We start from the raw sequence: 144,179 nt of genomic DNA, 5'->3' as shown, positions 1-144,179 counted from the left end.
GAGGGTAAAGATGTCTAAAATCATTTACCGGGACAGCCGCCTTGAAAACTGTTTTTCTACCCACCACCTACACTTCCAGAGCACATGATGCTTTGTCTCAACTTGGTTGGGTAAAAAGATCCACAAAGCAAACGAAAGGTCCAGTTCCTCCCGAGCAGGTTAAACATTAACAGCCAACACACCAAACTTCTCCCTGAGACATGTAACCACTTACCATCTCAATTCTCTGTCTTAACGAAATGAACTGCGCCCGCCCCAGTGTAACACCCACAGGCTGAGGGTGTAGTTCAGCCGTCAGAGCGCAGTGACCTATGACTGGGCCGGCTACAGCACACCTGAGATCTCAGCACTTGGGAGGTAGAGGCAGGAGGATCAGAAGTTCAAGGCCATCACCAGCTACACGGGGAGCATGAGACTCTGAACACCCCCACGAGAAGGCTACCATTTAATATTTCATATGATTTTCCACGCAGAATGATGAGGATGAAGATGATGAAAATGATGGTGATAGGGCTGCTGCTGCTGATGTTGGTGATGATGGTGGTGGTGATGATGCTAAGGGTTATGATGATACTTCATCTTTTTGTTATCTTTGACATACTAGCTGGTATTCCATTTTCCTTTCTTCCACTCCCTCTTATAGCTGGACTCTCAACATAGTACTCTTTCAGACAGAAGAGCAATTTCTCCAGACGGCAGTGGAGCACGGGAGTGGAAATTTCTTCCAGTAAGTATTTTAAAAAGCCTACAAATGTCTCTCAACTCCAAATCTCACCAGAAAAACGTTCAATGCCAATACCACATCTGGATCCCTGATGACTATACCTGGGGACTTCCAGTCATTTACGGAATCTGCCAAAATTTCAAAACAGAAACTATCCGTTGGTATGAGATATGTATTATTTACTATAAACAGGTTATGATCCACAATGAACTTAAAAGATTTGCAGCCTTCAAATCGTCAAGTCCTTTGGTAGGTATAAATTCAGTAATTGTCTTTCGATGCTGAGTAAATGACTTTTGCATATACTATACCTTTTTGCTTCAGAACACTGAAGTCATTCAAAGAAGAAGAAGCCACATTCTACCCTAGAGTTGGGACAACAGACATTCACAAGACCCCAAACTCTTAATGTAGTTTCAAAGGGCCAAGAGAGGGAAATGGCTCCAAATAACCACCCAGAGCAAAGGAAATGATACTGGCTGCAAAAGTTTTCAAGATAGTTTATTTTTCAGATATATGGATAGATAGATAAATAGATAGATAGATAGATAGATAGATAGATAGACAGACAGACAGACAGACAGACAGACAATAGCTTGGTTTTAGCAAATTAGCATTTAGAAAGGAGTTTTTTCTAACTAGAGCAAATAGGAACTCTATTTTGGAACTGGGCAGGCTATTTATAAAAAGAAACAGGGAATGAGAGAATATTTGTGTAAGAAAGCAAATGTTTCCACAGCCAGACCTCGGCTTCAAATTTCTCATTATTTCTCCCAAATGAACCATTAAATCTCAAGTAAATACAAGGCTGGATTCCAGATCGTTCATTGAACCGGGGCTCCCATGTGCCAGGCATGTGATCTCCCTGCTGACATTTGAGAAGAGGGAGCCTTGTGGTGGTTTGAATATGCTTGGCCCAGGGAGTGACACTATTAGGAGGTGTGGCCTTGTTAGAATATGTGTGTCACTGTGGGTGTGGGCTTTGAGACCCTCTTCCTAGCTGCCTGGAAACCAGTCTTCTCCTGTTTGCTTTGCGATAAAGACGTGGAACTCTCAACTTCACCTGCACCATGCCTGCCTGGTTGCTGCCATGCTTCCGCCTTGATAATGGACTGAACCTCTGACCCTGTAAGCCAGCCCCGATTAAATGTTGTCCTTACGGTCACAGTGTCTGATCACACAACCCTAAGACAAGCCTCAACTAAAAAGACAAAACAAAACAAAACAAACAAAAAACAAACAAACAAACCAACTTCTCCATACTGGCCTTCCAACAACACTGTGGGGAGTTTTCTTAAGCCAAGGCCACTGCGGGCGGTACCAGGCCCTAGGCACGTGGTCCTGGGTAGTATAAGAAAGCAGTCCAGAAACAGCACTTCCCCATAGTGGTTGCCTCAGTTTCTGCTTCTAGGTTCCTGCTGCCAGGCTCCCACGTTGAGGCCCTGCCCTGGCTTCCTGACTGTGATGTGGAGCCAAACGCTCAGAATAGCCTTTCCTCTCCAAGTTACTCTTGATCATGGCATTTAACCAAAGCAATAGAAACACTAAGTAAGAAACCCGCCACACCCTGTTTTGTATTATTGTGTGCACCAGAACTGGGACCACATTAAGTACCAAAGGTGGTCTTTCCAAAAATCCAGAGATATCAGGAGCTGTCCACCTTGTTTTTCTGAGACAGAGTCTCTCACTGGCTTGGAACTTGTCTAGCAGTCTGTGCTGGTTGGCCAGTAAGCCCCGTGTGCCTGCCCACGCCCCAGTGCCAGGATTAAATGTGCAACCCCACACCTGGCTTCTTTAGGCAGGCAAGGACTTTACTGTGTGTACGTCCCCAGGTGTATGCTTTGAAAATCCACTAGATTTATTTAGATTCATGTCACTTTTCTCGGCCACACTTTTCCTATCATGAAAAACATCGTCTCTCTTGTACCTGAAAACAGATAAAATCAATTTTGGGCTCACAATAGTCAGCATCTACTCAGTCATGAATGCTAGCAATAAACACCAGGAAAGCAAGGAGCAAGGCCTGTGACACAGGTTTGCTGTGTCCCCTGGAACAGCCACAGAATCTGTGGTATCACATATTTAGCAACCCCTGTGTTCCTCTCTTTGGACCGTCCAAAACGAACGCCTGTGTGAGGGCACCTATGATTCCTTTCCACTCAGGGTCCCTACTGCAAGCTCTAGCCCCACCCCCACACTCCCAGGCTGCATTGGTAACTTCTGGTTACCATGTAGAGTAGTCACATGACTCTTCAGAATGCCCCACTTTGGCCACTTGCGGTGGCATTCATGTGTAATTCCAGAACTCAGAAGCCTGAGGCAGGAGAATTGCTCTGAGTTCAAGGCCAGACTGGGATCATATATAGTGAGTCCAATATTAACCTTGACTAAAAAGTGAAACCCAATCACAAAAACCAAATGTGAACCAGTGCAGCGACTCCATGGTAAGATGCAGACCGTGAGAGCCCTGGTGTATGTGTGTGTGTGTGTATGTGTCTCTGTGTGTGTGTGTATGTGTCTATATGTGTGTGTCTGTGTGTGTGTATGTGTGTCTCTGTGTGTGTCTGTGTGTGTGTGCCTGTGTGTGTGTCTGTCTGTGTGTGTATGTGTCTCTGTGTGTCTCTGTGTGTATTTCTGTGTGTGTGTCTGTGTGTATGTGTGTCTGTGTGTGTGTCTGTGTGTCTCTGTGTGTGTGTGTGTGTGTGTGTGTGTGTCTATGTGTGTATGTCTGTGTGTTTGTATGTGTGGGTATGTGTGTGTGTCTGTGTGTGTCTCTGTGTGTGTATGTGTGTCTATGTGTCTGTGTGTGTGTGTCTGTGTGTGTGTTTGTGTGTATGTGTGTGTGTGTCTGTGTGTCTCTGTGTGTATGTGTGTGTGTCTGTGTGTCTGTGTGTGTATGTGTGTGTGTTTGTATGTGTGTATGTGTGGGTATGTGTGTGTATATATGTGTGTCTATGTGCTCTGTGTGTGTCTGTGTGTGTGTCTGTGTCTCTGTGTGTGTATCTGTGTGTGTGTCTATGTGTCTGTGTGTGTGTGTCTGTGTGTGTGTGTCTGTGTTGTGTGTGTGTGTTTGTGTGTCTGTGTGTGTGTCTGTGTGTGTGTCTGTGTGTTGTGTGTGTGTATCTGTGTGTGTGTGTTGTGTGTGTGTCTATGTGTCTGTGTGTGTCTCTGTGTGTGTGTGTCTGTGTACCCATGTGCGTACATGACATGTGTCCATACATTTAAATATAAAAACCAAAAAAAAAGCACACAAATAAAACCTATTGTCCCCTTGATTATTTGGTCTCTTTATTAAAATCCCAATTGCCTTTCTTTATAGCTGACTGTCCTCTTTGCTCAGAAATCTATCTAAGCTATTCATAACAGTAAATAGTTCCAACGTAGTGAACGCCAGCGTTTGTCTGCATTAGTGACCTTGGCGTTTGGTTGGAGAGCAATACAAGATACAAGTGTCAGGCTGTTTTTCTTCCACAGCCTAAAATGGGTCCAAAGCAAGGAGCGTTCCCACAGGAAGTGACCCCAGAATTGTTACTGACCTCCAACCTTTCCATTGAGAAAATAGATTTACATTTTTTCAGCTGCTCCTGAGTTCTGAAGCCCTGACCATACATGGGCATTAAATATTGTTCCCCATTACATAGCAATGTCGAATCACATTCAGCTTCTTAAACATTCCTAAGTCCTGTTTCCGGGGTTGGAGAGATGGCTCAGAGGTTAAGAAAGCTCACTGCTCTTCCAAAGGACCTGGTTTCAGTTCCCAGCAGATCCACGGGCCCAGGCCACCATAGCTGCCTGTAGCTACAGCTCCAGGGGATCCTACACCCTCTTCTGGTAAACAGTACTCACGTGGGGTACACACAGCACATGGGCACTCAAACACGTAAATATATAACATGCATGTAGCACACAGTGCATCATTGTGACCTTTTTATCATAACCATTTTAAATGTTCACAATGAGCAATATTCTCTGGAACTTGGAAAACTATATTCAGCTAAGAAAGAAAAGAAGGAAAAGAAGAAAAAGAGAGGAAGGGATGAAGGAAGGGAGGGAGGGAAGAAAGAAAGAAAGAAACAAACAAACAAAGAGGAGCCCCAGGGCTCGAGAGATGGCTCAGAGATTAAGAGCACCGGATGTTCTTCCAGAGGTCCTGAGTTCAATTTCCAGCAACCAAATGGCAGCTCACAATTGTCTGTAACTCCAGTTCCAGAGACCCTGGAACATACACACAGGCAAAACATCAATGCACATAAAAACAAACAAAGTCCCTTCTCCCTTCTCCGTGGTCCCTGACAACTGACACCCTACCTTCTGTTTTTAGCACCTCCGTGTTCCCATTACAGGTTGATCCACCTTTAATCCCTGTCATATCAAAGTCCACTGTTACTTTTTGCACTAGTTCAGACAACCTGGAAATGGCATATGTCGGAACAGGAAATCCTTCCTCAGAGCCCAGTTTCTCTTTACCTCTAGCTTCCCTTCCTGTCTGCACAGAGATGGCCAGACCTCCGCATGCAAGCCCGTGTTATATACTCCACTGCTATAATCCAGAGCAACAGAGCCACCTGATCACAGACTAAAGCCTGCAAACCATGAGCCAAAATGAGTCTTTACTCTAAGTCGATCGTTTCTGGCATTTTGTCAGTCAGGGAAAGCTACCGAACACACAGCCTTACAGAGATGAGGAAATTCCTAAACCATAGACAATGAGTATGACCCTCATCGTCTACTCAATGCTAACTGAGGGAAAAACCAAGAGATTTCAAACATCTGACAATAAATAAAACGGCTTTTGTTTTTTTTTAGACAGAGGGGTCCCGTGGGAATTCCTAAACAACCCGATCTGTTGCCAAGATAAGTTGCTCTCTACAAACCGAAAGCAAGGCCCCACTGCTGAAGGCAACACCCACACAACTCACTGATGATGGAGAGGTCGAGATGGTACCTGGATAAAACCTTCACCCCTACATCCTAGTGTCTTTGGTATGGGAAGGTGCTCTGAGGGCTACCAAGAGAGAAAGACAAACGCTAACCCAGCTACAAAACCTTTGACCTACAATCTGTCTTGTCTGCCAACGTTGTCCTTCCTTCAAAATATGCCATGGCAACAGGGATACAAAGCAGGTGGGAGACCCGTGTCTGCTTTGACTTAAGGCCCGCCCCCACAAGATGGAAGCCATACCAGACACTGAGAGGGTGACCAAGCACCAGACTAGATAGCCAGGAGACCTAGTGTAAAATCAAGTACTACTGGTTTCAAAATAAAAAAGTCAAATCGAGTGTAAAAAGGATTCCTAATGAGACTCATAGATAAGTACTTTATTCAGTCATTGTCAGAGATGCTCCCTCCTAGAACAGGTAATACCGAGACCCGCAAATGAAAGAGGGGAGGACCCTGGAACACACAGCTCTATGTAGGGGGTCTCCATCAAAATCCATCTCTCAGCGCCCAAGAAACCCACAGAAGACCAACCAGAAAAAATGCAAGAGCCAGAGGAGATGTAGGAAAGCTTCCAAGCAAACAAGGCCTTCTAAATCAACCTGCGCAAAGCTCATAGGAGCTCACAGAGGCTGAAGCTGCGGGCACAGGGCTTCCACGGGGCTGCACCAGGTCCTCCGTGGAAATATTAGAGCTTTCTCGTTATTGCCTCTATGGAACTCCTGAGGGTGTGAGTGAACGGGTCTCTGATTCTCCTGCCTGCTCTTGGGGCTCTTTTCCTTCTGTTGGTTGGCCTGGTGTAACCTGGATGTGGTGAGTTCACTTTATCTTGCTGTGTCTATGATATTCTGCGTTATCACTAACTCTTAGAAGCCTGTTATTTCCAAATGAGAGACAGAAAGGGGGCAGGTCCGCATGGGGGGGTGTGTAGAGAGGGGCTGGGAGGAGTGGAGGGAGGGAAAAGTGTAACCAGGATACGCTGTATGAGAAAAGAAATATTAAAAGAAAGGGCAATTCCTACCAACCCTTCATAGGGTCTCCCACATGGATTCTTCCTGTTCCTTCTCTTGTTCCCCTGGCCTGAACTTCCAAGTCCATCTTTCCTGACATACCTCCTTACCCAACACTGACCACGTTGTCTCCCCATGGGACGTATGCAAACAACACTTCAGAACGCCAGCGAGTTCGTTCTGAGGGACGGTGTATTCTGAGTGTCACCAACTCTGTGAGTCACAAACACTGTTCCCAGATTGATGAGATGAGTCCATTAGGAACACATGGTCTCCACCACGCTGTGGTCACCACTTCTGCCCCGTGTCAGACCTGACTCATACATCACCAGCTGCTGAGACAAATATGCCCCGAAGCCTCAGCAGTGTGACGTAGAGCCTCATGAGGCTTGTCTCTGTTGCCGCTGACCTTTCTCTAAGCTCCATTTCCTCTTTCTGATTCACTCTTCAAGACTCAGGTACAGCAAGCATCCCCTGTCCCAGCAACCCTCTAGTCCCCGTACTTGAGGAGCAAAAGCAGGAGAGTCAGGAGTTCAACACCATCTCTGACTGCATAGCAGGTTCAAGGTTAGCCTGAGCTACCTGAGACCCTGCCTCAAACAACCCTCCTGCCCCTGCCCCTGCCCCTGAAACAGCAATTGATTCTTTAACGTTATTTCAGTGAACAGGTTGAGGTACGGCTCAAGCAATTTGAAATTTCTAGGAAGCATGGAAGTAAGTTATTCACGTATAATAATAATAATAATAATAATAATAATAATAATAATAATAATAATAATAATAATAATAATAATAATTGTATCTTTATGAGGCTTGGTACACCGAGATGGACATATTAACAGAATCCAATGGACAGCCTACGAATCAGCCCCAAACTATGTGACAATGTTGTACTATTCTCCAAGGTGGCATTTCAAGTCAGTGAGAGCTGGGTCAATGGTTTGGCATTGAGAGTGCTAACTGTTCCTGTCAGTCCCTAACACCTCTGTCCAGCAGCTTGTAACGGCCTATGACTCCAGTTCCAGGGCCTCCCGGACCCCTTCCTCTCTCCACAGGCTCCTACATATATAGGCTGACACACTCAGACTCATGCGTGTGCATAACATAGAAAAATAAAATCATCAAATCCATAGGAAAAAGAACAATTAGTTACAGAATTGGGTGGAAATACTTGTAAAACCAAAGTTGGAACTATTTCATGATTCTCGACTGACATTTAGGAGAACAGCTTATGCATATGCTAAACATAGAGAGTTGGGTTTTATTCTGTTTTTTTTGTTTTTTTGTTTTTTTTTTTTAAGATTTATTTATTTTATGTGAGTTCACTGTCACTGTCTTCAGACACACCAGAAGAGGGCATCAGATTCCATTACAGATGGTTGTGAGCCACCATGTGGGTGCTGGGATTTGAACTCAGGACCCCTGGAAAAGCAGTCAGTGCTCTTAACCGCTGAGCCATCTCTCCAGCCTCTAGCATAGAAGCTTTGCTAAACCTGAAACAATCCCCAGAAGTTGAGAAAAGATTATTAAATTGCATTTTTTTTTAAAGACAGGCAAAGAGAAAAACATTAAACAGGTAAAAATGACCGGCTGGAATAAAGGCTGTTTGTGTTGACTAATGTCTCTGTCCTTGCTTTTGACCTTATGATGCGCTAAGGTGAGTCAGAGAGAGTGCCATTCACACCACAACATCGTGTCAGCTTTGAGCTTTTGTAATTCGTAAGCTATTTCAAAATGCAACCTTTAATGGGGGGGGGGTTATTATGTATATGCAAATACATGCAAATGTTTCCATTTGCATTTGAATGCATAAGCTATCAGGGGGAGGAGCTCTTGCCTAGGATGTGTTCTGAATGGCAATAATGGAAGGGATTGTTTGGTTCTTCATAAATTCAAACTCTTGCTTTCTAGAGACGGCTCCTCAGAGAAGACTGAGCAGCCAAGGTACACAGTAAGTAGAGAAAGAAAAATAGAAATCCCAAATGAGTCTTAGATTTCCACCCTGGCTTCTCAGAACATGATTGACAGCTGTGGGAACCGGGTCCTTTGCAGACTTCAGAAAAAAACACGCCTACCTTCGGAAACCGGGCTCATTGTGTTCTTTCTCTAAGAATGGTTTTCTGAGGTGAATGTTTTCTTATAACATTTTAGTAACATGGAGTCCCTAGTACTTGGCACAGTGTGAAATTTATGCATCTACAGAATTATCAAGCCAGCTTTCTCCCTTTCTAAGATTACTGACTTTTTTTTTTCTGTCTAGATTTAATCACATTGTTGCAGGAACAGCACTGCAGTTATTTTATTTTGCAAGTGGGCCTTCTGCTTGTTTTGTAAACACAAGATACTCATCTAACTTCTTTATTATGTGGCTTAATTTGTTTCAAAGTACAAATCAGCCCTTTTTAGAAGCAGGTCTGAGACACTGACAGTATAAGTCCTGTATTGGGAGGTGGAATGGGCAGTCATTGTATCTATTTTTCAAGTTAAAAAATTATTGTAGACACTAATTATACTCCCCCCTTTTTTCTGGCTAAACTTTTAAAAATCAGCTTAATCTTCTTACTTAATAATTTACATAGAGACTATATATGCATAGTTATTTCTACTGCTTCCCAGCACTGTCTGACCACAGCAGGGCTGGGCCCCTTCTCTGTAGAAAAAAGAAGGTAAAGGTCTGGTAGTGAGGAACATTTCATATTGAAGTTAAGAAAGGCAGGAGCCAGCAGGGGGCGTTCCAAAGCTCTTGCTGGCCTTTTGCAATTTACAGTTTTAAATATACATTTCCATTAATATTTGTGAGTAAATTATTGGGCTCTTACAAGGCTTTTGAATGAAATTAAATCTCCACCAGCTGGAGACTATGAGCCTCAGCCAATCCTTAAGAGGGAAGGTTTCCTTCTGACTTAGTTTCTTCTATTATTGTGATAAAATCCCCTGATAAAATCACCTTAAAGGGGAGAGTTTATACCCTTTGAGGGGATCAGTCTATCACAGGCAAAAGAGGTGGCTGCAGACCAGAGGGGAAAATAGAAACAGGAAGCTAACACATTGTATCCAGGAAGAGCAGGAAGCTAAGTGATCATATTGTATCCCCACCCAGGAAGCAGAGGGTGAGTAACGCCAACCTCCCATTGATCCACTTCCTCCAGCAAGGTTCTGCCACCTTCCCAACCTACACCCCAGCTAAGAACCAAATGTATAAGCCTATGGAAGGTTTCATATTTAAACCATAGCACCCCCCTTACAGTAAACCCCAGAGAGCCCTGGGGGGATGTGAAACTGAAGAATTCGGCCATCAATCTCTATTCCCTAGCTTCCAAACATCCTGAACCAGCAGTCTACCTTTGTGATAGACAGCTGCATTGCACAAGTAGCACAGATTGTAACTGTGGGACTTATTTTGGGTTTCTCAGTTCTCCCTCTGTGGCCAGTCAGTAGCCATTTTGTTTCATGCCTGCCAGCTGTTTCTTATTGTTACTGTAACATGCCTGCAGACATGACACAGAGAAACAACTTGATTCAGAGCAGGGTCATGCTGATCAGCTTACAACTCACAGATCACAATCTAACACGGAGTGAAGTCAGGGCAAGAACTCAAAAGCAGGAACCACAGAGGAAACTCTGCTTGCTGACTCACCCTCTGGCTCGCGATTGGTGCATGCTCAATAGCCTAAGACTATCTGCCTAGGGATTGTGCTACCCACAGCACCCTGGACCCTCTTACATCAATCAACCAATGAAGGCAATCCTGAAGTGGAAACTTAAGGGTTCTCAAAAAGTTGTTTGGGTGGCGTTTTTGCTGGGGCAAACACATAAAGGAGTGTTTTCCCAAAGTGGACACAGGTGAAAGACTAAGGCAGACTCGTGGAGGAGCACTGTGCTGAAGCAGACATGGAAGAGGGCATGTTCTGCCAAGGCAAGCATGTGATAGAATGTGATGAAGGATTGCATGTATTGGTCCCCCTTGTGTTGCGTAGTTGAGCTGCATTTGTTGGGACTCCATAGAGAGAAATGCACTAAAAACTTCAGGTGGTGTGCTGCAGTTTCTTGCTGCTTCCTGGGACTCAAGCTGATTGACAGAGTGACGTCAGCTGAGACAGATGCACATGCTGAGACAAGACCCAAGAAGGACACATGATAGGTCTCAAGTCTTTACTGATCTTCACTTCCCTGAGAGAGACACAGCCAAGAACTTTTCCTGGAGGTCCTCCTGGTTCCTTCTGCTGATTCAAGCTGAGGCTGAGGCCTGGCTGTCTCTGCTAGGTAATGCCCCTACCACTGATTCCTGTTTGCTATCCTGACTCTAACAGTCTGGACTGCTGCTGTATCCCTGAAGTGTTTCCAAGTGGATCGAGCTGCTGCTGCTGACCTGTGAACTGAACTGATTTCTACACAACACAGACTGGAGTTGCTCCAAAGAACCTTTCTAAACAGTTCCACTTCCCCATGTTCTTTCTTTTCCACTACCTCTGGTGGATGGTGGGCAAAAGGAGAAGTTAAAGCATTTAAGAACCATTATTAAAAATAAAGGTTTGAAAAAGTGAAAGTCACACAATTCCTCCCAGACATGCCCAAAATGCAAGTTACTCAAATTATTCGATGAGACTCTTCTCTCTCTCTCTCTCTCTCTCTCTCTCTCTCTCTCTTTTCCGGGCAATTCTGGCCTATCTCAATTTGACAATTAGTGCTAACTATGACAAATTTCATGGAACCAGGCCTTGAACTCATGATGTCACCAAGAATGATTTTAGACTTCTTATCCCCCTGCCTCTCTGCCTCCCAAGTGCTAAGACAACAGTGAAGGGCTTTGTGTCCCCCTGAGGTTTTATAGGAACTCACTTGGAGAGCCCCTATTTTCTAGGTGGTCCCAGCTTCTATATTTGGTCCTCTCTGTTTCTTCTTCAATCTCTTGACTTCACACAACCACTTCAGCTGGACTTGTCGGCTCATACCTACGGTGGTTGAGAGGCTGAGGCAGGAGGATTGCTATTACAGGTCAACCTATGCTACATAGTGAATGCTATGACTTCCTGTTCAGCCTAGACTACACAGTGAATTTCAGGCCAGGCGGAGTTACAGAAATAAATTCTCCCGTGTCAGTGTCTAAGGTTCTAATCCCCACCCTTCTCAGTGCCAGGATACTTGGAAGCCCCGAGGTTTTCAGCTGGATAGAACCAGACCAAAGCCTCGTACTTCCTAGCCACTTCCACTGTCTCACTGGCCTCAGCCGGGATCCTCGCTCAATCTTTCCTTTTCCCAAAATCGCACGTTCACAGTCTCAGTTGTTAGACCCGCGTCTAAATTCATCAAGTTTTCTCCAATACTGTCTTTCCCCCAGCAAATGTGGGGGAAACCGTGACCTCATGCCAAATTAGCCATCCTGCCTCTGTTCTGTGTTGAGTCCCTTCTGCAGAATCGACTGCTAGAGACTGCTTCCTCCTCGCAGGTCTCTGGGGCTTAGCATCTTATCCGCACGACCACACACTGGTGTCTGTCTTTCTCCTCGACAGATGGGTTTGTCATCACACCTTTGAAGGGAAAGAGACACGGGCTTGTGGGAAGGTTCTGACATGGCTGGCCTTAGAAGGGAAGGGCAGCCTTTCGGATTCAAAGAGGAGCTGTATTAAGAGAGGCGGCCATCACGTATAACATGCGGGAGGCCTGAAGACAGGACTAGAACCTTCAGATTCTGAAATACCAGCTCTGGGTCTGCGTCACAGTCACAGACAGACCCTTCAGGTACAGGCAATGGGACCTTCAGGTACAGAGTGTAAAAGGGGGTCTATGTCGTCTAAGCTTTCAGGAAGCTGAGTAAGCTTCCTACTGTGAAATCTTGTCCGGCCTAACCTACATGCTAAGAAGGACAGAGGCAGGCATAGGGTGGGGCCATAAATGTACTCAGAACCTCCAGGAGAGGCCTGCAGGCCACCGCATAGTCTGCCTTCTTGTTGGCTGTGTTCTAGAGAAAGCTGCAGGGGGTGTGGCTATCAGTAGCCAAAGAAAAGGAGGCTATGATCTGTGTCACTGTTCGGGTCTTCGGGAAGTAGCGTTTTGCACTTCTGTGCACTGGTTTGGTGTTCTGCGACTTCTTGCTTACTGGGTTGGTCCTCACTTTATAATTTAAACCCTGTGCACATCAGATGAGTTTGCTTTCGGCTGCAAACAGGGAAATTTTCATCCAGGCTTGACTGGTGAGTTGTTTATCTCTCTGACGGGATAAACGGTCCAAAGTCCGGAGCTAGTACAGAAACAGAGCAAGGTAATTTTTAAATTACCCGGATTCTCCTGTTTTCCTCCTCCCTGACCTTGGCATGGCGACTTTGACCTTTCCAAGATGCACAAGATGGTTGCGCACAAGATGACCCTTCAGGGTGCTTAGTATCCAGGCAGACAGGACAGGAAGGGTTTCTAACACCCAGCTATCCTTCTTACATTTGGAATGAGTTCTACCCCACCTCACCTCTGTTAATGCACTTTTACATCTCTCTGGGGTCTGTTGTAAATCTTTCTCACCATAGGCAATGAGAGTTTTATGACTGTCTTGACCCATCGTGATTTATAACTGCAACACAGGGCCCCTTGGGGGAAGGGGTGTCACCCGGATAAAACAGATCCACATTCTGTATGCAGGAAGAAGAGCTGGTTTCCGGAGAAACGGTGGGCTCTGCAGAAGAGATACTCAGAGGGCATGGGTCCAGCAAGGTTCTAATCCAGCCAGCATGACTGCCAACAGCTCAGCAGAGGAACTAGACAGAGCTCTGTGGTTGAGACAGCAAACTCAGTTCCTGGTTGAGTCAGCCTGGTAGTCCTAGGGCAAGAGTGGGCGTGGGAACAAAGGGAGGTGGAGACACCAGATTCCCCTCAGAGACTGCTGAGTTATGTCCTCTCTTGAGAAAGCTTACCATGACTCTCAAGAACACACGCAGGTCCCTGCCAACCCCTATTGGTGGTTTAAGCCACCGCTACTAACAGTTCTGTTAAAGGGGTTAAGGATGGGGCCACCAAACACTTGTGACAAGGAGGGAGTAAACCACACTACACTCTCATGTCCTTTCGTCAATCTTGATGGTTGCTTTCTATTTAAGCTTTGGGTACAGTAATATTTCTTTAAAAGGATTCTGAATTCCCATTTAATTAAACATGAAAGGAGTTTGTGTCTCCGGAGGCTTCAAACTTAGGAAGACATTCAAATCACCTTAAGCTCTTCCTCGAAAGAAAACATACAATTATATATATATATATATATATATATATATATATATATATATATATGTAATGTGTGTTTCTGTATTTAAAGATTAGTAAGTTGAGGTTTGTTCTGTGTGCTGTGTGACTCAAGACAACAAAAAGTAACTTGTTGTAACATTTAAAGACTCTTTACCAAGTAGAAAAAAAAATGAGTAATTCTACAAAAAAAAAAAAAAAAAAAAAAAAAAAAAAAAAAACCTAGGGGACTCTGTAAAACCCTAATTTTTGCCAAAATAACAGGGACTTTCTTAAACGATGCAAGGAGTCCGATAGACTTCCAGCACATCCTCAAGGGCACATGAGTATGTCTGTGGCATGCAGCAGGCTGATCCGCTCATCAGCTTGGCTTATGTACTGTGTGAGACCAGATTACAGTAGGCTTTGAGCCAGTACAATCTGTGCCCAGGAGAGACATCCTCAGTTCTGATGCTTCAGCCCGTCGACAGAAATGGGAGCATGGACGACCCCAAAGAGACGAGGTCAGCGAGACTGTCAGCTCCATAGTCATGCGCAGTCAGGCTGGACACAGGCAGGGAAGCCTGGAAGCTGATATGTGCAGACTGAGGAAATCAGTCCGTTAGTGTGGAGTGCTGAGGTTGTAGAGCATTGTGCAGAGGGGCCAGTTCACACACTGCCATAGCTCCCAAGTCAGTGTTCGCTGCACCCACATTAGCTTCCTTCACTTGTTCTTGATGTGTCCGTTGACTGCATATTAGGAGTAAATACTCCGTTAATATGCCTAGATACCAGGCTTAGATTTTGCAGTTAAATAAAAGTGCATTTCAGAATGACCAAAGTCATATGTTTTCGCCTGACGGTGCTGTAAGATGTTTTTATGAAAAACAAAAGACCTTGGTGATATTTTTAATCTCTCTGGGATCACCGAGTTCCGGCTAAAAGGGAGTCTCAAGGTACCATGGAATACTTTCGTTTTTATCTAGAATTCCCTGTACAGCCAGTGCTAGGCCATTACTGGGCTCATAATCACTTGGTCCTTGTTAGTTCAGCATGTCCCAGATTTTAAAATGATACAATGTTGCAACCTTGTCTTTGTGATCACTCATTCCGGGTACATCCAAGTACAAGAAAAACTACATGGGACTGGAGGAACATCTTGGTCCCTAGAATCAGTGAGGGAGGTAATGACCTCACATCAGGAGGGAGTATTCAAAACAACACACCGCCCGCTCCACTTGGTTTCCTCTCTTATTATTCAGCCGAAGATTGGTAAGACTTCCTTTCATGCTAAAATTTATATATATATATATATATATATATATATATATATATATATATATACACATATATATGTATATAGTGTGTATGTATGTATATATATTACATGAATTCACATATACATCTATCTATATATATGATCCCATATACACACACACATATATCTTTATATGCATGTACATATATATGTGCACATACATACATATATCATCCTCTTATTCACTAGAAATAACTGTTAGTCTTTCCCTAGTCTAGAAATATATTTTCTATCCAAGCCTACAGAAAGACATACCTGAACAAAGTACAAACACTTCAGCTGTGGAACATCTTTGCAAACGGAATCTTAGCTGCATGCTGGGGCTCAGCAGTGAGTCTCTACTGCTTTTCCAGAGGACCAGAGTTTCCAGCACCCACATCAGGCAGCTTGTGACCACTTGTAACTTCTGCTCCAGAGAATCCAACTCCCTTACTGATCTCTGCTCTCTCTCTCTCTCTCTCTCTCTCTCCCTCCCTCCCTCCCTCCCTCCCTCCCTCCCCCTCTCTCTCTTCCACTCCCCCTCTCTTCCTCTCTCTTCCTCCTTCTCTCCCTTCCCCCTCTCTCTCTTCTTCCCTCCCTCTCTCCCTCCCTCCCTCTCCCTTCCCCTCCCCCTCTCTCTCCCTCTCTCACTTCCTCTCTCTCCCTTTCTCCTTCCCTCTCTTCCCCTCCCCCTCTCTCTCCCTCCCTCCTTCCCTCTCTTCCTTCCTCTCTCTCTTCCTCCCTCTCCCCCCCTCTCTCTCACACACATGCACACCTACAAACATACACGTAAATAAAAATAAACGTTACATACACATACATAAAAATAAATCTTTTCATTTTAAAGAAGACTGGAGAGATGTGGTTAAGAGCACTTGTTCCTGCAGAGGAGTGGGTGTGACTCCCAGCACACGTATGACAGACCACAACCATCTGTCACTCCAGTTATAGGGGATCCAATGCCCTCTTCTTGCCTCTGTGGGCACTGCACATACATGCTGCACATATACCCAGGCAAAACACTCAGATGTATAAAATAAAATACATTTTCAGAAAGAATAAAATCTTAGCTGTAATTCTTGGATCTGACGCTGTAGCAACACAGGCTGACAGCGGTGCAGAGGCCCATGAAGAAGAGACAGGATCCCATGAGCTCTTTCGCATCTCCTGGCTTACAGTGTTTGCTGGTACACTTGACAAAAACACAGAATACGGTTTTGACAAACCCAAAGAGTTTTGAAAACTCTGTGTCAAATCTTGTCCTATACAAAGAGAATCCTTTGAAATGACAATCTGCACACCCTGACAATGTTACCACAGATATGGGGTCCGGGATCCCCCAGAATGAGAAGAGGAAGCCTTGTTGACAAAGGGAGTCCGCCATTTTACACCAAGCTTAGGGCTTTCCAGTAACATCAGACTTTAACCTTAGCAGCAGGACAGCACTGTGCAGTAAGTGAGCTAGGACAACTGCTTCAAATTATTGTCAATGAGATTGAGTCAATAAATGACCAGCTGAGGTGATTAAGATTGGGAAGGTCTAAGCAATACATCATCATCATCATCAACACCATCATCACCAACACCATTGTCACCAACACCACCATCATCAACACCATCATCACCAATACCATTGTCACCAACACCACCATCATCAACACCATCATCACCAACACAACACCATTGTCACCAACTTCACCATCATCAACACCATGATCACCAACACCATTATCACCAACACCACCATCATCAACACCATCATCACCAACACCATTGTCACCAACACCACCATCATCAACACCATCATCACCAACACCATTGTCACCAACACTATCATCACCAACACCATCATTAAAAATGTTTTGTGCACTAAGCCATGTCAGGCACTATGCAACTGTGTCATGTACACTGGCTTGTCTCATCCTTGCTACGGCCTTCTGTGTGAGAAACTGAAAGAGTGCCTTGTTCCGGGCCACACAGCTAGTGAGTGGGAAAGTCAGGACAGGATCATAATAGAAGATGTCTTCTGGGTGTTTCAAATGAGCAGAGGACAGTAAAATGGGATGATCCCCAACATCCAACGTGGATCCCCCACATGGTGGGAGGGCGTGGTGATGGGAGCTTGAGGCAGCTGTCACTTCATATCCACAGTGGGAGGAGAGGGGGAGAAGAAGCTAAAGGGAGAGAGAGGGAGAAGGAGAGGGAGAGAGGGAGAAAGAGAGCAGGTACCCAGCTCATTCTCTCCCTTCTGTTAGTCCAAGACCCCAGCCCATGGAGTAGTGTCACCTACAGCTAGGGCGGGACTTCCTACTCAGTTGGCCCTCATAGCCATGTCTCCTTGGCAGTTCTAGATCCTGTCAAACTGGAGGCTGATACAATCGATAAGTTAACATCTGAGAGGCTGTGGGACCATAATGGCCCAGGGTTATGGAGGGAGGGTCAAGGGGAGTTTCATCCTCAGATGAGAACAGCCGGAGTTGACTCTCTCCCACTCCCAACTTGGCACCATAAAGTCTTCTCCCCCAACATCAACCCTAGTTGTTACCCTGACAGAGACCAGGCCTCACCTGTTTGGTCTTACAAGGTTCCCCCACCCCACCCCAACACTACAGTGCCTGAGTATGTAGATGAAACATCTTCCAACACCTCTGCCCTGGCCAGTGGTACACAGCCACACAATCCTTGTCCCCGACACCCTGACCACCTCCCCAGATGCATAAAGACCCTTTCTCCCTCAGTAAACAGAACCAGTTCTCTGATGCTGTTCCCTGGTATGTTTTCATTTTTTGCCTGAGCACACACTGCCAACCAAACCCTGCCTGCACGCACCTGCCCCTGGCTGAGCTTCCCTCCCTCCAGTTCATCCACGTGCTGTGAAGGGTCACACACATAACCATACACTTACAACACATACAGTCTCACATACCCATACACACACTCATATAAAATTGTACACTAATACACACACCTCACACTCTCTTTTTTCATTTTATATATTTTTCCTTATTTATTGGATATTCTCTGTATTTACATTTCAGATGTTATCCCCTTCCTCCTCCCCCTCCCATTGCCTCCATGAAGGTGCTCCCTCTCCCAACCACCCTCTCCCAACCACCCTCTCCCACCTCAGTTCCCTGGCATTCCCCTACACTGGGAAAATGAGCCTTCCCTGGACCAAAGGCCTCTCCTCTCACTGATGCCAGAGAATGCTATTCTCAGCTGCATATGCACCTGGAGCCATGAGTCTCTCCTTGAAAACTCATTGGTTGGTGTTTTAGTCCCTGGGAGCTGTGATGAACTTGGTTAGCTGATCATTTTGTTCTTCCCATGGGGTTGCAGACCCTTTCAGCTCCTTCAGTCCTTTCTCTAGCTCCTTCATTGGGGTCCCCGTGTTCAGTCTGATGGTTAGCTGCAAGCATCCTCCTCTGTATCAGTATGACTCTGGCAGAACCTCTGAGGAGGCATCCATATCAGGCTCCTGCCAGTAAGCATTTCTTGGCATCCACAATAGTGCATGTGTTTAGTGGCTACATATGGGGTGGATCCCAAGGTGAGGCAGTCTCTGAATGATCTTTTCTCCAATCCCTGCTCCTCTATTTGTCCCTTTATTGTCCCGCGCAACCGTCTCGCCTGCAAGAACGACGCGGCACACAAAATAGAATCCTTCTGCGGTAAACTTTATTGCTCTGGAAAACCAGTACTTGCTTCACGTGACGAAAAAGATGGAGAAAACCAAGAAATCCAAGAAGACGAACAGGACGAACAAGCTCCACGAGACGGCCGAAAACCAACGGGAGAAAGAGAGGAAGAAGAGAGGAAGAAGAGAGAGAGAGCTATCCAGCTCGCCCCCTTATAAAGGGATCAGTCCTTGCCTTGGACGCGGAGCCCCCTGATTGGTTGAAACTCACCAGACCCTATGACGCCACGGAAGAGGCGGAACTCATGAAGCGGAAGTTACCCAGCCTGTGCGCACATGGCTTGTTTACTGCTAACTCCAGCCAGATATCAGCGCCATCTTGTAATGGCGAATGCGTGGGAATGTGTGGGCGGCGCCCCACACTTTATTTTCTCCCATGAGAGTTTTGTTCTCCCTTCTAAGAAGGACTGAGGAATCCACATTCTGGCCTTTCTTCTCTTTAACTTCATAATTTCTGTGAATTGTTTCTTGACACCTCACACTCTCACACACTCATATATACACACTCATACACAATTGTACACTGATACACACTCACACCTCACACACTCATACATACACACTCACATGCACTCACATACTCATAATCATCTTTTTATTTAACTTTTTATTGGTTCTTTGTGAATTTCAAATCATGCACCCCATCCCACTCATCTCCCCCTCCTTTCATATCCACCCTTAACTCTTTCAACCTCCCCTTACCAACAGAGAAAGAAAAAAATGTCACTTTAGAAGCCGTACTGCGTCACATTGTCCCACATTATACCCTTTGTCCACACTTCTTGACTTGAAAAGGTTCCCTGCATTGAGTCAAGTATCTGACTGGAGGCCTCTGGCCTCGGCTACTCTGTTAATACTGCGTCCTCACCGGGATTTCTTTCGGATAGCCTGTTGCTGCCCTGTGTCATCCCTTCACTTGCTCTAGCAGTTCATAGATGGAGTAGAGCCTGGCTCTGGGCCTGGGTGGTAGCTGAGTGGATTAACCCATCAGCTCTCCTGCACCCAGAGCACCAGGGCAAACTTTCCACCACTGCTCTGGGTAGATCATCTAATGCCACAGCCAGCAAGGAGCAGGGGTCGCTCTGTGGCTCTCACAGCCTTGGGATCGGCTCAGCGGCACTTCCGGTGCCGGCTCACTGGCGCTTCCGGTGCCAGCTCCACTGAGCTGCTTAGGCAAGGTGCTGAGCCTGTTCTCTCAGTGCTGCAGCCAGTGAGAGGTGGGACCCGCTCCTGTGCTCTCACACCTTCAAGGCCAGCTTTCCCATGATGCCCAGATGAGGGGTGGAACAACTCGGCACAGACCTCAAACATCCAGAGAGCAGCCCAGCGTCTCTGCTTGGTCCTGGTGGTAATAGACCCCTGCTGCTGTAGGACGAAGGGCCCAGACATGGCCCTCAGCGGCAATACGGGCCAGGATATCACCATGGTCTTAGGTGGCACCACCAGCTACTCACATTAGGCTGTTCCTCACCATCCTCAACTCTCTACTTTTGCCTGTCTTCATTGTCCACCTGTCCTTCTGCTTCTCCTCTTCCGTCTCTCCAGTGATCACTTGCTCTTCTTTGTTTTTAGATTTATTTATTTAATATGTAGAAGTACAATGTAGCTGTCCTCAGACACACCAGAAGAGGGCATCAGATCCCATTACGGTTGTGAGCCACCATGTGGTTGCTGGGATTTGAACTCAGGTCCTCTAGAAGAGCAGTCAATGCTCTTAACCACTGAGCCATCTCTCCAGCCCTTACATGCTCATCTTAGTGGTGCCTGGGGCCTCTGGGTGTCTGGGGTTGTCTCAGGAATGCTGTGTCCCACCTGTGTTGGATGATACCAGGCAGGGGTCTTCTAGGGCATAGTCTTCCAGCCTGAGTCTGCATGGCACCGGACTGGGGGCCATCTCAGGATTGCTCTAACAGACCAAGTATGTGACCTCATAATCATCTTCTACCCAGAAGATAGTGCAGTCCTGACTCAAGAACAATCTATGGGAAATGACTTTCTAGTGAAACTCAGTAATAGTGAATTTATGTTGAATGGCTTTCATTTTTCTGTTTGCACTGTCACCAAGTGGGTTTTCTATAATGTCACCTGGAAGAGTGGTTTGCTTTAAAATCCAGCCATGACATTCTAGAATTATCCAAGCACACTCAGCTCAGTCTTAATATAAAGCAAAATGCCTTTAAACATGACAGGCCTTTTCTCGCTATGACCAAAGTTCCTTATAGTAAAAAATAAATAAATAAACAAAAGCCTGTAAATTTTCACTCTTCTATATAAAAGGTGATTTTTAAAATGTATTTTATTTTCCTTTGAAAAACAGGCACATGGGTAAGCCAACATTTTATATGTAGTTGCTTGAAGATTTTTTTCAAAATGATGAAGTTTTTTTTCCCCTCTTTTGACAATTTTTGTCTCATAAAGGAGCTGTCGTCCGTGGGAGGATTTCATTATTTTAGGAGCAACCTGATGCATGGCCACAAACTGAGAACAGGGCAAGAGGGAGTCTGCCACACTTCTTATGTAAATGGCTTCGTTGGGAGCCTGCCTCACTTCTGTTTCCCTCTTCTGCACTGCCCAAGAGAGGGCCTCCCTCCCGATCCTTGAAAGAGCTGGCCAGGTAATAACGGATGCTTAATCCACCACTCAGTGAGACATAGTGGGTGGATTGCAGCTTTGGGGCAGGCTGACACAGCAAGAGCCCATCCTAATGGAGAGAAAGGAGCTAGCGAGATAGCTCAGTGGATAAAGTGCATACCCCCCAAACACTAAGACCTGAGTCTGATCCCCAGAATCCAAGCAAAAAACCGGGTGTGGTGCCCTGTACCTGAAATGTCAGCACAGAGAGGAGGGGCCACTAGTCTTTGGTAATTGCTGGCCAGTCAGCATAACCTAATTGACAAGCTCCAGGTCAGTGAGAGACTTTTACAAAACAAGGTGAAGAGTTGCTGTGATTAATCTCTGGCTTCCACACCCTCACTGTGATGGTTTGTATATGCTTGGGCCAGGAACTCGCACTACTGGGTCAGAGTAGATGTGGCCTTGTTGGAGTAAGCATGGTCTTGTCAGAGTGGGTGTGGCCTTGTTGGAGTGGGTGTGGCACTAGGGCTTTAATACCCTAGTCCTAGCTGCCTGGAAGTAAGTATTCTGCTAGTGGCCTTCAGATAAAGATGTAGAACTCTCAGTTCCTCCTGCACCATGTCTGCCTGGATGCTGCCATGTTCCTGCCTTGATGATAACGGACTGAACCTCAGAACCTATAAGCCAGCCCCAATTCCATGTTGGTTTTATAAGAGTTGCCTTGGTCATGGTGTCTGTTCACAGTAGTAAAACCCTAACTATGACACTCAAACATACATGTGTACCCACACACAGGCACAAACACTCACAATACCTGTCTACATACAAAAGGAAGGAAGGAAGGAAGGAAGAATGAAAGATGGGAAGAAGGGGGCAGGGCTTTCTTAACGTGGTCTTGTTTATAGGATCAAACCCCAGCTAAGGACTGAGCCATGGACGTTCCCAGACACTGCTCTGTTAACCAGCATCTATCATTCCATGTTCATTACAGAGTCATGAGCAGACACGCTAATGGGTCATTCCTTCCCAGAGTGACTGGCAGGTTGTAGCATGCATAAATTGAGGTGAACCTTACCAAAGCTACACTCAGTGAGAGGCCAGTATGCTTGGCCTGGATACCCCAGCTTGTGTGCATCTGAGTGTGTGTGCATGTATGTGTGTGTGTGCATGCATGAGTGTGCACACTTATTTCTGTATGTGTGTGTTCAAGTGTGTGTATGTATGTATTTTGTGTATGTGTGTGTGTGTGTGTGTGTGTGTGGAGTGTCTATGCCCTTATGTTAGCCAATAGATATTTTCAGGGACACTCACTTGCGGGATAAAGCTATTGCTTGTTAAATGGCTGTGAGTCTGCCTCTAACCTTGAGTTTGTATCAGATAAGGCCCAGAAGACCAACTTAGATCAATCCTGTAAACAATGACGATCACACAGAGCAGACTCTGCTTGTTACAGTAGTAAATTCTCTGCCCAGAAACATTTTCACCTGACACTGCTAACATAGACATGTATGAGGAAGCATGACCACTAACTATCTGAACATGCTCAAGAATGTGGGTTCTAACAAATGGATATCATATGTGTGCTCTACCTGTATCTCCGAGAAGCCCCTTCTCCCTGTCCACCACTGCCATGATTCCCAGCTCTAGCAGACATTCATCCTTTTTAACTGTGCACAGCTTTTGTCTCTTTTATAATGCGTCAGACTACAATCACACAGCATATAGTCTTCCCAGACAGGTATTTTCACAACCAGGAACAGTTTCTGTATCTTCTCCTAGTTTGATAGCTCATTTCCTGTGAGTACTGAATAATATCCCACAATCTAGACATGATAATATTTTCCCTTTTATTGATGATAGATTTTTTTTCTCATGCAATATCTATCCTGACTATAGTTTTCCCTCCCTCCACTCCTCCCAGCTCCCCCCCCCACCTCCCCTCCCCTCTGGATCCACCCCCTTTCAGCCTCTCATTAGAAAAAAACAGCCTTCTAACCAAACATGACACAATAAAATATAGTAAGATACAACAGAAACCACTGAGCTGGAACAGGAGGACCCAACAGAAGGAAAAGGTTCCCAAGAGCATGTACAAGAATCAGAAGAATCAGAGACCCATTCACTCTCACACTTGGAGGTTCCATAAAAATATTAAACCGAAAGCTATAATGCACAGAGAACACGTGTGGTGCAGACCCATGCCAGCCCCGAGCTTGCTGCTTCAGCCTCTGTGAGCTTACACGAGCTTTGCGAAGTTGGTTTAGAAGATCTTGCTTCCTGGTGTCCTCTACCTTACACTCCTCCGAGGGATTTCCTGAGTTCTGAGGGACTGGTTTGATGGAGAACTCCATTTAAAGCTGTGTGTTCCAAAGACTCACTCTCTCTGTCTCTGTCTGGATCTTGGTCTCTCTATGTCTCTCTGTTTCTCCTCTCTGTCTCTGTGTGTGTTTTTGTGTATGTGTTTGTTTGTTTGTGTGTTTGTGTGTGTTTGTGTGTGTGTCTGTGTGTGTGTATGTCTGTGTGTATGTTTGTGTTTGTGTGTGTTTATGTGTGTATATTTGTGTTTGTGTGTTTATGTGTGTTTATGTCTGTGTGTATGTCTCCATGTGTGTATGTGTTTGTGTGTGTGTTTGTGTGTGTGTCTATGTGTGTGTATGTCTGTGTGTGCTCACGTGCCGGTAATGTCTACCTGTGAGTTTCTGTGTCTGTCCCCATCTGCTGCAGGAAGAAGCATCTTTCATGATAACTGAAAAGGGTACTGATCTATGAGTATGAAAGGATATCATTTGAGTCATTTTATCGATACTTTTTTTTTTTAAAGACCAGTAGTGTTCGGTTTTACCTGAAGTCTCTGGTTCTTGGCCATCGGAACAGTATCAGGTGTGAGTTCCATTTCATGGATTGGGCTTTAAGTCACATCAGACATGGTTGGCCACTCCCACAAGTTCTGTGCCACCCCTGCCCTGGCTTATCTTTAAGGCAGGGCAGGTTGAAGGTCGAAGGTTGTATGGCTGGGTTGCTGTCTACTCTTCTCTTTGAAGAGCCAGCATAGTCCATTCCTGAACCACAGACAGCAGAATGTAGGGCGAAGGCTCCAGGTGGGCTCCAACTGTACTTCTCCATGTTCAACCAGCCTGTGGGTGCCATCTTCAGCAATGGGGCCTCATGTCTGTCTGCAGAGAGTAAGCCAGAGACTGGCCTCACTCACCTAGACCTTTGCTGTATAGGCAAGACAAGCTCCCAGACATCCTCCTGCCTCTGCCTTTCATCGCACCATTGCTGAGATTACAGGTGCATGCCGTCATGCCTGGCTTTTGACATGAATTCCGGGGATGCAAATTCAGGTCCTTAAGGCAGGTGCTTAACTGAACAAGCCGTCCCCCTGTGCTCACACTGCATCATCAGCCAGTGTTTGGCAGTGGGGAGAGTAACCATGAGATAGAGGTATGAGGGTAGACCCAGAGGTAGGGGATTGGAGTTTAGCCAAACATCTGCCAAGGCCAACAATGTGTACATTACCCTAAGAGTTTTATGTGAGTGGGGAGTCACTGTGACACTCAGCCCCTGCCACAACACCCATGTAAAAACACCAAGTGTGGGGACCAAATAAAATCAGATCCTCAGAGCTCATCGGTCATCCAAGCTAACAATATCAGTGAGTTCTGGGTTCAGTGAGACACCAGGTCTCAAAGAAAAAAGGTAGAGAGAAAAGAGACGCCCAGCATCCTTACACAGGCATGCATGTACACTTGCGTACATCAATACTAACATGCCATATCACACATGCACAGGTGAAATTTAAGAATTAAAAAGAAAGTCTTGCAGCTGGAAGGTAATGGCCCATACATTTGATCCCAGCATTTGGGAGGCAGTGGCAGGTGGATTTCTGTGAGTCTGAGGCCAGTCTGGTCTACAGAGTGAGTTCCAGGACATCCAGGGTTACACAGAGAAACCCTGTCTCAAAATGCATACATACATACATACATGTATGTGTGTAATATATATAAGTGTATATGTGTATATAATATACATTATGTATATATATATCATTAATGATTACATTTAATTCTCAGCAACAGGAACTTTCATCATTATTATTATTATCATCATCATCATCATCATCATCATCTGGCAAAGACACTGAAGAACTTCAGTGTCAGAGACCAGCAGGACCAGGAAGGAGCCCAGCAAATGACACTCGATGCCTCCCTCATCGTTAGTCCTTCCTTGATGTTCACCAGGGTGTTAGTGTGACTCTCATTCCCTGAGCACCTCTCGTGTTGCTAACATAAAATTAGAATAGAGAAGAAGGCAGGCTCACACACTGTTTTTTTTTTCCCTCATTTTTATAATTTGATACTCTGTATTTAACATTTGAGATGTTATCCCTTCGCCCGCCCCCTCCCATCTCCCCTCCCCCTCCATTTGCCTTCTCACACACTGTTTTTTATTAATAGTTTTATTTATTATCTTAATTACAGCAGATGAGGTCTGGATATTGTTATATTCTGAATACTGAGTCCCCAGCCAGGGGCATTAGTCTAGTGACAATGGTCAAAAAAGCTTTAGTAACAGGACCTAGCAGGAGGAAGGAGGTCCCTGCGAACAGGGTTTTGAAGGTTATACCACTTCCCAGTCCCCTTGTTTCTCTTCTTCCACCATGAGGTGAGGCACCTCTCTCTGTACCTCTACTGCCTTGTTCTCACCACCTGCCCAGATCCAAACCCTGCACACAGAGACTGCCGAGACCGTGAGTCAAAACAAATGTCTTCTCCTCATAAGTTGTCCAACAGGCACCCACTACCTTGATTAAAGTTTGTCTAATTCAGAAAACAACTTCTTAGTGAGCCCTACCATACTGTGTTCAACCCAGAGAGCAAACCAGAACCAGACAGAGGAGATCCTGCCTACCCTTGAGGAAAACACATCCTTTGCATTTAAAATGGTTAATGAATATGCATATAAACAAACAAAAAAACAAAACAAAACAGTGATGTGTGTGCAGGCTGGAAAGAGCAAATGGGGGGGGGAGAGCGTGCTCGCACATGTGTATTTGTGTAGGGGTGGGAGGAGGGGTGACACACTGGGCTATGACCTAGAAGGCAAGAATAACCTTCACCTAGTAGTCTGAGCCAGAAACAGGAGCTAGAGGAGGGTGTCTGGAAATGTGAGAATACGGTTGTGCTGGAGGGAAGGTCGGTAGGACCCAGAAGAGGTGCAGCTCTGCTGAGCCAGCACAGTGGGGCTTTAAGGTTACTGGGGCATGCCAGAGCCCGTGAAAAGATCTATTCTACATTTTCTAAGTTTTCACGCTCCCAACTGTGCTGCAGGTGTTACCAACCAAGTTAAGAGCCATTAGTGTTTGATCCAGAGTCTATAAACGGGATTCCACTACCAGGTCTCATTCCCAACTGCTTCCTGGGAGACCAAGGGGCCAGCAGGATGATGAATGGGACACAGGGTTGTCAGCCAGCCCCAGTTCTGTCTGGACCATGAGCCCATCTGTGTGTAGGGAGGCGATCTGTGTGTAGACTCGGTAGTCGACAGCATCACAGGATCCTGGGAACACCACAGCCTCTGCCTGGATGGGGACATCCCGTGCATAGTAAACAGCCCCACCCTGAGAAGCTGGCATGTGCTGCATCAAATGCTTGGACCATTCAAAGACTCTGTTAAGTGCCCAACAAATACCTGTTAAATGAAAAAACAATGAATCCCCAGCTCCCCACGCCTCACAGGGTTCATGGTAAAGAAATCAGACTTCATTGCCGCAACATAACACCATGACCAAAGTGTACACAGGAAAAGTGTACACACAGCTCACACTTCCAGATCATGGTCCATCACAGGAGGAAGTTAGGACAGAAACTCAAACAGGGCAGGAATCTAGAGGCAGGAGGTGTTACAGTGGCCATGGAGGGGTGCTGCTTACTGGCTTGCTTCCCATGGCTTGTTCACCCTGCTTTCTTCTAGAACCCAGGACCAGCATCCCAGGGACAGCCCCTCCCACAGTAGTTCCCTCCTCCCTCGCTCACCAAGTAAGAAAATAGCTTACAGCTGGATCTTACGGAGGCATTTTCTCAACTGAGGCTCCCTATTTTCAGACAACTCTAGTATGTGTATCAAGGTGACGTAAAACTAGCCAGAACAGAGGGTTATGTATTTTGGTCCATATTTCTCACATTTAAAACATCCACTGCTCAGCTGCAAACCAAGGGCCACCCATAACGAAACTTTTAGATTCAGGACGTGCTGTGTTCACAGCGTATTCAGGAAATACGTGGAATGAACGCAGGCATCTAGTTGGGGAATAGGATGTAGTAATTGTCATAGTTAACATCTCCCCGTGCAGACAATGATTTCATTTGTCACAGTCTTCTGGGGTGAATGCTGGTGTAGAGAGACTTATTTGAAGTCTCTTCCTCCGTAGATTTTGGAGAGTTATCCTGTGTTCTTTAGCAGTAACACCGCCATGTTGCTTTGAATCCTGTTTTGTCTGCTCCTTTTGATGGCAACAGGTCTCAAGGTTTTCCGACATTGCTGTCCGTGCCTGGCATGGCCGGCAGCTCTGATGTTTCAGGCTATGCACAGAAATAAATATTAAAAATGCGTGTATGTCAGCGCAAAACTGAAAACGAGGCGTCACCTGAAACTTTCCAGGCTGCAGTGGAGAAAACACTTGTCCGTATGCAAAAGAGGCTCTGTCACTAAGGGAACAGCCTTCGCTCCTTCCGCACTAATAGCTGTGATTTCAGACAGACACTTCGCTTCTCCTCTGCACGCTCCCATTTGCAATGATAAGTTGCTTTTATTGCCATCTTCTCCCGGAGCTCAGTTACCCTCTCGATGAGATTACTGCTCATCAGTTCAGCACAAATGTGCATCGTGAATGCTCTCACTAATTCCACAGCCCTGCGCTTTTTTGAAACTCCTCTTTCTCATTATGATAGAGTCGCTTTTTAAAATCATTTTGAATTTATTTAGTGCCTGTATGTGTGTGTGTGAATGTGTGTGTGAGTGTGTGTGTGAGAGAGAAATGTGTGTGAGTGTGTGTGAGAGAGAGTGTGTGTGTGAGAGAAAATGTGTGTGAATGTGTGTATGAGTGTGTGTATATGTGTGTGTTTGTGTGTGTGAATGTATGTGTGTGTGAGAGAATTGTGTGAATGTGTGTGTGAGTGTGTGTATATGTGTGTGTTTGTGTGTGAGAGAAAGAAAGAGAAATTGTGTGTGTGGATGTGTGTGCATGTGTGTGTGCGCGGGCACATGTGTGCATGCACACCATAACATGTGTGTAAAGGTCAGAGGACAACATGTAGGAGGAAGTTCTTTCCTTCCAAGCGAGACCTAGGGATTGAACTCAGGTCATCAAGCTTGGCAGTGCCTTTACCCACTGAACCATCTCACCGGCTCTAAATTTATCCTTCAGTATAAAAGTGTCCAGTATTTCAGAGGAAAACTTGGACTATGGAAACAAGTCTGGCTACATCTCAGTTCACTGAGGGCAGGCTTAGAGGGATAGCTCAGTGGCCAAGATTGCTTACTGCTCTTGCAGAGACGCTGCTCTTGATCCCCAACACACATGCAGGGCAGATCTAAGTTACCTCCTGTAACCTTAGCTCTAAAGGTTCAATTGCCCTCTTCTGGTCTCTGCAGGTACCCACACTAATGTCATATGCATGCACACACACACACACACACACACACACACACACAAAGGAGGAGGGTGGTTGGTTGGTTGATTGGTTTGGTGTGTGTGTTTTTGCACTTCCTCCTCTTCCTCCTTCTCCTTTACTGTATGTGTGGGCATTTTGCCTGCATGTGTGTCAGTGAAGCACACAAGTGCCTTGGTGCCCTCGGAGGCCAGAAGATGGTGTCAGACCTCCTAGAATTAAAGTTACAGATGCTTTTGAGCTGCCATGTGGATGCTGGGAATCAAACCCAGGTCGTCTGGACGATCAGCCAGTGCTCTTAACAGCCGAGCCGTCTCTCCAGCCTCCTCCTTATTCTTTCAGTCAGTAAAGGGCGTTCCTAATGTGTGTGTCCCTAACTGCTCACTGGGCTCCGTAAAGTCAGCCAAGACCCTCTCTTACCCACTGCTGGGGGTGAGCCCAGCAGTTGACTTTGGGGTTGTTCCTGCTCGTTCCTGAGAAAGTCTTGTCAAACTCCAAGGTTCCTACAAACAAATGTTACTCCAAGTTACTCTTCCTCCTCCTCCTCTTGTCTTTCTTCCTCCTCCTCCTCAGACTATCTCCTCGATGCCTTAAAGGGCCTTTTTATTCCTTCATGTACACTCAGTGGTGTCTTTAAGAACCCCATCACGGCACAGCAGCTGTCATTTTCATTTGGAGAAGCATTTTTTATCTTTACATTAACGTCACACTGGTTGATTTCCTCATAGCTGCCACAAAGTACATGACAAAAGTGACGTAAGAGAGAAAGGTTTATTTTGGCTCCCAGCTCAGTACGGTTCATCATGGCTGTCCTGGAGGCACCTGGTCACATTGTATTCACAGTCAGGAAGCTGAGAGAGACCAATGCCGGTGCTTCTTTGCTTTCTCTTTTTCAATAAGTTTATGATGGACCCCAGAACACAGGATGAAATCATTCAGTTAGGGTGGGTGTTCCCACTTCCGTTACCTTAACCTTGGAATTCCCTTATGAACGCGTCCACAGGTTTATCTCCTGGGTGACTCCAGATCCCGTCACCTTGACAATATAATCTTTACATTTCCCGGGAACCGGGAGTTGTTGCATGGGCTTAGCACTCAAGCATGCTACTGGGTCCTCTTATGACTGATGCAGAGTAACAAAGGGTCCTGTGACTTCAGGAACTACACTTCAGTCTCACAACTGCCACAATATTCAAATTCATGGTTCTTGTCCTCTCTTGGTCTGGGGCTGGGAACATCATTGAGGGGACTCTAGCCATCCCAAGTATGGCAAACATGGCTGTGGCAGGCCTGCCCTTCTCTCTTTCCTGGTCTCTTAGCCTGACTGAAAACCGTTAGCTTACATTCCTACAGCTAACCCCTAGGTCTATTCCCTTATTTGGCTACTTCTTCTTTCTGAGGCTGACGACCAAGGTTCAGGTCTCCAACTGTTGAATTACAGCAACCAAAAGCCCCCTTTGACTCACCTAATTAGCATGTCCAATCAAAATTAAACACATCATTCTAACACTGAGTTTCCTCTTTTACCTTTCTAAGCCACTGTTTGCCTCTGGGCCATGTCTGACTCCTCTCTATCCAGAGGCAGGCCTTTGCTGTCCAGGACAAACATCCCTTCCCCCTCTCACTTGTCCCCTTCCCCTTCTCCCTTGCTCTGTATGTCTTGTCTTTGTCTCTTATTCCCTGTTCTCTGTCCTTTGTGCTGAGAACATGGTCTTGGGGTTCCTGATCTGATACCAATCACTTCAATCATTGTGAGGAACAAAGATTAAATTCCTCTGCTCCTCTGTAGTTAATCATGGCCACATAACTAATTTCTGATACATCGTGAGTGTCATGTGACAACTTCCGGAAACCTTCCTTAAAGAGACAGCAGAACCATTTACTCTTTTCTCTTTACCCCTTTCCACTGTGGCTACTTGGAATATAGAGTGGATGAAAGGAGCTCAGCAGCCACTTTGGGCCAGTGTGACACACAGAGGAGATATATAAGTCTAGATCCCTGAGGACTCATGGAAAGAAGTCACCACATTGTCATTTCCAGTTCTGGAATTTGATAAGAGGCAAATTCCTGTGATGTCAAAAAGTGACATGAAATTAAAAGAGGGACTGCTTGGGAAGTTGGCTTTTGCAGGCAAAAATGACAGAGTAAGACAGAATAAAGAGGGTAAAAAGGAAGGGCCAAAATTAATGAATATATATAGTGAGTTTATATATGTGTGAATAAATAAATATAGATATGAAATGATATAGATAGATAGATAGATAGATAGATAGATAGATAGATAGATAGTGAATTTTGGTCCATGACCAAGGCAACTCTTATAATTTAATTGGGGCTGGCTTATAGGGTCACAGGTTCAGTCCAGTATTATCAAGGCAGGAGCATGGCAGTGTCCAGGCAGGCATGGTGCGAGGGGAGCTGAGAGAGTTCCTTGTTCCAAAGTCAAACAGAAGAAGACTAACTTCCAGGCAGCTAGGAGGAGGGTCTTAAAGCCTGTACCCACAGTGACACACTTCCTAAAACAAGGCCCACACCTACTCCAACAAGGCCACATATCCTAATAGTGCCATTTTTGGTCCAAGCATATTCAAATCATCACATAAATATACATATATATGTGAGCACATGTGTGTGAATATAGTGGTTTTGTGTCAACTTAATACAAGCTAAAGCCATCTGAGAGGAACCTCAATTAAGGAAATGCTTCCATAGATTGGGCTGTAGGTAAGTTTACAGGGCATTTGTCTAATTAGTGACTGATCAGAGAGGGCCCAACCCGTGGTGGGTGGTGGCATCCTCAGGCTGGTGGGTTCTAAAAGAAAGCAGGCTGAGCAAGCCAGAAGGAGCTAGCTAACAAGCAACACCTCTCCATGTCCTCTGCATCAGCTCCAGCCTCCAGGTTCCTGTCCTGCCTGAGTGTCTGTCCTTGTTGAGGATGAACAGAGATGTGGGAGCATAAACCAAACAAACGCCCTCCTCCCCGAGTTGCTTTGGTCACAGTGTTCTGTCAGAGCGACCATAACCCTAACTAAAAACACGTTCAGGAAACAACCAAAGAACAAAAAATAAAAGTTTGAAAGAAAAATGTCTGTGTTGCCTAAGCTCTGGCTCTGTGGAGTATGGCTGGGTCTTACAGCTGAGCCTAATCTTAAGAGTGCAGTGGACTTTCTGCTTCCCAATAAGGGTGCTTTGTAATATTTTATTTGTAATATTTCAGAACCAAACAATCCCCAATCCCTCCCTCAAAGATTTGCATGAGTCTTAAAAACAAACAAACAAACAAAAAACTAACACCCCTAAGCTATAAAATTAACTGAATCACTAGTACCTATGCCCCTGGCCCTCCCACTTCTTGGGAATGAAGTAATAGCTTTTGCTCTTGGCTGCTTACTGCATGCCGGGTGCTATGCTAAGCTCCACTTGCATTTTACTTGCTCCCCCTTGTGTCGTTTAGCCGTTGTCAGCTTTAGATGTCATCTTTACATTAGAGAGGCTGTGCATGCAGACTCTGAGTGATCAGGGCAGACTTCCCGAAAGCCTGGATGACCCTCATTCAGTGGCTCTCCACTGCAGGCAGGAGCACAGGCGAGACTCTTTCCAGGATGCCAGGTATGGGATCAGATCAGCAGGATTGCAGTGAGCACTGGGTGCGCTGGTCCAGGTAGGACGAAGTCAAACGCTCCTCTGAGTAGGGAGTGAGGCTGACTATAGGAAAGACAGAAAACAAAGACACAAGCAACAGATATGGGAGGGTTGCAGGTCATCACCACGGCAGCAGTGAGTGTATTTCTCGTTGCCTTCTTATACTACAGTACTGTGGGGAGCAAAGGCACAAGCTGACAAAAACAAGTTTGTTGAAATGTACACAAGACATTTGTTCTCACCCCAAAACCTCACTATGCCTTCCACCGAGGTCAGTAGAACCTTCAGCCCCTAGCCCTGAGCCTCAAGAGTATCTCCTCTTGTTCCATGCCCCAGCAGGCTGGGAAATCTGCCAATAGACCCAGACCTGCCTGTTTTTTTTTTTTTTTTTTTTTTTTTTTTTCTTTCTGTTTTTCTTTATTTTTTTTTCCCTCTCTGCTTCCAAGAAGCAGCAAAAAGCTCCTGTGATCTGGGGAGTAAGGAACTGGTGAAAAGTAACTAAAGGCCTCTCTACACACAGCCAGAGATGAGAGAAATTCAACCTTCACTGATTTCAACTGGGGGCACGATGAATGAGGAGGGGACTTGGGTGGAGTGGAATTTCCAACACAGGCTGACCCAAGTACAATGTCATCCTTGGTCACACCTAATGATACAGGTGCACAGAAACTGTGTGGCCAGCAGCAGGTTTGCAGAGTGGAGAGCCAAATACCCAACATTAATATTTAACAAGACAGGGTTCCGGGTGGAAATGACCTATGTCATTGTACTCTGAACTCAGTGACATCATACCAATCATGCTGAAAGAGAAATGACATCAGACACATGAGGATGAGAAGAACTCACTGGTTGAAGAAGTGCAGACAGAATGGTAAGTGTGTGGCCCTGTCAGGTCAGAGGCACCAGTGCACAGATTCTTGCGGGCACACTGCTGTGAGGTACCAAAGAGAGCTGAGAGGATGCTTTGTGAGAAGCACATTTCCATTTGGGTGTCAGGGATGATCGATCCACAAGGTGATGGTTCAAGGTCACACAGGATGATTGATATTACCTAAAATAGGAAGAAGAAAAGCAAATTGTGCCAGTTAACAAAAGAGACAACCACCTCAGCAGGGATCCCGGGGCAGTGGCATTTGTGTTGGGGAGCTTCTGTTCATGCACATGAATGTTGCCCTTGGCACACCAAAAAATAGACCTAGTTCTGATTGTCAACTCTACTTAACAAGAAGAGAAGGACAAAGGTACTTTGGGCTCAAGATTTTCTGACCCTCCTCAAAAAAATCTTCAAGTGACAAACTACTGATTTGATGCTCTCTGGGAAATATATCTTTGTAATCACCCTTAAAAATGCTACACCAGACCATACTCCACTGGAAAGCAAGAATATTTAGGTGGCACAAACTGGTCTTGACTGGGGAGTGTGGTCTGATGTTAAGTGGGAAGAGAAGAGAGGGTGTATCCAAGAAGAGCTAATAAAACCAAAATGCATTGTACAATGTTCTTTGAAAACATACTTACAATTTTGGGGGGAAACTACATCAAAGGGATCTTTACAGGAAGAGCCTTCCTTTCTGGTTCTAAAAACATTTATCTCACCTATGTGAGTGGTTTCCTTGCATGTATTCTTGAGCATGTTTATGCCCTTTAACTGCGGAGTCAGAGTTGGTACTGAGAACTGAACTCAGGTCCTTTACAAGAGAAGTAAATGCTTTTAACTACTGAGCATCTTTCCAAGTCCCTGGGGGCATTTTCATTGTTCTCTGAACCAGCAGCGCTGAGAATGTCTGCCAGACACAGATCCAGGAAACAGGATCCTGATATAGGGAAACAATTTTGGATCACTGAGACAATGCAGAGGGATGACGAAGGTGTATGCAATTACAAATCAGAAAAATCTGGTCCAAATCACAGTTCTGCATCCAAACTAGATATGTGTCCTCTGGCTCCTAATATGGGCAGTGATGATAAAAGCATGTGGATGGTAGCCTCAGTGATAACAGGTGAGAGGTTTCAGATAGTGGTGAGATTAAACCCTGAACCTTGTAGTAGCTTGAATGAGAAATCTCCTCCACAGACTCACATGTTTGAACACCTGGTCCCCCCTGGTGTCACTGTTTGTGGAGCTGTGGCCTTGCTGGGGGAAGAATCCCTGGGGAGTGCTCTTTGAGAGTTTATAGCCTCACCCCACTTCCAGACCTCTCTCTCTCTCTCTGCTTCATGCTTGCCGTTGGGAATGTGATCTCTCTGCTTCCTACTCTGACCACTGCTTCCCCTATTACCTAGGAGACTGACTTTCTGCTGGATACATTAAGAGGTCAAATTCCTGCCATTTATGGGCTCTTCTTTCTATGGAACTGTAAGATTAAATAAGCATTTTCTCCATAAGTTCATGATGGCCATGGTGTTTAATCACAGCCACAGAAACATAATTAATGCAAGCCTCCTGCATGTGAGTAAAGCCTTGGGCAACATTCCTAGCATGTCATTTAATATGCAAAGTATCTAAGGTATGTGAGCACTTTGCTTATGGCAGATACTGCTTCAGTGGATGTTGTTTTTAATCTATCTGTATTTGACAGGAAACATTGTTATGGAACAATGTTCAGGCATAGACTGGCAATCAATTAGCCACATTTAAGCCTTCAGTGACCTTCCAGGTGAGCAAAGTGACCTCAAGTGCTGTGTGACTAAGAGCCAATTCTCCAATGGAATGGACCAAGTCATTTTGAGGCACTTTATCCAGGACCAAAAAGACGGAACAATCAGAAGCTTAAGGTTACCCTCAGCTACATAGTAAGTTCCAGGCTACATGAGACCCCCATCTAAAAGGGAAAGAAAAAGATATGCAAAGTTAACAAGATGCAGTTGATGTGGTCAGGTCTGCCTTGTTCAATGTGTTCAAATATGTAAAATTACAGGGGGCATTTCTCAGGTTAATGCAACAAAAGAATCTCCATGGGTCCAAAGCTCTCGGGATATAACCAAAGGGTATAAAAATGCTTCATCTAATACATTTCCACAACGTTAACCTCTAGATCATATATAATGTCCACAGTGACTTTCTCTGACCTTCGAAAATACTTCTTTTAGTCACAAGAGAGCTTGAAAAAATGCTACACCAGCTGGGAGAGCATGTGGGGGAAAGTTAGCTGTGAGAGGGCACTTTGGTAACAAGGTCTTAGCCACAGACATCTCTACTGAAACTTACTTTATAAGGATGACATGGAGGGGAAGAGAGTAATGGAGAAGTAAGGGGATGAAGGGAAACAGGCCTCTGCCACCAGGTCCCCATCAATTCTGTTCTCTCTGATGCTGGCTCTGCTCTACTGAGGCCCAGATGTAATGGGCAGAATGTGACAAGGACACATTCTTGAGAACAGTCAGGGTCAGGGAGGAGACAGAGCCACAAATGATGTAGCTGCCTTTGATGGCAAGTCACTAAATTATCTTCCACAAAGCTGGGTGTGTGGCTCAGTGGTGGAGTAACTTGTCTGGTAGGCACAAAGCTTGCATTTAACTCCCAGCCCAAAGAAGGAGGGAAGGAGGAAGGGAGGGAAAGGGACAAAGAGGAAGGGGAAAGGGGAGAGGAAGAGAGAGAAGGAGGAGAGGGGAAACAAAGGAAAGGAGGAGTGAGAAGTGGAAGGATGGTCAGTGAGGGAGAGGAAGGAAGGAGGGAGGAAAGGAGGGAGAGAAAGAAGGGAAAGGGGGAATGAAAGGGAGGGAAAAGACTTAGCAAGAGAGAAAGGGTTAAGAAAAGATAATGGAGGCAGTGAATGTGATCAAAGTACTTTATAAATGTATGAAATTGTGAAAGAATAAGTAAAAATAATAAAAATAATAAAAAAATAGGAACCACCCACAAAATTCAGTCATTTTTGGCATGGAAAAGCACAGTATATTCATAATAGAATGCTGCAGTCTGTTTTTTTGTTTTGTTTTGTTTTGTTTGTTTGTTTGTTTTATTGCTGTGATAAATGCCACCACCAAAAGCAACCTGGGGAGGGAAGGGTTTATTCATCTTACAGCTTACAGCCCATTACTGAGAAAAGCCAGAGTAGGAACTCAAGGCAGGAACCTGGAGGTAGGAGCTAAAGCAGAGACCATGGAGGAACATTGCTTCCTGGCTTGATCCCCATGGCCGGCTCAGTTTGCTTCTTGATACAACCCAAGAACACCCACCCATGGTGGTGATGGGCGTGGCCCACAGAGCTGGGCCCTCTCATAACAATCACTAAGCAAGAAAATGCTCCATAGTCTTGCCTGTAGGTCAAGCTGGTGGAAACATTTTCTCTACTGAGGTTCTACTGAGACACTCCAAGCTTGTGTCAAGCTGATAAAATAACGAACCAGAGCATACACTTTAAATAAGCCGGTTTCCAACTAAAACATCAATGGAATTTGTGCATCCAGAGAGAGAAAGAGCTGGTGAGATGGTTTGGAAGGTTAAAGACATCTGCTGCCATGCCCAGTGGCCTGAGTTTGATCCCGGGGACCACGTGGTGGAAGGAGAGGACCAACTCACTTTAGTTGTCCTCTGACCTCCACACAAGCACGCACCGATACAGGCACACTCTGTGAGAGACTGTTCACAAGATATCCTAGCCTTTGTTCCTACTTACATTGTATCTTTCTAACAATATATGACAACCCTATGAGCACTTTGTCTCTCCGATAAGAAGGTCTTCGAGAGGTCAGCAGGGGTTGCTCTTTCAAAAATCCCCCCTCAGGGTGAGGCACCTGGCCAGCCAGTCCCGGGTGCTTTAATTGAACACTCCTGGATTTGGTCTTTTCTCCTTGTGATTCTCAGGTTTAAGTGCTCCCCGCTAATAAATAAATGTAATAAAAATTAGAGAGAGAGAATGAACTCTGGAGCAAAGAAGACTAACATTTTAGATAACAACTCTGTGAAAGGCAGGAGTAGACAGGGTACAAAGGCGATACAATGGGGGGGGATGCTATCCTGGTGGACAGAACAGACACAGCACAGTGTAGGAACAGAGGAACAGAGAGAGATGAGCAGGAGTCACTGGGCAGGGCACTATAGCCAGTGGGAAATGAGCCAGAGGGGAACAAAGCCAGCTGCAGCTGTTTCCAAGGAGATGCTGGAATGGGGGAGGGGCAGTACCTGTGGGAGGAGGGCTGGGCTGAGAGACGTTGCACTCAACACACCACACAAGGGTTGTGCAGTCCCTCCTCCTCGGGCCACTCCACTTCTTGGAATTGAAGCACCTGGCTTTGGCCTGGGTGGCCCATTGTGGGACCTGGCAGTGTGCGCATGTGCACATTCACGTTCTCCACTAGGAGGGCAGCTGTGTCCTAAGACTGACTTTAGCTTTGGGAATTTCCTTCTTTCTCTACCTTTAGTCCCTCCTGAGTCTTGAGTAGTTGAGACTTCAGATGCACCCTACCCAACCCAGTTTGGATTTCTCAGTCTTCCTCTCTGGTGTAGGAAGTGGACCTGTAGGCTCCCTGCGAAATGGTTCTAGCCCATCCTGAGAGAGGGCTGGGGGAGAGTCTGAATGGGAAGTGAGAAGAAGGGCTCTGAGTCTCTCCTTCTTAGTTTTACTTTGAGCCCTTCCTCGTACAGTCGAAGAAATCAGGGTAATCAGCCACCCTTACCCTGATCTTTTCTCCATGAAGCTGGGTTTCTGTCACTTGAAACTGGAAAAGGCCTGATTAATACAGGCATGTGGGACAGCCACCTACGGACACGCAGGCATTGCGCCTGCGTCATGAAGCATAACAACATAGCAGTGAGATTCCGAAAGATACAGACATACCCACAGTCCCAGGACTAGCCATCCGCGGCTCAAGTATTGGGGTCCAACACCAAACTCGGCTTTCTTCCTAATCTGCTCAGGAGCATTAACTCTGTGTTTGCAACCAGCACACTCACACCTAGGGATCTTCATGCTGCCTCTGAGGTTCTTACTTGGTGGCCAAACATTATCAGGGCACAGCCCTGATTTCTCTAGAGTGTTTCCCAGGCACCAGCCTGTCGCAGTTTGAGAGTCCCTGGAAGCAGAGGGTCTGGTTACTAATTTTGCAGGAGTTCAGATGCAGTGGCTTTATGACTGAAACATTGTTTTTCTAAACTTTTTCTTGCCTTAGGAGTTCAGAAGCAATGCCAAGATTTAACTCCCAGAAGGAGTCCCAAGGAGGGTGATTTAAAAAAAAAAAAAATGGAGTTCAGGGCCTCAGACCTCCCGGACAGCCCCTCTGACCCGTTCTCTGGCACACTTCCTTGGTTTGTCATGAAATACATTCTATTTATCTTCTTCTTCTTCTTCCGTTGCATTAGCCCAAGTGTATTTTGTTCTTCTGTTTCAAAATGTCAGTGTTTGCTGGGTTTTCCTCCAGCCTTTTTCTCTCAGCCCGTTTGTAAGGAGCTACAGTGCCCCCTCTGGTGGGCAGAGGACATGTCAGCCCACCTCGGTGGAGAAGGCTGCGGAGCTGAGGAACAGGCTTTGTAAAGATGCAGATTTCTACAGAAGAGCTGCCAGATTCCTTCCGTTCTACATCGGTCTCACAAAAACTGTGAAGTGCTGCTTCAGACTATTAAAAAGGGATGGGGGGGGATATCGTACCTTAGAATTCTCCAACATCTTCAACTCTTACCTTGCTCTGTCACAAACACAGGTCTGGTCCCACGTTCCTGCAACAGTAATGAACCAATCTTTGGATTCTTCTACCAGTTCGTCAGCTTCTGTTGAAGCTCCTGACTCATAATGGATCTGTTTAATCTGCTGGTCGCCCTTTGCCAATTTTAGATCCAGCCAAATAATTGGGAGTAGTTATCTGTGTGCTAATAGAGAGCCCACCAAGGTCATCATAGGAACCATGACTCCTTGTGTGGGAGTAATCCTGTGTGGTACTTCTGATGGCTCACAGGCCATCCAACTCTAATGGCCTCTGTCTTAGTCAACGTTCTATTGCTGTGAGGAGACACCCATGGGCAAGGCAGCTTTTTTTTTTTTTTAAATTGGACATTCTCTGTATTTACATTTCAGATGTTATCCTCTCTCCCCAAATTCCCTCCCCCTCCCCCTCCCATTGCCTCCATGAAGGTGCTCCCTCTCCCAACCACCCTCTCCCACCTCAGTGCCTTGGCATTCCCCTACACTGGGAAAACGAGACTTCGCTGAACCAAGGGCCTCTCCTCACATTGATGCCAGAAAATGCCATCTTCTGTTACATATGCACCTGGAGCCATGGGTCTCTCCATGTGTACTCACTGGTTGGTGTTTTAGTCCCTGGGAGCTGTAGTGGGTTTGGTTAGTTGGTCATTTTGTTCTTCTCATTGGAGTCGCAGACCCTTTCAGCTCCTTCAGTTCTTTCTCTAGCTCCTTCATTGGGGTCTCCGTGTTCAGTCCAATGGTTAGCTGCAAGCATCCTCCTCTGTATCAGTATGGCTCTGGCAGAGCCTCTGAGGAGGCATCCATATCAGGTCCTGCCAGTAAGCACTAATTTGGCATCAGCAATAGTGTGTGGGTTTAGTGGCTACATATGGGGTAGATCCCCAGGAGAGGCAGTCTCTGAATGATCTTTTCTCCAATCCCTGCAAGGCAATTCTTATAAGGGAAAACAGTTAACTGGGGCTGGCATATAGTTTGGTGGTTCAGTCCATTATCAGGGCAGGAAGCAGGACAGCACATAGGCAGACACGGCACTGGAGAGGTAGCTGAGAGTTCTACATGTGGATCAGCAGACAGCAGGAAAAGAGAGAGACATTGGGCCTGGCTTGAGCATTTTAAACTTCAAAGCCCACTCCCAGTGACACAGCTCCTCCAACAAGGTCACACCCACTCCAACAAGGCCACACCTCCTAATAGTGCCTCTCCCTATGATCCAATGGAGGCTGTTTTCATTCAGACCACTGCAGGCTCCATACGTCTATTGTAGTCCTGAGGACACCCAGGATGGTACCACCCTGGCCACCTTGACCAGGTAAAGGAGGAAAGGGGAGGAATGGGGGGAACCCATCTGTGAGGGATCCTGTCATCATAACCTCTTCTGGAGTGAGGCATGAGATCCCATTATAAGGTTGGTTCTAAACTTCGATGGGAGACTCAGAATAAGATCAAAGATCATCCGTGCATGCTCTAGGCAACCCTCTCAAGCATCCCTCCAGTAGCAACAACTATCAGAGGGATGAGCAAGGCATTCTGGGAGCAACTTGGTTGTTCTGAGTGTCCTTTCAAAGTCCTTTGGTTTTAGCGAGTGATTCCTGTCAGATTAATGAATCATGTTGATATCCATGGTCCATGATACAGCCTGAAGCTGTATCAATGTTCATAGATCATGCGGCTGCCATAGGCCATATTGATGTGGGTGGCCTGAGCTCCCACCTGAGACCGTGTTGATGTCTGTGGCCTTGGCTTGTGCTGCTGTTGCTGCTGTGATGGTGTCCGTGGTCTGTGTGGAGGTCATCCTGTACTGCCACGGGAGACCATGCTGAGGTCTGTGCATTCAACAGAGATCGTGTGGAAATTTGTGACCCGTGCTCCCTCGGACTGTAAAGGGCAAGGAAGCTACTTTGGCAGAGGGAGCGGTATTGCTGACTGCAGAGTCACGGTTGAGAAAGAGGAATATGGAAGACTTTGGTGACAGGCCCTACTCCCCCATTCCCCAAAAATGTAGCAACCTAGATAGGAAATCATTGAAGAGAACACTCAAAATTGTGATAAAGACACTCAAGTGTAGCCCTCCATGTCTGAAGGTGTCTGGCGGGTGTGCAGGTGGGGAAAGACTCGGTTTTCTTTAAGGGGATGGCCACTGGGAGTTTGCCTATGCTCCAGGAAGGATATAGGCAACACAAACTGGGCTTATTTTTCTCCTCCTCCTCCTCCTCTTTCTCCTCTTTCACCTTTTCTCCTTCCTCTTCTTCTTCTTCTTTTTTTTCACAACTATGGGAAGAGAACCTGGGAGGATTGGAAAGTGAGTATGATGCAGTGCATGGTGTAAAATCCCCAAATGATAATGCAAATGTTATGAGAGAAATTCAGAGTCTATTGTTAAGGTCTTGGATCTGTTTTAAATTGGGTTTTATGCAGGATGAGGAATATATATATATATATATATATATATATATATATATATATATATATGTTTTTTTTCTTTTTCTTTGCATTCATGTATCTCATTTCCCCAAAACCAATTATTGAAAAACCTGTCTTTTTCAGTGTGTGTTTTGTTAAAAGCTTTGGTGCCTGTATTCATCCGTGGCTCCTCCATGCTATTCCATCAGTCTACATGACTATTGTTGTCAATGCTACCCTGCCACTGTGTAGTATAATTTGATGTCAGATAATGAAAATTCATTATTTTAAAGCATGCACCCCAAGAAATTTTATTGGCTTCACGGAGTTATACAAGCACCCATGTTTAATCCCAGACAATTCCACTGCCCTCCTCAAAAGCATTTCCATGCCTGTCCGCAATCACTCCTATTCCCCTTCCCTGTCCTACCATCAAGCACTTCTTTATCTCTCTCTCTCTCTCTCTCTCTCTCTCTCTCTCTCTCTCTCTCTCTCTCTCCCACACACACACACACACCTCTTTCTCATCTCACACGTGTTGGCAAACCCTCTACTATTGAGCTAAATTCCCAACCTCTTTTAGCTTTTGTGGCGGGGTTCCAGATGGCTAGGTTGGTCTTGAACTCACTCCGTAGCTCAAACAGGCCTTGAACTTGTCACCCTCTTCCCTGGCCATCAGAGTAGCCTCTGCTTTCTATTCCTGTTCTATTTCTATTCTATTAGCCTATGCTGGGCATCTCCACAGTCGGCTTCATCTGATACATGGATCGTTATGTCTTGCTTCTTGTTTAGCATGTTGTACAGGTGTGTGCACACAGTGGGGTGTGAATACTTGTTACTGTCAAATAGTGTTCCATTGTCCAGGCATGCCCTGATGCCACCTCTTGTCTACCGACTGGCTGTCATGAATAGTGCTGCTATAAACAATCATGCTTAAGGTTTGTATTTCTTAACTTCCCAGCCAACTCTCCAACCCCAGGACACTAATTCTCCTACCTCCCCTGCCTGTGTCCCAAGATGGCCATTTCCCATTCTCTCCACCCCTGAGCACTTCCCATATGCCTCACCAGCCCAGCTTGGATCTCACGGCCTTGATTCTATCTTGCTGGGAAAACAAAAGCCACCAGCGAAGAATCTCCCTCTCTTTTAATCTACCAAATGATTGTCACATGTATCCCTTGGCACACACTGCCCTTGCCTCTGCCCAAGGCCATCCCCTGTTGTGACTGGGTCCCTTTTGTCTATTCAGAGGCTTTGGCCTCCCAGTTGCTGCTGCTTTTTCATCCAGTGTTTCCACCCCCCCACCACACACACACACACACACACACACACACACACACACACAAACACACTGAAACTCAGCATGCAAACAATCTGAGAGACGCAGCCTCCTCTCCCGGCCTTTCAACTGGAAGATAATTGGACTTAGGTCTCTATCCTTTGAAGCCACAGGACACCTAGACAGGGTCGGTGGAACCAGCTTGTGGTCGGTCATATCACTCCTGTGTCACACAGAACAGCGAAGTGAGGCTCAGGAAGGCTCACACGCTGCAGCTCCCAGCTTAAGGCACCGAACCCACCTTCCTCTTTGCTATTTCTGTGCACCCTCAGCCTCTTCCCTCTTCTCCCTGCTGGAACATCTCTGGGGTCATCTGGCTTCCCTCCCTTGTTCATGACCATTCTGCTTCTGAACAGACCTGGTCTTCCCAAGTCTTCTGTTGACAAGTCTGCAGGCCGCTCTCCGGCCATTTCCGACGACAGTCTTGCTGCTCCTGACACAGTGATTCTTAGGAGGAGGTTTAATGTTTTCCACCTCCACGGCTGTAGAAGGGCATATTCGTATCTCAGTGTTCCTCCTCCCTCAGGAGGTCTTGGCTCTACTCAGATTTCGATCCTCCAATCTCTTCCTTGTTTTGTTTGTCTTCAATCCCTAAGAAGTCGCATTCACTCCTATGCTTTAAACACCATCGCCTATGAACTTCCTGTTTCTCTGCCGAGGAGTGTGTTGAAGCCCCCAGACAACACCCCCAACGCTGCTCATCTAAAAGCGCCTCAGGTGTGCCAGAGCACACAGAACAGACATTGTCACCAACACCCCGCCCCTGCTGGTCATTCTTATCACAGTCGCCCACAGCTCTCCTCTGCCAGCTTCTGTTTCTCACAAGGTACTACCAGTAGACTTCAGTGACTTCTCCCTATTCCCTATCTTACCCCAGACCTTGGCTCGGACCTCACTTACTTGGATAATTCTCATCGCTTCTTTAGAAACCCCCAAGGACCTTAAAACACAAACCATATGTATATATCTGTTAATAGTTTAAAAAATAATGCAAGCCACTAAACTGTTCATATTTTCCCTATCATACATACAGGACAATATCGAAAGCCCTCCCTGCCTGGACTCAGGTCCTCTGTGACCTAGTGCTTGGCCACCTCAATAAATCCTTATTGTTCACTCTGCTTCCCAGGCTCCTCCACGGTTACCACGGGCTTATTGACTTACATCTATTGTCATTTCCCTTTTAAAATGTAAGCTCTGTTGGGCAGAGGAGGCCAGTGCACTTCCAACTATGTCTTTGTTTTGTAGGGAATCAGGACAGTGAGCAACTGAAAGAGCAAACAGCTGTGTGGCAAAGGGGAAAAGATCGATGGAGACCCTTTAAAGATTTCACAGCACTAGCCATGTGGGGTTATAGTATCACACACTGGGTTCTCTCTGCCTTTGTCTCTGTCTCTCTCTCTCCAGGGTTTGTCAGTATAATAATCCTGGCTGGAACTAACTCCATAGACCAGGTTGGCCTCAAACTCACAGAGATCCACCTGTGCTTCCCAAGTGCTGGTATTAAAGCCGAGAGCCACCATGCCTGGCTGTCATACGGTGAATGTTCAATAAGCATTTATCCAGCAATCGCTCAGGGGTCAGGTAATGTGTGAAGCACTGACATTCTAGAAATACCTAAGGTGATCGCTCACTCCACTGGTAAGGTGTGGGGTGGAACAGACATGGTGTTCTGGAATTATCTAGCCAAGTGTTGCTGAGGTATACTGAGGATTGGAAGATTGAGTTTTGCTCAAAGGGATGCTCTTCACGTGGAAGTAGGGGACAGGCGACTGGATTTGCAGTTCAGCCTTGAGCTTGCCAAAAAAAAAAAAAGTCTGAGAAGTGTAATGCAAATACCAGAAAAAAGAATCTCAATATCACTAGGGCCCTGCTATGGATGGTAGACATCTTTTTTTTTTTTTTTTAAGATTTATTTATTTATTTAATGTATGTAAGTACAATGTTACTGTCTTTGGACTCACCAGAAGAGGGCACTGGATCCCATTACAGATGGTTGTGAGACACCATGTGGTTGCTGGGAATTGAACTCAGGACCTCTGGAAAAGCAGTCAGTGCTCTTAACCGCTGAGCCGTCTCTCCAGGTCATGCCTTCATAGTTGTGAATTTTCCCTCACATCCTCAAAGCTCCAGCTGTTCTCTGACCCTGCTGTCCTGAGAACCATTTTGTGACTGTCTGTCCTCTGTTCCATTCTGAGCTTCAGCAAGGGAAAGGTGGCAGTTCCAGACTGTGTGCTCTCTGCACAGGGCCATGCCACCTCTATGTCTCTACAGTTGCTGTCTCCAGCCTCATACCTGTGCAGGGACTCCGGATACAGCCGGAAGATGACTAAAACCCACCTCATCACTGTTTGCACACGGACACCATACATTTTAGTGACAGACTTGACATAAAGTTCCCCCTATGTAAACCATACAGCAAAGCAAGGGCGAGTGTCTAATGCTCAGTAGTGAATGCTATGAAAAGGGAAAATTGCATGAAATAATTAACAAAGTAAATTTAGGCAATCTAGAAACACATTCCTGGAATTTGTTTTGTAAGTAGTTGCTTTGAATCTGAGACGTGTCTTCCCTCAGGAACAATGTCATCAATGGCACTTTAGTACCAAGAAATCCCACTGAGGCCATAATGTAATGAAGACACACCGAAGAGTAATAGGATTGTGTATGAATGTTGTTTAAATGATTCTGAATGCTGGTGTTCAAAGGAAGGGAATATAACTAGAAGATGATATGTAAGAAATATGGTGCCCCTTCCGTGAGATGTCTGAGCCCCTTGAAGGTTTTGTGCGGCTCTGTCTCCTTAATGTCTATTTTCTAATGAAAGAATACACACCTGGTGTAATCACATCCTGTATTGGTTTTTACAATCAGAGAAAGGGGAGGGGCTTGAGCCTGACCTTGAAGAGTTGATTTTGGGCAGCAGTTTAGAAGGTTGTATGAGCAGTACTTGGAAGGGAAAGGGAGAATCCAGGTACAGGTATGATAGCACCTGAAAAGAAGAACGAATGTGGAGGTGGGGGTGCGGGAATACCAGACAGGAGGCAAGCATAGCCCAGGCCAGAACAAAGGGAATCGTGCCACTGGAGTTTGCTTCCAACTGTGTTTAGAACAGATTTTGTCATTGTGCTGGCTGTCTTTACTACTGTGGTGATAATATGCCCTATAACTTAAGTGAGAATTACGGCTTGCAGTTTTAGGGTCCTTCTGGAGGCAGGAGCTGGGAGGAGCTGGTTGTATTGCACCTACGGCAGGAAGCAGGAAGTAAGGAATGCTGCTGTTTGCTCACGTCTCTTTATGTAGTCCAGGACTCAAGGCCAGGGACTTCTGCCGTCCACTTTTGGGTTACATCTCCCCCCCTCTGGTAACCTAAGAAACTCCCTCACAGGTATGCCAGGGTCTACCCTAATCCACATAACCCTTCACTGGTGACCACTGATCCCACTGATTTTCACAACCAACACTAACTGTTCAGGTGCTTACCACAAGACATAGAATTTGTGCAGTATCATACTCTTCCTGGTAATTTTGGTGACATCTCATTGGACAAACTGATTTTATGTGTCAATCAGTTGAAACTCTTGCCTTTAATGTACATCAAATTCTGCTTTTGATCTTCTACACAACTTTCTCTTTCTTCTTCCTCCAACCTACACTGTAGGGTCCTAACTAAATTATTGCATTAGCCAGTGTCCTTTTTCTCACTTTTAAACGACACCACAGAACTACATAATCTATGCCTTCCAATCCTGAATATTTCATTATGAAATTCTCCAAAAACAACAAACCTTAACGAACCAGGAATATGAGACCTAATTATATGGCCCAAATCAGACAGCAGTGATCTGAATATCACAGATCACTCACACACACACACACACACACACACACGCACACACGTAATGTCTGTGTTCTGAGCTGTCTGAGTGTAGGGTTGTTCTGGTATTTTGAAAAAGAAGCCAGAGGTAAATTAGCTCAATGATTAAGGGCACTTAATCCAAGCCTGAGACCTGAGTTTAGTTTCCAGAATCCCCATGGTTGGAAGGAGAAAAGTCTCTCACGCTTTGCCTTCTGAACTTCACACTCTAAATATAATAATTTGTTTTGTTTTAAAATGTGTGTGCATTTCCTACAAGAAACATGTACATGTGAGTGTGCCCATGCGTGCCCCTACAGGAAATGTGCATGCAAGAGCCTCCAGCTGGGTGCAGAGAATCGAATTCACATCTTCTGCGATGACCTTTATACCATCTCTCTTGCTCTAGCCAACCCCATCTCCTAACCCAAATTAAAAAATAAAATAAGACGCCACGGTTGAGGGTGTGGCTACTTTGGTAGAGGGTTTGCCTAGCATGAATGAAGCCCTCGGTTCAGTCCCCAGCACTGCACATAACTCTGGTTTGGTGGTCTATGCCTGTTATCCCATCACTCTCGGAAGGTGGAGGAAAGAGGATCAGACGTGTAGAATCCTCAGTTACACAGTGAGTTAGAAGACAGCCTGACTCCCCACCCCTCCCCGACACCCCCCTCCCCCAAAAAGGCCAGAGAACAGCTGCAAAAATCGGTTCACTCTTATCTCCTTCCACACAGAAAGAGCAATCTGCAGAACCGCCAAGAAGATAAAAACCTATCATCGTCCCACCCCGGGAGGGCAACCTCGAGCATGGGGAGAGCAGCCTCTATCCAGAACCGTGGCGCGAGGGCTCGAAGCTCCAGGGTCCGGCGGAAACATAGTCGCCACACTTCCGGTGTCCTGTCCCGGACTGTCTACACGTCCGGTGCCCGCCACACTTCCTGTTGATCCCGCTGCCAGGGGCCGGGCTGAGGGGCGGTCCGCGGTCAGTAGGCAGGCGCGGGCTCGAAGCTGAGCCTCAAGTTCCCGAGCGCCGAGTGTCCCCTCCTCGCGTCCCGCGCTCCCTCGCCGCCGCGCCATGCCCGCCGTGGACAAGCTCCTGCTGGAGGAGGCGCTGCAGGACAGCCCCCAGGTACCGTCGGGGAGGCCGGGTGGGAGCCGCGGGGGCCCAGCCGGCGCTCGGGGAGGTCTGGGCAGTCGCTGTCCCGTAGCAGTAGCTCCCCACAGGGTAACAAATAAGTTTTCTCATGCAGAAGACGACCGCTCTATTCACACGGATGCTGCTGGTACTAGCGAGTCCACCAGACGTGATGAATGCAGGGGCCAGAAGCACAGAAAACCTGGGTCCATCACCCAATCGACCCAGAGAAGAGAAAATTCCAGCATTTGTCCCATTTATGCCACGGGGTGAGGGGGCTTCATTAGCATAGTGGAGATGTGAATCGAGTGGTTTGAACTTGAGAGTGAAAACGGCAGGCAGATAGTGCTTATTGACAGTGGATAGGTACCCCCATTCCCTTTTCTGGTATAGCATCCCTGGCTTATCTAAATAAATACCTTTATCCTCTAGTGTCTCCGTTCCTGAAAAGTTAGAAAGGATCGAGCTGTTCTTTAGTTTCTCCTCTTCTTTCTGATTCCTTCGAATTGTACCGTTCAGATGGAAGTTTGATGAGCTTACCTACATTTCCGAATCTCTCCCTTGCAGAATAAATGAAAAGGGCTGTGTGCGCCTGTCTTAAGCTCCGTTCTGAGTGATTGTCCTTGTGTAGACAAACAAGGATATGTAAGCAAGCTGTTACTTGTTGTTGTTTGGTTGGGGTTTTTTGTTGTCGTTGTTGTTTTTGTTTGTGTTGATACAAGGACTTACTTACTATGTAGCCATAACTGGCCTGAAAACTTGCTGTATAGACCAGGCTAGCCTTGAACCTCCATCTTGAGTACTGGGATTGCAGGCATGCCGGCCTGTTTTGTTTGTTTGTTTGCTTTTGTTTTTAACTGATTCAGCTTTTTTAATAGACCGGCATGTAGTGTGCCAGCTTTTCGAAGGCCCCCTTACACAGCTCTGGATGTCAGCCTTTGTTGGAAAGCATTTCAACCATCCTTCCCTGTCGTTGGGATCTGAACAGAAGCATGGACATCATACTCACCTTGGTGATGAATAGGGATTTGCATTTGCTCTGTACTTGGTGACACCGAACATCCAAGACAGGCTGATTCGATAGCCAGTCACCGATGGTGGCTGAACCAGTCCTGTTTGCACAGACATGGCAATGCTGCAGAGCTGGAAGGTCTCTGACAGGTGTGCACGCAGTTCTGTTCCTAATCGCCCAGTGTTCTCGTCTGCAGAGACTGCACAGAAAACGAGGAACATGCAGCAGATGGTCTGGAAAACGGTGGAGCAGTCTAAAATTATATCCGTCTGTACGGCTTACACTGTGATCTTGTGCATGTGTGGGAAAAGATGTTTAGAGGCATTGTTACTCCTGACATTCTTTTTAATTGTTTAAAAATGTTTTTCTCTACAGTAAAGCTTTATTCTCAGACAGTTGGCTTTCCTGCAAAGTAGTGAAGCCCTTATTTAATTCAGAGAGTTGTTTTGTTGCCTTCCTTGTAAGGAATAATTTTAAATATCTCTTCATTCTTTAATGATTTCATGTAGTTACACGGCGTATCTATAACATACCACCTCCCCATTTCCTCTCTCCAGAGATCCTCAAACATACTTCCCCACCCACTTTCCTGTCCTCTTCCTCCCCCCACAATAACACACACAATCTAATTAGTGCTTTCTTCCTATGCATGGGTGCGGGGCCATCCAATGGAGCCATGGCAACCTCCCAACAGCCACACCCCCAAAGAAAACTGTCCAGTCCCAGAAGCCACCAACAGCCTATTCCTTCTCAGCTAAGGGTAGACCTCTGGGTGCCTCCATCCCAGGCTGCAATGCTGTGTGTGAGCTCACGAGTGGAAAGGCCATGCTGTGTGCAGAAGACAGCATTTCACAACCCTCCGCCTCATTCTCTCAGGCCCCTGTCAGTGACATTTCCTGACTCTGAAACAGATGTGTGTGGATGTGGAGGTCAGAGGACAGTTTGTGGAAGTAGGTTCACTAATTCCACCATGTAGGTTCCAGGGACCGAGTGTGGGTCCTCAGACCTGGTGACAAATGCCTTTACCCACAGAGCCACCTGTAGGAGATTTGTCGTTGCTGTTGAGACCAGTTCTCTCCCATCAGTGTGACAGCTTTGGGTGATAGAAGGTAGCCTTAGGAGTCTTTCGGAGCCCACACAGTATGGCTGACACTATTTCTTACACAGCATGTGCTGAATTGCAGCTTTACTCCCGGGAGATCCAAACGCATAGAACTGGATGGAATGGAAGCCCTTTCTTTTATTTGATGTGAAAGAATTAAACACAGAAGCAAATGCCAAGAGCTCAGGGCTGTCGAACCTTTTGGCTTCTCTGGGCTACATTGTCATCTCCGAAATTCGCACCGAAGAACAGTGCAGACGAGTTGCAAAGGAAGTGAAGAAAATCTGAATGAATTGAGAGCCTTTATGCATGGCGTTGCATTCCTTCCTCTCTTGGGTTATGGATTGAACAGGCCTGGTCTGGATCCTCCGTGGTATGTGCCAGGCACTGTTCGAAATGCATTTAGTTCATGCACACAGTCTTTTGAGACAGGTCATCTAGTAAGATGGAGGAGCGACAGTGAATTCAACTGTGTGAGGTAAGGAAGCACAGGCAGCAGGAATAAAGGGGTTTGCTTTTGTGGTGCAGGGGAGTGAAGGCAAGGCCTTGCAGTGCTAGGTAGGCAGGCTCTCTCTCACTGAGCCACTGCCTCAGCCTCGGGTCCTGTTACCTAGCACCCGCCTTTCCCCGGGCCCTATATTGATTCACAAGGAGGGGAAAATGGTACGGAGACCCCCTGAACTGTTTGTTTCTTGTTGGAGGTGGAAGAGTTAGGAGGATTGCTTGAGCGGCCTGTTTACACAGGGCTTACTCAGTGAACACAAAAGCTTTTGTATTTGAACTTGAGTGCTCTAAGAAGTGCTGAATAGATATTGACCAGCCTTAGATACAACCATTCATTTCCTCCTCTTCAGCGTGCAGGGTTGCACGCTGTGTTGCAAAAGCTAGTACGTGCACATGCACTTATTCTTCCTGCTGACCTCTGGGACATGAGTAGAGGGGGTAGAGACCTGTCCCTGCTGTTGTGTGTGAGCTTTTGCGTTGCTGGCCAGGCTCTGTAGCTGCTGGAAACATGACCATCAACTAGATAGGCGAACCTGCCCTTGACTGGCTCACAGTCTGTTCCTGGGGCAGATAAGCAGCTGCTCCAGAACAGTGTGAGTCCTGCTGTAACCGATAGGGACAGAGGCTCAGCTGGGAGTCCCAGCAGCACATCCCGCATCCCACAGAGGAGTGCTCTCACATGCAGCACTGTCCTGTCCCCCTCCCCCCCAAGGTGGGGATGAAGCTGTTTTGGGGTTTTTTTGTTTGTTTGTTTGGGGTTGTTTTTGTTTTTGTTTTTTTGGTGTTGTACTTTGTGCTTTGATTCTTTGGAAGTTGGCATAGCAGAAGCAGAGAAATGAAAGGCTCAGTTCTGAGATCATGCAGTGGCCTAGCTGGGAACAGTCTTCCCCAGCAATCAGGCCTTTCTTTATCCCAGTGAGATGCCTCCAAACATTCGGGGTGGTTTTGTATGACTTCATTGTGGAGAGAGTTTGTCCTATAGCTCTGTGTCTAACACATTTTCCAGTCAGTAAACTTGGATCTATGAAGAGGTTTCTCTGCCTGACCCAAATTAGGGTGGGATAAAAATCTTTGTCTGACTTATGTTTTCCAGAAACAAATGATGGGTGGTGTTGAAATTGGACACTTACACAATTGTGTATTGTTGAGACTGTCAGGGCTGTTTGATTAGGTAACACCTGGATGTTTACTTTAAGGTAAAGAAACACCAATGCTTAGGCCAGGCCCACAGAGTGCTTGGTCCTGTCTGGCTGGCTGCAGAGGTTCCTGAGAATGTGAGATAGTAGAAAGGAACTAACCTGCCACTGTTACCTTGGGCTTTTATTCAACCTCTCTGAGCTTTTGTGTGTGTGAGCTGTGTGCCACCGATTGGTGGTGCCATCTTTGCAGACAGCGCACAGCAGCGTTGGGCCTTTTCGTGAGGCTTTGAGCAGCTGGCATGCCTTTCCTGACCCCCACTCCTGCACACATCTGGGTATCTCCTCTCTACACCCATACACTTGAGCAGAGCGGATGCTCACAGATGTGTGCAGCAATGCAGTCTCTCGGTAGCTGACTGTTCTTTGCCAGGGGTGATGTAGTTAAATCCAGTTCCCAGAAGATTAAAACAAGGCAAGGTACAGTGATGCAGTTCCCTGGCATTTGCTGTAGGTGAGAGATAGAATGTGGGGTGATCAGAGAGAATCTGGCTCAGGTGTGCCTGTGTCTTGGGCTGGCACCACAGAACACGCCCACTGATAAAACATTTGATACTGGTGAGCACACTGTCCTAGCAGTGGACATGGTTTATATCTCAGCCCCTCTGCTTCCCAACCCTGGGAGCTTTCATTGTCTGTGTCACAACCTAGAATCAGCTCTTTATCCGGTTGGTCTTGGGTCTTGACTGTTAATTGATGTAGAAGGATCTAGTGCACTGTCTATGTCTGGGGGAGGTGGGCACCTTTCTCTGGCCCTGGGCTGTATCAGGAACTACCTAGGCATGAGTGTTCATAGTTTCTGCATGAGCTCCTGTCCTGACTTCTCTCAGTGTGGACTGTAGCTTATAAGTGGCATTTCATAACTGTTTCAAACTGCAGCGTCATCCTCTGTGAAGTGAGGTTAATGTGGCGGTGGCATCTGATTAGAAAGTAGTTTCATGAGAAAATGTGACAAATGTTCAGTGCCTGTCAGTGTCTGATACAAGGAATGCCACTGGAGTCTTCCTGCTGTCCTTGAAGAAGACAGTTGTGTGAGCCTTCTCTTTTTAACTACCTCTTGTCTTTAATTCATTCCTGAGAGTATTAAGAGAAAACGAAATAGGATTCAGCTAAGTGAACAAATATTTTTAAAAAATAAAACACCTGCAGTGCAGTTGTGTCACTTCTTCTGTCCCCAGGCACGCCAGTTATAGTAAGAAAGGTATCTGAACCTTTGTGGATCTTGGTAGGACCCTGCAGCACTGGGTCCCGGAACACTCCATCAACCGTACCGTTGGCGGGCACTCCTTAGAAAAGCACATTGCTGTAGTGTGAGATGGAGCCACCTGTTTAAACACTGAGCACCAGCTATGAGCACCAGAGATCATTGTCTCCATAATAAACGTCATCTCTGTCATCACAGCTCCCTGGAGACACCCAGCAGGCTCAGCCCATGCTGGGCCTGGAGTCACTTTCCTGTAACTCTCAGTCCTCTGGGTGGAAGTCAAGTGTGCATGAATGCCAAACACAGCTCAGCCATCTTAACAACCAAAAAGTCATACTTTCAAGAGATGCCATGAGGAATTTAGAATCGTCACCTTTACCTGCAGATTGTCATCGTTAATGGGTTGTGACATCTAGTGGGCCGTAGCTGTGATGTGAGGCTGGATGGTGAAGCTGGCGGTGCTGGGCAGCCATACCTGGTGCACAGTGGGGTCCTGCGCTCCCTGAATGGACTTGGGAAAAGAGGCTGCCCTTTTGGATAGTGTTTACTGAGTGGACACATGTATAGGCAGGCACGGAAGTCAGTGCAGGTGACTGTCCTGTCTGGTGGTGCTGGGAGTGGCATCAGGGCCTTAGTGATAACAGGTGCCATACACTGAGCCACAAGTCCTGCCCTAGAGACATGGGCTTTCTTCTCTGGTCCTGGACAAGTGTAACCTCCTGTCCTTGCACCCTTGTAGGAAGGATGAGCACAGAGGTCACCAGACACCTTCCCTCCGTGTTTGTCCCTCCTTTGTCACTGTCACTGACAGTAAAGGCCGACTCTTCTTCTTTGCCTGCAGACTCGGTCCTTGCTGAGCGTATTTGAAGAGGATGCTGGCACCCTCACAGACTACACCAACCAGCTGCTGCAGGCCATGCAGCGTGTCTATGGTGCACAGGTATGCCAGAAAAGCTCACATAAAATAATTTTGAAATATAATCAGTCATTGGCTGAGAAGGTGACTTAGTTGACCTGAGTTGGAACTGCAGAATGCGTATTACAGTATTACAGAGCTGGGCACAGTATTGTGTTAGTGTCTTTCCAACACTGGGGGACAGACAGGCAGGCCCCGAAAGGTATTAGCCCACCACCCTGGGCTCATCTGTGAGTCCCAGGTGAGTGACTGTCTCTCAGGAAGGTAGGACAAGAGAGGGCAAGTGAGAGTGACCCCCCCCCCACATGTACACGTATCAGAATTGTTTTGTTTTTGTTTTTGTTTTTTGTACTCTTCACCACCTCAGAACACAGGTAGTCATATTTCCGTTGCTTGAGAAAGTGCTGGGAACTTCCTGTAAGTAGAATCAGGAGGGGACCCACATAACTGCTTTAATTATCTTTTTATCCCAAACCCAAAGGGAAACATGGAGCCTCCACATTTATGAATGTGTGGGCTCAGTGTCTGGAAGCTCTTTGTCTTTCTCATAATTAGGCAGTCTTGGATGTCAGTGTGGGCGGGCAGAAATGGCTTTTCAAGGCTTCCTTCCGAAGATGGGTAGCCTCTTTGTTTTGAGGAACAGATATCTTGGCTTGCAAACCCATGGAGAATAAATTGCTGAGTAGCAAAAGCAAAGCTTTTTACAGACCAGAACTGCTGCACATATCACTTTCCAAGGGAGAAGTGAGACACTTACACGCAGAGGCGTTGCACATGGGAGTAATGGAGTGGATGGTTCGCACTGACCCTGATGCCTTACATCTGTGTGTGCACACATCCCTTCTGCTCGGAGGATGTGGGTGTCGTGACTACCACAGTTTACAGTGTGTGGCTTAGGAATCCTGCACAGTGGGACCAGCCAGACGGCTCAGAGGGCCAAGGCACCTGCCACCAAGCATGACAGCCTGAGCTCCGTCCCCAGAACTGACATGGTAGTAGGAGAGAACCAACTCCTACAGGCTGTTCTCTGACCTCCACACATGTGCCATGACATGCGCGCACCCCCTCACACACACCAAAAGTGTAATTGGAAAATTTAAAATATAATCGTATATAGTCGTTAGGCATTATTCACCATAAGAAGAAGCCCTAGTCTTTACTTTTAGAGAGCTCACATTGGTCAGGAGACAAACAGTTACTACTGAGCGCCTGAAGGCCCAGGGAGAAGACTCACCTCCCCCAGAAGAGCTGTGCTGGTTTCTTTCTGTTACTGTGACAAGGCACTCAAGAGAATCAGCTTACAAGGTGAGCTAGGCTATCTGGCTCGGCGCTTGAGTTCAGCACGTGTGCACTTAGGCCTGTGCCTTTGGCCTGTGGTGAGGAAGATGGTGGAGGGAGCTTCGTACCTGTTGGTGGCCAGGATGTAGAGGAAGGCCCAGGTTCCAGTATCCTCTTTAATGGCACACTCCAAGGACCTAACTTCCTTCACGAGACCCCAGTTCTTAAAGATCCCACCACTGCCCAGACATGCCGCAAGCTGGTCACTAAGCTCTGGGGTCATCTGAGACCCAAGCTGTAACAGGGGCGCCTCCAAAAGGGATAATTTCAGTAGTCATGATTTGTTTATTTGATGGTTACACAGTGCACACTGTACTGAAGTGTTTGGTTACCTGTGTACATCAGCTAAAAAGAAGACAGTGGGGGCAGGGGGAAGGATTGTCCAGACCCTTGACTTCAGCCACAGGAGAGAACACAGAAAGAGTCAGAGGCACATGCATGTGCATGCAGACTACATGTAGTGTCATGGACTGTATCATTTGCTGAGACAGGGTCTTATGTGGACTAGGCCGGTCTGGATCAGTTTGTAGCTGTTGATAACCTTCAACTCTTCATCCTCCTGCCTCTGTCTCCCAAGTGCTAGGGTTACAGAATGTGCCACCTTACCCAGCTCAGTTTTCCCTGGAAACACTAGGTCTGGAGGCTCATGGGGCCCTGAAGAAAGAGAAGCGTCTCTCTGCAAGTTCGAGTCAGGGGTCAGGCTAGAGATACTTACAAACTGTAGGAATGAGCAAATGTCACTTAGTAATTACAGTGTATGCGGCTAGGTGTGGTGGGCCTCTGTGAGTCTGAGACCAACATAGTGAGTTCCGGACTAGCCAGGTCTGCCTAGTGAGAAAAAATAGTTTGCTGTGGTGCTAGGAATTGAACCTAGGGCCTCGTGGCGTGCTGGGCAAGTGCTCTGCTGCTGAGCTGCATTCCCAGACCATGCAGATCGTTTTAATGTTGGGAGGAGCTGTGTTCTTTTTGTGATCTTGTGCCCTCATTTGTTTTGATAATCCTTTCAGAATGTGAGAAAATATGACGGCATTCTCAGATTTTATTCCATTACTTACACTGAATGTTTTTCTGTTTTCCTCTGAATATTCCAAATTTAACACAACAGAAGAAAATGACTGTATATCCCAGACCTTCTTACTTGCTTTTTAATAACTGGACACAATGATCCTGTCTCCTACTCAGTGCTTTGAAGCTCCAACACTTAAGTGCTCTCTGTCCACCAGTGTCAGGAGCCTGTGCTCTGCCTTCCGCATCTGTCACAACCATTTGCCGAAGAGTCAAAACACTTCCTTACACATTTCTTTCTTCTGAGCCAGAAAACTACTTTGTGCCAAAGCTAAGTAGGTCTTGCATTCTGAGAGGCTGGAACCTCTCAGAACACAACAGCTTCCAACTCACAGCACATGACTGTCATGTGGGCTGTCCGCTGCCAGCGCCCTCCTCCCCTGGCCACTGCTGCAGCACTGGAAATGTCCTAGAAACAGATGGCCAGTGGCAGCTTCCTGGTTCACACAGGCATGGGTGTGGCTTTTCAGGTTTATTGGAAAGGCTGAAATAGGCTTTTTTTGCCTTGATATGTGTGTATTTTAAGCTAGTAATACTTTCTGTTCTCATCCTGCCCACCCTGCTGCCCCAGTTTACTAGGTTTTGTTTTATGTTACTCCTTAAATATTTTACATTTAGATATATTGAATTGTATTAGTAGAGTTTGATTTTTGTTGTTTGATTTGGGGTTCGTTGTTTGCTTGTTTGAGGAAGACATAGGGTTCTTTACTATTGTATTTTAAAAGCAATTTATGTGGCTAGTGAGACACAGGTATTTTTAATCAGCCCACTCTGGTCAGTGTCCCCTGGGCTTTGTTTAGAAGGAGGAAGACCAAGGAAAAAGTAGAGCAGGTGAAATTAAAGTTGATGTCTCAGAATAGAAGCTAGGAGTTTTGACTGGGAGCTGGGACAAGAGTTGCTGTCCGGGGAGAAGGACCTTACGGAGTGGAACACAGCGCCATTTAGAGAAAGCCCGGGGTGTTCGGGAACATAACGAGGAATCTGAAGTTAATGCTGCCGTTAATATGAGCTCAGGAATAAAATAAAAACTGGGTATTTAGCATACAGAAATAGTTGTCAAGTATTGAACTCATAAACAATGTCCTTTATTTTTACTAACACTAATTATATCGTAGAAGTAAGTTATGTGCTGGACATCTATAACTGTACACATTTGTGTCTTAGTCTTCTGTCCTCTAAGTGGATATGCTTCTAGCTGGCAAAAACAGAGGTGTCTGATAAAATATTGAAAGGTGCAGCCCTACAGATGAGAATTTGTACAGTTTGTACTCAGGTTCTAACACATTAGTTTGATAATTACAAGACTAGGAAGTTTTTTTTTTTTTTAATTAAACCATTTCTTATATACCCAGTAAAACAGAATGCCTTCTCTGAAGGTTAGCATACAAGTTATCTAATCAAGACTTCGTGTGCATAAAGTCACATGTATGCACTGCAGTGCAGTGGTGCTGAACTCACTGAAGATATCGGCCCACAAAGAGCAATAAAGTGGCAGTTAAGTCTTTAAAAAAGAAAGAGAAGTAGAAAGAGTTCTAAGAGCAGATCCCCCCTACTTTGGCCGGTTTGAGGGAGCTTTTGACTTAACCTCTGGAATGAGCCTGCGAGTTAGCAGGGGGTTGGCTTCTCAGGGCAACTGTCTGTGTGGCCCCATTTTGTCTCTTAGCTGGCTGAAGAGCCATTGCCCACTCTAGGAGCTAAGTGAGCCCCGTGGTGGCTGTTGACCACAGAGGAAGGTGAGCGCCATGTATTACTAACAGCAAAAGCTTGTTGTTTAGGTCTCTCTACTGCTTTCTTATTTAGCTTTCCTAACTAAAGATTATTAAATGGAAAAGAATCTAAGATTCAAAGAAGCCGTGTAGATTGCCTAGGGCCACACAGCTGATGAAAGGCAGAACCAGAAAAGCCTGAAGTCACTCTTGGGCATGGCGCTGTGTTCTTGACACACTGGTCTCCAGTGACAAACTGGTCAGCCCCAGTTAAGGATTTGCCTTTCAGAGGTTTTTTTTCCTGTCCAGATAGAACAGCTTGGTTTCTAAGCCTGATAACTCTTTATTTGTTAGGCATGGGACCCAGTTTCTGAACCCACAGTGACTTTTCTCCTGTCATTAGCTTTAAATCAGATTGTTTTAATTAATGCACTTCACCGTCCTGACAGTCAGACAGGTCTATTTGCCTGCTTGAGACTGGGAAGCAGTTTGTGGCTTCAGGTGTGAGGGCAGAGCTGAGGGGTCGGGAAGCAGAGCCTCCCCATGGTTGGATGGCTGGTCTGCACGTGGGGTCCACAGGGCTTCATCCTGCAGCCTCAGTGCCGCCTCAGAGACTTTCGTGGTGACTCTTACTCTCAAGCACAGGGTCAACCAGTGACCTTGGACTCAGCAGGCTAGAACCCCAGTCCTGGCTGCTTTCTCTGTCACTGTGACTTCCAGTTCTCAGGTTTCCTGCAGAGTTGCTGCTGTAGCTCGTGAAGGGAGCCATTCTGTGAAACAGTGATTGTCTCTCCACCTCACCTGTCTGGGCTAGTCAGTGCTCAGCACAGAGCCTTTGCTCCTAGCAACACCCAGTCTTCTAGCACCTCCATGATCCCTTTCCTCTGGAACAAGCCCTTTCCTGGCCTACCCTCAGTCTCCTCCCATAATTCTTGTCTTCTTCCATGACTTCTGTCTTAAGTTTCCCTGCTCTCTAGAGTTCTCTTCCAGCCTTTCCTGAATCTTGCGCATTTGCTCCGTGTGGGCAGGGTCACCAGCGATGGCCGGCCAGGGCCTGAATTTCCTCAGAACTATGCTTTTCTTGATTCCCAGTGACTTATCTGCTGACACTGTGTAAGGCGATTTTTCAGGATTTTCTGGGAAGCAATGGCTCTCCACAGGAAGCGCCCTGGCTTCAGTGTCTTCTTTGTCTTACAGTCTTTCTCCTCCCCATCCCAGGATGCTCCTGTGGCTCCCCGTGGCCACTAGCAAAGGGGACTCTCCTCAGCAAACACACTGAGCACAGAAAGCTGTGGGCCACCTACCCTCCCAGAGTGTCTCTGGCTGTTCACCAGTGTGCCAGGCCGCCTACACAGCTCTGTGCTCAGGATCCCCTTTGACTCTAACTCCATTCTTTCCCACCCTCTCTTCCTTCCTAGCAGAGGGCCCTTGTGTGCCCAGTGTCGTCTGAACAGGGAAGGGGTGATGAGGGCTCCCTTTGTCCCCTAGACTGCTAGCCCCAGTCGGATGTCTTTCTGATGCCCAGCATGGGATTGGGTGCAGGTCTTCTCCATCTGGAGACTGCCATCCCAGCTGGACCTTTGTCACCAGAGCCCCGTGCTGAGTTGAGGCCTGGTACTTCTTTCTGTCTTGTCTGTCTTCCTCACCACACCCTGCCATTAGCCTCAAAAGTAGGCACAGTCCTGCTGGGGCACTTTGGCTCATGTTAGGTGTATTTTGGTATCTCATTAAGGAGCTCACGTCATCATCATCCTCATCTCCTGACCAGCCTGTCACCTCTCCCTTCCATCCCTGCTGTCTTCCACACACTCATCGGCTTGCCCCATGCCCCCTTCCCGTGGCTCCTCAGGTCAGCGCCACCCGCCAGCATGACTGTGGGTCTTGGGGACTGGCATGAATCTGCCTCTCGACCTCTTAACATCAGGGCACATCTGTGGCACTGGGAACAGGCCTCTAAGCTCATGGCTGTCTGTGACTAACCCCAGGTGGATTCTTCCACCTCAGTCTGAGCCTCAGTGTTCATAGCTTCCATGGGCGGTGCTGCCCACTGAGGCTCTTGGTGAGCAGTAGGCCTCTCTGTCATGGTAAGCAAGCATTCCTTTGCCAGAAGTAGGCTTTCCTATCAGGCTTGCTAGCCCCTTGTCTCTGCCTTGTTAACTGAACAAGAAGTTCTTAAACATAGGAGGAGCTGTCTGCAAACTCTTTCTTAACTCATCTTTTTTTTTCTTATTCTAGAGATAAACCCAGGTTCTCCCGCATGTTAACCATGTACTCTGCCACTGAGCCATGCTGGCACCCCAGCTTGTCTTTTAAGGGTTAATGTGAAGTAGCCAAGTGTAGACACAGCCCAAGAGCTCTTGCAGGACCATGAAAAGAAAGACCTGTCAAATCTGTAGCTCAGAAGTGAAGCCTTGCCTAACTGTGAGGCCCTGGGTTCCAGTACACCAGAGAAACACACGTTTACATGTACATGTGCACACCCTCCCCCACACACACATAGCTTGATGTTACTCTCACAACGACATTAGGATCTAAATGCTGAGCCACCTCTCTTGTTGCCTTGTTCCCAGGAAAACTCCCAGTGAGCTTGTGTTCCTTCCACTTGCATGTTGGCTGAATATTAGCTGAGCTCCCTCATGGCTTTGTCCGTTCCCAGGGTGTAGGCTCATTAGCTGAGACTGGCAGGGTTCAGGAAGCTTTCTTGACTTGGGGATTAAGGATGAGTGAGGCTGGGGTAACACTGCCTGCTGTGCGTGCTTCCCACTGAAAGGAGGAACAGATAAAAGGGGTTTTTTCTTTTGTTTTCCTTTTTTTTTTTTTTTAACTTTGTGTCATGGGAGACAGAAAGATTTTATTTATTTATTTATTTATTTATTTACTTACTTATTTTTGGTTAGTTTATGTATTTACATTTCAAATGTTGTCACCTTTCCCAGTTCCCCTTTCTCCCATTCCTCTCCCCCTGCTTCTATGAGGAACCTCCCCCTCCCACCCACCTCCTCCCACCTCAACACCCTGGCATTCCCCTACACTGGGGGAAACGTGCCTTCACAGGACCAAGGGCCTCTCCTCCTATTGATGCCAGACAAGGCCGTCCTCTGCTACGGATAAAGAGTATTGAAAGGTTAGACCTGGCAGAGGCCACTTGTCCCCAGTCACCGTGGCGGGCAGCTGCTGCGTCCTACCCCCATCCTGTGGAGTGGTGTCCTTGGCATCTGAGTGCCATACACTCAGTGTCACCCTGCAGCTCCCTACAAAGTCTTCACACATATGCAGAGCACGTGCCAGAACCACAGAAGTCTTCTGAGGACCCGACGCCCTTGCTTGGTTTGAACGTAGAGAGGGTCATTGTGACAATTGACAGTTTTGTGACGGATTCAATATAGAGGAGCACTGCTACCGAGCGAAGAGAGTGCCGGGGTGGGGGGGAGAAGATCGATGCCAGGAGTGGAGAGGGTGGCACTAGGAAAACCAGGAGTGTGGCATCCGTGGCGAGTGGGAGGCCTGAGCTTCAGTGAGACGCTAAAGGGAAAGAGGAGGGTGTGGAAAACAGTGTGGAGTTGAGAGTTAGACCTGAACTCATGGCCCTGTCATGCCACCAACTAGCTGAATGACACTGGACAAGCCTCTTTGTACTTCAGTGTCTACTTCATCTGAGAGGGGCTGCGGTGGTGGCTCAGCAGTTGAGAAAGAGTGCTCTCTGCTTCTCCAGAGCACGCACATTTGGTTCTCAGTACCCACTGCGGCTCCAAACCACCTGTAACTCGGCTCCAAGGGATCTGATACCCTCTTCCAGCCTCCATGAGTATCCGCAGACTTCTGAGTATGTGTGCACACACTTACCCATAAATAAAATATATTATATTTAAAGCTGCATTACAGGGATATCAAGACTAAAGAAGTAACACATAAGGTATAGTTTCTGGTCTGAACTAAGCACCTGTCAGTATTAGCTGCTCTTCAATGATTTTATATGTAATATATATTAAAGGCAGGTTTATTGGGAAGCTGCTCTCAGGTTGAGTTCACTGGCCCCAAGGATTAAGGCCAGGGGAATTGACATGGGGAGGTGGGAGGGGGAAGAGAAAGAACAGGTGCAGAGAGAAGAGAAGGAGAAGAGAGAGACAGTACTTAATGATTTTTCAGTGTGCAAATCCCAACCCTCAGGGGCCAGCCTCAGGCCGATGCCAATCTCAGACAAATTCATTTTCCTGGAGGCAAGGGACTTTTTGTGTGGCCTGTGGACAAGACCCTGTCTTCCGAGCATCGCTGCTGTAGATGGCGGGTAGGCCACCTTTCCTTCAGGCTGTTTCTTACTGCCTTTTGTGATATGGCCCTGTATAGCTAGGCAGTAGAGCGTGCTCACAGTTGGACTGCAGGTCTTGTTTTACACTTGGAGTTTAGTTTATCTTTTGACCTGTTCATATACTTACTCATCAAACATGTTGACTGGCTGCTATATGCTAAGAACTGTTGCTTGTTCCTGTGTAAACAAAGGTAGAGTCTTCTGTGCTTGTTCAGCTGCTTCCTTGGCCCTGGGACTGCTACTTGTGGTCAGTTCCAAAGGAGGAAGACACAGAAGGCAGGTGAGGCAGCTAAAATCAGGGCCTTGCGTGAGACATTGTTCTGGGAAGGAGTAGAGAGCCATGTTCCACAGCCATGCCTGCTCCGCAGGGCAGACGGGGGATGCTGGAGGCGCTTAGGAATGACTCTGAGGTGATGCATAGTTTGAACGTAACTCGGAAGCAAGAGTCATACACTCCAGGTTTGCTGCGCTGCTAGGATGGAGGGACAGCCTAGAGAATGGCAGGACCAGGAGCAGCTGGACCAGCACAAGAGCCTTGCTGGCACTGTAGCTCTGGGCAGTGCTTCCCTCTGGTCTTCTGGAGCTTGGGGATGGCCATGCTTCTGTCACAGCCATCGCTGGTGCCAGTCCCAGGCCATCCCTTCCCATGACCTCCCTAGCAAGAGCTGAAGCTGGGCCCTGAGTCTGCACGTGGCTGTGGCCTCTGTGCTCTGGACTTCTTGGTCCAGCCATCCACAAGCAACTCCTGAGAGCTACTCCCCAGTGTTGGCTTCTCTCTCTGGAAAGCCGTGTCTTCTGGCCGACTACCTGGCTTTCTGTAGGGTTTGCTTCATTAGGCACCTCCCCGCTCCTGGCACACCAGGTTTTCCTTTGCAGCCTCGTCACGCGTAGTCAAAGCTCTGAGACCCATTTCCCGAATACATCTCAGAGGACCGGGAAAATGTCTGTGCGTTCTTTGCTTACAGACTGAATAACAAGAAGGAGTAGCTTGTTAAGGGCCTTGTTTGCTCTGAAGCTTTGCTTTGCCCCAGTGTGGCCCTCTAAATGTTGCCTACACACACTCTCCAGGTAGTTCCAGGATAGCCTGGGCCACATAGTGAGACCCTGTCTGGAAGGAAAAACAGTCACTTCCTGGGTATAGGTGTTCCTTGTCAGGGCTGCTCTGAGGTGGTATTTTGTCAGTGACACCGACAAGCTGACCTACTGTGCTCTTCTCTTCTCCCCACAGAATGAAATGTGCCTGGCCACTCAGCAGCTTTCGAGACAGCTGATGGCATATGAAAAACAGGTAACTTGATGGTGCCCGTGCAGTGCAGTGCCCAGGAGCCCAGGAGCCCCTACAGGGTCTCCAAAGGCACCCAAAGAAAGGCCCCTGCCTCCTGCCTCCGCCTTCCTTCTCCATCCTCCCTGCCTCTTTGCCAGGGGTTTTTCATTTTATCTTTACCACTGATGAGCTGTAACTGGGATCATCCCGAAGCCTCCGTGAGGATGCCTCAAGCTAATCAACTGCTCAGAGAGTTCCTGGTCTCCAGGAAGGCCAAGCCACCAGAACAGAATCCTAGAGATACTGTCCTGTCCAGACAAATGGTGTGGCCAGGGTGGGATGCTGGTACACCTCTCAGACAGACTGCCTCTGATGTGCCCCTGGGACCAGAAAGGAAATGAGTGCCAGTGTGGGGCTTGGGGTTGAGTCTCCTGAGTGAGTTCCTGAATGAATTAACACCCGCCTTTTTAACTCTCTTTATTCTAGAATTTTGCACTGGGCAAAGGTGACGAAGAAGTAATTTCTACGCTACATTATTTTTCCAAAGTGGTGGATGAGGTAAGATGTGGAAAATTTTCTTTATAAACTTTTTTTTATCCATTTTGACCCCTTTGCATTTTAAAATTGGGTTTCTGAGGCTCATTCCATGACAGAGATGGCATTAACACTGTAGCTGTGATTTGGAGAGAAGACAGACCACAAGGACTTCCAAGCATTCAGGTTCCTGGTTTCTTGGGCTGCCTTGGTGTATCTCTTTCTACAGCTAGATAGCTCCAAACAACAGGAGTTCATTGTCTTGAAGCTTTGGAAGTCAAAAGGCCGCCCTCCTATGGCGTAGATAAGATAGAATCCTTCCTTCCCCCTAGGCCCCTGGTGGCTTCTACTGGACGTGGCTTGTGGCAACATCCCCCACATCTGACTGTGACTTAACATGGCCTTCCTGCCACCTGCGTTCTCTCTCATCTTCTGTCGGTTTCTTTTGTTATAAAGACACTGTCACTGAACTCGGCCCACCTGGAAATTCAGGGTCCTTTCCTTTTCCTGGTTACATTTGCTGAGACCCTGTTTCCCCAAGTTCTCATGTTCTGGATGGTTATGTCCTGTGGGGGGACCCAATTCAACCCATCACAAAAGATTTCATGAACCTTTTGTTATATCTGTGGGAAGCCATGGTCATAGGAAACTACATAAATCTTAGTTGTGAAAATCGTAAGTGGGCTGGGGATGTAGCCCAGTGGGACAATCTCTGCTGAGCATGTGCAAGGCCCTGGGTTTAATTCCAGCACTGTTTAAATAAAAACCCCCAGAGCTGCAGCCGTGCCGGTCCCGAGAGACTCTTCTGCAACACAGAAGTAAAACGAACTCAGCTCTTAAAGACTTAGCAGTGTAGCTGTCATAAGAAAGGTGGAGAAAGCAGGAGAGCGTGCAGAGGTCAGGCTCGAGCGTGGACATTCTGGGTTCTGGCATCCATAGAAAACTGTGCCAGCAGCAGTGGCTCCCCTCACCGAGGTTCACCGAGCAGCGCTGTCCCCTGCGCTGTGGAGAGCTTCGTGGGAGGCACTGGAGAAGAATAGTCAGCAGGCCATCCGCTCTGAGCTTTTTCCTGTCCCATTGAACTATGAGGAAAAGTCACCGAAACTGCTTCTCTTGCTGTATCTGAAACACCTGCAGAGCCTCCAGGGTCCCACATGTTAAGGGTCCAATCCTCCAAAACTGCCCTGACTTTTAGACCCTAGTAAGTCCTAGGCTTCTGGTGCTTCTGACTGACTGGCTAAAACTGGAGGTTAGGAATTTGTAGGAAAGGGTCATAGCTCAGGACTCGCTGTGGTTACCAGTTATATTAAGATATCACAAAGTACACAGTGACCAGCTGAACAAGGTGACACGTTGGCAAGTTATAGGGAGGGGCACAGAACTTCCTACCTCTCGGGGATACTACATGTGCCAGGGTTCAGCAGTCCAGAAGCTCCTTCTCTCTTAGCTAACACAGTCTAGAAACTTCATCACAGACATAGCTAGAGGTGGATCTCTACAGTGCTTACAGCCCTATCAATTGATCATCACACTTGTCACTCCCGCTCGGGGGTCTTTAAAGTATGTCAACAGACCAGTGAGATGGCCCCATGGGTAAGGGCATGCCACTGTGCCTGACATGGAGCTCAGTTCTGAAGCCACATGGTAGAAGAAGAGAACTGACTCCATAGGTACGCTGTTGTGCACATGCACACGAACACACACACACACACAAATGTTAAAAATATGTTGAAAGGGTATAGATTCTAAAAGAGCAGCAAACTACTGTTTGAGAGGTGTGAAGAATTTTTTATTTACTCAGTTCTGCAATGACTAATTGTGAATAAATAACTCGGGGAGGCAGTAGACTCTCCCCAGGTCACGTGTCCATAAGCAGAAGCGTCAGTGGGGGTATGAGGCTGGTTGTCAGACGGTTGGCTAGGACACCCAGCCTACAGCTGCTGCTCACTGCCTCCTGGGAGGCAGCGTGGGTCTCTTGATGGGTGTGAGTCACGGGTAGCGTGAAGGGGTCTGTAGGGTCAGAGTTCACACAAGCCTCCTGAGGTCCGACTAAGCTGCTGCCAAATGGGTCGAGGTGTGAGAAGAGAACCCTGTCCCGGAACCAGGCAGATTTTAAAGATGAGCCGACCCTGGAGGGAGAATGACGGAGCAGGCAGGAGACATGCATGTGGACATTCAATGGAATGTCTTGGAATGATCTTTGCTGTGAGCCGTGTAGAAATTTCCTCTGAGTTCCTTATCCTCACAGAGGGCATGTGTTCCCTGACCGAGCATTTTGAAGCACGGACGGAGGCAGACCATGCTCTTTGCATGTCCTGCTTGTTTAATGTCTGTCTGGGGTGCTTGTTGGCGCTCAGTCAGCTGTGGATGCAGAACGAGATGGTTCTGTCGTCACTCTAGGAGCATCCCCAGCCCTCCAGCCCCAGCGGCACTTACCGGTGTGGCTGCCTTCTCGAAGTCCTCTCAGAAGAAAGTTGCCACTCTTCAACTGGACTGAGATAGTGGCATTAAGGGTGTTCCCAGACCTGGCAAAGGGTTGACCTTAGATCTTTAACCAGAGGACAAACGCTGTAGGAGACGTGCAGTGTACACGGGGCAGTGGCATGCATGCAGTTGTGACTATTGGAGACAGCCTTGCCGACCACTGACTCCAGACATGACTGTGAGTTGCTTGCCCCTAGTCACCCACACTGGGAACAGCCCTTCCACTGGTCATCGCTTGTGCCCTGTCTGTAGTTTGGGCAGCGCTGTGAACACATCAATTTTACTCCTGGCCCTGGTTACACACCCGTGAGTCGTTTGTCATCTGAATTTACAGACCCCTAGTTCACAGGGCGAGTGAAAGCTCCTGGCATCAGCATGGAAGCCGGCACTCAGATGCTACCGTCCTCTGTCTACTGCATCGATCTACCCGGCCCTCTGCTGGGCGACAGGTCGGGCCAACCAAGCAGGCTGGTTTTTCTGGTGTGGGTACAGCCTTCGTGAGTGAGGTTGCTGACAGGCGTGGTGAGTTGGCAAGTCCTGCCAGCCACTGCAGTCAGTGCCAGCCAGTGTGACGTGTGGTCTCTAGGAGGGTGTGGCCCGGTCTGAGAATGCAGAGCGAGGGTTTGCACAGACACCTTTAACAAGCTTCACTGATGCCTCAGTCAGCAGCCCTGCCTGTCTCATCTCACGTATTTGAGACATCCAGCTGAACCACGTGGACACACAGGAGTGTCTGTGACCTCCTGCTGAAGTGCACCCATATCGGTAATGATGTGTATAATTTTCTCAGCTGAGTTCTTTTGCTTTCAGCTCAATGGTCTCCACACAGAGCTGGCCAAGCAACTGGCGGACGCGATGGTTCTCCCGGTTATACAGTTTCGAGAGAAGGATCTCACAGGTAAAGTAGCAGGCGCAGTCACCTGAATGTAACTTACAGCATTCATTCCTGTCAACACGTGGCTGTCGAGAATGCTCTGGAAGCAGCTTCATTCAGCAAGCTCTTCTTGGTTCTGTACATTCCTGGCTCACCTAAGGAAAGCCACGGGCAAAGAAAACAAACAGACATGGAGGCAGATCACTGTAATGTCACGCAGCGCAGCTGAGGAAGGGATGGCCAAGGACTGGAGAAAGCACTCCAGAGGCCTGGCGACCTCGCGGGCCGAGGGTGGTCTGAGCCGGAGTCTGCTGTCAGCTGCAGGTGGATAGCGATCCTGAGAAGCAGGGACAGTTCGGGCTGTGAGGAGGACATTGGAGAGGGGAGGATGGCCAGGCGTTCTCTGGAGGCTGAGGGGGCAGGCGTGAGCACAGGGTGAAGTTCATGCTCAGCGGTGAGTGAGGAGCCTTCTGAGTGCACTTCAGTTCTTAAACTGAAGTAGAACCGCAACATAATTTTAGATGTATTTGACATCAGAAGTAGTCCAACCGAATAGTAAAAATTTATTATTCTGGAGAAAAACTTGTAATAGAAAAATGAATCAAAATGTTCTTTTGGTGACCTTAATTTCATTTATTACTTAGACAGTAAAGAATTGTGTATGATTACTGAAACAATAGCTGGTTAGCATGGCCCCTGTGCAAAGATGTGAGAACTGGGAAACATTCCACGGTAGAAAAGAAGAAAAACAAACAGAGAATTGTATATAAGAAGACTGACTAAAAAAAACAAACAAAACCAAAAAACAACCTTAATTAAAATACACACACACACACACACACACACACACACACACACACACAAACACACACACACGCCAACATTGGACTGGAGAGATGGCTCAGTGGTTAAGAGCACTGGCTGCTTTTCAGAGGACCTAGGTTTGGTTCCCAGGACCCACATGGTAGCATACAACTGTCTGTAACTCTAATGCCAGGAGATCCCACAGGCCTTCTGGCCTCCATGGGCACCAGGCATGTACATGGAATATAGACATATGTGCAGGCAGAGCACCCATGCTCATAAAAAATAATAACCTTAACATATGTGTAATCTTACATTCTCTCGTAGGTAGAGAAGCTATAGTAAATGTAAAGGCATGACTAAAAATGGAGGTGACCTTGTGTCACCTGAAGTTGTGACAATGATTGAACTGCTTTAAGCTCCGCCCAGTGCTCCTTTGGCAGCCCTTACCCTTCATAATTAAGAAATACAAAGTAACAAGCTGATTGGGCACACCTGCCATCCCAGCGCTGCAGAGACCGCAGCAGGACCAGGCGCTCATGGCCATCTTCCGATACAGACCAAGCAGGAGGCCAACCTAGCTTACAGGAGACTGTGCCTCAAAAAATTAAAAAGAAAAAAAGCCATAATGTATCTGCCAGACTGCAGGTCTGTCTCCTGTGTGTCTGGGGACGGAGTGGGGATGCACAGTCTAGACTGAGCATGCTCAGCAGCCCTTGTGATGGTGGCCTTCCTTACAAACTTCGGAGGGTTAGGATCTGAGTTTACAGTTCCTTAGAATGGCCATTCTCAAAGATAAAAGTGTTCGATTAGTAAAAACAAAAGTTTCTTATCTATGAAATCCCAATCAAATCACTTTTTCCATGACACAAAGACAAACCTGAAGCATTTGGCCCCAGCCAAAAGTGAATCCAGTCCCATTTTACTGCCTTCGAATTTTAAGTTAATTAGATTTATATATACGGATGCTTTACCTGACTGTAATATATGTGTGCCTGGGGTTCCAGAGGTCAGAAAGGGGCATCTGATGTCCTAGAACTGGAGTTACAGGCACTTGTGAACTCCATCTAGGTGTTAGGAGCCAAGCCTGAGCCCTCCAAAAGAGCAGCAAGCGATTTGTAGCCACTGAGCTGTCTCTCCAGTCTCTGAAACATCTGCCTTAAGCTGGCCTTGAACTTGTGATCCTCCTGCCTCCACCTCTTCACCATCATATCAGCACCCGCCACAGCCCACTTTCCATCCACCTGTGCCCTGGCGGAAGCACCCCTGCAGAGAAGGCAGCAAGCTGTTGGAAGACAGCCCTGCTCTAACAGGAGTAAACTAGGAAGAACAGAAATGCAGGAGGGAAACGGGAGCAGCCCAGCAGCAGGGGGAGTGAGACCAGTGTAGAGGTTGTAAAGTGTTCCGTCGTCTGACACACTGGATGTGTTAGGTAGGAATCGTTAGTCCTTCAGGGTCTGCTCTGGTCTTCAGTGCTTCCTCTCGGGCAGTCGTCATTCTCCGGGTGACCTTTCGTTCAATTTGGTTTGGGGCTTGTTAAGTCATCTTGGTGTATAACAGGTGAGGTGCCATGCTGTGGGGTCATGGGGTCATGGTTATTGGTGTTGGCTCGTGGCTGTGCAGTGTACCAGCCTGGGTCAGTTTTCACTAGAACCAGCACCGCGTCCACTGGTGATGAATGAGTCGGATTTCTACAGTGGTGGCAACAGGAAACTGTGCTCCAGTGAGGTTCCACATACTATAAGATGGCCTGAGATACTTGAGGGCTTCAACTTCTAGGCAGGTTTCCAGGACAAGTACCTGCCGGTGTCCTTTACAGATCCCTACATGCGAATTGTCACCATAGCCATCAGGCCAGAGTCTGTGGGAGCCAAGGACAGAGGGACTGTGGACAGAGCATGTGCCCTGATCCTCCCTTGAGGGCAGAGCCCTGGCTTCACATGGCTCCAGCCCCTCTGCTCTAACATGTTTTCTCTTCCGTTGCTCAGAAGTCAGCACTTTGAAGGATCTCTTTGGACTTGCCAGCAATGGTAGGCATCTTTCCATTTTTGGTGCTTGGCTGTGCATGGGTCTCCTGGGCGCAGGGTAGACAGTCGGTGCTCTTGCCTTTTGACCCTTCCTGATGCTCAGATGTCTTTGTTTTTAGAGCATGATATGTCAATGGCAAAATACAGCAGGCTCCCTAAGAAGAAGGAGAACGAGAGGGTGAGTGTCCGTCAGTCACCATTGGCCTCAGCTCTTTCCGGGACGTCTGTGAACCCGTAGCGTGGCTGCTGTGTGGCGGAGCTCTCCCCATCTTGAATCTGGACCTTCATATTTTCTGCACCTCATGTGTAGACCTCGTCTTGATTCTAAGCACCGGTTCAGAGCCACTGTAAATTCTAATCATGTACTGACTGGCTTCTTGCTCTGCCCGGCTGTCCGACTCCTGGACTGCTCAGTCAGTTGAGATCCTGCTTAGCTGCTGACAGATTATCAACCCCCACTTTCTAGGCGTTTTGCTCCCCCAGGCAACTGAACCTGTCTTCATGCGTATACTTCTTTCTTCACTCATGAGTCCCCTGAGCTGAATCACTCCCTGGGACTATAGACTTTTTCATGAACCAAAATGTGTGTCACTTTCGTACTTGTTGCTGAACCATTTTCCCAAAGAGCATCATTGGGTGCTGCCACTCAGAGGGTATTGGCTTTGCCGCATACAGCCTCGGGGCCTGCGGTGCTGTCAGGTTGGTGATTTCATTGGGATTCCTTTTAAGCTAAGGTGGAACTTTATCTCTGTGCCTTTATGCTAGTCATGAAAATGTTTATAATGAACAGCCAAATATGTCTGAAGGTTTGTGCTCTGGCAAAATTCCCAGACCCCATGAGCAACTTGAAGTTTCCCTTTCTCTCTCCCCAGGTGAAGACGGAAGTTGCGAAAGAGGTGGCGGCTGCCCGGCGGAAACAGCACCTCTCATCCCTTCAGTACTACTGTGCACTCAACGCACTGCAGTACCGCAAGCGGGCGGCCATGATGGAGCCCTTGATAGGCTTTGCTCACGGACAGGTAGGGAAGGCCTTCCCATGACCGGAAACCCCAAAGCAGCCATCAGGAGAAACAAAAGCATCATCGTAGCAACAGATGCACAGTACCCTGGGAAAGTTCCTCAGTCTCGGCTCTTATGAGAGCTTCCAGCTGGGCTCGACCAGTGAGGCCATATGTTCAGGAAGCTATGGCCATATCCCAAGCCTCCCTGAGGGAAGAGCCTGCCTGCCTTCCAAGAAAGCGAGTTCTGGTTCTGCCTTTTGCTCAGGCCGCATGGCTGGTGTAGAGTCCGGTGTGTAAACCTTGCTTTCACAGCCTCCACCGCAGGCTCACCCCCACCCAGGTGGGCTAGCTGGCTTGGAGCCGGAATGTGCATCTTCCTTTCCTACTCTGCACTGTCAGGCTCAGCCTGGCTGGGTCATTCACAGACAGTATGCCTACTGAAACTTGCTTCACAGATGCTCCAGTTTAAGGATGTCGACCTAATTGCCATGGCCCAGGCGAGGGCGGGTGGCAGGGCCAGCATGAGTTTCCCTGCTTTACCCTGTGTGACTCAGCCCTTATGTTACAAGACAAATGCATCAGAAGCTTAGGCCATTTGGTAATCTATGAGCCTGCGACCAATTTAACACACATGAGCATCTCGGGCTTCTACATTGCATATGTTTCAAAAGAAATACCTCATCGGCTTCACTGAGGGAAGGTGGGGGGCGTGTGGGTATCTTTAAACAGCCAGCCACAACTGTCTGGTTTCCTGATGTAGTTGCCACATGTTGAATGGGAAGTTCACTGAAGTCAGCTTATACCTGCTGAGGCATTAATTTAAATCTAGCCTCTCTGTCATCTGAATAAAGATGGGTCATCCAAAACTAAGCACTGTCCTGTTGGGGCCTTCAGCCCTCAGCTGAGCCCCCAGCTTCCACAGAATGGGCACTGTGCTGACTCTGTCCCCGCCATGTTAGAGAACTGTGTATGCTTTGCTCTGTGGTTCTCTCCTGTGTGTCCTCCCAGCCTGGCAGCCCTGCTGGGGCCATAATCCCTGCTCACTTAGAAGCCCAGGAACGTGGAGAGGGGAGATTTGTGTATTGTCTCCAGTCTGCAGGCCTTGCTTGGTATTGGACAGTTTCACAGGACCCAGGGCCAGCAGGTTACAAGCTTCTCCCAGCTGAGGACGACACCACCTCTCCTAGCCAGGCTTTGTAGGTGACTGTAGATTGGCTACAGGAGGGAAGAGGGGAGTTTAGTGCCATCATACATTCAGCCCCGGCCCGGGAGGGTGGGGCTGTGTCCTCAGATGCTTTTGGAAAAAGACTGGGGAGGGCATTCCATGTTTCAGTCAAGACACAGAGCTAGTGATCTCCCGGCTGAGTGTTTCCTGACGCTGTGAGTTGTGTGACTCAGAAGCATGTGCTTTGCCTCAGCCCTTGGGTATCAGTGTCGGTGGGCTCCGCCTATGTTAGCTAATGGTGTGTGCGCACTGCACCCCAGCTGTTGGCAGGCCTATTTAGTAGAGACTGCTCAGGCTTTGTCACCCACAACCCAGGGAGTGGGTTGCACCTGCTGTGGCTTCTCTGGTCCTTGAAATCAATTTCAGTTCCCCAGCCTCAGCACTGGGTTTTATCAGTTGTATAGGTTTTCCAAAATCACATGGGGAGGAGGGCTTGCACATGCCCTAGCACGCAGGTGGAAGTAAGGGGAGTCAGTTCCTTCTGTCATGTGAGTTCTACAGAGCAAGCTTGGGACATCAGACTTGATGACAGCTGCACTGAGCCATCTCAACAGCCCTGTGAAGTCCCGAGCATATAAAATGACCTCTTAGGTGGTACTGGCAGTGGGCTGGGATTGGGTAGCCCCAGAGAGTGCACAGGAACTGGAGAGCCAGCCAGAGGCTTGAAGCAATGCTCCAAAGGAGGTCATGGAAGGACAAGAAGCCCCAGATGCTGGGCCATTAGAAATGCCGGAGGCTGACTTAGGAGATGAAAACTAACGGATGAGTATCGTTTGGTATTTGATGTTGCAGGGATTGAGATGGATTTACATCGTTAATCTGAATTAAAGGTCAGCAGGCCAGAGCCTCCCATGTGTGTATTACCACGTGGGGACAATCCTTCTCGCCGGCTGTCCTCCCTGACCTAAGGACAGGTGCACACATTCCCTGGGTTCTCGGATTAGAGGGAAGAATATCACAACACTGCTGATAATACCCACTGGCCACACTCAGCTTCCAGATGAGCCAGTGCTAAGGTCTTTCTGTCTCTGGCTTGTTTTATAGATGGGGAAGCCTTCAAAAGAGAAGGCTGGGCTTTTCAGGCTTGGCAACTGCAGTCTTACTGTCTCTTTCCCACGCCTGGCCTTTCACGTGTGTTAGGCACTCGGACCTGGGGAGTGAAGATCTCCCTGGCATCCCAGGAAACAAGTAGTTCTTCCTTCCACCCAGCAGCTGTGCTTTCATTCCAACTTCCCGGTCTCTTAGGTGCCACTTTTCCATAGGCACAGAAGCATCCATCCATAAATCTGAGGAGCAGATGTGCCTCACTTGTTTTAGCAACTGCTTGATGCCAGATCCCCTCTAGTGCTATGGTTGGAAGAGGCTCTTAGAAGTCTTTAGCCCAGTGTCCTGTTTGTCATAGCTCAAGTCATCATCACCTGTCACCTGTCCATGTAGCCCACATGCACAGCTCTGCTGCGATGGCTCAGTGCGTGTGCTCAGGCAGAGGGTGGCCCTCCCATGCTGTACTCTAATGTTTGTCCGTGCCCTGCTGGGCCTGAGCATCTGTCACATGGCTCGTCTCCACTTAGTGCAAGAGGTGAAAACTGGCTTAGAACCCCAAGAAGAGAAAGCTCCTGATGGCACTTTCAAAGATGGTCGGTTGCGACTATTGCAACTGTTGGTATGTAGGGGGGCTCCACGCCCCCCACTGACAAACCTGGGCATTCTCCAGTGTGACGGAGGCAGGCGGTGGACAGATGCCAGCAGGAGGGCGAGCAGACTTGTCAGCTGTCCCCACACGGTCTCGTAATTTCCTTCCTAGCTGATGTTTAGAATACTGCAATTGTATCTTTCAGATTAACTTTTTCAAGAGAGGAGCAGAGATGTTCTCCAAAAGTATGGACGGTTTCTTATCATCCGTTACGGACATGGTTCAGAGGTAATGCTGCTCTCAGGCGAGGCATGTGTTCCTTCTCTCTACCCAGCGAGTCAGCCTCTCTGGGAGGGAGGGGAGGCTTCGGCCTTTAGAGTGACAGAGCCTTATCGCCCTGCAGCAGGCCAGGTTCTTCCAGCATGAAAACTTGTACTTCCCACGGAGCCCGGGTGCTTTCGGTGTCAGGGTCGCCTGTTGCTGTTCGGATGTCACATGCTGTGAGCCCATGAGATGTGGTTAGCTTTCCCTCTAGGATTATGGGCTCAGCAACCAGATTGCTCTGCCTTTCCAGGAAGCTCTAGCTGTCTCACTAGTTTAGCCCTAGAGTGAACATTTCAAAACCTTGCCTCCTTCCCCAGCCCTATGAGGAGAGCTCTGAGGTGGCTCATGGACCACATCTGCAGACTGGTTTCACCAGAGCATGAATGTGTCACTCTAATTGTCGAGACTGATGTGTGGGTTGGGTTTGGGGAGGGGGTGCTATAGTTTAAGAGATACAGAATAGTAGAAGGAGGAGACAGGAAGGCCAGAGTTCAGCCTGGAGCACATGAGACCTTTCAGAACCTCTCACCCTGCCCCCAAAGAGGGAAATACACAGAGTGGAAATAATGAACATGGAATCTTACTTCATGTGGAAATGAGAAAGTTTTCCTGGTGCTGTCACATTCCAGATAGCCGAAGAGGCCCAGGAGGAATTTAGTTAGTCCATCAGAGGCTCTGCGTATGAAGGGTAAACCCAGTGTTGTTCTAGGATGGTAGGTTTGCATCATGTCTGCTAGTGCAGCTTCCTGGGCATGGTCCAAGAGGACCAGGAGCTGTGGCTGCATGGGAAACTGGTGGCTCCATCTGTAATGCAGGATGCTTCCCTGCCGCCTGTGAGTCAGCCTGTGGAGAGTGACTGACCTAAAACCTTCCGTCTTAAGCATTCAGGTGGAACTGGAGGCTGAGGCAGACAAGATGCGGGTGTCCCAACAAGAGTTGCTTTCAGTCAGCGAATCTGTCTACACCCCAGACATTGATGTGGCCACACCACAGATCAACAGGAACCTCATTCAGAAGACTGGCTACCTCAATCTCAGAAAGTAAGAACGCCATATACCCTTTGCTGAACTCAGCTTTCCCTGGGAAGTAGCCCCAGAACCTGTTTGTCATGTGGCCAGTAAGGCCTGTGTAGTAATGGTCAACAAAGGATGAACTCCCACTCCTGCCTGGCTCAGGAAGCTTCTGGGGCCTCGTTTCTAAGCTGCACCGAGGTGTGGCTGAGGAACTGAGCCATAAGTGCCTGGGATCAGTGCCGGGGACTCCACGCGTTGCAGGCCACCCTTGTTTAGGCATCACGGTCATTTAAATGTGACCCTTAGAGGGAAGAGCAGCGCCACAGAGCCAAGGTCAGTTCGGTCCCTCCAGGTTGAATACGCCTGCCATGGTCGTCTTCAAATGTCCATCTGGAATAAAGATGGTCAGGTGTAACTGCTCCTCAGACCCTGAAAGGCTGTGGCCATTGAGTGTGGAGAGCATTGAGTGTGGCTGACCTGGCTGGGCGTAGATGACCTCCTATGGCGCCTGCCTCGTCGTGTCGATGAGGTCCTAGTGTGTCGGGACCTCTCTAGGGCTACAGTTGCCATTAAAAAACATTACCGGGACAAGACACATAGTGCCTTCCATGTAGTTGCTAGTCAGTAAATGTTAAACCGATTGCCGTTACCATTCGGCTTATCTGAGCTAGCTCTTTTCTGCAGGTGCAACCTCTCCAAGGCTTATCAGTTCAAGACTGTAGTCCCCATTAGTTCTGTAGGGGGAAAAATCCCTAAAATGTAATGCTTTTGCCAAGAAGCTGTCTTTTCCTCTTGTACACAGCTCACTAAATGAGGATGCCCTCCAGTTAGAGCCCCCAGGGTTGGGGAAGAGGCAGTGTGCGCCTGGAGACTGGTAGAAACAGTACAGTTCACTTCTGTGTCCTGGAGTAATGATGCTGGTTTTCAGTTCCTAATTGTGATGCACAGACTAAGGCTGGTGGGTTTGGAAGCTGAGTTTGGCCACCCTCAGGGGTGAGGGGTAAGCATCCGTTGCCTGCATTGGATCATAGCTGGCATTGATGCTGTCCTTTCTCATGGAGCTAGTCTTCCTCATGGTTCAAGCAAAATGCATTTCTGTCACTCCCCTCAAAGTGAGTTTCAACATTTTCTTTCAATGCAAAGACATTTCTAAAATGCCGCCAGTTCCTAAGAACAGGCAGATGGTATGGGCTGCTGTCTCCATGCCCTAGTGTTAATGGACCTTATACAATTCCCACAGCAAGACGGGGCTGGTCACCACCACGTGGGAGAGGCTGTACTTCTTCACCCAAGGCGGGAACCTCATGTGCCAGCCCAGGGGAGCTGTGGCTGGAGGCTTGATTCAGGACCTGGACAACTGCTCTGTGATGGCGGTGGATTGCGAAGACCGACGATACTGCTTCCAGATCTCCACACCCAGTGGCAAACCGTACGCCTCATATCTTATTTGGGAGGACAGTGTAGGACGTGCCCTTACCGAAGGCTGCTAGCTCTAGTTTCCCATGTGCCAGTCCTCCGCAGGAGAGGCCACATTCCAGGCCTTGTTCTTCAAGAACAAGGTTTTCTGTTCTCTGTAAACAGATGCAGGGGATCACTCAGGAGCCCCAGTGAGGAGCCAGCTCTGAGTTTAGGGAGGAGAGATGTATGTCTGTAAAGCTGTGACTCCTGTTTCTTAGGGGAAGACTAACTAAGGAGAGCAGGCAGGAGACTGCCCAAGAAGCCATTTTATATCCTGAACAAGAAGTGTGAGCAGCAATTCTGCTACAGAAGTGCCTTCATGAGATCCCCACACCTTGGGACCTTAGGGCCCAAAGAGGTCATATCTCAAAATGTGGTAGCCTAGAGTTATCACAGTAGATTCCTTCCTGGTGGCTCCCTGCTGTGTGGAGCAGTGGTTTCAGTTTGTGTTTAGAGTTCCAAATCCAAGGAGATACCACAGGGTGGTACTGAAACGTGGGAGCCTGTGGGCAGTCTCTTCCGCAGGTTGGTAGAGCAGTTGGACACTGTCCTTCCTCTAACAGTGGCCAGTGGCTCACAACTAGGATGCCCAGGTTCTAGTGGCCCCGTTTGGTTCCTGAGTATCCCTGGGCCTGAGTTTCCTCAGATACAAAACAGAAATGGTGTCTGTGTTCCTTCTGCCACAGTGACAAGGAGCAAAGGGACTGGTAGGAGCAGAATCCTTGAACGAGCTAAGGCCATCGTGAAGGTGGACTCTGAGTTCTAGATAAAGCTGTATCTTTGAGAAGGGTGAATACTGTCCTGTCACCATCTAAGATGAGGATCGAAATGGTCCACACTACCGTCACGGGCTAGATGGTTTAAGTCCAGCCTTCTTACGCAGAGGAGGAAGCTGAGCCAATGGTGTGATGCGCTGGTGGACACCAGTTCTGCCCATTTCCAAATGCTGCTTTCCTGGTGTCAAGTTGGTGTGAGACCTGGGAAGCATTCCACCTTCTCAGTAGCCTTACCTCTTTCCTGAACTCTGCTTCCGCCAGGGCCTTTGTTCCTTATGTCTTGTTTGTTTCAGGGGAATAATTCTCCAAGCAGAGAGCAGGAAGGAGTATGAAGAGGTAAAGCTTTGTCTGCCTTGTGTGTGTGTGTGTGTGTGTGTGTGTGTGTGTGAGAGAGAGAGAGAGAGAGAGAGAGAGAGAGAGAGAGAGAGAGAGAGAATGTGTAACTGGGATTCAGTATTCTTTCGTGTGTGTGTGTGTGTGTGTGTGTGTGTGTGTGTGTGTGTGAGAGAGAGAGAGAGAGAGAGAGAGAGAGAGAGAGAGAGAGAGAGAGAATGTGTAACTGGGATTCAGTATTCTTTCGTGTGTGTGTGTGTGTGTGTGTGTGTGTGTGTAACTGGGATTCAGTATTCTGGTGTGTGTGTGGGGGGGTGTAACTGGGATTCAGTATTCTTTCGTGTGTGTGTGTGTGTGTGTGTGTGTGTGTGTGTGTGTGTGTGTGTGTGTGTAACTGGGATTCAGTATTCTTTCTAATGGCCTCCACAGTGGATATGTGCAATAAACAACATCTCCAGGCAGATCTACCTGACAGACAACCCAGAGGTAATTGACAGCTTCCTGCACTCCCCCTGCATTGTAGGCGTCCCTTCCTGGACTGAGCATGTCTCCTGTGGCTTACTTTAGGCAGTAGCTATCAAGTTGAATCAGACGGCTCTTCAGGCAGTGACTCCAATTACAAGCTTTGGAAAAAAACAAGAAAGCTCCTGTTCCAGGTAACTAAAGTTTGTGGAGAAATTAGCTTTTTCATAGAGCCACACCATTAGAAATTTGAAGTGAGTTGTTCCTAATTCTCACAACCCTCCGTGGATTCCATTGCACTCTGTGCACAGAAGCGATAGTTATTTAGTAGTGTGACCACGCTCACAGCACAGAGAGGTGGGGTCAGTATTTAGACTGATTAAACTATCCCTGCCCAGGGCCACAGCCAGGCATCACGGGCCCTCACACACCTCATGTCAGCATCATGGTACTGTAACCCTGTCACCTTCTGTGTGTCCATGGTCCGGGCTAAGCCTTCTCTGCACATGCATAAGTTCATATGTGCGTCTACGTTTCTGAAATTCTTATGTCTTTCAGTCATTTAATAGCATCGAGCACTTGGGGTTTCTGTCTGTTCTGTTGGAGCAGGGTTATGGGGATAGTCTCGTTAGAGCCCTGGGCTCAGATTCCCAGTAGCCCTCCTTCCTCAGTCTCCCAAGTGCTAGGGTTACAGGCGTCCTCTCCCACACCTGGTTTCCGGTTATCATTAACTGAACATTTCCATGCACACAGCTTTTCCTTTGAATACTGCTTAATGACGAGTTCTGGAGCACCCACGTTTATCTTCTGGGAGTTTTCAAGTGGTTAATTAAGTGGTAGAAGTTGGTCTTATTGGTTGTGTTAATAGCATCAAGGGGCATATTAAAATCAAGACTCTGTGCCTTTTAATGGCATGGTAGAAATAACTCCATGAGATGATCTACAAATACTTAATGGCCTAGAGGGGCATCTTAGAAAACTCTTGGATTGTGTAGCTTTTTGAGGTTCAGGCACTTGGCATTGAGTCCATGAGAAAGAATGGTAGAGAAGGCCACCAAATAGATTGGAGTCATTGTAAAAAAAAAAAAAAGCCTTGGTAATTCCTGCTCAGGGATTGCAGGCCGTGGGTTACTCAGTCCCTACGAGGCTGAAGGATTGAGAAAAGAGGTGACAGCCAGACCAGGTTTAAATTGTTCTGCATTATCCATAGGGTGAACTGAATAGGGCTGGGGAAGGGGTTGTTTCCGAGCTGGGGACATTCTGTCTGTCCATGTGTCACTGGATACAAGTCTGACGAGTAGCCACTGCAGTCCTCACAAGGTATTCAGTTACGGCATGTTGAAGAAACCAGAAAATGTTGACGTAGAAATACCAAGTGGGGCCAGACTGAGGAGTGGGTCCATTTCCTGCCCTTCAGGAGTGAGCGCTGTGCCTTATAAAGGACTCTTCAAGTGTAGTTAAATGATAGCATTCTAGCCTCGAGACAGAAGCAGGACCGTGTAGGGCAGGCTACTCACCGGGCAGGTAGCACACCTCTGCATATGGGCCACAGGTACCAGATACTGTGACTTACTGAAAAGTATCAGAGTCCAGAGAAGGGACAGGAACGGCTGGCACAATAGTGCAGTCTGAGCTGGTGCAAGGGAGAGTTAGGTAAGCACTGGGACGGAACTGTACAGACACAGGGAAGGCGGGCGTGCTGTGTTCAGAATCTCTCTCAAGCAGTGACTGTAGTGAGAAGAAATGGCATTTTCAGAAAATTACAGCCAGGTTGCAATGAAATGTCAGGTCCAGATATTTTGTTCTTTCAGCTAGCATGTCTTCAGTACCTACTATGTGTCAGTGTGGGCTGGCTGTAGCCTCACTCCTAAAAAAAAATCTCTAAGGGAGAAATGAGTGTGTAAGTCCTAAGTCACTGCCCAGAATGGTGAGCAACAGAAGGACTGGCCACAGCATGAAGAAGTGAACGAGTCTAGCCAAGGACGTGCAGTTGAGGAAGGTTTATTTGTAGGATGGACTGTGAGCGGTTGTAAAAGTCACATCAGCATTAAACAAGTGGCGAAATTTGATCAAGTTTTTCTCCTTTTTACATTTTAGTCAAAATATAAAGAATTCAGACACAGGCAATGACAGGATTGTCCCCAGAGCCACAGCCAGCACTCCTGAGACAGAGGAACTGATCGCACCCGGCACCCCCATCCAGTTCGATATTGTACTTCCTGCAACAGAGTTCCTGGACCAGAACAGGGGCAGCAGGTAATCCGGAGGTGGCTGCCTTGGGAGAATGAAAGACCGTTTGTGTCTTTACTCACCAGCAGACTGCTCCTGTGACGCCCTCCTGACTAAGGGTTGAGGGGCTGCAGCTGTCAGGACTGCTGACCTCTGGCTGTTCCTCTAGGCGCACCAACCCTTTTGGTGAGACGGAGGACGACTCGTTCCCTGAAGCAGAAGGTAAGTGCGCTCATGTCTCTCAGGTTGTGCGAGAGAAGAGGGTCTGGAGGTGAGAAGCCAGGCGGCACTGCTGAGGTGTAGCGAGAATTCAGACCTGACCCTGCAGTGACTTGTGACATCTGGCTCAGGCGTCACTTGCTGCTCTCACAGAGCTGGGGTTGCTTTCAATTCCATTACCAACATGGCAGCTCACAACCATTTGCAACCCCAGTACCAGAGACCCTAGGACCTTCTTCTGGCCTTTACATGCACCAGGCATGCAAGGTGCACATACACATAAAAATTATTTTAAATTTGCATGAATACTGTTAGAGAGAAGACTCAGCAGTTAAGAGCGGTAAGAGCTCTTGCAGAGGATCCCAGTTGGGTTTGGTCCCAGCACCTACATGTGTAGCTGCTTAGAACTGCCTTTAACACCATTTGGCTTTCACAGGCACAAACATTGTGCATACATGTAAGAAAAACCTTATACACATAAAACAAAATTAAACCTTTCAAAGGATCTGGCTGAACTAAGTCTTCGTTTTATGAGCAGCCTGTGCTTTAGAAAGAGGTCTGGATAGCACCTTGTACCAGCTGACTGCACAGTCCACACGAAGGGTTTCAGAGTCAGCCGGGTGTCATGGGCTATGCCTAATAATCCCACAACGGGAAAGACTGACAGGAGTCACTGCGTTCAAGACCAACCTAGTCATTGTAGCAGGATCCTGCCTCCAGTAAAGCTATTATATAAAACTAACTCCAGGACTGGGTGTGGTGGCACACACCTTTAATCCCAGCACTCAGGAGGCAGAGGCGGGCAGATCTGAGTCCAAAGCCAGGACCACACAGAGAAATCCTGTCTTGAAAGAAAAAAAACAGACCCACTATACATACGTAGCATGTTTTTAGCACGTTACTTTTGTAAATAAGGATGGAGTCTTCTAGTCATCTTTCAGTTATTGATAGATGCTGTCAGACTATGCCACCAATGAACCTGGCCATGGCTGTAGTACCAGCCATCTGGAGGTAGACAAGGGGCTCGTGAGCCGGTATAGAGATGGCTCAGTGGTTAGGGGGACTGGTTGCTTTTGCAAAAGACCTGGGTTCAGTCCCCACATGGTGGCTGACAACAAGCTGTCATTTCAGTCTCAGGCAAACAGATACCCTGTTCTGGCCTCCAAGGACACTGCATGCATGTGGTACAATAACATAGAAATGACCAAGACACCATCACAAATAAATGAATGAATGAATGGATAAATGAATAACAAATAAGGAAAAGTTAGCTTTAAAAAAAAAGTCCTGATAAATCAATCAACCAATAAATAAATAATAAGAAAACATTAGCTAAAAAAAAAAGCTAATGTTTTAGCAAGTCCTGAATTTAGGACTTGCTTGAACGACAGCTTCAGTCCAGGGCTAGCCTGTGCAAGCTGGGGATGTAGCCCAGGGGTAGAACACCTGTCTGATGTGCCCAATGCCCTGGGTCCACTCTGAGTACTTGGGGGCAGGGTGGTGCCAACGTCACAGACAAACAATTGGCAGTCTTTACAGTGAGCAAATTGCAGTTTCCAGTCACTTGTGGGACGGAACTCTGGCTCTGTGGTAATAAACTGTGCATGGATTAAGTGTGGCCCACATGAGCTCCCAAGAGGTAGTGGGAAGGACTGAGAGACAGAGGCTGTTCATCTGTCACCACGCAGCACCTCACAGCTGCATAAACAAGGGTGAGTCTGTGGAAGCTCAAAACGGACGGCGAGGGGTCAGAGCTTTCCTAACGCCGGCTTGTTAAAGCCCTGTTGAAGGGTAGAAGGTCCTTAGAAAGCTGTCCCAGGCTCTTGGTTGACCGAGTGGGGCGTGTTCTCTCGCAGATTCGCTTCTGCAGCAGATGTTCATCGTCCGGTTTCTGGGCTCAATGGCAGTGAAGACAGACAGCACCAGCGAAGTCATCTATGAAGCTATGAGACAAGTGCTGGCTGCGCGGGCCATTCACAACATCTTCCGCATGACAGAGTCCCACCTGATGGTCACCAGTCAGACTCTGAGGTAGTCACTTTTCACCTCAGACTCTCATGCTTACCCATCCGGGCTGTCAGGACTAGTGTTCTTACCTCTATCCTCTCTGCGTGTGATGTATAGAATGGAAGATACATTCTGAGACGACCTTGGCTGTGGTAATGCATGTATGTGAGCCCAGCTCAAGGGAGACAAGGTCAAGAACCTGCCTTCAGGTCCCTTACTAGTGAACATAGATTGTTCCTGAAATGCCTGGGGCCAGCCCTCTTCCCGATTTCGCTTTTTGTTTCTCTTTTAAATTATTTTCTCATATATATATATAATGAGATATCTTAGAGACGAGGCCCAACTTTACACATAAAATCTGTTTCATTTGTACCTTATACACAGTTAGTATACAAATTATTTTTAACGTTTCCACCAGAGACAAGGTTTCATGGTGTGGAATTTTCACTGTGGTTCCATTGTCTACACATTGCTAACCTAAGTTTTCAGGTTAGAGACGTCCAAACCAGGACTGTCCCCAGTGATGCCATTGCTATGCAGCCAGCCTGTCCCCTCAGAATACTGTCTATAGAAACCAGCCACAGAGAACATTACTGTCCTGAACGAGGCCAAGCAGCGTCCATGTGCAGCAGGACCTGAGGTCGGCCCTGGGCACAGCACACGCTGCCCGCTTCGCTGGGCACACGTTTTCTCTGCAGTCAGATTTGTAGGCTCGTGACATCTGAGTGGTAGCAGATACCGGATGGAGTCCGTGGCTGCTCGTCGGATGCACAGGGTTAGGTTACCGCTGCCGCGGAGCACCACTGACGGTGCTCGGTGCATGTGAGCAGGGAAGGCAGCCAGCACGAGCTTCCTCCTTCAGTAACCGTGTCCACGTCATCCAGGAGGCCAGAGGACAGCTTTGGGGAGTCAATTCCAGGGGTCAAACTCAGGCGGGAAATGAGCTCCCTGAGCCATCTTACCGGCCTACTTCATTTTTTAAATCTCTTTAGAATTAAGATTTACAAACAAAACTGTCTTTAAAAAGCTTCTGTAGAAATTGATACATGCTTAAAATCTAAAACTATCTCAGCTTATTTGCTTGTTCTAGACACTTTTACAAACTGTATTTTGCTTTCACCTGTAAAATTTGTATCAATCCCTCAAAAAGTATATCAAACAGTATCTGCTTATAACAGTAGCAAGCTACTTAATAATGCTATGTCAAGAAACATAAGCATTATCAGGCAAGACTAGAACCGTTTTTTTAAAGGCGTTAAAGATGTATTCATTATTTTTGTGTTATGCGCCCTCTGGGCACATGTGGAGGCCAGAGAAAGAATCTGCTCCTGTTGCTCGACACCTTAGTCCTTAAGTCTCACTGAGCTGGAAGCAAACTCCCCGGATCAACCGGGCTCCAGCCCCGCTCAAGGCTGGGGCAGGTCCATGCAACCACACGTGGGTGCAAATGTCTGTGCTGGGCACCTCACACAGCAAGTGCTCTTAACCCACTGAGCCACCTCATCTCCTGGAATGGCCTTCTTTAGCATGGCAGCACACATAGTTTGGTCAGGCCTCCCATCCCCAAGCTACGCTCCTTCTCTGAGTACAAGGCATAGGGTACGCTGTTTCAGCACTTAAAGCCCAAGCTGTTGAGTATTCGTAAAGAAGGCCACACGGCACGATCCACTAGCTACATACAGAACTGTAGACACCGCAGTGAGACTCACTGTTCCGTATGCTGTGCAGTCTTCCATGACACAGCACACGGTCACACAGACCTGCCTTATCTTCCCTCAGGGAGGCCCTATTTTCATATTCGGGACATTTGTGGGATTTAACTTCTATGAACATGTGTATGGTAATGAGTCTCTTACAATTTCAGGTTGATAGATCCTCAGACTCAAGTGTCAAGGGCCTGCGTAAGTACCCGCTACATCTTCATTTATAATTATACCCCAGTTCTCCTCTGCCCCTGGACACCAACCTATGCAGTGTAATTTGCCCAGTCCCATGACCATCCCATCCCACCATAGAAAACAGTGTTTTTAAATGCAGTTATGCAGTTACTCATTCTGTCCCGTCCTATCTTCCCCTCACCCCCCCCCCCAAAGTTTGAGCTTACCAGTGTCACACAGTTTGCTGCTCATCAAGAAAACAAAAGGCTGGTTGGCTTTGTCATCCGGGCGCCGGAGTCCACAGGAGAAGAGTCTCTGAGCACATACATTTTTGAAAGCAACTCAGAAGGCGAAAAGGTATTTAGACAAAATTGTCTGCCCCTCAATAAGGCTATTTTTAATGAGTTTGGGTTTTTCACTATCCATACAAATATTTGGTTATTCATGCCACTGTCCAGACATTCAGACAGTAATACCCTCTAAGGCCCCACTGAAAGGTCACGACCCTAATAACTAAATATAATTGTTTGGAATCATGAAATGTTAAAAAGCACTTTATTTTGCTCTTTTAAGGCAGTGGTCCATGAAAGTATTTTCATTGTGAATTCATAGCTATAATTTTGCTACTGTTATGAATTGTAATGCAAGTATCTGTTTTCTGATGGTCTTAGGTGACTCTATGAAAGGGTTAAACCCCAAAGGGGTCGTGACTCACAGGCTGAAAACCAGTTTTAAAGAAATTAATAGAAAAGTAGTCTCAGAAGAAGCCAAGTAAAGAATGTCAAAAGTGTTCCTTTGTATGAAAGATGCTGAACTCAACTGGAACTTAGAATTCATCAAAACCAGTCCTGTCATCGAGTATTTGTGTTACCACTGGGCACATGAGCATGTGGGGGGGCGGGGGGCGTCCTGCTGAGAACCGCCAACACCTCCACTGAGCTGGGATATTTCTGTGCCACAGCAGTGCCCTGAACGAGGCTCCTGCAGCAGACCCCGTCTTCCCTTCTGGGCGTGAGCAGACAGGTCTCACTGTGCTCCTGGAACAGTCTTCTAAAATGTCTACCTCTTTCCACCTTTGCCAAACACTATTGTTCTTGTCTTTTACAGATATGTTATGCTATTAACTTGGGGAAAGAAATTATTGAGGTTCAAAAGGTAAGATGCATTTTAGAACTGGTTTAATGACCAGGACATTTACAGACACAGTAATATTCGAGAAAAAAAAAACACCCCAAACAAAACTAAACAGAAAACCTGTGATGCCCACTCTGCTCGAGCTTGGGGGTTTCTTAAGCTTCTTAACAAGGGACGTCAGCTCAGGTGACTGTCCAGTAACATTTTTTCCTCTGTATTAAAGAGCACCACCGCAGCTTCTCGACACTAATGCTCTTGCTTGCATTCAAACTGGCTAGAGTTCTTCTCTTTCAAACTAAGACACAATACTTAATCCGTCTGCACTAGCGCCCAGCCCCCAGAGGCTGGCAACAGGCAGCGGCCAGGGACTTACTAAAGATGAGCAGAGAGCGCACGAGCCCTCCATGTCACGCAGTTCAGTCTTCCATCCCTCTAAAGAGCTTAGGAGAGTCATGCTTCAGTCCGCCCGGGGGAGCAGGGGGTCCGCAGAGTAGACGGAGGCAAAGGCTCCGGTCAGAAGTGCACACACCTGCTTGTGGCAGTCTGTTGTGTGAGAGCAACCGTGAGGAGGACCAGGACAGCACAGAGTGGGCTCCTGGACAGCTTCTGCCAACTCCAAGTGGCTTTAAAGATAAACAAGACAAGTTTTGGGAAGATTTGTGTTGCCATGTGGACTCCGGAGGAGGTTAGACGTTGCCCAGAGGAAAGACCTATGGAATCTATACATAATCTAGACATAGTCTTCAGATGACAGCCCAGACTAGAGTTAGGAGGAATGGGGCTACAGCACGCAACACTGAAAGCCAAGCCACTGGGGTTCAAGTGCATCTGAAGCTTTTTCTTTCTCCCCTCTCTCCTAAACTCTCTTAACTTCAGGATCCAGAAGCACTGGCTCGATTAATGCTGTCTGTACCACTAACCAATGATGGAAAATACGTACTGTTAAACGATCACGCAGACGACACTGGAGGAAGTCCAAGTGAAAGCAGAGGCGCAGAGTCTGACGCATAACTCATTTGGGCAGCAGGGGTCAGAGCACATGGGAAGGAGAGCCGCCTCCTTAAGGGGTTTCCACTTCTCTGCCGTACAGGCACACTGACCTGATTTTAGAACACCGACAATCACCTGCAGAGTGTACCCTCGGATGCCCTGGCACAGAGACTTGGGAGGGAGACAGTAAGAAATGGGTGAGAGCGTGCCTACCCATCTACAAATGCTATTTTAGGTGCTTTGTGGTAAGTCTTTGTTCAGACTGTTGGGTACCCAGAGTGAGAGCTATAAAAATGCATTGTTCACTTTATTTGGATGGCATCACTTCAGTTCCTAGGATCCTTTTATAAATGGCAAAGCCCTGGATTTACAATTTGTTAAATACTAAATAGTTCCTATTAATATGATCTATTTTTGTATTTTACTTAGTTTTTAAGAGCCTGTCATTTTAAAAATTATATATTTATAACCCGCTGGTCTCATGCCTAGACCTCATGGCACTGCTGTGCAATTCGGTCTCAAACACTAGCAAGTTTTCAGAACAGAACCTTTCAAAACCAGCTTTCATTCAGAAGCTTCAGGTCCTCTTAGACGTGGCTGCTCGCTGTGGCCATTCACTGTGAGCAAGGGATGGCTCTACTAGTTCCTGTTCCTTCTGAGCCAGACCGGGACCAATTAATTTTAAGACTCACTTGAAGCTCAGCTGGCTGTGGGGCTGTGTGTGAAGTTCTGGTCTCTACCCTATGATTCTGGTTCCTGGAGTCCCAGACCAATCTCCAACCCCTAATTATGAAGTAGAGATAAAGATCTTGAAATCATGCAGCATAAATTAATTGTAACCACTTTAAACAACTGGTCTTTGTAATAATTTAGCAATAAAAACTGTTTCATCTCTTTCTTTGCTTACTGTGATTAGTTTCTAGACACCCCTGCAAAAAAACCAAAGTCTTGGTTATGGCCCAGGCTGGCCTTGCAGTCTTCTTTCTGAGTGCTGGAGATACAAGTGTCATCAGGCCGTGACCCCAAACAACCAAACACTTAAGACCAAGTACCAAGGGAAGACTTTGTTAAGATATATGTAGGCTCATAGAATTTTCATAGGTTACAAGGGCTTTGAAACAAATATACCCAGGCTCAACCAGGAAGGAAGCTACACACATATAGCAGATGGCAGGAATGAAGCCATGGTCTCACCCACAAAAGGCACAGGATCAGTGCCATCTTCTACAGCACAGTCACATGCTCCTGTCCTAGCACCCATGCCCCAGGACATGTATGAAAATGATCACTGCCCCAGACACAGAAGAGGAAAACATTGGTGTGCATGTTTTGGGAGAAGTTAGAGAAGGAAAGCTTACAGGCATAAAGTCAGAATCGATCATTTCTATTAACTGGACGGTATTACTTGGGAGAACACACTGTTAGAAGCAGGAACGTCACCACCAGATCCCACACGAGATCCCGCACGAGGTGGAGCAGCTGGAGGGACTTCTAAGATGGCGGCTTCGAAAGTACTTCACAGAGTCTAAGCCAGAAGCAATGGGTGGCTTGGTCTTTTGTCTCAACTTACCGAATTCACTCTAGTGCGTGACAAGCACTGAAAGATGTGCCCAACTGGAAGACGAGAAGGACCTTGTTAAAAGCCAGCCTTCACCTTCACCTTCTGACTGCCTTCTTTAGGTTAGCTTCTGTGACAACACTAATACAGTTCTAAATACAATTTAAAGACTAAAATACTTACTGTCAACAACTGAGCCACTACCAGAGATTAGTAACAACCAACTCACACACCCAATGGATTTCTACCAATGGAAATAGAGGTAACAACCTAAACATTACACTAGCTAAGATTAATAGCACTTCACACACAGGAACTAAGCCTTTCTTCCTTTTGTGAGATACAGTCTCACCATCTAGCCCAGGGTGACCTTACACTCAAGATTCCCCTACCTTTTCTCCAAAACACTAGAATATGGTATATGTCACCATGCCCAGCTCTAAAGTATATATAAAGTGGTTTTACAAAAAAAAAAAAAAAACAAACTTTTGAGATAAATACTACTATACTGTTCCAACTTCTACTGGAGCACATGGAGCCCAGAGTCAGTAAGTTGAGATTTGAATCCATTTGGTTCCAGAGTCATAACCTCAGACACAATCTCCAAATGTTCTCAATGTACTAATTTTGAAGATATTCAGATACCAGAGGTAAGTATTTTTTAATGCTTACCTTTTGTACAAATTTTCCAAAGATTAAATACCTTAATAATGCTTTTTACACAGGTCATGCTAATGGATGTTGAATGCCCTTCACCTTAATGGGAGTATAACTAAAAATATTTCAGTACACACAGATCTGTAAATGTATTTAAAGTTCTTAAACAGGCAAAATTATGTCCTATTTGTATCAAGTGGAGGCTGAATTTCACCCGTATTCTTGGGTAAGCGGGTGGCATGGACCCACAGCACTGAAGCAGAGGGAAAGTCCACCGACTTAGCCTTACATTGAACTACAAGTTTATAAGCTGAGCTCTCATTCTACCAACTATGCAGTCACACGGATTTCTTACTCTAGCATTCTTTCATTTGGAACCGTTTGTAGTCCTACTAAACTGTTCCTAATGTTGCAAAGCCTTGGTTTAAAGACAAAACAAAACAAAGCAGAAAAAAAAAGGTCCCCAAAGACAGGACTGCAGTCTGAAACGTCTGTCACGGCTGCTTGTTTCCACCCCAGCAGCCCCACGTGAGTAAGCACGCAAGGCCGTACTCCCACTCCTCCATTTTATCTGTAATGCTAAGCAAGAAAAAGAGACAGCAGTTAGGTATTTCTTCAGCGTGGGATCTGACAGGATTCAATGCCTTGTGTCCACTGTCCACACCAGCTGGATGTGGTGACACGTAACTGTAACCCCAGCAAGTGAGAGGCCAGAAAAGCAATGGCACTGTAAGTTTAAGGCCAGCCTGAGCTACAGAAAGTAAGGGAAAAATAAAAATCTTGCTTATTACAATTTCAAAACAGTTGCTGTTTGAAAACAGGAACAGCTAATCCTAACATGTCATAGGAACTCAGGTTCCCTTCCAGAAGCAGGAAGTGACTTTACACTGGCTCTTTTCAGTTAAGAGTAGCAACCTGTGAATGGTCAGGAAAATTCTACCTATGCTGCATAGGCATTGTCCTAATTCATGCTTGCTTCTTGCCTTGGTGCATGTTTATTTCCTTTTTAAAAAGATTTGTTTATTCTAAATGAGCACACTGTAGCTGTCCTCAGACAAGCCAGAAGAGGGCATCGGATTCCATTACAGGTTGTTGTGAGCCACCATGTAGTTGCTGAGAACTGAACTCAGGACCTCTGGAGGAGCAGTCAGTGCTCTTTAACAGATGAGCCATCTCTCCAGTCCTTAATTGGTTCTTTAATTGGTGTGTTGAAGACAGGAGGCTGGGCCTATGTGTTTGTTTTTGTGAGACAGGGTTTTTCTGTGTAACAGCCCTACATTTATTTCTTAAAAGAGATTGCACATAATGTGTGTACAAGAACGTATGAGAGGTTAACAAGTACTACTGTGTCAAGGAGCAGACCGCTGTCAGGCTCAATCCACAATTCCACACACCACCAAAATAACGTTAAAAACCCACTATTCTGACAATTCAATTCTGAAATAAGCATCCAAGGGATGGGCAGTTTTGAAATTATATTTATTAATGCTTTATTATACATATTGTATTCTAGAGCAGGGGAAACCCACTCAAGTGCGATAACAAACTTGTCTTTTACAAAATTTCATCAGAACTGACAATGTTATGGTTAGTTCTTAATTCCTGAGAATTTGAACATCATTAAGTTTTCTGTGAATTTACAACAAAAGACTCAAGTTAACATTTAAATTCCAATATTTCTGAAAAAATATTGTTAGCAAGGAAAACCATTATCCAACGTATACAGTAAGTAACTCAGGTGTGAACACACTGAAGCCCTGTTGCTCGCAGTTTAATACCATTTAAATACTTCTCTCTTCAGAGACTTTATCTCAAATACATGAAATTATTATAATTTATCCCAACTGTAGTATTTTTTAACTAAAGATAAAACAATTATCTGTCACTTCCCAATTTTAAGTGTCCAGGGAATCAGTTTGTGAACACTCATGTTCAAGAATAATTAAACAAAGGATATTTTTAAGAAAAAGAGAAAATACTATAAAATGGTGACTAATCTGATATAATCAAATCCAGTATCATTAATATAAACATTTATAATAATGAAAATATAAATTATTAATTATGCAGCATGCTTTAGGGCCATCTCTACAGTTAGTATCAATTACAAACATTAAATGCCTTTAATCCGTCCTTTGTTCATAATTCTCTAAGCCATGTTTATATAATAAAATCCATTTCCAATCTATTCTGTTCCTTCTGACTTAACAAAGTTAAGCTTGGGCTGAGACAGTTACCCTGACCGTAACCACCGTGTCCAGGGGGGGCACTGTACCTCCACTCCAAAAGCGGGAACCAAGGAAGAATGTCAGAAGTCTAAGTGTTAGGATTATATGCAAGATGTATCCAAAGAAATGGTTAAGCAGGTAAATGCAATAAAAAAGAAGTATTCCAAGTAAAGTTCTAGACCTTCCTTTTCATCCCTAAGGCATCATTTTACTGTACGTTCAAAAAGGCCATGGTTAGTCCACTCGGCTATTAACCAGCACACCTTTACAAAAATAAAGCTAGTAGTTTATTGGGAACTAAATCTACTCAAACTTTCTTTGAAGTAAGTGACTTACTAGTTCCATTCTCACAGTGGGAAATTACTGAGCGCCTGTCACAGCACAGTCATTATCTAACCCTATGCCTTAGATCACACTTGATTTAAAGTGGAAGTCTGTCTAAACTGCCAAGACTTCAATTTACTGTACTGAAGAAACCTGAGTCTGGATGTAGATAATTCCTTCTTTTCTTCCCTAGTACCACAGAGTGCCTCCAACCTAGTGATCTTCAAGTGGGATCCCACCTATGGCTTAATCTGAGTTTTCTTTGAATATTAAGCAGATCTTAGATTTTAAAGCAATTATTGGAGGATAAATGTTCTGAAAGCAATGTAAACTATTATAAAATGTCTCACCAAAGACACCAGCAGCTCATGTGAGTCACGTGGAAGCCAACAGCACAGGAAGGCGGTAACAGTCTGCTCATCTCCAGCATCCTCAGTCTTTGCTGCTTCACGAGTTTCAGGCTTAACCCTTTTTAAACTGCGTGTACCGCATATGCACTGACTTTCCCATGACTTGAGATCAACACGGATCAAAGACACGGACAAATTACAAACACACAGAGTACAGAAAATGGGAGGCGATGGGTTAGGGAGCTGGACTCGCCCCTCGCCAGCTTCATGGCAGAGTTTCACAGGGGCATCTTCAGCCTACACTCCAAAGATCCAGTCTTACCGTTTGCATTTTGGCCCTTGAAAGCTAGAGCGTCAGAAATAAGGTAGGCTTGACTCCACGGCACTGCCATACAGTTTCCATAGGTGTGACGTGGGAAATGACAATTATCAAGCACGTCATAGTATCCATGTCTCTGGAAAAGTATCATGACATGTCTGATGGTTGCACACCATCATTTCACAACAGGGTCCGCAGATACAGTGCTCTCGGGTCCGTCTCCACTGCTTGTTTTAGTTTCTTCTGAAAGCAAGAGTGCAAATATCAATGGAAATATTTCTGTCAACTTTAAGACATTAAGTATGAGAAACACATATACTACTAAATGTCAGCTAGAAAGTTGTATCTGTGAAGCATTTTTCTAACATCACAAGTTGTACTGGTTTGTTTAAGTATGTTAAGAAATCTTCTATCCATCTGGGTCACACAAGAAATCACCTTTGTGATCTACTGCCATTACTGATAAAAATGTAGCTAGAACATGTGGGTCAGAAAAGGTCAGAAAAGAATACTTCTTTTACTTCCTGTGTGTGTGGTATAGGTGTAGGTGTACACATGTATGTGAATGCATGCACACACTCACACATGGAAGCCAGATGACAAACACTGGCTGTCTACCTCTATCATTCTCACTTTTTAAATTTAATTTTTTAATTTTATGTATATGGTTACTTTGCCTAAATGTATGCCAGGTGCCCAGAAAGGCCAGAAGAGGGCATCAGATCCCCTAGAAATGGAGTTCACTGGTTGTGAACTGCCAAGCAAGCACCAGGAAGTGAACCCAAACCCAGTTATTGTGTTAGAGCAGCACGTGCTTTTAAGTGTGGAGACATCTCTCCAGTGCCCTCTCCTTGTTTTATGAAGCAGGGACTCCAGTAGAGCTTGGAGCTTTCTGCTTAGCTACACAGGTGAGCTGGGCTTGCAGACACATGCCACCATGTCTGGATTTTACATGCATGCTGAAGATCTGAACCCAAGTTCTAAACATTGTTCCCTCCTGAATCATCTACCAGCTCCTTGTCTTATTTGCCAAGACTCTGCAAGCCACGCTGGTCTGGAGCTTACTTTATATGTAGCCCAGGATAGCCTTAAACTCGGTGATCTTTCTGCTTCAGCTTCCCAAATACTGAGACGACAGGCAGGAGCCACTACACCCAGCTCACTGTTTATTTCTATTTTGTTCTGTTTGGTATTGGTAGGCCAGCCGGCCTCGATCTTGGAGGTCTTCCTGCCTCTGCCCAAGTGCTGGGACTAAAGGTGTTAGCCACCACAGCTTGGCTATAATTTATTTTTAAAACAGCCTTTTATTATTTTTGCCAACAAATTCTTGGCACTTTGTCAAAATGCAGTATGTACATATTATACATTAACAGATGACAGTTTCTTAGCTATACTAAGAAACTCTCATCACTGAGCAAACTGCAGCCCAACAGTCCTAAGAAGACTGACCAGGCACATGAGTAACATCACCAATCAGCCCCTAACTTCCTGAAGAGCAGGATAAAGCAAGGAGCACCACAGCAAGAGCCTGAAGGCAGGGTGGCTGCTGCTGTCTTCCTGCTGCAGGCCTCAGGGCAAACCCATAAGGCACTTGTTCGCCTTAGCAAAACCAAAGCAACACTGTTTCCTTGGGCTTATGGCCCAGCCCACAGTGCAGACAGGTCTGCCTGGATATCCTGTTTAGAACAAGAACCCAAACAATAGTACGGACAAGTTGTGGCTTCTATACATTAAGCGTCCAGATTTAAAGGTACCTATATGTTTCTAACAACTAACTGATGAGTAACATTTAACATACGCCACACTGACAAGAATAAATTACTTAAGTGTCTACCCAAATGAACTGTTCCACTCATGACAAAAATGGGGGGAGGAGTACTTTATAGGGGAAAAAATTAAGAACCACCTTATTTTCTGAAAATATTTTACATCTCAATGAAAATTAACATTACATGCAGATAAGAAAAGCAAGAAAAAACCTGTAACACTCTCAATGCTGCCTAGTTCCTATCACTAAGTTTCAAAATTTCCATGAGAGAAAAAAAGGAACCATCTCTTCTTAGAAGACAATCAACCATTATTCCACGTCAAGTCTGAGAGAAACGGAGACATTAACAGTGGCACCGAGCATGCTCTTCTGCAGAGTGAAGTGTGTAAGGCTCCATCACACCCACACAAGGGTGGGCACAAGTCTGTCCTAGTGGCTCAGATGGAACAATCATCAGCACAGCAGTTTGCTGCAGATGCTCCAGGACCTCACCACACACAGGGCATGCTGTTTATCACACCCTGGGGAGCCCAGGAAGTGAGAGCTCCTCCCCCACCACTGCCGGCCCAGTGACCAGTTCAGCACAGCCTTCTCCAGCTGCACTGACTCAACTTCCCTCCCGATTCCTTCTCACCATATAAGAAATTGTTTCTGTTAAAGGACTAAAACATGGGCCTAAGGAATAAAGTAAACCTTTCTTCTACATCACATGTGACCCACACAAGTGTTAGTGAGAGATTCACTTCTAGGCCTGTATTATTTTCCAGCAGATTAAGTAAAGGAGAGACCTAACAGGGAAGTGAAATGCTGTCAAGACAGCACTCGCTGACCTTCCTTCTCTTTCTTTTCTTGGCTCTCTTCAGCCGCAGTCTTGTCTGCTCTGAAGAAAATTCTTGCACTGCTCAAGGAGAAATACAGCAGTTCAAATTCCTACATGAGAAAATTTGAAATAAAAAGAAAAAACAGTTATAGGAAAGCAGCAAAGCAGTGATAATGTCTCTAAAGTGAGTGCCCCGCCCACTCCTGTGCCCATGTCTGGTGTGTGTACACGCCTGTTAACGTGTGGCTGGGTATCCATGCATGTGAGTTTGTGCATGGCGGTGTGTTCTCGCCCACTCTCCACTGTGGGTGGACTGGCTAGCCAGTGCTGGAGGGCACTTCCTGCACCTACCTTCTAAGTGCTAGGACTACGGGCAACCTGCCCAGCTTTCCAATTCATCAGTCTTCAGGCACTGACCATCCTGCCCAACCCAACCTCACTTTCTTATGACCAATGGCTTCCAAATATCAATCCTAACAGATAGTCTTTACTGCTACTATCCCACTTCCGTATGGTTTTTGATAGTGAGTGTAATACACACTGAAGTTAGTCAGAGGGTATCTGGATCCACTACCTGTAGATAGACCTCCAGTCGCTTCTGAGTGAGGTTCATGGTTTGGAGCAGTTTTTCATCTTGACTAGTTGACTGCACGTTCTGTTGCTTAGCAACTGCTCTTATCTCCTTTATGTATTTTTCTCTAACAGACTGGAACCAATGAAGTGAATCAAACTCTTGGTACTGATCCAAAAGCTTTAAGGTATAAGCCACACCTACAATCATTAACAAAACCAACATGTAAATTACACGGAGTACAGAAGCTCTTCTTTCTCCTCACCCACAGCTCTACACCCTACGCTAGACACTCGAATCAACACTTCCAAGTCACATTTCTCAGCAAAAATGATTAAGTTAACCACAACCTCTTCTAGGTTCTGCTTTAAAAAATTAAGTGTCAACTATTTAAAAAAACTTATTAAATAAAAAAACAAGAATAAAATAACACAATCATAGACATCATCAGGGAAGAAAAGAAAGGAGAAAAGCTTGTTCATGACACAAACTTCCGAGGCTGACTGGAGTTTCAGAGTTACCAATGAAGCTAAATGTTAAGATGTAAAACTAAAACCACAGCAAAGCAAGCCCAGACAGAAAGGCAAACTAGACAATAAGCTACACGGTGGCATAAATGACAGCCGGATGACAGAAAGGCCTGATTTAAAAGCTGGCCTGGTAGGAGGTGCTGTTGGGGAAAACAATCTACTGTAAGGCACATAAATCCATTTTCAAGCAGTTTGTCTGAGGGAGGGCCCACTTTAAGGTAAACACAACCTGATGGAAAACAGTTGCTAACTCAATGCTTACCCATGGCAAAACCATCGTCAGTAAATGCAGCTCCTAGTTTGTTTTTTTTATTCAATTTCTCTTTGCAACTTATAGAATGTTCTACAAAATTCAGAGTCTAAAAAGAGATAAGATACAGAAAACAATTGAGCTAACAAAATTGGCTAAATTTAGATGCTATAACAGGTACTTTAAGAATCACAAAGAAAATTTCTTCTCAGCTCCAGAACCTCAGGTAAACTATCTTGTGGTTGAGAACACAACTCCATGTATGTCTCCTGAGGACTTTCCTTACACGTCCTTTAGTATGAGAATCTCCTCCACTGGTACTTGCCCTGGCACACTGGAGATGTGATGAGGAAGGCGGTTGTCAGTGGATAATAACCTCTAATAAAAGGTGATACCAGTATACTATGTTATTATTATCAGCAAGTCAGGGAATGGGTTTCTTCCCAGTTTGAGCATTTAAAAATTTTTGTTTTTATGTATATGCATGTTTGCTTGTGCGTATATATGTATGTATATGTGTGTGTGTATGTTTGCATTTGCATGTGCATATATGTGTACACTAAATGTATGCTGTGCTCATGGAAGTGAGAAGAGGGTGTCAGATTCCCTGGGACTGTAGATACGGCCAGTCATGGGCCTCCATGTAGGTGTTAGAAATCCACCCGCTCCTCTGGAATAGCAGCCAGTACACATAACCCTGACCCATCTCTCCAGCAACGTTTGTGGTTACTGTTATTTTAAGATACCGCCCAATACAGTCCAGGCTAGCCAGGGATAACTCTGAACTCTAGATGATCCTATGTCCACCTACCTCCCCAAGCCAGAGATTACAAGAATGGAACACCACATCCAGGGTGTACAGTGCTGGAGACAGAGCCCTGGGACTAGGCAAGTACTCCATGAAATAATTCATATCCCCATCTGTGAAAAACTACTCTTAATCCAAATCAGATGTAATAAAAAGCTATCACGTGCCTGTGGGATGTTCAGATTTTAAAAATACCAATAAACACTGTAAAAGATGCAGTACAGAAATCTGCAGTCAGTGTTACTGCTAATGCTCACCACCTCTCTCACGGCTACCACTGCTTTACAATGTGACTTCCAATAATTGGAGCTAATGACGACAACTATGAAATTAGTAAAGAAAACATATTTTAGGAGAAAGCACTATACAATTTATTTCAGGTTCTAGTACTTATAACTAAAAAGAGAAGTTATCCCAAAAAAATAAGCTCTTAAAAGATATGTTGGAACAACTGGTGTTATAGTAAGTTAATATACATTACACAGTTAAAATGATCACAGGGCATAATTCTGTGTCAAGATCCTATGGCATACATGAAAATTCAAGTAACTGAGAACTTGAATTTTGCCAACTATAAACCTGCAGCACAGATGGCGGTCCAAACACTCAGTCACAACCTGACATCTTAACATTACTGATAGCCAGAAGACATGAACATATATCATGCTTTATGGAAACTGAATCTGTATTGATACCCACAAATCACTCAATTCTAATTTTGAGAATACTCACAAGAGGAGGGACAATGATATAGAAATTTCGGAGATGTATATTCTTTGGCCTTCGAAATTCTGGAGCAAAAACATCTACAAGCATTTTGAAATACTCTGTGCCTTCAGCAGAGTTTCGTGCATGGTCACTGAGGACTGCGTCCAGATGCCTACAAAACATCACAACAACACATTCTTCAGGTTCCTTTTAAAGTCCATGTCTCTCATCAGGTTAGGTGATGCCACTCCAAATCAGGAAACAGCATAAAATTTCCGTGAACTTCAGAATGAGCAGAAACTAATCAGTACTACTTAATGAACTCAGTCCCTAAAATAGAATAGAGCATTCTAGGGCTTAAGAATAGTTTGTATTTCTTTCTTGTGTTTGTGTTCATGCACACACATGTGTATTTTTGTACATGTGCCACACATATGTACACACATGCGTGTACAAGTCAGAAGACAGGTTCTGAGGGTAAAGCTCAGGTTAGGCTCTGTGGCAATGCTCATAATTGCTGAGCAATTGCAACAGACATTTCACTAAAACATTAGTGTGAGAGCGTGTGGGTGGGTGTGTATCCATGTGCTTGTGTATGCAAATGTAAAGATCATGGAACAACTTGCAGGACTTCGTGTCCTCCTTTCAGCATGTGGATTCTGAGGCTTGAATCAAGTCTGGCAAGTAGCACATGGTCCACTAAGTTGTTGGCTGAGTTTCTACTTCTTGAGAATCCATGTTCTCTGTAATTATATTCTGCTGAATTAAACCTCCACACAAATGCTTCTTTGCAACTGCTTACACTTAATCTGGTCCTCCTTTAGGAGCTGACCCTCTCTCACAATCTTCAGAACCAGCTGCCACACTGGCTGGGGAGTTAAGTACAACCACTACTAGTCTAGACCTCCACAGGAGGAAGTTCTCTAAGATGCACATGTGCAACTCCAGGAATCTTCATCCTGTGACATGACTACATCCTAATAACCTGGCAATGTGAACAGCACGGCTTAGCAACAGAGCAGAGTACCCTGTGGCTTCCTCACAAAACCCTCCAAGTAGGCTGGAAGTTGCTCCATTACTCCTGCCCAGCATCACTATAACCAGAGTGTATACTGCTTGCTTGGAAAAATAACCAAATTAAAAATCAAGAAACATGGTTTTAACTGTATGCTTATTATTTTTACAACATCATAAAGACTAAAGTTAAAATCATTTTACTTAGACCAGGGACCATCAGTACACTCAACTCTTTCGTAAAAGTAACATTTTAGCCACCACCCTGGAGTCTCCACATGGCTGCTGGGAACTGAAGTCCTCTACAGCAGCAACAAGTGCTCTTAACCACAGCCTGTCTTCAGCACTGGCTGACTTATTTTACAAATGTGGTTTTAGGTATCACCAAAGGGCAGTCACTTCAGACAGAGGATGGGATACGTAGCTGTGGACACCAGGTTTCAGAAGATCACTTTCTGGTCAAGTTGGAAAGGTCTTAGAATACTGTAGTCTTTAAAAAAAAACAATGTATTTGCTAGGTTGAGACTACAAAGTACTGCCATATACGTTTTCAGTGCATTCTGGTCTTGTCTGGTGTGAGTACGTTTTAACTTCCCCCATCTTGGCCAATCGTCAGTTACCTGGCTGCTCTAAGTGTTTCTTCTGCAAGCCCTTCTTCCTTCACGAGCTCTTCAAAACTCACAATGTCTTCAAGATCTGGCACGAATCTATGTGAGAATTTGAGAAGAAATTCATCAGGGCAAATAAAATATATGTAACCAAAATGTATATCAAAGTATTATAGAATACCAAAAATTGGGTATGAATTCAGGAAAATCTTAGCACTTCAAGTAATGTTGCTAATATCATTTTAGTTCCAAATCAAATTTTATACATGATCACATCCTGATATTAAAAAATAGTTTTATATACATTTTATATATTTATATATAGACATACACATATGTGTGTATATATGTATATGTACATACAACCTTTTCTTAAAAATAATTTTTTTTACAGATTTTTTTTCTACTTTATGTCTATCTTTCCTGTGGAGGCTGATAGGAGTTAGATGCCCTGGAAATGGAATGACAGCCAGCTGTTCGCAGCCACACAGGTGCTCGGAATGGACCCAAGTACTCTGAAGGAGTAACTCCTAGTTACTAGTAACTCCTAGTAACTTCTCTAGCCCCATAATATAATGTTAATATAAGAAGAAAACATTCCTAGGTGTTGGGACTAACATTTTCTTTCTCATTAGGAAGTGAAGAGGTTAACTGAGTACACATAAGGGGCAGCGGTCTGGGCAGTACCAGGAGATCCACAGCTTCAAACTGTATTTAACAAGGACAAATACCTTTCTATAGTGTCACGGAAGATTACGTTACAGTAAAAGGTAGAAATCACGTTTGAATGCATACCTAATGGCATTGCTGCTACAATGAAGACCACCAGATCTTATCATGCGTATATAGCCCATAGCATTACCTTCAAAAATCACACACAGAAAAGCATCTTTACATGAGTAATTCTGACATCAGAACAAGTTACATTAAGTCTCCACTCCCAAACACCAAAACATTCTGCTAGTTTTACTTTCTATTCCATAAAAAGCAACTGTTACAGATTTACGCATTTAAAAGTTAGATTTAGATATAAACATTACTTTAAGATAAATGTAATTCAATTGATAAATTAAAATCATTAATTGCTAGCTTCATTAGAATGGTCAAACATGGTAAAATTACAGTAAATTCCACACACACACACTCTCATACACTCACTCTAAAGTGGTATCAGGAAATCTTTACTTGGTATGTCCCAATGTCTCTAGCCTGGACTCCTCTGATCTCTACATTTTTATCCAGTACTCATACCTATATGTCAAAGACAAATTAAATTTTAATCACACCCAAGACAAAGGATCTCTATCCCCAATGACAGTTCCCACGTGAGAAACTAGCAGTTCTGTCCTTTGAGCTGTGTGGGACCAGTGCCTGACCTCACCCTCACCTCACCCTGTCTCCTTCCTTCCTTCCTCTCACATTTCAGCGAATCTGTGTGCGATTACACCAGCTCTTCCTTGCAAACAGAGCTGGAATGTGGCTAAAGATCTAGTGGCACGCCGTCTAATGTGAGGACCTGGGTTCAATGCCTGGGGCAGTGGCATAAGAAGAGGAGGATCAAAACCAGCTATCACTGTATTCTGTATTCAAAGTCTCTTGCCTAGACCACTGTGATATGGCATAGCTGACTTGACTTCCCACTTCCAGCTTCAGAACCAGGCATCCTTCCCTCCGTTTCTCCCTCCCTCCATCCCATCGAACTCTAGATCCATCCATCAGTTCAGCTGTCATGTCCTTCCTGAAAACTACAACAGTTCCCTCTCAGAATGGCATCCGTTCTCCACCTGTCAACACGGCCTGCATGATCCTGCCCAGGACTGATATTCTATTTTGTGTCTTGCTGTTCAGGTATTCACAAGCTTCATTCCTGGCCTATTACAAACTATTCCTCAAAAAATGCCTAGGAGACTCTGGGTCTTTACACTTCTGGTTGCCTGTCTGGGATTTTCTTTCGCTGGTTGCACACAGGGTTTATTCTGTCCCATTATTTAAATCCCTGTTCAATGTCACTTCCCTGAAAGTCTTCCTGAGTCTTACTACACAGAACTGCTGAGCCTCATTATATTTTATCCAGAACTTATTAACAGGCATGTGTTTGCCTCTCTCTTCAGCTAGAATAAGGATCGCTCTGATGTCTTCACTACCCCATCCCTAGAGCAAACATGTCTTGGATCACAATAGGAATGACATATGTAATGGAACTAAAAATTATTTGGAAGAAAATAATAGGCCAAATAAAAAGGTAACTGTAATTTTTCACAAGCATTATAGTTCAATATTAATGCTACACAGCAAAGATTATTCATGATGTACTTTGAAGACTATTCCAATTGTTCAGGCTTTTAAATAAACTGGTTACAGTTTGACTGTGTCAATGAACGTTGACTGATCAAAATGTAAGAGGCTAGCTGAGACAATGGTTAGATGCAAAACCCCCAGTCAGGTTACTCACATTCAACTCTAGATCCTATGTGTTAGCTCTGGCCTAGATCAAATGAGATACACTACTTGTGTGTCAGCCTCCTCACCATGAACCTCTGAGAGGCAGACTCCATTCACTGTCATATCACCAGCATCTAAGACCTCTATTTGTCCTAATTAAATCCTCCAGGATAACTGAAAGGAAATAATACTGTACATATATGTGTACATGCATATACAAAGTCATAGCCGAGAGCATGCTCAGCAGATGTCAGTTTCTACTTCAGCGGACAGGTATGAATCGAAAAGAACTGTTGTATGCTGGTCTGGTGGCTCAAGTGTCAACAGCACCACTTATTTCTCAGATTCTCTTTGGAACCTTTAGAAGGTGGCACTGTGCTTATTTCATAGGTTGCTGTAACAGTATTACTAGGGATAACACATGTGAACAGCTCAGACAACACTGAGCTTTAGACTCAATTCTTCCCTGTAAAAATCATGTACTGTGTTTCAGAAGTCAAGTCTGCTTCTAAAACACAACAAATCCTATGCAAATACCAATTCAATCAGTATCCATTAAACCACTAACTTTTACTTCCAGTTGATTAAGTGAGTGTCTAATATTTTTAACCAATTTTACTCAAGCACTTATCTAGTTTCTACACACCAGCTCAGTAAGTGGGCTGAAGTCAAGTTGAGGTATCTCACACTACATGAGCTGCCTCAGATACACGGTGATAAGACTGCCACTTGTACTTCCTGATACTTTTGAGTGACTTACCAATCTGGCTGATGAGCTGCCTGAACTGGTCAAGGTAGCTCTGTCCCTCTGGTGTGATTCCAAGTTTTCTTATGCCACGATTGAATTTTTCTGCTCTATCAAAAGGATACTAAAGAGATAAATTTAAGACTATTTTTAGACCCTTAAAACATAAAATTCTTACTAAATTGATACCAGTAGCACTGTCCTTTCTAATTTTGTATCTCATTATTATTAAAAATTCAAATCTAATGACAAGTCTGTATAATAAAACCTGATTGGTATTCAAGGTCAATTAATGACCAATCCTTTAACAACAACAACAAAGCCACTGGTGTCTTGTGTCAATGCTTTTGTTGCTATTGTTTTGGTATTGGCAAAAGAGGAAAACTCAGTTTACTGCCCACCACCAGTAGCCTCTTAGCACCTAACTACTCTATCAGACTGAAAAAGAACTAAGTCCCCTAGATGTACTTGTTCCTGAAGAGTAACCAAGTTTCCAGAGGCTTGTTGACAGAGAGTGGATAAACACACTCCTTCCATTCAAACGTATAAGCTGCTAGAAATGCTCAGCTTATTGGCACAAACCCTATGACCCCAGCATTTGGGAGGTAAAAGCAGCAAGAACACAAGTTCAAGACCCCCTTTGGCTACATAGCAAGTGGGAGGCCAGTCTCACATAAAACCCTGTCTCAAAAACACAAAACACAACAAAATTTTCTAGTTGACATCATCAATTTATAGACAAGAACAAAGCTTTTATCACATTCTGGCTAGTGGAATTGAGAAGCTGTGCATCTGTAGAGGACAAGCGTTCTCAATAGCAGCAGGCTCACTCACATTTCCGTCCCAGTGAGAAGACATGAGCACACCACACCTCGCTGTGGCTATCTTTCTACAATGTGATGTACCGAGGCCTGCTATACAAGAAGGCTAAGGCTAGAGGAGTCTCCAGTGTAACCCCAGCAGTTCTAGAACCAGCGAGCAGAGCCAGCACCATGGAAGTGTGGGCTCTGTCTGCACAGCCATCACCTCTGCTCTAGTACCTTCCTGCAGCTCCACGGCTCTCTACCTCACGATGGCAAACTGCACATGAAGGGCGAAGGGAAATGGAATTCTTTATGAAGGCAGCTTTTGTTGCTTTTGTTTATTTCAGGGTTACTGTTATTTTTCTTGTGGTACTACAGACTGAACCCAGGGCCTCTGGCACAGTAAACAAGCCCACTTCTAAGAAGGTACATCTCCAGACCAATAAAACAGCATTCATAAAATCTACTGGTAGTACTTCCAGAGTGTTAGATGGCATGTGCCAGAAATCTGAAGTACCCATTCTCATTCATTTTTCCATTAATTTCTTTTCAGGGATACTTTCTTTCAGAAATGGTCTCCAATTAGATATGTTATCTGTAGCTCTGTTCATAAGAACAGAAGATGGAAAAACTAAAACAGCCCAGTTGGGGGTGAAATAAGTCCCCTTTACGATTAACTCTTAAAAGAACGACTAGGCAGGGATGTGGCAGACATCTAGTGCACTATGTGAGCCATTACGAGACGGCTGTACTCTGCAATAGAGAGCAGCACTGTGTGAAGTCCACTGTGAAGACTCAGGAAGGCCCACACTACCTCCAGAAAAGGAACTGGCAAAGACTTGAGGGATGGCAGATGCACCTCACATTGCGTAAGTGATTCAAAACTAGCATGTTTTGGTATATGTATTATTGTAAAATAAAATATCTAAGCTACAATGATCATTTCATATTCCAGTATGCTTAAGCCTACAGAGAACATAAGAAATAAACAGGAAAAGGTGGCCAGACAGAGGAGACACATGCAAAGATGTTAAGTACCAAAGCCAGCATAAGCATCTGTCAATACAAGACAACAGTCGAACTTAGGCTACTAAAAATACATAGCATACCTTGTGATCATTTTGGTCCTTGATCTCCCTGAAAAACCGAATGTCTTTAATCAATCTGGATTTGATATGTTCATCATACATAAACTGGCTAAATATATAGAACTTCTTTTTCAAAAACTGGTAGGTAAAATTAACCTATAAAATTAAAATTAAAAAATAAAAAATTAGTATGAAATTTCAAAAAAAATGTTTCATAGTATGTCACCTACAAGTACTATTTATAAAGTTCAGTTAATATTGGAGCTGCAATGTTTAAAAAGCTTCTTTGCTGCCATGGAATCATGCAACTTTCTAGACTTTTCTTATATACTTTTGAAATGGCTTAAATACTAGCTTGCCCTGTTCCTCCATCAGTAAGAAGCCTTATTACTAATCTGCAAGACTGGAAGGTCATTGTGTAAGGAACAGGGTGGTGGAGGAAGGTATAAACAATTACTCAGCTATCTCTATGGTTCTGAAGCCTTTCACACACAAGGCAATGTGCCTATTGCAGTGGTAGAGGTCTTTGTCTTCTCTTTTCCAGCAGAGTGGCAGACAACTTAAGCATGTACTATCAAATTTTTACATCTCAGCCACCATAATTTCTAAAAGTGAAGAATGCAGGTACTTTGAGAATGACTACATGAAGGCCCAATTCAGATTCACAAATCTTCAGAAAATAGAGATGTGAGCTGAGATTCAAGTATTATAGAGTTTATAAATATAGTTTATAAACCAGACCAAATGACTCATTTCCAAAGTAATTTTCAGAGAACATAAGAGACCAACAGACCTACAATGTACTGACTTCCACTGCTTACAACTATGGTCCAGGCGGCTCAGAGACCATACACTGCCTTTTCCGTCACAGCTCCCACTTCATCCAACACAATGTTAACAAGAGAAAGTTTTATTTATGGCATCAGGAAAAATGGAAGTTCAGGTGTGATATATATAAAGAGGAAGCAATGTGTGATTACCAAAAGTCTATAAAAACTATCTTCCAAATTACTAAACCTGACAAGAGTCTGTTACCCCCAAACCTACAAAATGACACTTACTGTTGTATTCATGATCCCTGTCCCATGTGTTCGAATCGAATTAGCAATATGTCGAATATTAATAGTATTCAAATGTTTATTGTTGCTTGTCCGTTCAATAAAAATCTGCAATGCAAACACATTTATAAACAACAAGAAGTTTAGAGTCTGTTTCATTAAGGATAATTTATTGAAAGGCTGTCTAAGAAGATGACACCCTACACTCAGCACAACCAGGTGTCTGAACTGTGGTTGCAGTGGTGTGCTCCTTTAATCCCAGTGGCTGGCAAGCAAATCTCTGTGAGTTCAGGGCCACCCTGGTCTGTGCAGTGAGTTCTAGGCTAGCCAAAGCTACACTGTGAGACCTGTCTCAAGGGAAAAAATTATTCTAAACAATTACTCTGTTTTACACATTTTATTAAATTTCACCTTTGAAAAATCAACTCCTGGTCCTCTGGCTGTTCTATTAATAAAGCCATTCCCATTTAAAGCTTTATCTGAGTTGGGCATATCACTGTAATTCCAACGCTCTAGAGGCCCAAAGCCAACCTAGGCTACATGTAAATTCTAAGGCAGCCAGAACTAGAGTGAAACCCTTTAAAACACAAAACAACAAATAAAATCTCCTCCTAAATCCACTCACCTGATTATTGAGATTATAGAGGTATCGAGAGACAAATATGTGAATGTTTCTCATAATTTCCAGAACATCGAGTCCCTACAACACAATCCACACAAAAACCCCATGAGCATTAGTTGAGCATCATCAGCCCCATGTGTACCAATGTAACTTTATTGATCACAGTGCTGACCAATGTGTACCAATGTAACCTTCCTGATCACATTGGTGACCAATGGTTTACATTATTCTTAACTACATACGAAGTACCACTAAAAGTCTACGATGCTCCCCACGTGTACAACCAGAATCACCACCGTGAGAAAGCGGGGCTCCTTTGTGCTTTATCCCTCCTATCTGTACAGAAACAAACTTAAATCACAAGACCCAGAGTCACAACTGCTTCCAACCATCTTTCAACTTCTCTTCATTGTTTTTTAAGAAAGCAAACTAATGACTATACTCCAAAAGACATGACAAGAACACTTATAACAATGCATACTACTTTTAAGAAATTAAACAAGTAATTATTCTTCACACGTAATTCTCAAAGACATTTAGGTATTGTTCTTGTAAACACTGAAAGTGAAGAAAATGAAGTTAACGAAGTTTTCTAAGGTCAAACAACTAGGCACAGACAGAAGAACACTAGAATTTCAGAAACTAATTTCAAAAGGTTCATGCTTTTTTATTGACTATATCAAATCCCTTTTAGATTTGGTTTTATTTTTTTAATTATATGAAAGTGTGTGTGTGTGTGTGTGTGTGTGTGTGTGTGTGTGTGATACAAGGGTATCAGATCACCTGCTGTTGGACTTACAGGCAGTTGTGAGCCTTCTGATGTAGGTGCTGGACACTGAACTCAGGTCCTCTACAAGAGAACTACATGCTCTCAACTGCTGAGCTACCTCTTCAGCCGCAAACAAGTTTATAAATAAGTAAATAAATGTGTATATATATTAACACACATAAATACACATATACATAATACATATAAACTTATGTTTTTGTTTTGTTTTTCAGGATGGGGTTTCTCTGTGTAGCCCTGGCTGACCTGGAACTTGCTCTGCAGACGAGGCTGGCCTTGAACTCAGGATCTGCCTACCCCTGCCTTTCTCTCCGTCTCTCTGTCTCTCTCTCTCTCTCTCTCTCTGTCTCTGCGTGCGTGCGTGCGTGCGTGCGTGCGTGCGTGCATTTTAAATGTGTATGGGTGTTTTGCCTACATATATGTCCCTGCACCACTTGAGTGCTTGGTGCCTACAAAGGTCAGAAGAGGGTGCTGAATCCTAAGAACATGTGGGTGCTGGGATTCCCAGGTCCTCTGCAAGAAAATCAAGTGCTCTCAATGCTGAACTTTCTCCTCAGGCTCTAAGCCCTTTAACTCTATGAGCCCCTCCTTTCTCCACATGCCTCCCTAATTCTCAGTGGAACCACCGATTATTCTACAGCTTTTCTACCTAGCATTCAAAGTATCATCACAATACACATAAGTACTGTACCTTTTACTATATTCTACCCCAAAAGTTTCTTCACATAAGTTTTATCTCCCCTTAGGCATGTGAACTTTGTATATATCTTTTAGAATTTTGTAAAGTCATCACTACCTTAGTACAGTCCTGAGGTGTGTGTGTGGATACACGTGTATGTTATTATTTATTTCACATGCTCAGCAGAACTCTAATTATACTCAAGAAGACAATGATAAATTTTATTGTAAAGCCCATTAGTACCATCTAATACTTTACTGTCAACAACATGAGGTGTATATAACAGAACATTTCTTTGAATAATAATGAAGGGAGTGTAGACACATCTCAGAGGTGAAGAGCACTTGTGCTATGGGGAACCTGGGGTTGGAACCAGAACCCACAGTTCATCCAGTCACTCTTAGGTCCAGGGCATCTGACACTCTTCAGACCTCTGCATGCACCAGGCACTCACATGGTGCAGATACACATATACAAGCAAAATACACATATACGTAAAATAGATGTCTAATAGGCAGGCAGGCAGGCAGACAGACAGACAGACTGACTGATGATTAGAGTAAAAAACATTTCTTAAATTAATACTGTCACACTATCAGACCATACCAGAAAAACTGCACATACCTGCTCCAACGTCTGGCTAGGAAGATGTGCCTCTGTCATAACAAGCCCATAACGCTGTGTTGCCAAATTTCTCATTTCACTGTAAGTGGCCCAATCATGAAGAGCTACTGTTGTGAGATTGTAGAAAGTCTTATCTAGATAATGAGTTACATAAGCTACAAAAGAAAACAAAGCCCACAAATTGCTATGTTTGACTCATGAATGGTAAAAGAGAAATGAAGTTAAAAAAAGAAAAAATGCCTCATGATTTTAAAATGATTTTTTTCCTTTAAAATAAGGTGGGCTGAGGCAGGAGGAGCACAAGTTCAAAACCAGCCTCAGCTAGAGAGCAGAACCTTCAAAATACTTAAAAACAAAAAAATGAAACAAAACAGTAACAGCACAAACAATTGCGTGTGGTGAATACCCCTGTAATCCAGTATGCAAAAAGGAACAGCAAAAACAGGGGTTACGTGTGGTGGAATATCTCTGTAACCCCAGCACGCAGAGGCTGTAGCAGAACCGTGAGTCTGAGGTCTACCTGGGCTACAGATGGGGCCCTTAGCCAACCTGGGCTAAACAGCAATTTGCCAAGAAATAAAAATGAAACAACGGAAAGAGCTAAGGAATGAACAAGAGACCCTCAAGGATCACCTGCTGTTTGACAGGTCAGAAGACACACAGGACAAGTGTACAAAGAACACACACTCACCTCGAATATCAATGAATCGATTGAAAAACCGAATTGGGTTCAGAGAGAAAAATAGAGCCAAGTCTTTTCTGCCAACTTTGAAGGGGTTCCGATCATCCAGCTTCAAGTGAGTGTGCACAGAGAGCCGCAGGTCCTTCTCGATCTCCTTACACAGCTTATCCAGCAGATGCTGTTCGGAAGGAATGGAGCATTCACGACGGCTTCTACTGCACATCACTCCTACATGCACATGCCTTGACCCGCATTGTGCACTGAGGAGGAACTGACCAACCAGTTTCTTGACTTAAGATGCCAACACTCAATGGTAAAATTTTATTTTTACTTGAAAAGTATAATCATTTTTTAAAGCCAAGAGACAGAGACTCCATTTTCATATTTTAAATTTAATTTTTATAAAGAACAGCCAACCAAGTGCTTTGCTATAAGGAATATAAACATGCAATATAAAGCATAAAATTTATGAGAAGTAGTAGCAAAAAAAAATGATCTTGCAATGTGCAGTAAAGAAAATACGCTTCCTTTTTTTTAATCATTAAAAATCACAGAGGCCTCATGTATGTGATACGCATACATATATGTAGGCAAAAGAAATACATATAGAATAAATCTAAAACAAAATTCTTAAATCATAAAACAAAATTCTTAAATCATGAGGACTTTGGAAATGGACTGGTAGATGAAAAGCACTTGTAGACAAGTGGGAGGCCCGAGTTCAAATCCCCAGAATACTCCTAAGGCCAGACATGGTAGTCCTAGCCTGATCTGTAATGCTAGAGTGAGACTGGAGATGAGAGAATTCCCAGAACTCTAGGACCAGTTGGCCTGGTTTGTACAGTGGGAAACAACACAGAGACCCTGTCTCAAAACAAGGACAGACACCCGAGATTGCTCTGACCCTGACACTTGCATCATTACATAGGTACAGAGAGCCAATACACACACACACACACACACACACACACAAATTCACCGTGTTAACAGTGACAGCTCAGTGGTAAGTCAGTCATCTTTGCTTGTCTATCAGATGACCAAATACCAGCCCATTACCTATATTTAATTTTTAACTAAAAATATTCATGATCTTTTGCAAGGTTTGATAACCCAGAAGGGCAATCCAAAAGGGAATAAGATTATACAAAAATTTTCATAATTTCATCACACTGAAATAAGCAGCTGTTAGGAGATTTATTCATTTTTAATCCTCTCTTCTGAACAAGTTTACACAGTAATGTGAGAAAGGGTCAGGAGCTGGAATTATAAGGATGCACCATTACACCTAGGTTTCTTTAAATGATTTCTGACTCAGTGAGGTCGGCTTCACTCTGAGATTTCTATCTAAATGCTGTCTTCCAAAGCACTGCTCTTAAACAGAATACTTTCAATCTTAATAATAATATATACTTTTAATCAGAAATATATTAATAAATATATATTTTCGATCTTAAATATAATCTTACCTCATTTAGAATGTCCATAATCTCCTTGTCATAGCAATCCAGAAGCAGTTCATGGGACTCTAAATGCCTTGAATGCATCATAGCAGGCACACAGTCTCGTAGAGCACTGAACATGTACTAACATGAAAATTAAAGCACACCTGAGTTTAGAGAAACCACAATTCTTAACAAAATTGAAAAGGCTAATTACATACAAAGACTCTGACCTAAAGAAATAAATATCCTTCTACGGCTTTATTTTCCTAAAATCCTGAAACACACGCTGTAGGCACACACACAGAAGACAAGCGAACACTCGCTAGTGTTCTACTCTGTGTGCATCAAATACACTTACTTCCAGAGAAACTGAGTAACACGCACGTGCCAACAAGTAATTATCAAAATTACTGAGCAAGATCACACCAAGTGAGTGAGAGTAAGTGGATAACTGCCGGTGCCGAGGGTCAGCACAGGACGACCACCTTTACTCATAACTGACACACAGTTTAGCCAAGGACTATATGAATTTTATTAGATACGCATAACAACACTGTTCAAAATGTCATTGCAGGTCAACTGTGTGATGGTTTATGAAATCAAATGACCTATTTAAAACGTCATGAAATGAAATGATGCTCACTCTTGGATGACTCTGTACTTACGTGTAATCTTGCTGCATCTACAGCATTCTCATATACATCATCCAAATAAATGGGGAAGACGGCGCGATGCCAGTATAGAAAGCAACAGTCACACTGTGTCTGGACTCTACAACAGAAGGCAGTAAGTGATTGATTAGCACTGATTAGCAGCGATTAGCAGCGAGACACAAGCTCCCGAAACCCACGCCCGGTCCTCTGTGCCGGGGAGACCTGTCCCCTCACTTCCCACTCTCTGACCACTTCACCCAGCATTATCGCACCAAGTCAGAAAACTGCGGCTTTTCAAATTGAGCTAAGGTAACAAAAGTTTTATTATGCTATATTATCAAAATTCTGCATATGCTTTAGTTCTAAGACTGTTGTAAACCCAGACTACTAAATGGATGTTTAAAATACATGTCTCCATATTATCTAAAATAATATTTACATTACATGCATAATTCACGTGTCTCCACAGTGAAAAGTAAGTTTTAAGAAGTAAGGCCTTGGGACCCCCTCAGCGCTGTTTTGTCTCCAGCCCTCCAGCCCTTGTGCACTCAACTATCTACATCAAACACTAGCATTCTGTGAGACGGAGAACATGGTCTGCACACGACTATATAATGAGATCCTGTATTTAAAAAAAAGCCACTATGACCAAAAAAAGTGTCACTCGGAGCCTAGACATTGTCTTTGCTACCAAGTTAGCATGGTACAGAAGAGAATTAGCCCAAACTATCTTAGAGTGACAGCCCAGCACTTCTTTCAAGGACTGAAAACTAAATACTACAAACTAGAAAAATACCGTCTTCTCGAACAGCAAAGGCAAGTATGAAGACTAAATGAAAATTGTGCTGTAATGCAACAGTTGAACTTTGTCTAAAGTCCAGTGCTCACCGCCCGTCCCTTCAGGAAACTTCAATACAAAGACAAAAACAAAACAGCCACAGCATCTGCCAAAACAAGTCTCCCCAAGTCAGTTCAACCCAATGACTGTCTTCTGATACTGCAATTCAAATTTTGCCTCCAAATACAATCACACAATATGGTATGTCATGGGTCTTCAAGTGTCTCACAAAGAACATGTATTGATTATAAAGCAGCGTGCTGGGACACCACTAAAGTAATGACAATGGATACCATAATCTCCAGATTCCCTCAGTGTGGACTTTGTGTCACGGAAAGATTTCAGGGGATTCACACTTCCTGCCGTCAGTCTCCCGTTTGTCACATTACAAGAGTTCCAGAGAGGAAGTGCTGTGCCCTGTGGATCTCTTCCTACTCTGACTGTGATCTTAGCCCTGCATGGCCAGCCTGGGCCCCACAGTAAAGGAAGTTGGAAGTGGGAGTCCCAGACCCTTGACTGTCACACCCCAGTTGTACTCACCTTTCTCTAAGTTCACTGATAAGATCCAGCTTTTTCATGACTACTTGAAGGGGAAAGAGTTCTTCATCTTTAAATGTTTTCTAGGAGCAGGAAGGGAAAACACAGAAGTGTAATCACCACAAGGCCAAGTTTCTCGGGCTAATAAACGAACTGTGAACCTCAGACCTTCATGCTGATTCCTTTAATAAGAGCAATAAACTTACCATTTGTGTGCCAACACTCAATGCCAAAGAAACAATAAGTCGTCGTTGTTTTGTGCTTGGTCCATTTAAGGTGTTTTCAGCCAAAACAAGAGCAGATAGCACATCAAGACGCTGTTCACTATACTTCTTGTCTGAAATTACTCTTTTCTTAAAGATGAAACAGAAAATTATGAGTTTTGAGTCTGCCATCATTAAGTTTCAGAAGAAAACAGGTCTCTATTCTGTTCTCTATGGCAAAGCTCTAGAGAGAACAGACTTTCCCTACTTTTTTTCAACTTAGCCTCTGTCTCTCTGAGCAATGTCAGGAAGAGCAAACACAGTGAGCTTGGTTTACACACATTCAAATCAATCTAGAAAAAAATTCTAAAAATGAGGGGTCAAAACCTTTCCCTTCCTTCTCCTGAGATTAGCTGCTAATGGGGTTTTTCAGTAGGTTGCATGGGGACGCAGGGCTTCATGACAAGCTAAGCTCTGGGTTCAATGGTTTCCTTGACTGTTGGCTAATGCACTGATTACATCAGAGTACCAATCTGAGCACATTTCAGGTGAGCCAGGCTGAGTTCTGAGACTGTCAACACTTGTATAAAGTAGGACCTCTTCAGACACTACAATCCTGCTAACTTTAAAGATGATGAAGTGCAATGGATGAAGCTCTATAGACATGACACATGGGGCAGGAACAGAACAGAGGCTGAACCAGGAGATGCAGATAAAGCAGCAGAGCACAATACCTTAGCTACGCGGAACACATCACAATCTGCTTACCTTGGCTACAGAAATAGAGCTAAGAGCCTGATGCTGAAGGTGCTGTGTTATATGTGACACTGAGTCCGCCACAACCATGCTTCGCCTGTAGAACATGTGCTCTACTGCCTAAAAGAAATAAAAGTGACTTTGCAAAAAGTAACTTAAAACTTACATGCAAACTGTCATGACCCTAAGAAAGGAAAAAAGTTGTAAATGAGACTAGAGGGGGGTGAGGGCAAAAATCAAGCACACGCATAGAAAAACAAAGACATACACACTCTCTCTCTCTCTCTGTCTCCCTCCCTCCCTCCCTTCCTCCTTTCCTCCCTCCCTCCCCCCCTCTTTCTCCCTCTCCCTCCCTCCTCTCTCTCTCTCTCTCTCTCTCTCTCTCTCTCTCTCTCTCTCTCTCTCTCTCTCTCTCTCTCTCTCTCTCTCTCTCTCTCTCCAAAAAAAACCCACCACTTCGAACTACAGAGAAGGTTCAGTCTTTAAGTGCCTGTTGGCTTCACAAGCATGAAGAACCAAGTGTGATTTCCCACACCTACATAAAAGCACAACCAAGCATGGTGACACAGGCTTATCACCCCAGTGCCCAGAAGATGAACAGGGGATCCCTGGAACTTTGCTAGCCTCACTGGTGAGCCCCAGAATCCTGTCTCAGACAACAAAGTGCAAAAATGGCTTCAAAAAAATCAGTATCTAAGGTTGACCTCTGGCCTCCACACACAGATGCACATACATACACCTTTATACATAAAGACACACACACACACACACAAAGCATTGTTTGAAAATTTGACTGCATTAAAATTAAAACATCTGCACTTGTCAAAAATCATTAAAAATTGTGAAAACAACTTGTGCTCACTGATTTAATGACAGGTACAGAGAAACAGACCTGTAATCCCTGCATTCAAAGAGGCAGAACTGCTAAGAGCTGGGTAACCTAAGGTGCTTGCTAGGTTTATGTCCCCTGACTCAAGTCAGAGTCAGCTGAAAGATGGGAACCTCAACTGAAAAGAACCAGCTGTAAGGCAGTTTCTTAACTGGTGATGAGTCGGGAGAGCCCAGTGTATTGTGGGTGGTGCCATCCCTTGGATGGTGGTCCTGGCTTCTATAAGCAGGATGAACAAGCCAGTAAGCAGCACTCCTCCATGGCCTCTGCATTAGCTCCTGTTTCAGATTCCTACCCTGTGTGAGTTTCTACCCTCACCATTTTTAATGATGAATCACCATATGGAACTTTGAGTAAAATGAACTCTTTCTTCCCAGGATGCTTTGGGTCATGGTGTTTCATCACAGCAATAGTAACCCTAACCAAGACAATGATATATAGTGAGGCCCTGTCTCAAAGGAAAAAAAAAAAAACTTCCTTGGTAATACAGTAAGAAAGGCAGGAGGGCAGGAAGGAAGGAAGGAAGGGAGGAAGGGAGGAAGGGAGGGAGGGAGGAAGGGAGGGAGGGAGGGAGGGAGGGAGGGAGGAAGGAAGGAAGGAAGGAAGGAAGGGAGGAAGGGAGGAAGGAAGAAAGGAAGAAAGTTAGCTTTAAAAGAGTCCAAATCTAAAGTCCATGATTACAGGAAACTACCAGCAAATCTGAGTGTCTTAATTTCATAGCTGGGCTCTTCTACCTACAAGGAGTTATGCTAAAATCCATTTTATATTCCAGTAAGTGTACTACTCACTGTGAAGTCACCTGAATCTATCAGTCTACTGTGTTTACCTACAAGACCCTAGTGCTTTCTCTAAACTACAATCAACAATGCCACATAAACTAACCTCATTTGCATGTGAACACTTGCAAATACTGGGTATTTTAGCACAAATATTTTTCAATTCATGCAACTTGCTTTTAACACTTCTGTGAATAAAACAATTATTGATAACACTAAAGCTTACTTCCCATGAGCTTAGGTGTTAATGAAGTTTAAACCCACAGACGGTGGCCTCACTCTTTCAACTTTACAGGGGTGTAAATGCAGGTCCACACTGCTTCATCTTCAGGAGAGCTTTCAGTAACTTACAGAGGTTACCACCACAAGCTAGGCTCTGGGTTAGAAGGTCTCCTTGACTGTCAGCTAACGCACTGATTATAATAGGGAGCTAATCTGAGCACATTTAAGGTGAGCCAGGCTGAGTTAGACTGACAGCATACACGGTTGTGTAAGGCAGGACCTGTATTAGTCAAGTAAGATAACTTTTCAGAGTTGCTTTCAATTTTAAGTTCACTTTCTCTTAAGTTTGAGTTCTGAGATGACCAGAAAATAAAACCCTGCCCCCAAGAGGATCCTACTGTAGCTGAGGCAAAGTAAAACAGCACTAACTTACCTTGAGAAGTTCAATGAGCCTGCATAACGCCTTCACTGAGGTTTTGGTCATAGGCTTCTGCATGGACATGTAGAGATTCATTGTGGTCTTAATAATGGTACTAATACTATATGCATATAAGAAGCCCTACAAGAGAAAATAAACAGTGAAATCACAGATTTCATTCAGACTTTGTTCTCCATGTATGTTATCCATGAGCATGCCAACAGCCAGTATTTTTAAAGTCTCCTATTTATTGTGTTTATGTGTATGGGTAATCTCTCCTTCCTTGCTGGTGAAGGAGGTAGTGCTACCTGGTTTCTCAGCCATCTGTGCCTCATCTTTCCCTGCTTAGCTCTGTTCTACATTTAACTGGGTTATTTGTTTTCTTGATGCTCAGTTTTTTTTAGTCTTTATGTATTTTAGATATTAATCTTCTATCAAATTTGCAATTGGTAAAGATGTTTTCCAATTCTTAAGGCTGTCAACTCTGCCAAAATGATAGTGTCCTTTGTAGTCCCAAAACTTTTCAGGTTCATGGGGTCCCATTAATTACTGGTCTTTGGGCCTATGCCACCAATGTCCTGTCCAGAAAATCGTTCCTGTGCCGAGGAGTTCAGGTCTATTCTTACTTTCTCTTCTATCAGATTCCGGAAGCTGCCCTTACGTTGTGGTCCTTGGTTTGTAGTTGAGTTTGTGCGGGATGACAGAAAAGATCTATTTCATTCTTCTACATGCACAAACCATTTGACCAGCACCAACCATTTGCTGAAGACAACCACTGTCCTTTCTCCAGTGTCTATTTTTGACTTTTTGTTCAGATGAAGTGTCCATAGGTAAGGTGTAGGTGTGATGTTTGGGTCTGCACTGACTCCACTGATTGCGTGTCAGTCTTTAGTCCAGTGCCAAGCCATTTTTATTATCATAGCTCTGTGCTACAACTTGACACCTGGGATGATCACACATCTGGCAGTTCTTTTATTGTTCAGGATTGTTTTAACTGTCTTAAGCTTTTTGTGTTTCCATATGCAGTTGAAGATTTTGTTCAGTTTCTACTTACTCTGCTAGTATTTTGATGGGAACTATATTGAATCTAAAGATCAATTTTGGTACAATGGCCATTTTCATACTATTAATTCAAAAGAGTGGGTGGTCTTTCCATCTTCTGGTGTCTTCAATTTCTTTACTTTCAAAGTTTTTACTGTGTAAGTCTTTCATTTATTTGGTTAGAGTTATCCCAAGAGACACATATTTTTGAAGCTATTATAAACAGTTTCCTTGCTTCACTATGTCTGCCATTTATGTATATAGGAAGACAGCCGGCTTCTGTGGGCTAACTTTATATCCTACTACTGTGCAGGTTTAGTACGTCTTGTGATTCTCTGAATTTCCTCAGTGTCTGCTGTAATCCTCTCCATGTCCAATTTTATTAATTTGAATCTTCTCTGTCTTTTGGTTAATTTGGCTAAGTGCCTGCTAGCCTATTTCCTAACCACATGTAAGAAAGCACTATCCCAGGATTGACTATTTCTGACTTGCAGAGTGTACACATCGCGGCACATGCCAGTTTAAGAGATGTGCTCAACTTAGAGAGTGACGGAATATAACAGAGGAAGTGTCCTGAGAAGGTGACACAAGACTGAGGCTTGTGGCATACATTAGTTCTACCTTGTCAGCTAGAGGATTATCACACTAGACTGCACTTTTGTGCACACTGGGGAAAGCTAAAAGCAGAACAAGAAACGACAAGCATCTAAGGCAGTCAAGAAAGAGAAGCCTTTGGTGGGAGCCTCAAGTATGGAGCTCCTTGTGCCGTTAACAGCCTGTTCATCTTTAAGGTTAAGGACAGAATACATAATACAGTTTCCTGTTAAGAACCATTAGAAAAGCTAGGAACACTCCTCAAAACTTTCGTAGAAGGCATCAAGGAGCTCAAAAGAAAATGAAGAAGTGAGTGGTCAAGACCTGGGGGAGACCCAGAGCAGAGAGACCGACACTGAAGCTACTTCTCCACAGCCTCTGCCTCAGAGGCTTCTGTCAGAAACAGAGGCAACAAGGAAACAAGACAGAAACCAGCTCATGGCCCAATGAGAAGACAAAGATGGCAGCTAAGGAAACAGCTCAACGGGCAACATGTTCACTATTCAAGTACAATGACCCAAGTTCAGGTCACTAGACCCATTTAAGAAGCCAGGCACAGGGGTGCTTGTCTATAGACCTAGCCCAGAGGGACAGGCATCTCCCAAGGGGCTTGCTAGTCAGCTGTTCCAGCTTAAACAGTGCCAGTGAAAGGCTATCGGGATGACTGAGGAAGACACCTACTACCAAGCTGTCCTCCACACACAGCCACAGAATCAAGCACATCCACTCAGGTACACTCACTCTCTCTCACTCGCAAGTAAAACCAGACTGAGGGAAAATACACACTGTTTATAGAAGACACATTCCACGTAAGAAGCTATGAAGGCTGCATGTAAGGTTCAGTAAGAAACACTGTATCAGACACAAATGATCTCCAACATGTATAGCTACTCCCTGGAGGGAGCTGATGTAAGAAGTAAACTCCAAGCCTTTTGCAGGCCCAGGACATGCTCCAGCTCCCAGTTCCCAAGCAGAAATGCTTATAAAAAAAGTTCCATCACTAGAAAGAAAAACAATTCTCAACACTATGTATGGAACACCACACTATAGAAACCAAAACCCGATAGAGCTATAAAGGCATTTGTAAATAAACCCACAAAATGGTGGGACACTCTCACTGAACTCTCAGTCATTAGAGGCTATAGACCAAGTGATTAATAAAACCTTGTCATGTCTAACAAGAGGCTACACCAACAAAGGCACACAATCTACTTTAACCATGGGATATTTGCCAAGCTGTACATGGGATAGTTACCAAAGCTGCACAAGCCAGGGCCCTGCCAGTTTCAAAACAGTAAATTACCTTACTGCTACAAATCAATAATAAAAAGATGAACTAGGGACTGGCAAGATGGTTCAGCAGGCAAGGGCTCTTGTTGCCAAGCCTGTCAACCAGTGTTCAGTCCCTGGGATCCACATGGTAGAGAAAAGAACCAACTCCCACAAATTATCCTCTGATTTTTCAGACTGGTACCATGGCACTCCTTAAACATAAGCATTCACATGTACACCTCCATCCACCCACCCACACCCTAACTCACACACTAAATACCCTCGTGGGTCTGGAAATAAAGCATCTTTCGAGCATGCCCACAGGAGCACTGGTAGGCCAAGCCTGATGGCCTGTGTGTTCTTCGGGGCCTCTCCTTTCAGAACCCTAAATGCACTTGCCCGTGGAGCCAGAAGCACTGAATCCCCTGCAGCCCAGTGGCTCAAACCTGGGGTCTTTGCAAGAGTCAGTGCTCTCACTCTAAGCTGTCTCTGTGTTCTTCACTTTGTCTAAACAGAAAACATGACCCCTCCTTTTCACAATTATGCCCAAGTATAACTTTGTAAATTAAATTCACAAATTTAAAATTACACCCAAAATATTCTAAGTAAGAACACACAACTACCTGTATGAAAACGTTGCATCTGTTGGTGAGGTCTTCAGCAAATGTATCCATCCTCTGCTCTTTAGATAACAGAGACTCCATCTTCATCATCCATGAGCTCACAAAGACATAGTACGACTGCACATCTCTAGCAAAGGAAAACAGAGGCTACTTAGGACACAAACAGAAACAGATATCCATGTCTTCATACTGACAAGAGTCAAACATTCCTTCCAGCAGGAAGTTCCTACTATGTACTGAGTACCTAGTCAAGCCAGACGTTAATTCTAGCTGAGAATGCAACAGATGACAGTCCCTGGCACCATGAAGCTTACATTCTAGGAAGGAGAGTTGTAGAATAATGAATCAATAGCCAAAGTCAAAACAGTCTTTAACTGTCTGGTGATACAGGGACACAGACCAGGCCTGGGGTAGTTCTCTGATTTTAAGCAAGATGATCAGATTCTGAGCCATAATTTGATCAGATTATTAAATGTGCAAATAATAAATGTACAAACATGTAGAGGAGAGTTTAGGAAGTGTGAGCAACAAGTACAAAAGCCCTAAGGCTCTGGGAACTATACCCAGCTTGTTCAGTAATAACAAAGCCTAGGCTGATAGAGCACAAGGAGGAGGAGGAACAGGAAAGCAGATCAGAAGCAGAGGTGGGGAGAGTGAGGAAGGGACTGGGAAAGGCCTGTGGAAAGCATGCACTTCAACTCAAGTGCCTAAGATGGAGAAGAATGGTTTTTAGATGATTGCTATCACTTTGGCTGATGTGTTAAGCCATGGTAAGGAAAACATCTAAAATAACTACCACAGTGCAGGAGAAAGACAACCTCTTCAATGAGTAAGAACAGTGCGAGCAGAGGCTGGCAAGCTGCTCAGCAGTTAAGAGCACTTCCTACTCTTGCAAAGGACCTGAGTTCAGTTCTCAGCACCCACACAGCAGCTCATAACTGAAGTTATAACTCCAGCTCCAGGGATCAGCTTCTGTGGGCATCTACATATAGCATACATAGCCAGACACATACAGGCTACGTTTTTTAATGAAAAAAAAAGTACTAAAAGTAGCCAGAATCTGAATTTAAAAGCTAATTTGAAATGTTCATGTTATACCAATAACTATTCTAAACTTGACACAAATGAGCTCATTTAAACCCCACATTGGGGCTGGAGAGATGGCTCAGCAGTTAAGGACACTGACTGCTCTTCCCAAGGTCCTGAGTTCAATTCCCAGCAACCACATGGTGGCTCACAACCATCTGTAACGGAATCCAATGCCCTCTTCTGGTGTGTCTGAGGACAGTGACAGTGTACTAACATACATAAAATAAATAAATCTTTAAAAAGCAAAACAAGCAAAAAACCAACCAAACCAAACCCCACATTAACCTTACACAGCAGTTAGAAAACTCAGGCCCTCAGGAGGACTTTAAGCAAGGTATAAATATACTCCCCCCTTGCCTGTCACTAGGGGGCTGAAAGCACCCTTACTACTACTATCTGCATGGTTTACCGAGCCCCTACCCAGGGGAAACGTGACCTATCACATACCAAGTTGAGCGTGCCTCACTCCCCTGCCTCAGTCACTCATTAACTAAATCTGCTTCCTCACAACTCAGTACTTCCTGTTCACTTAGAAACCTTTAAAGATGAACATCCTGCTTTGTCTCACAGGACTGAAACGTCTTACACTTTAGGCCTCTGCAGTGCTGGCTAGGAGTTAATAATTACCTTGCCTGAAGAACCCTTCAGTGGCCCCATCTCTCTGTTCCTCTACCCCACTGTGTTGCTCTCCTCCTTTCCCTCCCCAAAGCCTAACTGTAGGGACGACGCTCTTGTCTTACAGGTGAAGCTGCCACACAAAGTAACATGCCCTGCCGTATCAGGAGCCAGAATTAAACCCCACACACACTCAACCAATGACACACACTGACACTGTCTACTAGTCAGAATAAACCCCTTTAGCAAACAAAAGACAGCAAGACAGGACAGGAGGGAGGGAGGAGGGGACGAGGGGAAGGTAAAGAAATGTACAGTGTGGCAGGCAGGTCACGTGTAATCCCCAGCACTCAGGAAACTGAGGCAGGAAATCAGTTCTGACCATAGTAACACACAATAAAAAGTGCTCAGTCAGCCTTGGGTCAGACTGTGGGTGAAGCAGAGCTTTCTGTCAGTCCTGCTGCTACTCCTACAGCCAGATGGCAACTCATCACTGTCTTTCAAGACAGAAAAATTGAAACTGCTTCAGGTTCCAACTTATTGTTGGATGGGGGGGGATCCAATTATCAATTTGTTAGCTCTGTTTTAAAGTATAAATTCGGGAAATACTATGGGAAAAATAATCCCCTGCCTTGGTTTAAAAAAAAAAAAAAAAGCAGTGTCAGTACCTACATAAGAACTTGACAGTCTCCAGAGAAGCTCAGACCTCCTACCCCTAGGCAGTTCTCTCCAGGCATCAATCTGAAGCACAAAATGCAGGAACTATACAACACAGCTGTGCACCAACCGCCCCAGGGCTCAGGGGCACTGACAGCAGGAAGCAGAGGACAGCCCTAGCTCCCTTACCACTTCTAACAACAGAACTGCCTGCAGACACCTGTCACCTGCAGCTTCCCCTCACCCGCCCCCACATTTTACAACAGCAGTGAGTATCAGGTTTGTTGGGCACAACTGAAAGGAAACTGGGAGAGAGAAAAGACACCCACCACCCTTTCAGGTCATGGAGCTCTGAACTTGACTTTATGTGTGTTTAAAGCCAAAAGGCCTAGAGGTTGCTGAGATAAGGATACCCTCCTTTAATCCCAGCACTAGGAAGACAGAGACAGTGGATCTCTTTTGAGTTCAACTCTGAGTTCAAGGCCAGCCTGGTCTACAGAGTGAATTTCAGGACAGCAAGGGTTGCAGATAGACTCTGTCTCTTAAAAACAAATAAACAAACAAACAAGTAATTAAATGAATAAATCAAACAGCTTTAGGGTAAAATTCTGTCAGATAAGGGGTCCTGGGGGAAAAAAACATTCAATCTCCGTCTACTAAAACTTCCTTCCAACAGCTTCCTGGGCACACAGGCAGGCACTCTGTGCACACAGCCACTCGGCAGAACCCTGGAGTGTAAGCTCACCAAGCTCACTTCTCTAAGCCTCCCTCTCCTCATCCTAAGTCATGGGAAACAGCTGAGAAAAGCACTTTACACTTAAGGAGTGGAGTTCTGAGGAAATGGCAATGCCAGGAGCAGGACTGTCCGCTTCTTTCTTGCTGTGTGTGTCTCACACGAGACCAGGGAAGTATCTGGAGAGTCCTATGTCAGAACAGTGAACTTAGTGAAGATGGGGCGGGACCACGACGCAGTGTCAGTCTTTTGCTGACAGCTACGGTGTCCTTACCTGTCACTGTCCTTTTAAAGTCTGGTGTGGCCTTGTAGATAGAATCAGAGACGTCAAATCTGCTCCCTTCTGAATCCGAATGCCTCATATACATTCAGAGACACTGCTACATTTTCTCTAATGGCTTCAGCAGAGAAAACACGCTTCCCAGTCCTCTAATATCCAGCCAATCTCAAGACACTACAATCTGTGGCCCTCTTAAAAGGTGACACCTTCTGGGTTCTAACTCTAGCAACACATACACACAACAGACAGACAGACACACATTATACACACATACACACACAAATAGTTATTTTCTTGTTTTAAATAGTTACTTTGGGTTTTAAGTAAAAAGCAAAGTTCTTGAAAAACCAATCTGGGGACTGGAGAGACGTTTAGTAATATAATTTGCCACACAAGCCTAAGGACCAGACTCTGGATCCAAGAGTAGAAGGAGCGAACCAGCTCCTGCAAACTGTCCTCTTTTACACACGCATACCCAGATACACTAAATAAATGAATAAATGTAAAAGACAAACAACAGAGAAACTGTACAATATTATGGTAGTATTACACTACATCTTGTGACTCAAGTACTTTCAGTATCAAATCTCTAAACACTCTCTTTAGGGTTGTTTGATCAAACTTACTTGGTGAGTGACTGAGCTCTCTGCTGTAGAAAGGTGTCCCTGTGTATTTTAATGGCTTGAAGACTTTTTCTGTCTAGAAGTTTGGCAGCTGCTGGCATTTTATGAATCAGAAAATTATCAGGAAACCAAATAATATTAGCAGTCAGAGTGATGGCTGGCACCTGAAGGGCAAAGGGAAAGTCATAAAACATGGGGGAAAGCCGCTCAGAAAACACTACTACCACAATCTCAATGTGTTACACGTTATTGTAGAAAGAATAAAAGCATTCCCAGTGGGTAATGAGCACAGTAACTTTATTCTGCCTAATTATTAACAGATAAACACACACACACACAACAGATTTCACAATAATTAATAATATATAAAAAGCAAAATGAAATTCAACCTTTCACAACTTTATTGCCAGGGCATATTAATAAAAAAAACAACCTTAAAGATAACTAAGGCCTCATGGTCTGTTATTATTTGATAGTATTAAACACAAACTAAGTTTCAATTCTGAAATTGGGTGTCCTATCATGGAAATAGCAAAGATGAAAATAACAACTTAATCTTTTCTATGTTACTAGTAAGAATGAGGGCAAAGGAGACAAGCCAAAGAAAGGAGCTAAGGCCACGGTAGCAGGACTGACAGATGTCAATGTGACAGCGCATGGGTGCACTCCTGCAGGGCCAGCACTCAGGAAGCTGAGGTAGAAGGATGGCTGAGACGGAGGCCAGCCTGCACTACCCAGCAAGACCCTGTTTCCGAAATTAAACAGTGACTGTGCCCACACACACTGACACCCATCACACAGGCCTTGATATGGAATGCAGTTACTCTCATTTACCAGATTTGCTCATTTCAAGAATGTTTGCACTTTAAAACAACACAATCACTGCTTCTGTTTTTGCATGTATATGTGTGTTGTGTACATGTATGCCTTTTCATGTATGTGAGTAGACATGTGTGCACACGTGTATAATGAAGCCCATGGTTGACACTAGGTGTCTTCCTCCATTGTTCTCTGACACGTGCTAGTTGGCATCAGAAGGCAGAAATCCATCAGCCTTACCACTGCCGGAATTAAAGGCGGGCTGCCATGCTTGCACGACATTCCAGGAGTTCTGGGAACCTGGGTTCCAGTCCTCACAAAGGAGGACAAGCACTAACCCATGACCCACCTCCCCAGCCCTATCTTCTTTTAGACACAGTTACGTTTCATAAAAATTAACATTCTATTTTAATAAACTTTTTATATTAGCACTTTTAAATATGTAGCTTTATTAAAATTTATATCACAAACTAAAAATAAGAAGTTTCAAGATCTTACCTTCTTACAAATGTCTAATAAAGACTTATAAAACTTTTTATCAACAGTTCGAAAAATCTGAAAGTGCAGTACAAAGAGCCCACAAATTCCAACATACTTGTCTCTCTGGTCAATTTCAGAAGGTTCACCTGATAAAGGAACATAAAAATAGAACAAATACCTGTTGAACCCTTAAGAAAATGTAACTTGATAAACAAGTCAAACAAAATTTACATTACCAAGCTTGGCTTCCACATTTGCAAAAATTGAGCGAATGCTATGTGCAAACTCTTCCGCAAAGGTGCTATTTTTGGACACGGATATTCCTCCATTGAGAGAATCAAACTGTTGTTCAATACAGGCCTACACAGGAAACATGAAATCAATCTCTCAGTAACAAGTTCTCACACCTGGTGAGGCGAATCACTTCTGTACCACTCTCGTGTCCTCTGATGGAGTATGTGCATGTGCTTGTATGAGCGGCTTGTCAGGACTCAAGCCCAAACGAGGAATCACTACTGACACACTGGAGAGCAGGGTTTGGGGGTTTTACTTTTTGTGTTTTGAGAAAGGGTCCATGTAGCCCATTATGTAGACCAGGACAACCTCAAACTCAGAGACCTGCCTGCCTTTGCCTCCCAAATGCTGGAACTAACATTGTGTTCCACCACTCCCAGCTGAAATCATTCTTAAAATTTTACATGTTTGAGTGTTCTGCCTACGTATGTCTCTACACCACATGCATGCACTGCCTACAGAGGCCACTAGTGGGTGTCGGTCACCTTGAACTGGAGTTGCTGATGGCTGTGAACCACCTTGTAGGTGCTAGGTGTCAAACCAGGACCTCTGCAAGGCATCGATCTTAACTGCTGAGTTATCTCTTCACATTCAACATCTTGTTTTACAGAGTGACACCCTTTAGAAGGGGTAGGTGTGCACGTGCACAGAAGTGCTTTTTTGGGGCAGGGTCTCACTCTGTAACACACACAATCTGTCCTCATATTTCTGATACTCCTGTGAGACCTTTCCAAGTGCTAGCAGACAATGGGCATGGTCACAATGCCAGCTCCTTGCATACTGTATAAATGTCCCAGGAAAAAAGTGCTAAAATAACTATAATTCATATCTGAGAGATTACTAATGTTTACATCTAAGAGATAAGCTGATTTTAAAAACAAAGAGCTGGGGTAATATAAATTGTCCATGGAGTAGAATGGAATGGAATTTCTGGCAGGACACCCCAAGTCTATCTGTGAAGACCTGTAATGGATTGCTTGCTTGTGCACTATCAGTACAGCAGGAAGGAGGAAGTGGGATGTTTGAACTGGTTTCAGTTCATTTCCATTTAGAAGGCACTCTACCTATGTACATCCAGATCATTCACTGGCGCAGAAAGAACTAATTAACCAAGCTTTTCTTGTGTTCATTTGGGTTCTGATTTGTTCCTTACAGGTTTGGAGATTAAATTTAGGACCCTGAGCATGCCAAGGAAGTGAGTGTTCTACCACTAAACTGCATTCCCAGCCCTTCAGACTTTTTAAAGGCAATCTCAGAAACCTAAATCTGGAAGCTAGTAATAAACGATATTTAATGCAAATGATTACGACTTCAGACTTTAAAGTCCTTAACTTTTGTCTTTATTTTCTTTTGAGATGGGCCTCATTAAGTATCTCAAGGTGCCCTAGCATTCCCTTTGTACCAGAGGCTGACTGCACTGTTGCACTGCCTCCTGTGTGTAGGACGATAAGGGTCACCATGACTGACTCAATTGTGTATTTCTACAGTTTAATTTTAAAACCCTCATTTTAAGTAACTTTTCATTTTGTTTGTTATTAGATATTGAGTTATGCTTTCATATACTAATAGTGACTTTTTTAAAAAAGCCAAAGCACTTTCTAAAGAAAAGACATTCAAAGTATTCTACTAAAGTGTCCTAGTGTAGTTCTGAGCTGCCCCAATCTCTAAGAACACACACACTTCCCCTGGTAGAGCTCTGCTTACCTGGAATATTGTTCCATCAAGGAGCTGCCCTTCCAGCTTTAGCAGGAACTTCTCAAAAGGCTTTAACTTTTCTTCCTGAATCCCAAATTTTGAAGGGTTGTGATGGACAGATTTCAGCAACCTTGTACAAGATTTAAAATAAAGATCTTTCATGTATCTAACAAATTCTTAAAAGTTAAACATATTCCAAGAAAAACATTGTATTATTTTTTAATATTTTTAATTGAATATTTTTATTTACATTTCAAATGTTATCCCCTTTCCCAGTTTCCCCTCCAGAATCCCCCTATCCATCTTCCCCCAACTGCTTCTATGAGAGGACTCCCCCACCCAGCCACGCCCTCCGCCTCTACGTCCTGACATTCCCCTACACTGGGGCATCAAGCCTTGTCTGTATTATTCTTACTCAGCTCTTCACATAGAAAATATAAATGGAGAAATCCTAATAAAATATTTATCCTTCTTTTTACCACCTTAAATTCAATTGTCTGTTGTTCTATATATACCAAACATTTAGTGACTATTTGTAAACTGATAAAGATGAAAATGACTGTTCCAGAGTGTTTAATAAAATATAAGGCACAAATTTTCACTTGAACAGAATCCAGTGAAAAGAACAAATCATAACCATTCTGTAACACTTGAGAGAACACAAACCCATCTACAAATGGGGCTGACTGTTCATGAGATGGGGCCAAAGAAATCCTTCAGTACTTACAGAGGAACGAACCTGAGCCTGGTTCCCAGCACCATACCAGGTGGCTCACAACAGCCTATGACTTTGGTTCCAGTGAATCCCAACCCCCTCTTTTGGCCTCTCTAGGTACCCATACCCATGTGCTGACACACATACAGACAGACAAACAGAAGCATATATGCACACACAAATAAAAATAAATATTGGACATGAATTCCTCTCAGTATAGATTTCTAGGTCTTTTAAAGAATTGAAATAATTGGTATTTTAATTTTTACCAAAACTAGCACATCAGCTGCACAAAGTAAAACTGTTAAGAACATTTTGGTTGGCATGCATACCTTTTGTACATAGTCCAGTGGTCTTTCAGCGTGACATGATTATCAATAATCTCATCCAGCGTAAGTAAAACTGTTAGCAGTTCTCCCAAGTGCTCATACATAGTCTGTCAAAAAACCTTTAATGATTATCATTTAGTCACTAGTTAGAAGTTTCATGTGAACTTTTAAAGTAAAACACATTGGGCTAATTATTAAATTAGTGAAAGGAGGCATCGGTTGGTTTATTAAGATACAGGTCTGACCCTCAAATGGCACTACCAGCCTAAGTCGCATACATTTTGCCTAATATTTCCTCCTTAATTGTGATGCTACAGATCTGTGGGTTGACAACAGAGAATCTGCGGTGGATCACGACTGGGAAAAGGACAGTGCCAGATCCCAGCAAGTAAAGGCTCACCAACTAGAAAACACGGGCTGGGGGTGGGGACTAGCATTAGTCTATGTCCCAGTCAGTCAAATCCTGAAGCAAAACAGAAAAATTAACTTTTACCTGAAAATGAACTCCAGTTGTCTCTATAATTTTGGGTCCTGTCCTACAATAAGATAATACCCAAGTTTTAAAAAAGACATTTTGGTCACAGGTCAGTCTAAACTCAAGAAATAAATACAGAAGCAAAGGTCTTATAACTGTGGCATGTATCTGTCTTCAGGCTGGGCTGCCCTTGCTGTGCTCCACTCATGGGTTAAAGACCTGACAGCTGGCCATGAGTGACCTTACCTTTTAAACCTAAAGAATGTGCCTTGGCATAACAGTAGAGGGAAAATGAATGAGCTACTGGAATTTCTCAATTATCAACTGCAATCTTTACTCTATCAAAGCTGGCACTTGGGAAAAGACCCTTAAGAACATGTCAGACTGGTTCTTTAGTTCTCACTCTTACTGAGAAGCAAGGCATCTAACTTCTAGGGCTATACCACAGTAATAAGCCACAGAAAGTTCAACTTTATGTCCTACTCAAGAAAAGTCACAAAACTTTATGAGAGAGAAGACCTCTAATGTAAACAGGGGACAAAAAACCACTGTGCATGGTTATTTCTGTATCAGCTTTCTCAATGATGAAACATCTTTAAAGCTTTTTGCCAACATCTCGTTTAGACAAAAGTCAGGTTCACAAACTTGGTAAGAACTGAATCTCACTTATCTATAAATAACACACATTTAAAAAGGAACGCATACCTCCAGTAGTATCTAAACACCTTAAGCATGTATGCTGAGTAAATAGATAATAAGCTATTTCTAGTAACTGTTTTTCCAAAAAGTCCTTGCTGCTATTTTATGAAAACCAGACTGCTGCTACAGTGCATTACTTGTTGCTGATATACAGGGCAGCCAGCTGATGGATCACATTCATCACAACTTCGTAGCATCTCGTCACAAAGCAGGACAGTTCCTGAAATGACAAGGTGAGTACATTACGAGGCTGCCTTTTCAATGTCGGAAAAGTTGGACCAGATGCTTAACACAATCAAAGCTCTAGTTACCCAGCAGCCAGAGCTCAGAATCCCTCAAGCACCAATACTTCTCTCCCTTCCTGCAGGCCAGGTCAAGGTCAGGTGAGTCCTCCCTCTGCTACCCCTGCATTTCACCATTTCACAGTTTCCTGAGTCTACTGTTTCAGTCACTCATGCGGCTCCTAAATGGCAGGGCCAACCATCCCTTCCCTGTAAGTGAATGAAGATCTAAGGGTGACAATAGCTGCCAGCTTACAAGTGTAACAGAGACAGAAAGCAATCTCCACACGGCACTTTAAGTCACTTCCCTTGTCAGCTTTTGTTTTGTTCTCTGTGTAGCCATGGCTGTCCTGGAACTTGATCTGTAGACCAGGCTAGCCTCGAACTAACAGATCCACCTGCCTTTGCCTCCCTCATACTTAGCTACTACCACCACCCAGCTCATTTATTATCTTTAATTAAATATATATGGGACTAGAGAGGTGGCTTAGCAGTTGAGACACTGACTGCTCTTCCAGAGGTCCTGAGTTCAAATCCCAGCAACCACATGGTGGCTTACAAACATCTGTAATGGGATCCAATGCCCTCTTCTGGTATGTCTAAGGACAACTACAATATACATAAACAATTTAAAACACACACACACACACACACACATAGACTTTCTGACAGTGTTTATTTAAAGCTCCCAACTTTTAACCTTATAGAACAAATTTCCATCTAAAATACTTAAAACCTTATTAAGCCACATCTATTCTAAATTGTAAGTCCTGAACAATATTTTTCATTGCTTTTTATGTGTTGGTCTCCCCCACTAACAAGAACAGTTTCTAACACACACACACTCTTTCTTCATGAAATACATTAGATGATGTCTGGACAGTGAACTTTTTACACAGCTACTAGTGAGACTTAAACATAATTTAAAGACTTTTAAACTTAGTGTGCGTGTTTGCTACACAGGCCAGACTAGTACTTGAACTTATGACCCTAACACAGCCTTTAGTGCTGGGAGGGCTGAGCTACATAACAGAGTATAAGTTCAAGCAGCTTGTTTTTCATTTGTTATTACATTTCTAAAGTTAAATGATAACAGGAAAAAAACAGAAATCATGACAAAAAAGCAGAAATCAGTGCAGATACAGAAAAACTAACAACAACAACAACAACAAAAAGGACCCAGATACACCCATTTGCCTCTTTCCCGCAGATACCTGAGGAGCATCATGAGCTCACGCTGCTGTTTTAAAAGCACTGTGTTCTTGGACAATCGGCATAGCTAGAGTGCAACTAAACAACACAATGTCATGCACAATGCTGTGTATGCACCAAACACTGCTGAGGAATGGAATGAAACCACAACAGTGAAAGCTTAAACAAATGGGAAAAGACACATTCAGAAAGTGAGCTGAAACACAGACAGCAGCCATGTTGCTGTCAGACAGAAAGATGGCATGGCACTTATCCTGTATAAGCCTCACCCCAGTCTGAATGCTCCAGACCAAGTAGTTGAGAGTACAGAGCTTTTTCCACTCAAGAGCATCTGCACGGAGGTGATAAGATCTTAGCCAGGGAAGAGAAGAAACCTAAGCACAAAACTCATTTACACATAGTCCAGCCCATAGGTAATTACTGCCTTGGAGCTTAGAATTTTCCACTGGTCATGTTTTATTAGTGTTCAAACAACTTTAGATCTTGAAGCATTTCACACTAGTGACTCTCCATCTATGTATATAATAGCCATTTGTACATAATTATGTATTATATACATAGTATCACAGCTCCGTATCATCAAAGCTTTTGCCAGTACAAGTAAAATAAGCACCTATGTGACATGATGAGCCTGTCAGCTTGCTTTATTGTAGGAACCCTCTTACTATCTAAGTGCATTCTATTGTGAGTCATATATGTAAATATGCATCAATACCAATTACTCATCTTTAAAAGGGGGCATTCCATATGGGTGATTTGGTACAGAGAAGTTTAAAGGCTAAACGAACAAAACAAAGAGTTAAGCCAGCAGAAGCAGACTCCACCCCTACACCAAGGAACAGGCAGGAAAAGGTCATGTTTGCCAGACTCTGGCCGCTGGAATCAGTAGCCCCTAGAGGATTACACACAATGGCTGAGAGCTCAATGTATTGTACATACCAAATACAATATCCTCACAACAGAAGTACAAAATTTAATAACACTAGAAGGAAAACCTCACATTCACTGACTCTTTAAACCACATTTGTGCAGCAGCCTTCCCGTCAGGTTCCACACTGTAACAGGAAATAACAGGAAAGCAGCAAAGGCCCCTCTCTGTTCCCATCAGATACTCTAGTCCCCCCACAGCAGCAGTTCACAGAGCTGGACCGCTTCTTTCAGCACTCTAAACCTAACTGCACACTGCTTTTCAGTGGTAGCTGCATCCAACCACGGCTGCATCCTCAGAGGTGTGAGTGCTAGTTACATGAAGACTATCTCCCTAAACTGTCAGATTTGATCTTGCAAACATAATCATCTTCTTCTAGAAGTCTTCACTATTTTGTTCTTCCAGCTTTCCAATCCCTATGTGATCAATCATGTGTGAGTGTGCGCATGCGTGCATTCACAGTTTATAATAATAACAAAAATAACTTTAAAAAGTCTAGTTTCTGTCTTATGCATATGCCTGTGTATACGTATGCACATGTGTGCAGGCGCCCGTGAAGACCACAGACACTGGATCCCTAGAGATGAAGTTCCATGTAGTTATGAGCTCCCAATAAGGGTGCAAGTAACTGAACTAGGGTCCTCTGCAAAAACAGTACATGCTCTTAACCAATGAGCCACCTCTACCACACAAAAACAAAATTTAAAAAAAATTTTATTTTACTTTCTATGTGTATTAGTCTTGTTTGCATGTATGTCTGTACACCAAAAGAGGGTTTGGTACCCAAATCAGAAGAGAGTATTGGATGGATCTTTTGGAAATAAGAGTTATAGACAGTTGTGAGCTACCATGTGGGTGGGTTCTGGGAATTAAACCCCAGTCCTCTAGAAGAGTAGCAAGTGTTATTAATAACTGAGCCGTCCCCTCCCCCACAAAAACATTTTTAAGTTAAAAAAACTATATTGTCCATAAATGAGATCATACAAATTATATATAAAAAGATAACATATTAAAGCCATTTTTTAATTGTTCACATCTCTTGGTGCCTTATTCCCCTAAAATCCCTTATCAGTTGTTTAGGAGTGATGATCTCCTACACTATACCCTCATGCTAAGACAGAACTGTAAACGGTTCACTCTCAGAAGCACAAGTCCTCAGCCACTGAAGGTTCCAGAACCTTTAAATTATGTGTAATATTGATGAAAATGTTAAAAGGTTCAGCCATGCACAGCAGTGTACACTTTAATCCCAGGATGTGAAGAGGCTGAGGCAGGCGAATCTCTTACAAGTTTGAGGCCAGCATAGTCTAAAAAGACAGCCAAGGCTAGCCGGTAAGACCCTGTCTCAAATAAGTAAATAAATAGTTTGAGAGATAGTAAAAATCAGACAAAAACAAAAAAACAAACCAAGAATTACCTGTAAGAATGAAACGAATCTCCCCATTTGAATCTGGCAGTCACCTTCCACCATGCTGGAGTCTGTAGCTTTAAAAAGCAGCATCAATTTTACTTCAGGCTTTTTATTTAAATTCAACAACAAAGACAAATGGTAATATTCTTTCATTAGTGCACAGTATTGAAAACACTGGACACTGACACTTAAAGAGAAAAATGATGTCATCAACAATATACACCTTCAAACAGCCACGCCTCACTGCCAAGCGGACCCCAAAACTGTGGTCCACACAGGACTTCCTCACTGATGGAACACCATCCATTGTCCTAGAGAATGTGGTGCTGCCTCACCATTCCATTCTTTACTTGTTTAACCAAACCAGTGAACAACAAAGAAACTGAATGTTAGCGGCTGGAGATGGCTCAGCAGCTAAGAGCACTTGGCTGCTCTTCTAGAGGACCAGAATTAGGTTCACAGCAGCCACAGATTAAAGGGCGTGTGCGTGCACTAACCATAACCCCCCCCCACACACACACACAACTATTTAAATATGTTGGCTGTTTCTCTATACACTGTCCAGTTGTGTGAGTTCTAGAATAGTCAGGTTCTTAAGGGAGCAGCAAGTATAATTCTAAAATTTTAACTCACCTCCTTCACCATAAAACAGGAGGCCATTGTAAAACTTAGTTTCAGCCTGTTTTAAGGGAAAATAAAATAATTTAAAGGTTGCTTTCAAATTCTTATGCTCTTAATTCTCTAGCATGACAATACATCACTTACAGATAAATTTCTTCAAAATTCAAAAGCAACAGCTTTCAAATAAATTCAGCATCTCTTTAAAGAAGCAAAGTGCTGACGCTGAGAGCTCAGCCTCCCTTCAGCCCTTCCTCGCCTTTTGACCGCCCTCAGTGCCCATATCTTCCCACTAGCTCACTCAGCAGTTACACAATATAAAATCGGAGAGGAGAAATGACCAAGTCCACTAATGTCCACACAAGTTCAGTGGTTCCAAACCCATAAAAAAGTTCCAGGCATCAGGAATCACTACCCACTCTGGAGGCATGCAGACTATCAGTGACACCTGCTGAAGCCCCATCTTCTTCACCTCCTCCTCACCTGCCTTGTCAGTTAACAGTGAGTACTCAGTGGGTGCTAGGGTCACAGTGCGTAACCCTTACTATCAGGACTGCTGGCATTTCTAGTGTTTTAAGTGTGTCATTCAGTGCTCAGTATTCATTACACACTACACACACTTAAACCTACATTCACTCTTCAATGATCTTAAAGAATGTAAACAATTACCTCATATTTTAATTTCTTGATCTCACAACACAGCGCAGCATACACAGTGATGACTTTGTTGAGGACCTGTTGTGAGTGAGAACAGAAAAGAGCGCGCTGAAACCTGTGAGAGCACTTTCTAACTGCACCTTAGTTCAGGCTCACATACCTTGTTTTCAGTCTTTATGAGTTCCAAAAGGGAAGACTGCTCATATGGCAGAAGCTACAGAAACAAAGAGAAAGAACAGTTTTAAACTTGAAAAGCAAAACAGTCAAACAAACAAAAAACACTGAAATTCTAAATACGTGGGATTAAATGAATTACATTTAAACCGTGTTAGACCCTACATTCAGCATTACCATCATCTCAACTATTATGTTTAAGATAATCTCAAATAAGTAAGGACAGTAAAATAAACTCAACAAGAAACACTGGACACAGCACAACACTCTGTAACGGGTCCAGCCCTGCTCAAGGACACAAGGTGGCTGGCCGATGGTGTGAAAACACTAAGAAAATACTACTAGGCACTCAGTCATTTTGGAAGTTGTCATGTAAACATACATTTAATAAACTATTGTAACTAAAAGAGCCAAACTGGAGTTATTACAAAGCAGGACACTGAAGAAAAGAATGAGCCCAAGCTCAGAAACAAAATACAGTGTGGGCAATTTTATCATCTACATAAAGCTTTCCTGATTATAACCTAAAATTAATTTTAAATTACGTGAAAAAAATGGACCTTTCTTGTAGCTACACACTAACACATAAATTAAAAATAACTTCTCTCATTTACTTTGTAATTTCTATAGAGATCGTATCTGAGCCTATGACTCTTGCAGAACAGGAACACAAAATAATTGCCCAGTAATGAGAATAAAAGACAAGTCCCAGAGTAACTGGGGAGGGAAAAGACTGCATATGAGGATAAAACACAGAGAGCTTTGAAAGCTTCTATTGTTAGAAAAGAAAAGCTGAAACAATTTCATCCTTTTACAAAACCAAGAGGTATAATGTCACCTTCACGAGGATGGTTATGGTCTGAAAGGACAGACAGTAACAAATGTTGGCAGTAATGGAGAGACTCAAATGCTCACACATTACTGTCAGGAGTAAAATAGTGCAGCCACATCAGGAAACAGCCTTCAGATGAGAAAGGGGCTGGCAAAATGGTTCAGTCAGAAAAGGCACTTGCCACCAAGCCAGATGATCTGAGTTCAATGCTCAGAACCCTTTGGAAGAAAAGAACAACTCCAACAGGTTGTATTCCCTCCACACACACCATGCCAAAGTATGTGTGAAATAAAATTCTCAGAAAGTTACACATAGTTAGCAGAGGACTCAATACTTCTATTTCTGAGTGTGTGTGTGTGTGTGTGTGTGTGTGTGTGTGTGTGTTCGAGAGCGCTCTCGAGCGCGACATGACAGCATGTCTACATAAAAACTCAAGACACCTAAGCAGCATAATTTCCAGAGGCCAAAAGCGGAAAACCTAAATGTCTGTCCACCAGTGAATGGGTGACAACGTGGCATGAGGGTTCCATAGAATGGAACATGCTCATCAGTTAAAAATATGCATGTACTAACACTGGCTACACTGGAGATGAGCTCTGAAAACACGGCCAAGTCAAACCCCAAGCACAACTGTTCCAATACCACACGATCTCACTTACACAAAACATCCAACAGAGACAAATCCACAGAGACATAAACTGATGGGTGGCCAGGTGGGGAGGGCAGTGACTTAACTTAGGTACAGGATTTCCTTCTTAGGTGGTGAAAATGTTCTAAAATGAATGATGTCAATGGACAATGAATTCTGTGAATATACTTTTAACAAACCACCAAGATGTTCAACACACATGGGTAAACTAAAGCCAAGCGTTACGGCTCACACATGTACCTCTCTGAGTTTTTGTCAGTCTTTCAGAAACACAAATTTTAACAACTGTGTAGCTTAATGGGGTTGGGGGAGTTACCAATTTCATTCACTTTTAGGTTTTAAATGAAAACATACTATCTACTTTTAACACAAGAGGTAGTGTGTCCTAAAATAAGAAAATATGCACATTTTTAATGAAATAAATTCAGACCTTTAGTGCTATAGGATCAAGATTGAAATCCCAAACATCTCCAACCAAGTCATCTAGGGCGTCCTCAATTCTCCTCAGCTGAGATGTATACTCCTCAAGGAATTTCCCGTAGTTCTTGAGCTGGACTTCAGCGTGAATTTCTAAATTTTAAACAGAATGCTGCAGTTACAAGTAACAAATGGCAGAATACTAGTTTCAAGTAATCTCAGAAACTGTGGTAAAAGCTGTTAATTATTACTGTGGAATGCCTCACTTCTTGGAAATGAAGTTCCAAAGTTAAAAAGTCATTCAGCTTTGAATTTTCTTCAAATATGTGCAAGTACTTGAAAGGCTGCAGCCCCTTACCTAAGGATATGGGCCTTCTAACCATGTCTCAGACAGCTCAGGGTCTAGATACTACACTAGCATTTTGAGTCACACAGAGCTCTGTTGCAAAGACAATTAACTATGGGAGCAGGTACGACCTGTGCCGTTACAGAGCAAACTTTAAAAGGCTAATTCTATACACAGTAAAATGTTGGGAATATATCCAAATCCTTTTACATGGAGGTTTCTGACCTGCTACATCATATTATCCTCTCAGTAATGCCCAGCTTACCAAATACTTTTCAATTATTTAACAATTATAATCAATATATAAAAGCCAGATAAAACATACTGGCTGGCTGAGGGGGGCTGGAGAGAGAGCCTGTCCACTAAGAGCATCAGCTGTTCTTCCAGAGGGCTGGGGTTCTTCCCAGCACCCATGTGGGAGTTAACTCTAGATCCAGGGGATCCAACACCACGTTCAGGCCTCTGTAGGCACTGTGCACACATGGAAAATAGAACATTATTTTTTAAAAAGCAGCTGGAACTTATAGAATGTATATATTAGTAGATGACTTAAGCTTTGAGCCGCTGGAAAAAGCTGGATTTTTTTCATAAGTCTATTCACTGAAATTAAAAAAATATTTCATCTTATACCTAAGAATTATTACTTATTCCTAACATTCAATTCCAATTCATTTCTTCTACCGATGTATATAACTTATTCAGTCTCTGTCTTCTTTAAAAAAGAATGTTTTTTTTCTTCAAATTTGAAGTGTGGCGCTGTTATGAAATAAAGTATGTTCTGACTCACACTGTATGAAATAGAGACATCTGTCCTTTATTCTGCACTGAGGCTGTGAATTGGGGCATCAATTCCGTCACTAGGACTCCTGTCTCATTACAGCATTCACAGAGATAATTTTGGAAAACTATTAGTCTAGATATGATTCACAGGCCCAAAATTAATGAAAACCAGGCACAGAGAGATCTCTTACCTACCGCTAACAACCCCGTGTTAATGTCTTACTCTATTAATGGGAAATGACCAAAGCATTCTTTGACCAGCAAATGGGTTTTCTAAAGACTGTACTAGAAAAACATGCTGATAGATCACCTGGTTAGACCTAGGTAAACCAACACAAACACTAAATTCCTTGCCAGTAAGATAACAATAGCTGTGAACTCATAAAAGTTAAAATACAAAAAAAAAAAAAGAACCCCCGAGACTAAGAACGAATGCCCACCCCCCTGCATACCACACTCCCCTCCCAACAAACTGAATTTCTTGGTGTAGTTTTCTTACTACTTTTAAGTTAGCATTCAGTGTTATGAGTTTCACCACATTTACAAACACACATTTTTTAATATTGTGTCCTCACCCATGTCCTGTTTCCACTCCTTACCCCAGTCCTGAGCATCTAAAAACCACCCACTGATTAACTAATCGCTCATTCCACTTAAAGCTGAAACCCAGGATACCAACATTCCAACTTTGGTCAGATACTAAAGAACAAAGGAGGTGCAGGGTGACTAGATGCAGTTACATTAAAACCAAAAATACAAAATGGGGGGAAAGGGGAACTATTATCCTTCCACCTAGACTTTTCTTTATGCTGAGTAAGACCCATGCCTTAAGAAATGTTTCCTGGGCTGGAGAGAAGGCTCAGTCATTAAAGGCTAGGCTCACAACCAAAAACATAAGAAATGTTTCCTAAAAACTGACCAGCACCTTCAACGTAGCTCAACTAGATGGTGAGGCAAATAAAACACGATTACATAGAAATCTGTACATCTTACAGTGTCTCCGTAAAATAGTTCAGAATGCAGCTGTAATTTATTTTTAAAGACATTCTTACTTTTGGGAAAGGTGTGAGTTTAAAAACCTCTAAACAACTAGTCCCAATTTCTCTTCTACTGCACAGAAGGAAAAAAAGAAGAAAGAAAGAAATCAACCTTCGGAGTCTCTATAATACAGTTAATTTGGCTTGAACATTTTGCTGAAACAAACTATGATGAGGCTTTGGGGGTTGGAAGTGATTTTAAACATTAAATATGACTTGACTTCATGAAGCAACTGCGAAGCAAATCTGATTAAAAATAAAGATACTAGATTTTAAAACCTTTTCAGCTATATAAAAATCAATAAAGGGCCGAGAAGGGATTAGATATTCCTGTGTTGATTGATTTTTTTTTTTTTTTTTAAGACCAGGAAGAGCTGTTTTTCCCTATCTTCTGCGGTTCTAAGAACGTGAACTCAAACTTCAAAAGTTGGCTTGAGAAGCAAAGACTAACAGGAAACCGAAACGGGAACCCAGACTCTTCTAGAAGTGAAGGCTGAGCATCTTGGCGCAAACCCTGGGACGGGATGGGCAACTCGGGAGGGTGGCCTCTCGCGGCGCGCCCCACGGAGCGGCGCCGCTGGCCCGTCACCGCTACCGGGAGGTTGGCCGGGTGCGAGTACCGGGCCAGACGCGACCCCACGGTCACGCGTCCCAGTCCCACCCCGCAGGAGGGTCCCGAGAGGGCTGCTGCGCAGCGCGACGCCGCACCGCGCCATCCTCCGTCCGCAGCGCCGCCCGGTCCGCCTCCCCCGACACCGGGGCTTACTCTGAGAACCATCGTCCACGCGGTCGAAGTCCCAGTCCGGCGACAGAGTGTCCACGGCCATAGCCGCGGTACCTCGGTACCTCCCACAGACACAGCCCCGAACAGACACCGCCGCGACGCGGGCCTCACCCCAGCCGCTGTCACGGCACGTGACTTCCGGCCTCGGCCCCGCCCCCATGCGCCAGAGCCAGTGGACTCTCGGCCCTGCGGACCGCGGGAGCCGCTGGGAAAGCGAGTCGTCCGCCTGCGCCCGGCACGGCGGCCATAGTAACTGCTGCTGCTGGCATCCCGCATCCTTTTCCCCGTTTGCGACTGTTCGTTCTCAGGGCACATTCCGTCTCTCCAGGCTCTTTTTTTATACCCTAGGAGGTTACTCCCTCAGTCTAACCTGGAAAGAACGGAAATAACCGGGTGGGGCCCAACGCAAAGACCGGGTCCTTCACCAGGACACTACCCTAAGGCTTGGACCAAGATGCCTGTCTCACCAGCTCCCTCTCTGTCATTACCCTCGCGCCCCTGCACTTCCTGTGCGGATTATTTGTTGAGAAAAGACGTGTGTGTGTGTGTGTGTGTGTGTGTGTGTGTGTGTGTGTGTGTAAGAGAGAGAGAAAGACGTGTGTGTGTGTGTGTGTGTGTGTGTGTGTGTGTGTGTGTGTGTGTGTGTGTATAAGAGTAATGGCTTTAAGAAAGCCATCAAGCAATCTCACTACTGGGTTTGCTTTACATATATCTGTTCTTCCCTTCCTCGCTTTTAAGAAGGTGGGATGGGAACTGTGTTACCCTGTAAATGAGTTCTACATTTATCCTAACATTTACATAAAAAGCTTTACATCAGGGCAGGTTTTAGTACTGCTACGAAGCAGGCTAAATATCGTAAAAAATAATAATATAAAATTAAGACATCTATACTCTGAACTAGAAAGCTACAAAATGAAATAGGTCTCCAATGGCATTTAAAAAAAAAAAAAAAAAGGATAGAAGGCGATTTTACACCCCTTTTTTGCTGTTACATCTACAATCGATGTAAACATACATATATGCTCATGGGTTTGCAAATGCATAGGAAGAATTCAAATCTCATTAAACAAGACTATTACTTGGAAAAAGAGTAGGTGCTCATAAATACAAAGTGACTCTTAACGTTTTTCTTGTGTCTATTAACTGAGTCTTTTTCAAGCAGCGTTTTTAAGTTATTTGCATTGTAAAGTACCAAAAAATCAATATAGAATGTTCTCTTGAAGAGCATGTTCTGAGATGTTGAGGTTTGGACTTAGTTTTATTTTGAGACAATACTTCATTATCATAGCTGAGCTGCCCTGCTGCTCTTGGGCCTGTGACAAGGGTTTGGAGGGATACATGTACAAATCCGAGTCACAAATAAGCATTTTTACTTTGTAAAGAGCTTTACTAAGCGCTGGGACTATAGGCACGTTCCACCATGCCCGGCATTGTAAGGAAATTAGCAAATGCTTTATTTTTTCTAACCAAAGTGTTGGTTACACTGACAGCTGCCAAACACAAGTGGACTTCATGGGCCTCTGGCTTCAGGATGGCCTGCTGGAATTTTCAGTTTCTGTAGCGAGCACTGTTCTGGCACCCTTCTTCAAGTTCCATATGGTAGCTGTTGGCAGCTTCAGGCTCAACTTATCACAAGACTAAATCCAGCCCACGAGAGAAAAAAGATCATACGGAACTGATAACTCGAACAAAAGTCCCAGAATCAAGTCTTGCCTGCAGTGATTAGCCTTTCTTTACTTGGGCACACTTGTCAGCCAATCTCAGAAACCCAAATACGGGAAGAAGTGGACCCATTGGCTTGGTGTAGGTCACGTGCTCCACGGATGCAAGGAGCAAAGGAAGCAGCGACTCTGTGAGGATCACTTAGCCTGGGAGTGGAGGATGTGAGTATACGGAACCCAATGGCTGTTATCACAAGAAGTGGATTTATGTGGCAGAAGGAACAGCTATGCCTGTGATTGCACCACTGGGCCACTTGGTCATTAGCAGCCAAGCATCTTACAGTGACTTTGTCCCAGGCTTTCGAGTTAGCAATTAATTATTACAGCAAGATTTTTTATGATTATTTCAAATTTCCTTTTGTTATAATTTACGACTTACATGCTTACATTTAGAATTATAAATAAAATAACTAGTACTTTATTCATAGCTAACATGCATCTTGTGCTCATTGCATAATCTATAACAAGAGGTTTTTTTTTTTGTTGTTGTTGTTGTGGTGGTCCAGACTAACTTTGAACTCACTATCTAACTGAGGCTGGCCTTGAACTCATGATCTTCCTGCCTCCAGTAAGGAAATTAGAAAATTCTGAGTATTTCACTCCAAAAAGCTGCTTCCCACCCAGTATGAGATCTACGGCTTAGTAAACAGGGTTATGACCCACTTACACCAGGCTGGCACCGTGGCAATGTCTTCTGCTTCTCATCTTCCTGTTCTAAATCACTCAAAGGTTAAATTAATATTATTTTTAAATGACTTTCAAGTTGTAAATAAAATGCAAACGCTGTCAGGATCAAAATGGAGTCTCATGAGAGTAGGATAGCTTAGCAGGTAAAAATGCTTGCAGCCAAACCTGACTACCAGAGTTCAATCCCCGGGGCTGACTCCTGAAGGTTGCCATCTGACCTCTACATGCATACTCTTGAGTTATATATGGATAACGTAAAATGTTAAAAATAAAACAGGGTCTTTTGACAACCCTATTTTAAAAAGCCAAAGAAACAAAATTAATAAAGCCAGGAGGTCATAAGGGAAGAGTTCTTTACCCATGGTCTCATAATAATAATCATCACAAGCTATTCTACCAGATTCCAAGGTTTGCACAGAGGGCTCTGCAAACGTCTGGGGAAAGAATTTCTAAAGAACCTATGCAGTCATGAGCTGATGGAGGCCTTGTTACAGTCACAGTAGCCAAGAAAAATGGTTTTAAAAAACTGATGTAACCTTCCTGATCACATGTAAAGCCCGCCTCTTGTCTCACCCTCTTTGAACATGCCTGGGATCTACGACAACTGTTTCCTGCTTGCCTGGTCCCAGAACAGTGTTCTTCGGAAAATCCCTCATTTGGTTTTAATGTAGATTGGCAATGTTGAGTTGTTACACTTGGGTTGTAGGATTGCTGATGGCTTGTTTTTCTGCCTTTATCCATTTCTTTTATTTTATAAATGTAACAGTAAATGAAAGAAAACAATTCAGGACTTTCCATCGCCTACTTAGAGTGACCTATAGCTGGCTGGCTGCTGTCTCTCCCCGTCTTTCCCCTCTGTCTACTGCCCTCCACCCCCATCTTCAGTGAAACCCTTGTTGTAGAGATTAGCTTCAAATGTTCTCAGATATATCTCTTCCTGGAACTGCCCTGGAGGCTTCTGGGAATGATCAAAAAAAAAAAAAAATCCTTTATTTAAAGAGTACACACAGTCTTACTTTTAGTTTTAAAATAATAAGAAGGTATCAGGTTTTCCTGTAAGCTATCTCTTAAGAACTATATTTAGCTCTGTGGGCGTGTCCCAGGAATGGCCTGTCTTAGTCTCTCTGGCTGGAGTGTTCATGAGAAGCATAGACCCCTGTGCCTACAGAAGAGTTCACACAGCAGCTGAAGCTTCTGTCACACTCCCTACTCTGGCAACTTGCCAGTAAATATGCTCTAGTGCATCATCTCCAAACACCGTGGGCCACGAGAGAGCCATTGTATTAAAGAAAACAAGGTCCAACAGAAACGCTTGGTCTACACACTCTGCTAGTAAAAATAAAGAGGAAAACTGAGGTTGGGGGCATTTTGGGTCACTGATGACAAATTATTTTTTGTCCTAAGAGACCTTTACTGAAATGTATATATGCAATGGGATCAATAGCAGGCAAAATGGAATGACTTTGGATCTTACAGCATGCCTAAGTTTATTTTGTATGACTGTAAAGAGAATACTTGGCTCTGAGGTTTATTTGGGCTCACAGTTCTAGTGTCTGGGAGATCCAAACAGCATGGCCCTGAGGACTCTTTAGCTATGTCTAAACACGGCGGACAAGCAGAACGGAAGGCCAAGCACACAAAGTGACCTTGCTTTTTAATATCCTGCTGTCTCCAAAAACTCCAGTTGCAGGAATTCCATCTGACCGCACAATCGAAGCATCCCCACTTGGCTCTGCCTCTTTTAAAGTACCTACCTCCTCAGCTCCTTTGCTAGCCCAAGTCTCTTTGTGAGCTTGGTGACAGCACATCAGAGCAAAGCAAAGGCGTACAGGACCCAGGGGCTCGAGGATGACACCGAGGTTAAGGACCCTTGCTGCTCTACCGGAGGACCCAAGCAAGCTGAATTGCCATCACCTGTGTCCGGCTGCTCACAAAAGCCCTAACTCTGGATCAAAGGATGAAGTGCCCTCTTCTGGCCTTCACAGGCACCTGTGCGCACAAACATGAACTTAAACAATATTATATTTAAAAAAGCAAGTACACAGCCTTATTACAGAGAGAAAATGTTGTATTAGAATTGACCTGATTATATTGAACTTCAATCTCATATTCTCTCTCTCTCTCCCTACTTCCCTCCCTCCCTCGAGTCAGATTTTTAAGACAGGATGTCACTAGACTGGCCTGAAGTCCCTTTCAGTCCCTCATTTCTGTCCCTTTACTTCTCGTATCATAGGAGTCCACTCATGCCCACCTTTAAGCTTTGTTTTTAAATCACCATTAAACCTGTTCAATAGATTTCAGCTCTCCCTATTCCAGGTACCTAGACGAGTGCTCTCTGGTGCTTTTTTTTTTTATTATTATTATAACATTTCTTTTTAAAATATTTTTCTTTGCTATTTTATGTTTATGTGTTTTTTGCCTGCGTGTATGTACATTACCATTTGCCAGCTTCCTGCCCATGGAAGCCAGAAAGGGCACTGGATCCCCTGAAACTAGAGTTAAAGACCATTGTGAGCCACCATGTGGATTCTGAGACTAGAACCCCAGGGTTCTGAAAGAGCAGTGTGGTGGTTTGAACATGCTTGACCCAGGGAGTGGCACTATTAGGTAAGGCTTTGTTGGAGGAAGTTCGTCACTGTGGGGGTGGGCTTTGAGACCCTCCTCGTAGCTGCCTGGAAGCTGGTCTTCTCCTA

The 144,179-nt window shown here is 44.8% G+C and overlaps 2 protein-coding genes across 3 annotated transcripts; one reads left to right on the top strand and one right to left on the bottom strand.

Moving 5' to 3' along the window:
* The first annotated feature begins 47,977 nt into the window (after positions 1 to 47,977).
* Positions 47,978 to 88,037, top strand: APPL2 (adaptor protein, phosphotyrosine interacting with PH domain and leucine zipper 2). The gene is made up of 21 exons (XM_080935043.1): positions 47,978 to 48,119; positions 53,985 to 54,083; positions 63,703 to 63,762; positions 64,225 to 64,296; positions 67,567 to 67,654; positions 70,423 to 70,464; positions 70,581 to 70,639; positions 71,334 to 71,480; positions 74,526 to 74,608; positions 75,526 to 75,684; positions 76,898 to 77,086; positions 78,185 to 78,227; positions 78,654 to 78,710; positions 78,792 to 78,880; positions 80,784 to 80,942; positions 81,085 to 81,137; positions 82,991 to 83,165; positions 85,006 to 85,042; positions 85,235 to 85,375; positions 86,126 to 86,173; positions 87,029 to 88,037. Exons 1-21 carry the CDS (start codon positions 48,066 to 48,068, stop codon positions 87,161 to 87,163), a joined length of 1,989 nt encoding a protein of 662 aa, XP_080791169.1. The 5' UTR covers positions 47,978 to 48,065; the 3' UTR covers positions 87,164 to 88,037.
* Positions 88,038 to 90,892: 2,855 nt separating this feature from the next.
* Positions 90,893 to 139,196, bottom strand: WASHC4 (WASH complex subunit 4). Of its 2 annotated transcripts, XM_080935598.1 has the most exons (33): positions 139,061 to 139,196; positions 136,145 to 136,284; positions 134,220 to 134,273; positions 134,072 to 134,137; positions 133,418 to 133,463; positions 132,791 to 132,858; positions 129,090 to 129,172; positions 128,272 to 128,314; positions 127,782 to 127,885; positions 126,744 to 126,864; positions 124,982 to 125,105; positions 124,764 to 124,891; positions 123,450 to 123,610; positions 119,450 to 119,576; positions 115,935 to 116,060; positions 113,627 to 113,734; positions 112,862 to 113,008; positions 112,659 to 112,738; positions 111,293 to 111,398; positions 110,652 to 110,768; positions 109,195 to 109,363; positions 108,504 to 108,658; positions 106,417 to 106,491; positions 105,795 to 105,899; positions 104,755 to 104,889; positions 102,858 to 102,966; positions 100,451 to 100,517; positions 99,668 to 99,754; positions 98,058 to 98,205; positions 96,530 to 96,626; positions 95,741 to 95,937; positions 95,177 to 95,276; positions 90,893 to 92,821 (listed from the first exon to the last, which is right to left on the bottom strand). In XM_080935598.1, the coding sequence occupies exons 1-33, from the start codon at positions 139,119 to 139,121 to the stop codon at positions 92,754 to 92,756; spliced, it is 3,522 nt and encodes a 1,173-aa protein (XP_080791724.1). In that variant the 5' UTR covers positions 139,122 to 139,196; the 3' UTR covers positions 90,893 to 92,753. The 2 variants fall into 2 exon arrangements, with proteins under 2 accessions (XP_080791724.1, XP_080791725.1); XM_080935599.1 differs by lacking the exons at positions 132,791 to 132,858; positions 133,418 to 133,463; positions 134,072 to 134,137; ... (1 more) ...; positions 136,145 to 136,284; positions 139,061 to 139,196 and having other exon boundaries at positions 127,782 to 127,897; positions 129,090 to 129,101.
* Positions 139,197 to 144,179: the final 4,983 nt, after the last annotated feature.

This window comes from Micromys minutus, assembly GCF_963924665.1.
Source record: "Micromys minutus genome assembly, chromosome: 22".
NCBI lineage: Eukaryota > Metazoa > Chordata > Mammalia > Rodentia > Muridae > Micromys > Micromys minutus.
Note: the sequence above shows the minus strand (reverse complement) of the source record. Positions and strands in the feature narration are given on the sequence as shown.

Excerpts from the sequence above, each read along its gene's own strand:
- APPL2 (XM_080935043.1), top strand. The coding sequence starts at position 48,066 with ATGCCCGCCGTGGACAAGCTCCTGCTGGAGGAGGCGCTGCAGGACAGC. Across the intron at positions 70,640-71,333 it reads AGAAGAAGGAGAACGAGAGG|GTGAAGACGGAAGTTGCGAA; the intron begins GTGAGTGTCCGT and ends CTCTCTCCCCAG. Across the intron at positions 78,711-78,791 it reads ACCTGACAGACAACCCAGAG|GCAGTAGCTATCAAGTTGAA; the intron begins GTAATTGACAGC and ends GGCTTACTTTAG.
- WASHC4 (XM_080935598.1), bottom strand. The coding sequence starts at position 139,121 with ATGGCCGTGGACACTCTGTCGCCGGACTGGGACTTCGACCGCGTGGAC. Across the intron at positions 134,138-134,219 it reads TCATAAAGACTGAAAACAAG|GTCCTCAACAAAGTCATCAC; the intron begins GTATGTGAGCCT and ends CACTCACAACAG. Across the intron at positions 104,890-105,794 it reads CAGGGATCATGAATACAACA|GTTAATTTTACCTACCAGTT; the intron begins GTAAGTGTCATT and ends TTAATTTTATAG.